This window comes from Amblyomma americanum, chromosome 10 (genome assembly GCF_052857255.1).
Source record: "Amblyomma americanum isolate KBUSLIRL-KWMA chromosome 10, ASM5285725v1, whole genome shotgun sequence".
NCBI classification, from domain to species: Eukaryota; Metazoa; Arthropoda; class Arachnida; order Ixodida; family Ixodidae; genus Amblyomma; species Amblyomma americanum.
Window position 1 is genome coordinate 115,052,443 of NC_135506.1, and position 119,550 is coordinate 115,171,992.

Sequence of the window (119,550 nt, forward strand, 5' to 3'; positions counted from 1 at the left end):
GGGTCTTGCTGCAGAAATGAAACTTCTCCATGTCATTAAGCTACACATGAGTCACACCTCTCAAACATGGGCGACTGTACTCAGCAGTATTTAAGTGAGCTGTCATCTTGCATGACACCTAAAAAATATTGTGCGGTAGCACATGACTTCGGTGTCATCGAAAAGCCGGCAGTTCGAGTGTGATAACACCACGAATTTTGTCCTCCCAAGAGTGATTATTGCCATTAACGTGCAGCATGGATGGTGCTGCAGACTTTGACGGCATCTGCTGAACATTGATGAAATGAAGGCATTCACGTCTCGCATCTTCTTTAGTGCATTCCTCAAAATGAGGCATTCCCGTGCAAGGCATAGTGATTAGTTTATCCCTGCACCGGTGCAGCTCCGATATGTGATGCACTGTTCTGGTCACCCTAATTGCATGTGGATGGCTCAGAGCATCCTTTGGCCGACATGTACAACATTCAAACTTGTTTCCTATTCCAGTTGTAGCTTAAGGGGTAGATCAGTGCAACATACTGACCAATATGCAAGAAAATGCAGCATTTTTTTATGCTGCCAAAATATGCCGACAAGGATGAGTTATAATCCACTGATACAGCTCCTTAGCGTGCTATTTTGGCAAAAGAATTCTGAACTGATTGTGTGAAAGTTTCAGTTTTACAACAGCTAATGTGTACAGATGCAGTCGTGAATCCAACCATACTGCTTGGTTCACGCATGCCTTGAACAACTTCATAGCACACGAGTTGAATCTCGATGATACGAATTCGTAAATTTGCCCAGCTGAAGTGCATTGTTTACTGCGTACAGAAATCCAGGCATTAGAAACACTTTCTTACGCCACTACAGATGACATGAATGAAGGAGTCACGACCGCAACTACAAGCACTAAGGGTTAACCACAAGCACTAAGGGTTGCTTGTGGTTTTCGTGAATGCATTCTCCATGCTTCTACATACAGATTTCGTTTCAGATTACATAAATTTTTCTGCGACCCCAAGATTTGTGCCACTGAGATTCTACTGTATGTTCACTTCTTTCATAATTTATAGGTAGAACTATCACTGTGAAAGGACTCAAGTAGCCTATTATGGTCCCTTTTTCAAAACAGACATCCATTCCAGGAAACTGTGCAGAGCACAGTTTTTTTTCTCACAGTTAGGAAGACCAGAACAGTAAAAGTGATGAGCTCAGCTAGTTGGTTTCCACTAAAAAAAGAAAGTTCAGATTGAAACATGTTCTCTGCAATTTCTAGAACCAAGCAAAATGTATTGCATTGGGTTTTATGACGCATAAGCAATTCATGCCATCATGCGCCAAACAGAACCAAGCAAAATGATCACCACTAAAGTTGTTCATTCATGTTTGACCTAGGCAACTGCAGTGGCATTAAGCACCAGAAAAGTACCATGAGTATGAAATGCATGCCACGCTTTGTGCTACAGGTACGCAACATCTAGATTGTAGAAGTAGCAAAGACACCAGTGGCAGGTCTCTCTCCCGTCATTCGGTTCAGCCTTACGGCCAAAGCAACACTTTACACTATAGCTGAAGAGTGCGGCAACACATACCCTCCTCCTCTAGAAGTGGCTTTGTGTTTGTGCCAACGCTCCGTGTCCGAGAGGAGGTCTGCGTGCTCTGGGACATCCTCACCAAGCTGGACTGGATGCCAATCTCGCTCCGCATGCTCTGACCAGGAGCCTTGGTCCGCTACTATGGAATGGCTTGACCACTACTGAGATGTATTTGCTCCGATGTTCCTGAAGCACGAGTAATAAAATTGAACAGAAAAATGTCAACTGCAATGACTGCTTCCTTTCAATAACAAAGATTTTTTTTTTAATGAATACATAACTACTTGCCCATTAAGTGTGTAATCAGAGTACTACTCAAAGATGAACATGGTGGGATGCTCGAAATGTGCTCAGCTTGACAGATGCTTGAAATGTGCTCAGCTTGACAAACTGCCCAAAACACGAGCTTGACTAAGAGTGTAGAGATAAATGAGGAATTTGCGGGGAAATCTGGGCAGTCTGGGAAACCGTCACAGCGATTGCAATAAATCACTCATTAAAAAAAAAATCGCAACTTTTCCCAGCAAACCACAAACATAGACAGTAGGGTGCAGAGCTAAGCTAGTAGGTTCATTCATGGAAATACTCCAACAGTGAGGGCAACCAAAGAACTAGGGCGATGCACAAAAACATGCACATCAAAGGACCAAATCTCCGAGATGGAAAGTAGGATAAGTTAAACAGCTGGTTCTTTACTCTTCCTTACTCCTGCCAACGAATCCAGATCACTAGAAAATTACAGATCACGCAATATGTAATTTATTTTATTGACACGTACGTACAATACGGTGACAAATTCTCCATCATCAGGGCGAGGTCTCTTGTCTCAGCATCTGGATGCCCCCCTTGTGTCTCCTTTGAAGCTTTGCCGACTCCTCTACTACATGTTTTCCTTTCCCAGCAGGCCTTTGGCTGCTGCCACTCCTACAGCCTTCCTTCACCGAGGAAGAATGTGGTAAGGCCCCGTTAAGTTCTTGGGAAGACATAGCCACTGCAAACTTCCTTCACATCAGAACCCTATAGGCTCCTCTGGAATAGCAGGAGGATCAGACGTCCTTTTCGAGGGCGGCGCACTTTCCCGCAGCCAGCGCATCTCCTCTGCTGCTAGCCGTCCATCCAACCCCAGCTTGCAGTCACTCTTGCCAGTTCGAACTATTCTGCGGCAAGCAGTGAGCGAATAACCCACACTTAAACACACACGTAGTGCTCGTTCTGCATGCGCTTGAGGGTGACAGACACGCGCATGACAGCATCTATTCAGTACTAGGCCAGGTGCTTTTTATAAGCTGGACATGGACATTGTGAGCTTTCACTATTGTGACATTCCGTGTATGCTACGAGGATCCACGTTCGACGGCGCGGCGTAGACGGAGACCCGTGACAGCGGCATCATCAATTACCCAGCCATGCTCTTTGAGTGACGACCAGAAAAACCGGACCCGCCGCCGCCCCGGGGAAACAGGCTTTATCCTCCCCAATTTCCGGGCCACTGGGACAACATTCTTTCCCTCCCCCCCCCCCCCCCCCCCCCCCTTTGTCGTGGGCTATCGCCGGGAAGGCACCCACAGCTTCCCAGAAGGGCCGTGACGGACACCTGTCATGGCGGACAGGCAAGACTCGCCAAGAATGTGGAAAGACAGGCGCTAGTGAATTAGCTCCGAAGAGAGAGCCTGTGTATACTCTCACTTGAGAGAGAGTGGTGGCGTTTTTGTTGTTTATTTAGTTTGTATTGTTAACAGACTCTGGGTTCGAGGCTAAGCCCCACCCAAGGGGTGGTCCCCATCTCGCATGTTATTTTGGATTGGAGAATTGATGCTTTGGGCGGGCCACTGAAAATGACCGCCCTTAGTCCTTTGTTAATCAAGTGCTTAAAAGCGCATGTAAACGGATGCAGTCCAGTCTGAGCTGGGGCTCCATGCTTAGCATGTAATGTGATGCTACTTAGGCACTAACCTGCCCGGTCGATGAGTAAAGTAGTGCAAAGTTTGTTCTGTTGTAAAATTATGCTCTGCTGTCATCATCTACAAGCTCGCCTCCTGTTCATCTTCCAAGCCGAACAACACTAGAGGAAGGGTTTGTGAACCATCCACGAAGAAACGGACGACTATTGAAATTCCACTGCAAGCACGCTCAGGACGACATCGTTTGCCAAGAGGGCCTTCAGCGCCGAAGCCCGTCGGCGTGCAGCTTCTGCCAGCAACCGCTCGAGCCCAACTCCGGAGCCACTCCATCGCCCCCATGAAGTCATCGGCACGTAAGCTCGGACGCCCCAGCCTCTGATGTATAACCTTAATCATGTGTAATTATTGAATATACCTGTTTGTTTAAACTGAGCCATACGGTGTCTCTTTGCCTCTCCGTCCCGTGTGGACCTGCGCATTATGGGGGTCATCACACTATGCTTTACCACTGAAAGCTGGAGATCTCTAACAATGTATGTTAGAATGTTTTCTTTTTTGTTTCGGTGACTGTTGGTGTCCTTCAAATGAGCCCATCATGTTCCTACCCTCATCTGTTCAGCAACCAACAAGAAATGGCGCGGCACGGACAATCTATCTCCACGCCTTTGAGGTGCCCTTCTTGGCAGTCTGTCACCCCCACCTTAGTGCTTTGAAAACATTATATTTAAAATAAAAATATTGTCACGGACTACAAGACGACAATGTGGAAAGTGGCGCGGCACGGAGCGCTTATGTCGTTTGGTATGCTCATGGACCTCGGCCGTCACCTCATGGTGGCCCGTGTGTCAGAAGCTTTGTTGACCAGTGTTCATCCGATCTACTCATCTCTTTCATCATTGCGGCAAGCCTTACATCTTCTCCTCTTCTGTGTTCATCCTTCCTGTCACGCCCATCGTCCTGTCTCACATTTCACTGTCAGTGCTGTTCTTCTAGTTCATGCAATCGTCCCAATCACTCGGTGGCCCCAGGTAGTGTCACGGACTAGAAAACGACAATGTGGGCAGTGGTGCGGCACGGAGCACTTGCATTCGGCCTGCTGCCATTAAATCATTCCATCGCCATCTATCATGTAGTCCTGTCTTCATCGGCTTGCCGTCACGTAATAATATCAACAACTATCTAAATACCGAATAGCCCAGCTTTCTGCCGTAGATGATTGACGACTTTCCCCATGAGGGAAACGAATTAGGGGGACACATAAGCTGTGCCTAAAGGGTACGACATGATAGCGCTATTGGGTCCCTTCAGCAGATTCTTCACAGAGAGACATGTGCACTAATCAACCTAATTAGTACACCAAATCAGGTGATACATGTCACTTGGTATATATGTCATCAAAAATTACCTGGTGTAATCTACAATTCGAATGTTTTGCTCCATAGGCCATTACTGATTACGTAACATCATGTGCATGTAGATCACTATGACATGAATGCCAAGTGAACGTGCCCACATGCCTTGGGGGTAGCATGTCTGACTCGCAACCCAAGGTTTGCAGGTTCGAATCCCGACTAAAATTCTCAAAATTTTCCTTTAAGCGGAAATAACTTACTTTATAAAGTTACACCATTTCAGACATGTGGCAACCTTTAATTCACATTACATTGCATGTTTGGCCACTTCTGTTCCACAGAACCATGTGTAATGTCACTGCGGAGTTTCACTGCACAACGACGCCAACAAAACGATGCTTTTCTTGCTGAATGGGATCGTTAATGGTGTTGCATTAAAAGCAATGTGCTGGCCGCCTATATTTGTTTATATAACAGATATCTGCAATTATATACATGGTCAGAAAATGATGTGACCTGAAGGTTCTATAAATCTGACTTTTGAGATTCTTAGCCTTTAGCATTGCCACGGCTGGCCCACAAAAGTGTAAATAAGGTTTGGATAAAGTTTCTATGAAGCTGGGTCCATTTATATGTTGCTAAACTGGTAGAGAAGCCTTTTCTAGAAATGCGAAACTGATCACAATATCAACAGCCCATTCAGTAATGCTGAACTCTAGTATACCCAACGAGCACGCACAGCATTTTTTAAGTGACAGCACTGATGGAAACTGTGGCTACACCTCATGGGCACCAATCCATATGGGCACAGACATGTGGAGCAATGGTTGAGAAGATGTTTGCACGCACAACCACGAGAAGTTGGGTTAGGGCTTGTTGGTGCACTATGAAAAGACTGCGAAATGGCAAAAAAGCTGAAGATGCATGCCGAGCAACACCGATTGATCCCTTATGTGTTCCTTGCTTGCCTGCACATATGGAATCCTTTCACATTCTTTACACACACAACTCTCTGGCTGTGTCTGCAGAAAAACCTTCCATGCTAGGTCAGGGTAGCCATGATCCCAATGCATGGCATCGCACTGGCCAATGCTGAAGGAGAAGTCAGACAGACACAAAACATAGGACCGAGAAAGGCCATAAAAGGCAGCTGCTAACTCATAAGCAAGACCTGGGAAGCAACTCAAGTAAGGGAACTACAACCACGCCATCAGGAGAGAAACTGACTATGTCATATAGTTCTTCCAAGAATTTGCAGGAGGGCGGCAAAACTACCACTTATTATGATGGTTGGCCACTTCAAGAGACACAGCACAACAGCAATCAAAAATTGTTCAAGATTGGAAAGTTAATAATGCCAGATGATCTATATATATATATATATGAGTGAGTGAGTGTGAGTGAGTGAGTGAGAGTGAGTGAGTGAGTGAGTGAGTGTGAGTGAGTGAGTGAGTGAGTGAGTGGGCCTAGGTCTCTCTCATGTGGGGACATCACTTGTCTTGTTGCCGCCTCGAGGCCTGCTAGATGGACCAGAGCTCGTTGTTGAGGCTGGAGCTGCGCAGAGCGGAAGATCACCTTGACGAGAGGGTTTCGGGATTAACACCGGTTAGGTGTGCCTTACACTCCTTCCCAGAGTATGTGTTTAAGTATGGCTACGTCTGTCTTGCAGACCTTGCACGTGTTGGTGTTATATATTCTGGGGTAAATCCTGTGTTGTACTGCAGTGGGTTCAAGTACGTGTTTGTAATTGCTTCCAGGCGAACTGCCTGAGCTCTGGATAGTTTGTTGCTAGGTGGAGGGAAGGTCCGGCGGGCTGGGTAGAAGGCTTTGGTTAATTCACCGAAGCTCATCAGCCTATTCCCCCCCCCCCTCCCCCCCTCCGTCTTCATCATGACTCTCTCCGGCACGGTTTACGAGACCTCATGCGACGGAGTGGGCGACCTCGGTGAGGTTGGTGAGGTGCGAAGAGACATCCCCTATGTGTTCGGGGAACCAAACTAGCTCGACCTTGTTGTCCGGTGAGCGTTTCAGGTTCTTGATTATTCGGCAGGCTTCCACGGATATTCTCCCCTTGGCATAATTCTTTATGGCTGTGCGCAAGTCACTGACAACGACCCCACAATCGTGATCAGATATGGCAAATGCTATGGCTCATTCCTCAGCCACTTCAGCATGTCGGGAATTTATGCTGGCGGAGTGGATAAGTGTTCCGGCAGTGTCGACAACCGCAGCGGCGTATCGTCAATGGTCTTGTTATCTGGCAGTACCCACGAAGCGCACTTCCCTCGCTTTTCCGTAGAATCACAGCAGGGCTGCAGCTCTGACCTGTCTTCTGCCTTGATTATACGTAGGGTGTACGTTTTGCGGGACCTCTTTGATGCAAAGTCAACGTAAGGTTTCCAAAGCACTAAAAATGGCTGAGTCAAGTGGCAAAATCTTGAAGCCCTGAGAGAAGCCACAAAAAATGGAAGGGATTCGTGGCTGCATGTTGGCAAATAAAGAAATTCAACTGCCCGTCTAAGACTACCGTCTCAAGAAAAAACCATCTCGAAAAGCCAAATTAGCACTGTCCTGTCATGCCTCAAGGGCGGTGCGGGCTGGGTACTGTTATATTTGTCTTTTTATGGCCCACTCTACTATATGTCCTGTCATGCCACTCAAGAATAAATACCGAACTGAACTGTGATCGCTCACCCTAAAATTAAATTTGTGCAAGAGTTCATGGACTGCAATCACCATTGACATTTGGGAGTTGTTCACTCCATTATGCCTCAAAGGATGTTGGTACCACACATGACTGCACTAACAAAGCTATGAAGGAAAAAAGCTAGGGTTTGGGGACACAACTAGCCCCAGTGGTTCGAATCCCCAATAGAATTCTCATTTTTTTCCTTAGGCAGAAATAATTTACTCTTCCCACCATGCCTATACCACACACTGAGAGATGGTTACACTGTCTTTCCCTTTTTCAGAAGACCCTTCTCTCTGTCCTATGGTGACTTCCAACCGCAGAGTTGGAGCACTTCTGGAGCAACGTTTCCTGCTCTTTTCGGAGCAACTGTATTCCAAACGCAGATCTGAGGCACGGATCGCGTCTTCCAAACGTAGACAGGGAGCGGTTGCCGAGCCGAGATTGCTCCGTGGAGCAGTCGGGACTGCTCCGCCGAAATCGGCGGATCCGACCGGAAGTTTGCGTAACGTTCTATTTCAGCGGCGATAGCGGCGCCCTACATGCTCTGGCCTGCATGCTCTGGCCAGAGCAAGTGTACTCCAATCGCAATTTCAGGCCGCGCGCTCTGAGCCGGATTCATGCGCTCTGTCGCAGAGCGTGCAGACCGCTCCGGGCGTGCGATTGGAATTCACCACTAGAGCGACATTTCGCGATCCAGATCAGAATACCTTCAGATGTCAGCACAAGGAGCTGAACGATGGGAGTACCTGCAGATGCCAACAGGAAAAGACAACTAGGCTCCGTTTATCCGGTCACATTAGAGCTGCATGATGAGACAGAAACACAGACGGCTTCAAAGTAGTCATCTCATTGAAGTTAACCACCAGTTATACTACAAGCATGAGATTCGCCGCTGAGACCAGCAACTACCAACAGACCAACACGAGAAGTGACAGCGAGAACCCTCCCCGAGCCCGACACACACCTAACACCATGACCAGAATGCAACCGTTCCTTTGCGCCTGTCCTCGCGCAGACTTACCTTGCGTTTGTCGCAGGGGTCGCAGTCGTCCGGAAAGTAGCGAGGCGTGATCGAGGCGGTGGCGAACACGGCGCGAGTCCTCAAATACTGCTGCCGCCGGCGGTGTTTGCGACAGTTCCCGCTGTGAGCCCTTGCCTGCGTTCACAAATGCACCGCCACCACGGGAGGCAACAGACCACGATCGCGCAACAAACGGTCGTCACCAAGGCCAAGAAAAGTACACTACCAAGCGACCATGTTGAACGCCTCAGAAGTTGACATCTGCGCGCGCGCGCGTACTGAGGCTGCGTTCCAATACTCTAGACGTCTAACTAGTGTGACGTCTAGGAAGCAGTCTACATGTCCATGTATTGGAACTTGTCTACTGCTCGCGCCGCCTCGCGGCATAATAATGTAACTAAAGCTTATGAACAATTGTACTACTATTTTTCACAAACTGAGCAATAACGATAATTAAAAACGTGTTTTCAACAAGTTTACACTTTTCTTCTGCAATGACTTTGCGCGTAAACCGGACTGGTGGATGTGCCAATCGGTCAGTCTACTTGTAGCAGACGGGGCCGCTCTCCAAAGACGACGCTAAAGAGATATGCGATTATTCTTTTATTATTGATGCTAAACTGTACATGCTCCTCGAACGTGCTCGTCCAGACGGTCCTGTAAAGATAAGAAAGAATACGAAAGACTAATCAATGTGCGCGAAATGCGATACGGCTAATATACACTGCAACAGGAAAACACATACGTGACATTAAACCGCGCCGTAAGGGAAGGGATAAAGGAGGGAGTGAAAGAAGAGAGGAACAAATAGGTCCGTAGTGGAGGGCTCCGGAATAATTTCGACCACCTGGGGATCTTTAACGTGCACTGACATCGCACAGCACACGGGCGCCTTAGCGTTTTTCCTCCATAAAAACGCAGCCGCCGCGGTCGGGTTCGAACCCGGGAACTCCGGATCAATAGTCGATTACTGACACGTTTCCGGCTAATAAACAACACTAAAACAACAAAACACGCGCACGTGAGCTGCTGAACGCTGCCTTGCGCATGCTTGCTCGAGAGCCCCTTTCCAACCAAAGGTACCGGCGGAGCTTCTCTGTTTGCTCGACAGACGGCGCTCGCTTTTCCGAAAATGATATATAAAAGATATATATAGAGGTAACAGAGTGCTCATAAAATGGGAAAAAAATGTATCAGGGCCTGTAGAGATACAGCGGGGGCTTAGACAAGGATGTCCTCTGTCCCCTTTGTTGTTCATGTTGTACCTGCAAGGTTTGGAAGCCAAGCTAGAGGGGAGTGGACTAGGCTTCAACCTATCTTTTTTCAAGCAAGGGGAATTGATTAAACAGACATTACCGGGACTAATATACGCGGACGATATAGTGATAATGGCTGACAACAAGGAAGACCTGCAGAAGTTGTTAGACATATGCAGTACAGAGGGAGATAGATTAGGCTTCAAGTATAGTAAGGAAAAATCTGCAGTCATGATATTTAATGAAGAGGGCGGCGAGCATAGAATACAGGAGTTCGTGCTAAAAGTAGTGAATGAGTACAAGTATCTTGGGGTGTGGATAAATAACAGTGTTGAGTATCTGACAGAGCATGAAAAATATGTAATGAATAAAGCTAGTAGGAATGCAGCTGTCATGAAAAATAGGGCACTGTGGAATTACAATAGGTATGAGGTGTTAAGAGGGATCTGGAAAGGGGTGATGGTCCCTAGCCTGACCTTCGGGAATGCGGTCCTGTGTATGAGGCCAGATGTTCAAGCAAGGCTGGAAATTAGGCAACGGGGAGTAGGGAGGTTAGCTTTGGGAGCACATGGCAATACACCAAATCAGGGGGTACAGGGGGATATGGGATGGGCGTCTTTCGAGAGCAGAGAGGCTAGCAGTAAGATAGCATTTGAGGAACGATTGAGAAGGATGGAGGAAAAGCGGTGGGCTAGGAAAGTTTTCAGATACCTGTATATAAAGAATGTTGACACGAAATGGAGAAAGCGAACTAGAAAATTGACAAGCAAATATCTGGACAGCAGTAAGGGGGCAAATCAGCATTTATCGGTTAAGAAAAAGGTTAAAGGAACAGAGAGAGCGTTGTGGGAAACAGGGATGCTGACGAAATCGGCACTGGAAACATACCGGACCTTTAAACAGGAAATTGTCAAAGAAAATATCTATGATAATTGTAGGGGAAGTTCTTTGCTGTTTGAGGCCAGGACTGGAGTTTTGCGGACTAAGACGTATAGAGTCAGGTACCAGGAGATAGACACTTTGTGCATTGCGTGCGGAGAGGAGGAGGAAACGGCTGAACACGATACTTTTCTGTAAAGGGCTTCACCCTACAGTGGAAGGCAGCGGGGCTGACTTACCCAAGGCATTGGGGTTTAGGGATAGTGAGGGGAAAGTGGATTTTAAGAGGTTAGAAGTAACCAAGCGAAGGTTATCTGATTGGTGGCTAAAAGCAAGACAGGAGTAAAATTTCACAAGACAAGGCTAGGTGGCTTGAGCCACCGCCCGATGTAAAGGGTTCAGCCGTATCCATCCATCCATCCATCCATGGTCAATTCTCACTGCTAAAGTCCTCATCATTGGCCTATTTTGAACTTCATGAAATCAGTCACTGCATATTGTGCACTAAGGCAGTAAGCAACGCTTGAAAAAAAAATACATCAAGTGTCAACACGTGGCCTAACCGAGATAGACTGCAAGAAAACTTCAATCATCGCGGTACGCGCGCGCGCATTTGTGAACTTGTGTGACGCTCGGCTTTTTGTTGTGTGATCGCAGTGTGTTGTCTCCCGTTGTATGCATTTGGAAACGCTTGCGAAGAGTTACGGCGCGAATTATCGCACGCACCGCTGGCGGCAGCAGCAAATCGGTGTGCTATCACCAGTTGGGCGCCGTGCCCACAACCGCCTCGATTGGTGCCTCTCACTGCTTCCCGGACTGCGAGACTGGCGATAAACACGAGGTAGGTGTGCAAGAAGGCGGGCACACTGAATGCTGCTGTTAGGTCTTCTGGCACTTTCTAAAATATATGCCCATCCATTCTGAGGCCCCGACTTGTTGGGGTAGTTGCTAGATGCTGGAACAGATATCGAGAGAAGCAAACCGGGATGACATGAGCATTGCTGGCTTGCCTGCTTTAGATGTCTTCATTCGCACTGTGCATCGTGTGCATGGTTTGTGTCCTGCTCAGCAGCTTTGTCGCAGTGACTTAAGTCTGTCAGTAGTTGTCGGCTTAACGTACACTCTGCCCAGCTGTCTCAGCGGCGAATCTTATGCTTGGCAGCGTTTCCAACGTTCACGGGCTCTAGGATTTTTCATTCAGGGCTGCCTGGTCGTCGGCATATTCTTTGCTGAACTGTTGTGCCCATTTGGCGCTAGCGCGGTTGAAGCAGCAGCAGAACCGGTCTACAACAGTCCAGATCTCAGAGGTACCTGCGCAAAAAGAACGGACAACAAACAAGGAGGCCGACACGGACGGCCTCCTTGTTTCTTGTCCGTTGTTCTTTTTGCGCAGGTTCCACTGAGATCATGGCCTACCAACTAGCCCAACAACAAGTTTTGCTATTGTGAAGATGTGGTCACCAAGTACTTTGATTTTGAATTTAAAAGGCTTTTTTTGCCTGTCATGCAAAACCTTTGGCAGACTTGTCATCTGGTACAGGATGTCGCCATTCTTCCAGGATGTAGCAGGTGGGTGTTCGAGTATTAGTGCCGCAATGACGTGCTTGATTGTTTTGTACTACTTGAGTGGACAGTGTAGCAGATATGCACTGGCCAACCGCTTCTCTATGCCGTTTCATCTGTGCACACTTGCATTGAGCGAATGCTGGATTTCCTCAACAGCGTGAGTACGGGAGTGATTGCCCGGCCAGATAGGCAGAAGCAAGAGCACAACAAGACCGGCTTCCTGGAAGAAAGCGCCACTAAGGGGCCTTAATAGTGTTGATGGCTGCCATGCTGAAGTCAACAAGCCGACGGAGTCTACAACCATAAGGTGTCCCTGCAGTGTCACTTAGGGTTCATATCTTCCCAGGACTCTTCTGACGGCCCTGTCTCTTGAACAGAACTGACCTCTGTGTCAGAAAGTGTACTAACGTAAATATTACTTCATATTGAAAATGCTGTTTTTTGAGACCTTTGCACAATGGAGCTTGGGTAGTCATACCTTGAATTTTCACTCTGCATGATTTTCTTGGGACTAGGAGAAACATTGGTGTAATGTGGTGATCACGCTCCAGCATGTCACACAGTTCACTAAAAAAAGAAAGAATCAGCAGGTTTTATGAATAGCAGCTCAAGTAAATGTTGCAGCAGACACATGAGTGGCCAGAGGAACCGTTCTTTGGTTTTCCCCACAGGGTGCATTTGTTAAAACAGATGTTTGCGTGTACTGTGCGATACCACAGACCACGAGCACCCATGCCTAGCAGTGCGTGGCAGTGCCGTGTCCAGGGGAAAGAGGGCCCTTGTGGCTGAGCCGGTGTCGAGTGTTTGGACCTTTAGGGCCCCTGGCGGAGGCAACACACCACTTTGGCCCCAGCCTCCTGTAGACAGCACCTCCTGCCCAGTGGTGTAGCCGGAAAATTTGGTCGGGGTGGGGGGGCTCATGTTGCAGCGCGGCCTCCTCATAGAATTTGTGGAAGGATCTAACGCAACAATAATAACTGCATTGCCATTGACAATACCATTGTGTATTAGATAACGCTACGCACTGTCTAGACAAGTAAAATATGTACCTTTTAAATAAAAGAATGCGTTCGTATGTCTTAAAGATCATGGCAGACATGATTACAAAACACAAAACTGAGCAGGGGACAAGGCACAGGAGAGAAGGAAACAGGACGAGCTCGTCCTGTTTGCTTCTCTTATGATAATGTCTTGGCCCCTGCTCAGTTTTGTCTTGTAATAATGTCATACCAACTATCCCCTTATCGTTCACTCATGGTAGACATAACTGATACCAACGCTTCCATGTTTTTGCATATTAATTAAGTAAAGAAAATATCACACGAAGTCTAGGACTATATCGGTCCAGAACCAGCAAAGCAGTGCTTGCCGCTGATATGAAAAACGTAAAGGCCATGAAGTTAGCAAGTAGAGGACAAATATTTTAATGAATGTTTGTCGTTCAAGAACCTTTACGTTTTTGTACATATGCAACGGCCAGAAAGAAACCTAATTGATGCTGTCCTTCGTTTCAGTGTACTGCGTAGCAAGCTGTCACTGCTTATGTATTGCGAGTAATTGCACCGAAATATTAGTCGCAACAGCGAGCCATCGATAAAGTTTGTGCTAGGATGGGGCCCCTTGCGTTGCATGACTGCAGGTGCATTGGAGTTGCCACGAAATCCAACCCGAGTGAGCAATGTTCGCGCCAAAATGTTTTTTCTAGTCAGAAAAATCAGAAAAAGACTCTGTAGGTGGCAAAATCCAGAATGACTTCCGGAGCCTGTGGTTGTTCGAAAAATTTTTTTGGTTTTGGGTGGGGGGGAGGGCTGATGCCCCATAAGCCCCCCCCCCCCCCCCCCTGGCTACGCCCCTGCTCCTGCCTGACCAGACCAGGGAAATCAGCAGTCACTTTTTTCTATCCTCCCTTCTAGCTTTCACTTTCTTACAATGCTCCTGTCTCCTGCTCCCTTCTTGGTTTTTCCTTTTTTTTTTTCCTGGCAGCTGAGCCTTGTGTGGAGTAACTACCCTGAGTTGCCCCATATGTGGTTATAGTAAGGGTGTACAGGTGGCGTGGCAGGACTTGCAAGTTCCTCTCCCGTCCCCTAGTTTGGCTCTGTGATGTCTGGCTGGCACTGTAACCAAAGAACTTATTTTTTATCGCTCCCCCCCCCCCCCTTCCAAAATTGAGCGCTGTTTCTAGATAGGGCAGAACGAAGCAGCAAGCAGACTTTTTTCAGAAAGAAAGGTAACCTTTTCCAGCTTCCATATCATCCATAGTGAAGTACAAGAAAAACAAGCAAGAATTCTATCTCCATCCCTTGTACCAAAGCACTTAACAGATGCCTTGGGCCTTGGCCACAAGGTATCCAAAATGTCCAGTGGCAACTTACTGCTCGAATTGCGTGATACTATGCAATACTGAAAACTTGCAAACATTGCGTCCATACGGGACATCCCTGTCTCGGTCACTTCCCACTTTGCTCAGAACATTGTCTGAGGCTTAATCTCAGAAATTGATTTTGTCCACCTCACAGAAAAAAAGATACTTCAAGGGCTCACCAAGAAGTCATAGATGTTGACTGGATAAAGGTTCGGAAGAAGAACATGGAAATAGACACGAAACACCTGGTCCTCTCATTCGGCACTAGCACGTTGCCTGACACTATCGAATATTTGAAGTAAATGTAAGACCATACATTTCCGGCTGCCGGAGATGTTTAAATTGTCAGAGGTCTCGCCGTGGCTGACAGAGCTGTCGCGACTGCAAAACTTGTGCCCACGCTGCACAAACTGTGAAGGAGACCACGCTGCATAGTCTAAGGCGTGTCCATCTGGGAAGAAGGAAAAAGAAAATCACCCTAAAGACAGGGGAAACCATTTCATTAAAGAAACAAGAAGGTAATTTGCTGTAACAAACACATTCTCCTTCACAGCAAAATCAAACTTTGGCGATGTGGTGTGTGAGCGCAGCACACCGCACCAGGTTTCAGCACCTGTCCAGGCCACATGCAGTGAGCCTGTGTTAGGGCCATCCGTGCCCCCGGTTGGAGAAGTTAGCACTACTCTGCCACTCTCAAAGCAAGCTATGCAGACCCCCAGGTTGGTGGACCTCAGTGCTTCTACCCACAGGCCAAAGTCAGACTAATGTCCACATGCCTTCTGCATGGTCATCCAGTGCCTCTGCAGAGGCGATGGATATGACCCGAGGGCTCTGTGCATTCACGTCGGACGGACGACTGGACTCATTGGATCGTCCAAAAATGAGGTCCCGAGTCAGGGGTCCAAAACGCACTTAATCTATTGTAATTTTCAGTTCATAGATATACAATAATAGGATGGCTTTCATAGTATAATGGAACCGCAGAGGACTTAAATAACTGTAATCTTGTCTGTTTTGGCCCAGATTTTTTTCTACCCCTTGAATAATTTTTCTTTCGTGGTATTTTGCTTCATTGCCAACCAAGAAACAAAAATACATCAGGACCTTACTTGTATAAAATAAAAGATGGCGTCGTGTCCTATATACAGGACACCAGGCCTTACTGGTTGTAGAAAGAAATAAAACAAAGTTTGATGTTATTGTTTATTTCCAAGCTTCCGTCATGTTGAAAAAATAACATGATGCTTCCTTCAGCTTAAAACAATTAGTAGACTATGATGAAAGCATGTGAAAGGCCTTGAAGCAATTCTATGCATTTGTTATGCTGAGGTAGACATTGCACTTCTGAGATTTCGTTTTTGGTTTCCCTTTGCGTTCTTCCGCCTTACATTTCTGTCGCTCTTTAGCCTTCGATTGTCTATGCCCAACTCGGTCGTATTTGACGTCGTGTACTGGTCGCTGGGCTGTGCAATTTTGCTTCTGAGTGGCTGTAGGGGAGAAGATGGCCTTCCACGTTTGCGTGGCAGGTGATTAGTATCAGATTTTCCGAGACTTCGCACTACACTCTGAGTAAAGCGAATCCATACTGTTGGGCTGTTTTCTTCTCCCCACTCGATCAGGAACCGATTTTAATCCGGTCTATACCTTCAAAGATATTACAACATACTATCAAGATAGCCATCGCCTTTACCCCTGCCCATGTAAAGGCCTCAAGAAGGCGGATGAACGGCTCCTCCGCCTTCTCACCAATACGTTGCTGTTCCCGGCAGCCCTGAAACATTTTGACTCCTCCTTTAGCGGCAGCTACCCGCACTGTGGAGCGTGTCTTTTGACACCTATCACGCGGTGTGGGCCTGCCCCTCCAACCCAACTATTCCCCCCCTCCTCAACCCAACTCGGGAAGACTGGGAGGCGACCCTGCTCGGCTGCCACGACTTACAGGCCCAGCAAGCCTTAGTTGAGTGCTCCTGGGTGGCGGCCACCACCACTGGGGTCGCAATCTAGTGACCTCCACCTAGTGTTTGTAAGGACCAGTCCCTTATGGGCTGATCCAAGCATACCTCCTGTCCCTTGTATAGCCAATAAATGTTATCACCACCACCACCATCACCCTCTTGCTTTAGTGGCGCAGGCTGAGGCCTTTTTATTTGTACTCTTTTTGAAGCCTCACCATAACTTTAGGTCCCTCTTGCTTAACCCTTGTAATTCAGCTTCACGCATGTACTTAAGTCAAGAGTTCATCAAGGGGATACTCATGAAACGTGTAATGACTCAGTGTCCATTTTCTGCAGCTGTTGGATGTTCGAAAGAGGTTTGTTGTTCACGCCTCCCATATGACGGCAGCAGTAGGCGAAGGCTATCGCCTTTGTACTTTGCGTCGCCCACAAAGTTGCTTCATGCAGTTACCACTGAGTGATTCTGTATGTTGTGCATGAACCTTGAGATGTTGAGGAGTGCTTAATAAAACTGGATTTTTTTTTATGTACACCTGCAATTCTCTTTCAAAGGTATTTTTTTCAAGAAACGTTTTGATGTAAATATGTGTGCCAGAGTTTAGCATTTATTTTTATGAGTACTGAGCATCTGAAAAAACAAGCAATAGATTTAAGCACAGAACAGGGCTTTGTAACTATGCTTTCGTAAGAAACTTGTGTACTTTCTTCTAAATTTTTGAATGCCTAGGGGATGACATTACAAGGGTAATGATTGTAATTAACAACTATAGCAAGTAGTTCAAAATAAAATTCAGTTCTGAAATGAGCATAAAAGTAGGTAAACTTGGTTATATTGCACACATAAATAACAAATATAGTTTAGATTGCTGTGTTCCTCCTTAAGGTGCGGTGGCAGTCATTTTTTTGTGTTATAAATTTCAGTTCCTTTCAGCTACTCAAGTTTGGCCAGTCCAAAGAATGGCAGAGAAGTGCTCACCGTTAATGGATGGTATACTGTCTGAAGCTGAATCCAGCAGTGGGCAGTCAGCTGCAGAGGTAACTATACACACACACACACTTTAAACTGGCATTGTAATCTGTTGCTTTAGGGCTTATTCATGATGCAAATAAATGTTGACTGAGAAGTGCATGATGGTGAAAAGAAATCTTTATGGCTTACTCTACTGATGACTGTTGTAATGGGATACGGTTGGGACATGAAAACTTAGATGGACGACTAAGGTATTTGATGCGACAGAATGTGATAGCATGTAGTTTTTGGCTTGAGCATTCCTTGATGTTTGATGCAATCTTACTGCGGTGGTTCAAATCACCCACTGTTTCATTCCATGCACATCATATGACACTTCATTGTGCCTTTCTTTTGCACATTGCGTCTGGAAGCGGATGAAAGTTTGTGAAGATGATGACATCCCACGGTCAGCATGAGAGACTGGCAGTTTAACATGCGAGTTGATAGGCTGCAGTGATCCTATCATAGTGGTCTAATGCAGCAGCCAGCAAAGCTGATCTGTTCACACCGCGATGGGTTTGAATCCCACTCGTGGCCATTTTTATTCATTTATTTCACACTCCAACAGGGTGTGACTGCGCCGGTGGAAGAAGAGTTTTCGCTCCAACGAGGCTTCCATGCTATAGCCTAAAAATCAGTGCAAATTACCTGAAGTTCGAATACAGAGATAAATTAGAAATGTGTAGTGAAATCAGCCTTTATCAACCACTGCAGTGGCTCGGTGGCTTTGGCGGTTAGGTGCTGAGCTTAAAGACGATGTTAAATCTAGGCCTATGTGGCCACATTTCAATGGCAGCAAATGCAAAAATAACCGTTTTCATGTGATGTCGGCACATGTTAAGGAACACTAAGCGGTTGAAATTAATGGGGGACCCTCCACTGTGGCTGCACCCATCATAACCACATGCTGCTTTGGTACGTTAAACCTCAGATACCGTAGACACATTTATTTTTTTATATTTTGTGATCGCAGCCCATTCCTTTGCATTGAAGTGTGCGTAAATTAAAATGAGTATACTCAGATGAGTCGCGAGTCAAAATGAGCGAGTCCAGGTGAATCGTGAGTCGAATTGAGTGAGCCCAGATGAGTCGAAATGTGTGAGTGCAGCTAGGTGAGCTATGAGTGAGGCGTGAATCGCTAGTGGTAGTTGACCCCGGATGACTGGTGAGTCTCAGGGGGCTCAAGCGAGTTGGGAGCCTAAGTGAGTTTGAGGTCATGAGTTCGAGTGAGCCCGAACTTCTGTGCATGCGAGTTTGAGTAAGCCCATAGGTTGACCAAATTTTTCTGAGTGAGCACTCGTGATTTTGCCGAGGTATGGTCACAAACAGTAAATATAATGTTTCATAAAACAATGAACATGATAACACGTCCGGCATAATTTTCATGCAAACAGACTTTGTCACCATCAATAATTTTTCCTGAAATTCTAGCCTCGCCTTTCGTTTATTAATATGTCAAGGCCATTTGGCTTGACAAAACAAAAGCAAGAATTGCAGCAAAATAAAAAATACAAGTTTTTGACGCCTAATTATACAATACTAGCTAGTGCATTTTTAAAACATTGATGGTCTTCAATGCCGGCGATTAGTCCAGGACGGCGGTTCCAATCCTGTGATGTGCATAGAATAAAATTATGTTAACAGGAATCAGTGTGACAGGAAATAATTCTAACTCTGTGAGAGTGTTCATGCAAGCAGAATGATAGGACGAAATATATGTTAGTTCATTGCGCAGGTGGGTGTTATGGAAATATATTTTGTGAAAAGGGCAGTGGCGAGAACTACAGCGACGAGAGGCAAGTGATGGTAGATTTAGGGTTTGTTTCATGGTAGAGGTACTGGCATTCCAATTGTAGTTATGAAGAATGAACCGAGTAGAATTATTCTGAACAAGTTCGAGTGAGTTAGCTTGGCAGAGCTCGGGTCCCATACAGAGGAGGCACACTCAAGTTTAGAGTGGACTAATGTTTTGTAAAGGAGCAATTTTATTGATACGGGGGCAGAAGAAAAATTCTGTTACACATATCCGAGCATTTGATTAGCTTTGGATATGATATGGTTTATATGAAGGGACCATGTTAGTCCTGACATGATATGTACACCAAGGTAGCGGCAAGATGTTACTGTCTCAAGGATAGTGTTACTAAGATGGTAGAGAGCTGGACGTGACTCACTAGGAAATACGCTCGAGACTTTGTGTTTATTGCTATTAAGTGACATAAGCCAGTGGCTGCACCAATAAAAAATAACATTAAGATATCAGTTTCTAACGTGTTGACATCCTGGTCACTAGTAATCTCTCGGAGCACAACGCATTCATCGGCAAATTGATACATGTTAGAAATAACTTGCTGGCGAAAATCGTTAATATAGAGTAAGAAAAGAAAAATACGTAAAACCGACACTTGAGGCACTTCAGAGTTGACCACGCATTAAGATGAAGTATGATTGTTACAGGATACAAATTGAGAGCGATGACAAAGGAAGTGTTCTAGCCACATAATAATTTTGGGGTCAATTTTCAGTTCCACTAACTTTAAGAGTAGTAGTTTGTGGAAAACTTTATTGAATGCCTTGGCAAAATCTAAGAAATGCAATAGGCGAGGGAGCGGCGATCCAGGGTTAGGTGGAGCTTATGCACAAAAGTAATTAGCCTTGTTTCACAAGAGAGTGTTTTTCGGAAGCCGTGTTGTATATGTGACAAAATTTTTTTGAATGAAGAAAGGAAAGGAAAATTTCAGACAATTTCAAAAGAGAATATAATTTTGCAATCAGTCAAGTGTTTATTAATCCTGCCATTTTGATTTTACAATTCTCAACCAATGTTGCACTTTGCATGAAACTTTGTACCTGCCTTGTAAAAAATTTTTGGCTTTCTTGATGCCTGGGGCACTACTTAGATGAAAAAATGTTTGTTTTGAATAGAAAACACAAGCACTGCCTCAAGGGGTCAAGTGTTTCAGCACTTGATGACACTTTTTGTCTGCATGTGACATGGGTGATGTACTGATTGATGAATTTGCATCTGCCTTTGTCAGCGTTAACTGTTCAGATTAACCTATCTTAACAAGATATGCGCAAGTTTACCACTCTTGAAAGACTATATTTTCAGGGAGTGGCTGTGCCATCATATTGCAGGATTTGTTGGTAAAGGAAGGGAGGGCAGCTGCTTCGCTGAAAAAGAGACTTCGTGACCTTCTCAACGAAGAAGGTTCAAGCTCAGATGAAGAGCTTGTCATGAGGAAGGGCAGGGGCCAGGAGCGGGAAACCACCAGGGCACAGCGAAGGAAGATCAGACGTCTCGAAACGAGGGTGGATGCACTGGAGAGGAAGAACAGTCGCCTGGAAGACCTCCTTGTGAACAAACTTGGTGAGTTTTATTCTTTTGACTCCTTTGTGCAAACTAATGAGCTGATGAGCTTTCTTATGCTGGTGTCAACAGTAATGACTTATTGTATGCATATTTCGTGAAATTCCTTGTGTGCAAAAATTAACGTGTTTGTTCCTTCACTATCCCTTGCCTTTTTTTAGTGTGCTAGCAGTACAGTAAAAGTTCATTAATTCAAACTGACACCCGGGTCCCAGCAAAGCGCTGTGTATTTCAGTGAGGGAAAGCTCCCGATATTTCGAGCAAGTCGGCATCCGCTGCGGTTAATTCGAACTAGGAGCAACTGGCTGTCACTGCTCCTCATAGATAGAAGTTGACTCATAGCGAGTAAAACACGCTCCAAATTTACCAGAGATTTAAAACAATGGAAAAGAAAAAAGCCAAGTGCATGAGGCTCATGGAGCCACGTTCCAGTGTATGCCATAGCAGGTTTTCGCTGCAGGAACACTCGCCAGCGGCGCTGATGCTTCGGGCGAGCCGTTCCAGGTTTTCGTTGTGCCAAGGTCAGTTGGTCGCGATCACGTAGTGTAAACAACGTAGTATGGGCGGTTCGGGTGATGACGGCTTAAGTTCGTGCCACGAGCGTGAGCTATGTGGAGAGCAGCATGTCGGAGCCCTTGAATGACGCCGATATAATTTAGGCTGCATGCTCCCAGCAGACATCGCAGGGCTCACGTGCGGTGAACACAGTGATGAGTTCAATGGCGACGACGAGACTATGCCACCGCCAAGTGCATGTGAAGTAGCATCGGCGCTCGATGTTGCAGCATACCACTTCTCTGTAATTGAGAACTCTGGCGTTGCGCAGGAGCTTTGGGCAAGCTGCAGATGATACTCATGGAGTCTCGGCAAAAGAAACGCAAACAAATGCACTTCGCCGACTACTTTTCATTTTGACAACCCTTCCCCGTAAATAAACATGTTTTAGAGCATAAATAGCGTTATATATTCCAGCACTAAAGCTCGCTGCTCACGCGAATGCATTCCAGTACTTGTTTCTGGCACATAACTGGCTGATCAATTTATTTCATTTGCTATTAAGACCGGATTAATTAAATTCTCAGAATATGTCTGCCACAAATGTGTAGTAGCAGGTAGCTCGCAATAACGAGTCTAGATGTGACTGCTTCGGGTCCTGCCCGCGCGGCGGGTCGCTATAACCGCTCATTCTAGCGCCCATTCGATAATTCGAACTTCGCTTAATTCGAACAACTTTCCGGTCCCCGTTGAGTTCGAATTAACGAGTTTTTACTGTACTAGGACCCCCCACTTTCTGATTTCACCGCTGTTTGTCTGGCGACGTGAGCTGTTGGGAAGAGCAACCTGTGTCTCACAAGCCTAACCAATGATAGCACCTGCCGTCGCAGGGCAGTGGCGCATCGCTTAAGCGCTGCACCACTGCGCTAGGAGTGGTATGAGGACTCCTAGCTATCTATGAATGTAAAGTAGAGAATGACTATTTCCACATGTATGGGCATTAGCACTATCGCATCACACCCTTAAGGTGCAGCCTAAGTGTCCCTTCCAGTTTTAATGCGCTACCTCTAAGGCTCCCCACTCACCGATTTCGCCGATCTTTGTTTGAAGCCTGCTTGACCTTGAAAACCGTGCCTCGAAGCGAAAGCTAAACCATAGTGCTAGCACACCTAATTCGCATTTGGCTTAACCACGCAAAAGCGTCTGACATTTTTTTTTTCAGTATTTTCATATAAATTCAGCATCACAACAACCGACATTGTCAGACACTGTTAGGTGCGTTAACCACTGTAGTCTAATGTTACCACCCTTCTTTTCTGCCAGCGGCACTGATCAGCAGGCTGTCACAGCGTGGTGAACGAGACCCTCTAGGGAACGAAACCAGTGGAAGACCAGCGGCTTGCAACTGCAGATGTGCATGTCACCCTGAGACAAGCGCTGACAAAGCCACCACAAGCACGGTAATTATCACTAGCCTTCAGTGACTTTTTGCCTGTTGTGGTGGTGTTCAGCTACTGGGCCCAAGGACACAGGATCGAATTCCGGCCACAGCAGCCGCATTTCGATGGAAGTGAAGTTCATAAATTACAGTGTTCAGTACAATTCAGTACAAGAACCCTAAGTGGTCGAAATTGATTTCGAGGCCCCCTACTATGGCGCAGCCCAAGTTTGAGACATTAAGATCCAAAACCATAGCATAACTTCCTCCAAATTTTTAATGCATTGTTTATAAAAGTGGTAGATTTTTTAGCTTACCGACAGTCCTGTAGTACCCCGTTACTGGTCATGAAGAGTTGGTGTAACACCCTGGAATAGCTTTGTGTGCTACCAGTGGTTACTTTACCATGGCACTAGCTTTCACAACGGTCGTTAAGAGGGCACCATGTAAGGCAGAAGAATCTCACATGCTGGTGTTGGGAAGGATTGACGCATAATTTCTGCTATTCTGCTATTCATTCCTTGTGATGCATGCAAAATTATGCGTGTTACCGTGGTGACGGAATCCAAAGGTTTGTTCAGTGTTTCACTGCCACATCAGCTGCAGGGTGGATGAAAATATGTAATTTGCTGGCATTTCTGAATGACTGAATGGCAGGGGGTGCTGAAATGGGCCATGGCACAACAGAAAACAGGGGGCTGTCTGCAAAAAAAAAAAAAAACACTTTGGAATAAGCGACTTTACAGTAGGATCCCACTGGAACGAAATTCATGGGACCTGACTTGCGAAAAATTTCACTACAGCGGATGCTTCATTGTCATGAAATTGAGCCAGAACATTGACAGCTTGTACTGGATGGCTCATGAGCAATGTTTATTTTCCAAAAATCTTTCAGCTTTGGTCTTTCACCATTTCGAAATCAGTGCTGTGGCGTGATTTCCGTGATACTCTGAAAAAAATTTACACATTCGTGTAATAAGTGCACCCACTACGTTTGCTGTTAAAACTAATAATTTATTCCGCATGCAGATAAAAGTGTCTCTGATTTCATCCTGTGAGAATCTGTACTGAGACCGGACTGCCAGAAGGAATTTCGGTGTGGACTAGGTGCAAGTGCACTCACGTCACTGCATGTCAAATAGGGATCACGTACACCTGAAATTGATGCTTTAGATGTGTCATAAATGCAGTTGCTCTGATTTTTCGATGCCATTTGCGACGTGCAATATGAACGTAACAGCAGAGTCATTCTTCCACCCAGAACCACCATCACACCACCATTTGCGCAGCAGTGCTTGTACTTGGTCAATGCCCAGATTCACCACAAAGGAAAAAATAAATAACTAAAATATTATCATGGTATTGGCGCACAAACGAGACTAAAGTGCACCCTAGCTGGCGTCAGGCTTCTTGTATCGAAGTGCAGCCTACCGGCATGCCGGGCGACAGTATGTTGTGCGCCGCTTGCTCGGTGCCTCTAGGCCTAACATTCTCCGCAATGAAGCCTAAAAAAAAAAAAAACACTTTATATTACTGTGGTGTAAAACGTGGAATATGACACTGAATTTTACCAAATGCAAAGTTGTCCAGTTTACTAACAAATGTCATGTTCTGCATAGGACATACTCTCTCGAAGGTGAAAATCTGTCGATAGTATCAAGTTACAAGTACTTAGGTGTTTTGTTTAAAAATGACTTCTCCTGGAATGAACATATTGACTGCATTGCAGCTAAGGCTGGCCGTGTCCTTAACTTAGATGTCATTTCACACAATATTGGAATACGGATGCTCTGCATGGGACCCTGCTACAAAGATATGTATTGCCGAATTAAACTGCATACAAAAGCGTGCAGCGCGGTTTGTGTGCTCAAATTATAATTTTACCCAAAGCTCATCTGACATCAGAATCAATATGGGCTGGCCCCTGCTCCAAGAAAGAAGGAAATACATCCACCTAAAGCTATTCCATAAAATTTATTCAGGTGCAGCGGGTATAAAGAAAGAAACATATATACTTGATCCTGCCTACAGATTCACCAGAATTGTCACTCATTAGAGATTTGTGAATACAAGTGTCGACTCAACATATACAAATATGCGTTTTTCCCAAAAACAGTTCATCACTAGAATGGGTTGCTGGAGCACATTGTGTCAGCGTCTTCCTCTAGCTTTATAGTGCTCTTGTTGAATTTTTGTTTACTTAGGTATCGTGTAACATTTTCTTCGTGTGCTTTGACTACACAACTCTAGTTTTTGTATCCCGTTCTTGTATATACTGTATTTACACGATTGTAAGCTGACCTATTTTTCAAAATTTGAAAATCTTAAGTGGGGGGGTCAACTGAAAATTGAAACCAAAGCATCGCACCATAAATAAAGGTGAGAGAAACGAAATATCAGGCATGCTACAACATGGTTGCCTTTTTGCTGCGTGGCTCCGTCGCATCGCTCTTGGTGCTTGCTTTGAGCAGCTGCTGTGTCAACGCACAGAACTGGCATCCCCACACGGCACGAGGCGATTGATGGTGGCTGTCGATAAGTAGCAAATCGGCACCAGCCCACTCCTCACACGTGGCCGCAGATTCCGTCTGCTAAGCGGCGGCGGTCTGATATTGTATTCGCTTTCTGGTCTTAATAGGCGCCGTCCAAGTTTTTCTTTTGTTTACTTTCAACCGCGCACTCGGCACCCAAGGGAGCATCGATAGTTGATGGAAGGGCTGCTGTTCCAGTCGCGGCGGCACCCCCATTCAACTGCAGTGCGCCGGGGAGTGTCGGTAGCCAACGGAAGAGCCGATGCCGCTCACACGTAGTTTCTCTTTGGCTCTGACGCAATTGACTCCTGCCGGCCGCATTTCACAAGTTTTTAATGTGGTGCTTCATTATTCTTCATTTGTGCTTCGGGTCCGGTAAGCGACAGGCGCTCATTCATGGCTACATTCAAGATGGCTGTCATTCTTTACGCCGAAGAAACGAACTGCACGTCAGGCGACAAGTTTGACGTTTGCAACGGGTGATACAGGTGTGGCAGCTACAGTGAGGCAAAACTTTCAGCTGTTCCACTCGTGGCCGCAGATTCCGTCTGCTGATAAGCAATGGCAGCCCGATAACGCACTCACGTTCTACTCTTCATAGGCGTCGTCCAAGTTTGTATTTTTGTTTACTTTCAACTGCACACTCGGCGCTCAAGGGAGCGGGGATAGCTGATCGAAGGGCTGCTGTTCCAGTCGCGGCAGCACCCCCACTCAGAACCGCAGTGGCGCCGTGGAGTGTCGGTAGCGAACGGAAGAGCCGGCGCAGCTCACGCGTAGTTCCTCTTTAACTCTGACGCATTTGACTACTGCCGGCTGCATTTCACAAGTTTTTAATGTAGTACTTCGTCATTCGTGATTTGTGCTCCAAGTCCGGTAAGCGACCGGCGCTCGTTCATGGCTGCATTCAAGATGGCTGTCATTCTTTACGCCATAGAAACGAACTGTGCACCGGGCTGCGAGTGTGATGTTCGCAACAGGTGATGCAGGTTTGGCAGCTGCAGTGAGGCAAAATTTTCAGCTGTTGCACGCGATGTCGTGATGTGGCTGTTTGCGAAGTGCAAGATTTTGCTGCACGACGATGTTACGACAAGCTGTGGACTACAGCAGTGATCATGACTGCAGCGCTAGAGGACGATAGCGCAAGTATGGACGAGTATTCCAGTGACTAATACATTTTCGTTATGGAAAGTGCCCATGGTCGCTCCCGCGCGCAGCAGCTGATAGGGGCTGGCGGTAAGGAGGCCGGAGGATAGCACTATCGCGTTCTATAATTAAAGGCCAAGCGCGAACAACTTCCAAGTTTTTTTTCTTTAGAAATGTGATGTTGGGGGGTCGACTTACATTCGAGTCAACTTGCAAACGTGTAAATACGGTACGTTGTTTTGAACATTTTCTTTTTTTAGTATTTGCATCCACTTTCTTGATTGAATACGTTGTGTATCTTGCATTATCTTTTGAACACAGCGTTACATTTTTTTGTTGCTGAATTATTCTACCTGTCCCATTTTTCAATGTTTTCCCTCCTACATTAATGCCCATTTCCAGACGCTGTAGGTGTCTGAATAAATAAATAAGTAAAACAGCTACCACTTATAAAACGTTAAACATCTTCACCAATTTTTGTTAACACAACTCCACGCTGAAGTAAACAGAACTGATTTCTGTTATGCTGCCTTCAGCAATGTGAGTGAAAAAGCTGCTTCGCAACAACGGCCGCGGATCGCAAGTGCAGAGTCCGAGCCATCAGCAAAACCGTTGCAGGAAGTCATGCTCCGCATCGCATCTTTAAGCGCACATGCCAACACACTAATACTGGCTCCGCAGGGAGTGTCAGCTGCGGTACCGAAAGTGCAAACTGACTTCAGCAGCCATTTTTGGTGAAACCTGACGAGGTACAGGAACTTGTGGATGCGCATAAAAAAAAATGATGGCTGCTTACTTGGAAAAAATTCTTTGAAGCAGAACTGCTCTCCCAAAATATTCATTGTGGAAGAAAATACTAATTGCATTGCCTTGTATGGTTTGCTGACGGGGAATCGGGAATACTTCGTTTTGGCAGAAATTTTGGTGTAGCAGCATTCGTTGTAGCATGGTTTGACTGTATTCATGACATTTAAGAGGGCTCTTTTGCTACAAGGCAACTCAGATTTGAGCTTCTTGTGTCGATAAATGGCAGCACCTAAGTAACACAAAAAGGTAGTAACTTTTACTTCCCCTCCAGGTGTGTAAATTCCACCATGACACAAAAGTATTAGTTTTTTCCACGCACAAAAGTAGAGCCGTGAACTTTGTGGATATGTAGCCAAAGTTGGGGGACTGAGGCACAAAAGAATTAACCCTTCTTGTACTATTAAAGGGACACTGAGGAGAAATTGAAGTTGGCTTATATCTATAGAATATTAACTCCTAAACAGGAAAACACCACTCTTTCTGAAAACAAAGCTCTTTAAGGTAGAAAAGAGCAAAAACTAAAATACAGGTATCGCTGCCACAGGCCAATGTCCCAAGTACAAGCATGAGGTTGAAATAAGAGAAAAAACACTACAGATCTCTGAGGCTGAAAAAAGTCAACTAAGGTTACCTGTTTGATCGTTATTGAAGTATGTAACTTTTATTTTGAAACTACTAGTGCACTTTTATCACGCAACGAAGACGGAACAAAAGACAACCTCAATGTTAGAAGTCAGAAAACCTGCAATTGGCAGCACAACAGGCGACGAGCTGACTTTTGGCATGTTTTGGAGTGCTTCGTGGTTATGCGTTCTGCGTGCCCGCATGGTTTCGTTAAGCGCCTTGGTTTACAGAGGCAGAGCAGCAGAGAGCCTCCAAATGCCTCTCGTGCTCCTCCAAGTGCTCCTCAGACAAAGTTCGTGCAACAGCACGCAACCTCGACAAGGAAAAAAAGCTGTGTATAGCATGTTCAGCGCGCCTCCACGTTAGCAAACGCGCCGCTCGGCGTGTTCGCTTCGTCAACGTAACAAGACGCTGGGCTGCATAACGAGCCTTCCGAGGACTATTATTACATATTTAAATATGCCCGCATTTACCAGTTGCTACATATCAGTCGTGACAGTGGCTCGGCGGTGACAGCGACACTGCCGGCTCATCGGCGCCAGGATTTCCTTGCCAGACCTAACGCCTCAGCCCTCAAAACCATCGCATGCTGTGTGAGGTTGAGGTCGCTGAATGCAGACCGCATTTCTTTGCGAGAACTTCGTTGTCCGAATTGGGAACGGGATTCATTGTAATGTAGGTGCAAACGTAAACGAAGCGACGATGGCTGATAGAGGCCTTCAGCATCCGGCCGGCAGTAGTTTCATTTCGGCTGCTGCAAGGTGGGAGAGCAGCGTTCTCTGCCAGCAATCATAGAGTTCTTGTTTTCATTTCCGCCACTTTATGTCACTCTTCTATTGTGTCATCAGAGAGCCCCGAGTTTGAATCACAGCAACGAGAAAGGTTTTTCAACTTTGAATCCAAATCTCTTAGCAATAAATGCACCTTTTGCTGCCGGACAAGCGGCAACAAAGCCACAAAATGCCAAACTATCGAATTTTGCTAACAAAAAGAAATTGATAATGTCGTCCTTAGTGTCTGTTTAAGGAAAGAAGGGGTAGGGGTCAGAGAATGTACCTTTTTACAGTAGCTGCCATTCTTGCTGTCGTCAGCCGAAGTATGTTTTCCTGCTGGGGTCCCAGGCTCCACCGCACCTTTTCTGCGAAAATTCATCTACAATGGTAGGGTGGGGTATATACAGGCTGTAGAGCAGTGCTGGTTTCACCTAGCTGACGAGAAAAGTGTGAGCCATCTTTTGACACACCTTGTGCGCACCTCCCCTTTGGCACTTCATATGTTTAATCAGTGACAAATCTTACCGCTTTTTCTCGCTTGCGGCTATTCCGTATTCAGCGTATTCCAATGTCACCTCACGGAGTGCAAACCCGGTGATCGTGTATGAGTGTGGACGCCGGTTCGACGTCGCGGACTCAGTGAAAAGCTTTCTGTGCTCTCAGTTTTTATTATACCTTATCAGTGCTTTTGTTGACCTTACTTGTCGTTAATGCATCTGGCCGATGCATCTTTGAGAGAGAAGTAATGCCGCGAAACTGTTGTACTGTTTGTTTGTTCATGCTCACAACCGTCGGCGCGCGTGTGTACCACTTAGTTTGTTACGCGAGATGCGAGCAGTGTCATCTCATGATGCTTTTGGTGCTTCCTTAAACAGAACTGGAGCTAGTTGGGGAGAAAACTTACTTGAAAAATGGTTCAGTGAACTCAATGTCTAATCATGCAAACCACCTCTTATTTTAGGAGCCAAATGGGAATGCTACACCTGCTCTTCCCGAGGTTGATGAGCAGGTAGGTGTACCTTCGCACCATTTTGCATGTTGAGCCTTGTAAAAGTGAGACTGAGAGGTACTTTGGGAAAATTTTGCATTTTTCAATGTAACAGAAAGACTGGAGCCTGCTTTTCTTTCTGCTGTGATGTTATTTGCACAAATTTACATTTATCTGATGAGCTTGTTTATCTGACGTGGCCTCTTATTTCTGCTTCCTTCATTACTACTTTCATTGAAAAAACTCCCTTCTAGCTTCTCACTGGCTATGTAATACAGACTATGTGGTAGCGTGCGCTCAATTTCCGAGCTGTACTATGTGCAGGGGCAGCACTTAAGTAGTGCAAAAATTGGCGTTGTCACCATTATCAGAAAAGACGTCCCAACATCCTTGAGCTGTGCTACTTAACTGTGGCTTAGAAAGGTCTTTTTTAGTGCTATTGGACAACACAGAGCAAGTGAACAGGACCCTCAAAAAAAGCCAGGCCTATGTCACAGTCATAACTGGAAACGGATCAGTGGGCTCAATGTCATGCCATGTGAATAATCATTTTTCATTTTAGGAGCCACATACGAGTGCTGCACCTGCTCCTCCCAGGGTTGATAAGCAGGTAGGCATGCTTTCACTCCATTTGCTTTTCCTTTAGGAGATACTTGCATGTCCAGCCCTGTAAAAGTGCAACTGATTTATACTTTCGAAATTTGGTATTTTTCAACGCAACACTGCAACTGTACGCTATATTTCTCAATCTGCTGTGATGTTATTTACACAAATTTACGTTTCTCCTGCATGTTTGTCTGTCTGGCATGGTTCATTATTTCTACGTCCTTTAATTACAATTTTGATAGGAAAGGATTTCTTCTATCTCCACGCTGGTTAAGCAGTACAGCCTATGCGATAACGTGCACTCAATTTCTGAGCTGTTGTCTGTGCATGGGCAGCACTTGAAATGAGCAGGATTCAGTGCTGCCACCATTACAGCCATGAGCTGTGTGACTAGTTCTGGCTTACAAGGGTCTTTTTAGTGCGAAAGCGCTACTTCATGAGGTGAAACCGGCTCCTTGGCCTGTGTGATGCTTGACCTTGAGGGTGACCTTGGGCCACGGTGCAAGAGTATATTTAGATATTGACACTGACCGGCTTCCGCTGTGGAGAACACGCACAGATTTTATTCATGCACTAGTACATGCACCGACCGCAGTGGCGAAGGGTGCTGCGGAGAAGTGGCCAATCGCTTGCGGAGCAGTGGGGTGGCTAAGTAGCATGCCTGGCATTCAGTGCCGTTTTAGGCTGCATTGTCGGTGTTTTGTGCTGCCAGAGGGCATTGCAGTGCGTGAACTTTAGGCAGCAGGCACCATGCACTAACCAGTTCGGCTAAAACTAGGCTTTTGTGTTGCGGTTTGGTAGCCTCTGTGGTAACCTTTGCACAAGCTGCAGTGGTTGCGTGTTCCGAGCCCATGGGCGGCCGCTGCAAACTATGCGCCCGGTGGCTGTGATGTGTTGGTTGTTGCAGCATAAAACTACGAAGACCACCAGACCAAAAGTCAACTTGCCATGATGATGGGCAATCCATATTTTGTACCCAACTGCAGTTCTGGCTAGTCGACTTGCGTTGTTCAAACGGTGCTCTTTAAAGCTCCTTTGGTGCATGCTGGCCTGGACCAGTTTGGTTTGGTCTCAAGGTGTTTAACATCCCAAAGTGACTCCACTCTATGAGGGCACCATAGTGGAAGGCTGCGGATAATTTTGACCAGCTGGGGTTCTTTAAGGTGCACTGACATCGCACATTACAAGGGCCTCTCGCACTTTGCCTACATCTGTGAGCGCTCGTCTGTCGTCTTGTGTGTTTCTTCTCTGTCTTCGTCTAAGTTTTGCGCTAACTTCTTATATATCATGCAAAGCCAACTTGCCCGACAACACGCTTTTCGTGACCGCCACATCCGGCATTGAACCCGTTTCTTTTGGATCAGCAGCCGAGCACCATAACCACTGAGCCACCATGGCGGCTTTGCCTGGACTTGTGCCGCAGGCTAAACCCCAGAGCAGAGGAGGTATTGCAACCAAGAGACCATGCCTGTTATGTAGTTATCACTTCGGCATTGAGTGGATACATGTTTCTGAGAAGTCTACGCAATCATTGTCCAAGGAGGCAGATGCAGCGTTTGTCATAACTGCTGTCCCAGTCTGGCCTCCTGGCTTCCCGAAAACTGCCCATCAAGCTGCGACTAAATATGCTTGTGCCTAAGCTTGTGAATACACGAACTCACATCTCCCAGCACCGCTGTTTGTTGTACTAAGCTTGTTTGTTGCACAGTCACTAGTCAGGTTGCTGTAGATTATTAAATGAGAATTGTGCAGTTTATCGTTATGAAGCTATATGAGGGAAGTCACGCTTAGTGCTCTGGATTAATTCAGACCACATGGGATTCTTTAACGTTCACTGACATCGCACAGTACACGGGCGCCTTTTGCATTTCGATGGCGATCACCGCAGCCGGAATTGAACTCGTGTCCTATGGCACATCAGCTGAGCACTCTTGACGACCAAGCTATTCCGGATTCAAAAGTATGGAAATCAGGATGTTAGCGAACAAAACAATTGGTGCTACTAACGGTGGTCTGCCCTCTCCGTAATCTATGGATATCACTCTTGACTTTCTCAAGAGCCTCTTACGTAGGCACACTAGATGCGAGAAGGCACGGTAGCACAGCAAATTTCGGTCGGCGATCTCAAGGCCTCCAGCAGTTTGCATCCGCTGTGCATGTTGTTGCCACAACACATAGTGGTATAAAAGACAGAAAATGCGCCAGCAGCGTTTATAAAAAATATGCAGGTGCGTAATTTGCACGCAATTTTTGAAAGATTGGTGGAGCATTTTGTGGCAGAACATTATTAAGGGCAACACAGCCACTTAAGCAGGCGCACTGCGGTCCTTCGGTACTGACATCCACCAAGTCCAGTTTAAGCCTCAATTATTTTATCTTTTCACGTGCATGCTGGTCTAGCTTTTCTTGAGATCGCTAGCCACTCAGCTCGGCAGGAGGAACGCCAGGGGCATTTTTGCAAATCATTTTCACGTCGCTTAGCTAGAAGCACACTGCACTAGCCACCAAAATCGTCACAGGCGTTGCCACTGAAGCGTTGCTTCGCTCCCGGCACTCGCGCCTATAGCATCGTAGTTCTGCTATCGTGCACAAGAATGCGGGGCCAATTCCCGGCTTCGGAGTTAGTTGTGATGCAGCAGAAATGTGCAGACATCCTTGAGATTTCTGTGCATATCAGAAAACCAACTGCTGCACTTAAACAAGCACACGTGCATACCGCCGTACCGAACTACTCCACAATACCAGCATTATGGCTTCCGCAGCTCGGCAACTATACAAACCCCCATCCCGTGGCACCATTTGTCTGCGTTCAAGAGAATACGCCAGGAGCGGGGAACAAGATTTGGTCGTGCTGCCGGGTGCTGTTTCAGCACCTAAATATATTCTTACATCATGCCTTGGGCAAACAATAAATAAGTAAATAAAATTAAATATTGCCGAGGCTGGGATTAAAACCCGTGGCAGTGCGAACAGTTCAGCTTCGCTAGGCACTGCATGAAAGCACTAGGCTATCTCGCTGTGGCTGATCATGCCTCGTGTTAAACTTCAACACACTGTCCCGCTGTGCATTGCACACTGCCTTCTTCATCCACTAATACTACTATCGAACTAATATTCGCGCTTTAGGCTATGTGGAGGTAGTGACAGAGAGATGGGCACTGCATGCGTTGCCGTGGACAACGTTATGGCAGAAACACGTCACTAGAGCAAGAGTTAGTGGCATTAACAACTGCTGCAAAAACGTTGCACTGAAGCATAGGCCGCCAGCATACATTGGGTAAATTGGTATTGACGATGAAAAAGTTGAAGACACTCATAACTGGCTCCCTGGGTCATTGGACACCTCAATCGCGCTTTCAGATATGTGGCGGTGGGGTGCACCTGCAAAAGCTTTGCTTTCGCACAATATTTCATGCTTAGCAATGCTAAACCGCCAGCCAATTTTTTGGTGTGACAAGGTAACACAAAGTAAGACAACAGGTCCTTAAAAATCACCTTCCATTTCACACTGATAACTGTGCAAGCAGCACTGCTTGCTTATGGGTTTTCAGTTGTAATCCATAGTACAGCAAGCTGTCGCGCTGTAAACAAAATGGAAAATACTAGCCAGCTATTGGACTACCGTAAAAACCGGACTATAGGTCGGACCGGAATATAGGTCGACCCCCTAACTAACCAATTCTAAAAATGAAAAAAAATCTTTTTTCAATGGGAAAAGTACCGAAAGACATCCTTACTTTGAAACAAATGCGACTCGAGAGATTGGACAATGGTGACAGTATTTAATTTCATTTAAATGCTGCTTGTATGTACACCCGGCAAATTTTTTAACAATATCGCGCACCAATCGGCCCGCGTGTTTGTTTCTGGCACAGGCAAGTACGGCGCCGTAGAGCAAAGCCCTCCTCTTCATGAATCGCCGCAACCAGGATGGCGAACCTTTGAATTGCGCTCTCGTGAGTCTAGAGGCACGCGCGATCTCTGCCGCTTTCACGCGGATGCATTCGGCAGTCACAGGCAGCGATCTTGCTCGCAGCGCAACGTTTCCTTCCTATTCTCGATACACTACGGTCTGCCCACGAAATGTTTTCTTCTGGTTGCTGCAAGTTGTAATACGCAGCTTCTGCCTCCGCCAGTACTGAATGCTCTTTTCAGATACTCCAAATTCGCGCTGTACCGCCAGGTTCCCGTGAGCTTCCTCGTACTCAATCGTGTTTTTCTTGAAGGCGACGGTAAATTGCCGTTAGCTTCCGCTTTGCATCTACTAAAACGCAAAATGGCAGCACCGCTGCTGATGGCGATGGTGAGGAGACTGTTGACTTCAGCCACCCATTGTTGCAAGACTTCCGTATTTTTTCCGCCAATGACTGGTATATAAGACGGGGGTCGACTTTTCACCATGGTTTTTTGAAAAAAAGTTCGACCTATATTCCGGTTTTTACGGTACCTATTGCTGGATTGGAATCTTGGTGCACTTTACCTATATGCCATGGTAGTGCTTGTGCAAACTGGGCTAAAGTATTGCATGAAATGTCGCCGCTTTCATTTGTGTCTTTCCTGTTGGAGGTTTGATTGTTTCAGCACAGATAATTTCAGTGAAATCAGTGTCTGATCATGTCAGTTATTTCTCATTTTAGGACCTAAATGGGAACACTGCTCCTGATCTTCCAGAGGTTGATGGCCAGGTAGGCATGCGTTCGCATTGTTTGCCTTTCCGTTATGTAACACTTCGCAAAAGTGCTGCCGAGAGATGCTTTGGAAATTTGGGACTCTTCAGTGAAACTTTTAGGCTGGAGCTTGCTGTTCTCTATATGCTACACAGTGCAATCCACTTATTACAGTATTGAGAAAACCAGAAAATCCGATCATTATAACCATTTTCGTTATATATAGACGTGCAAAAAAGAAATAAAGCAAAAAGAACACACCCATGTATTCTGGTATGCATGTAGGTATTAACTCATGTATGCAGGCACTGCCACCAGCGCTTCTGTCAGGGGTGCCAGCTTCTTGGCCCGCTGCCAATGTCTGCCCTGTGAACAGCGCAAAAGGGGGAGAGAGCTAAGAAAAGCTACTACTTAAAAAAAGAATTAGATTCTCAACAACAGAAGTGGGGGGTGGATTCAGAGATATCGCCTTGCATTTAGTCGCCGCCATTTTTACCATGAACGCACAAATGAGTGGAAACGGCCTAGCAAGCTCAACCCTCCTCCTTTCAGCGATTGTGATAATGATATCACTTGGTTCCCAAGGTTGTACACAACGGTCTCTCGCAGATTTCCGTCTGCAAAGTTTTCACGTCATTTTTTTCAGAACGTTTCATTTTTATCAAACTTTCAGATGAATTTTAGTAATAAATACCTTCTGGGCAGCCAAAATCATATCGTTCTGTCCGTTACTTTGCCAGTCGTTAATTATTTTTATTTTTACATAGGGACAATGCGAGAATTGGTAAATCCAAAGAATTTGATCGTTATATCTGCTATCGTTATAAGTGGATTACATTGTGATGGTATTTGCATAGGTGTACATTTATTCTATGTATATTTGTCTACCTGATGTGCTATTTCTGTGTTCTTTTATTGCTACGTCGTTGAAAAGAATGTCTTCTATGTCCCCAACATGCTGGCTACTTGTGGAAGCATACACTCCATTCGTAAGCCTGCAGTGCAGTAAAAAGCTCGTTAATTGGACCTTGAACAGGCCAGAAAAATGTTTGAATTATCGAATGAGCACGAAGGAACTAACAAGAACCGCTTGTATCGTGGTAAATTTATTTGATGAAAGACTCGGCAGTGGATGCTTCCTTTTGAAGTGAGAATAGCGTAACAATGACTATTTAAGTGGTGCAGCTTCACCGCTACTGCATTGCACACCTCACAAGCAGCAGCATCACATATGAGAACACTTCAGCGCATAAACTGCATATGGGTTGTGACGACCACACAGTTTCAGCATGAAGGAAGGCCGGAAGACTCACACGGGCGGGAATGTTGTGCAGTGCTGAAGCAGCGCGCAGCTGGGCTCAGTTGGTTGACTGGTGCGGGCTGGCGCAGAGCTCAGAAAAGTGAAACCACAACTATGCGGTGTTTCTGGTCTTGGAGACGGGGTCATTTGTACATCAGCACACTTGTCATTGTGTGCACATCGGAGGTGTGCAAGCAACTCTGCAGCATGTAATTCAGCTTTAAGCAGGCCTGTTGAAGGGATACCTTGCTGTGCTGGTCATATCTAGACATGGCCTCCGTTCAGGAGCCCATTTAATTAACCGGTGCGATAACCATAACGTCTGAATTAGCGAGTGTACAACACCATACACTGACATAGTCAAAATCATAGTCAAAAAGTACATCTAAAATAGTGTAACTTAATCGTTGGTGGATTCTAGCTGCCCCCAAGCAGCGATATTAGGTTTTTCGATTAACTTAACGAATTTCCATGCTCCACCAAAAGGCATTCTTGTACAGTAAAAGCTCGTTAATTCGAACTTACGGTTAATTCGAACTGATGCCCGGGTCCCGGCCCAGCCCTGTGTATTTCAAGGGGGGAAAACTCCCGATAATTCGAACAAGTCGGCGTCTGCTATGGTTAATTCGAACTAGTACCCACTGGCTGACACCGCTCCTCGTAGATAGCATAGCAAGTAAAACACGCTCGGAATTTGCCAGAGATGTAAAACAATGGAAAAGAAAAAAGGCCAAGCGCACGAAGCTCACGGAGCCCGCGTTCCGGTGCATGCCATAGCAGGTTTTCGCTTCTGGAGCACTCGCCCGTGCCGCTGATGCTTCGGCACGAGCCGTTAGAGGTTTTCGTTAGGCCGCGGTCGCTGGGTTGCAATCGCGTGGTTCGGGTTTCGGGTGATGATAGCTTTTGTTGGTGCTGCGAGTGCGAGCTACGTGGACACCAGCGGGGAGACGGAGCCCTTGAGTGACGCCAATATAATTGAGGCTGCATGCGTTCACGTGCGGTGAGAACAGCCGACAGTGATGAGTCCAATGGCGGCGACAAGACTATGCCACTGCCAAGCGCACATGAAGTAGCATCAGTGTTCAATATTGCAGCACGCCACTTCTCTGTCAATGAGAACTTTGACGTTCCACATGAGCTTTGGGCAAGCTACAGATAATGCTGATAGAGTCTCAGCAGAAATGCAAGCAAATGCACTTCGCCGATTACTTTTAATTTTGACAACCCTTCGTAAATAAACATGTTTTGGAGCGTAAGTAGTGTCATATGTTCCAGCACTTAAGCTCGCTGCTCACGTGAATGCATTCCAGTACTTGTTTCTGGCGTGTAACTGACCGATCAATTTATTTCATTTGCCAACAGAACTGGATGAATTTAATTCTCAGAATATGCCTGCCACAAACGTGTAGTAGCGCCTATTCATTCTAAAAATGAATTCTAAAAAGCACCTAGCTCGCGATAATGAGTCTAGATGTGACTGCTTCGGGTACTGCTTGCGCAGCGGGCCGATATAACCGCTAATTCTAGCGCCCATTTAATAATTCGAACTTCACTTAATTCGAACAATTTTCCGGTCCCCTTCGGGTTCGAATTAATGAGTTTTTACTGTAACATATTACTAGGTGGGGGTTTCAATGTTCCTTCTATCGACTGGAACAGCAATTTCCCTGATCCCCTCTCTAAGGCAGCTGAACCAGTTGTCGACATTATTATTTAGATTTTAGCATGTCTTAACACAATTGGTAAAGGAACCTATGTGCATCCAGAACGGCACTGCGTCCATACTAGATCTTTTCCTTGTCAGCACAGCAGTGGTCTACTTGGCCGCAACCCAAAAATGCATGTTGCTGATGTGGTATCTGACCACAAAATGATATGGTTATCTTTAGAACTAAACCACATGAACCGCAGCAGTTGCCTAGTGGTTTGAGCATCCGCCTCGTATGCGGGAGGTGCGGGGCTCGATCCCCAGTGCCACCGGGTAGCCACCAATGATACAATGGGTACAAGCTTTCGCCTGTTCTGGTGCTCGGCTTCTTCGGGTGAAATGCTTGGGAAATGGGTCTTTGACCCCACTTTGTGAAATGAAAACTACCTTGTGCCATGGCGCTCTTTGGCCAAAGCTGCCCTTGGACCATAAAAATTCATCTTCATCAACTAAACCACATGGCAAAAGACAGAAAGGAAGAATATTCAGTCCCAATCTTTTCATGTGCTAGTGACGTCGACAGATTAGATGCCTTCGATAGTTTGTTTTCTGATTTTGTCTTTCTTGCTGAGTCAAATGCAGGCTCCATGGACAACTTGTGGTGCTTTTTCAAGGAACTTGTTTTAAGGTGCATCAAGCACTTCTTTCCTGTACGGTTCAAAAGACAGCATCAAGCGAACCCGTGCAAAAGGAAGGAAATTGTACGCCTGGGAAGAAAGGCAAAAAAATGAGAAAACAGCACTGCAGGTGCCCTTTGGAAATTAATGCACGCAAGCTTTCCACATTGCCTGTACAGTTAAAAAACTATCAGTAAAGCCGAAAGGTACTTCCGTACTGTTTCTATGAAAAATTTTCTCGTTTCTTCCCTGGCAAGTTTTGGTGCTACTTTTCTTCAAAAAAAGAGCCCTTGTCCAGTTTAATAATAACAATAATAATTGGTTTTTGGCGAAAAAAAAATGGTGCAGTATCTGTCTCATATCTAGTCGCCCCGCCGTAAGGGAAGGGATAAAGGAGGGAGTCAAAGAAGAAAGAAAGAGGTGCCGTAGTGGAGGGCTCCGGAATGATTTCTACCGCCTGGGGATCTTTAACGTGCACTGACATCGCACAGCACACAGGCGCCTTAGCATTTTTCCTTCCTAAAAACGCAGCCACCGTGGTCTGGTTCGAACCCGGGAACTCCAGATCAGTAGCCAAACGCCCTAACCACTGAGCCACCGCTGCAGGTCCAGTTTGCATAAATGATTTAGCCGTGACCGATAAAGCTTCAATAACAATGTCTTTCATTGAATTCCTTTGTTCTGTGTTCACAAACGACAATGGTATGAGACCAAGTTTCAACCTGTGCAGCAATTATCCGCCCATTAATAACATCTCCATATCAGAAGAAGGCATTGTGGCCTTATTGCTCAATTAGATGTTAAGTCTCCAGGAATTGAAGCCATACCAAACGCATTCCTCGTAAGGTACGCTGAGTGGTGCTCAAAGTACTTGTGTATATGATATAGCAACTCAATGTTGGGAGCCAATATACCAAATGATTGGAAATATGCAATAATTACACCAATACCAAAAACTGGAGACCTTTCACTAATTACAGTCGAATGCCGTTTCAACGAAATTCACGGGACCAGCGAAAAATTTCGTTGTAGGGGAAGCTTCGTTGTCATGAAATCGAGCCACAAATTGATAGATTGGACCGGATAGTTCATGAAGAACAATTATTTTACAAAAATTTGATAGTTTCGGTCTTTTGCCGTTTCGAAATCTGCGTCGTGGCAATATTCTTGGCACTCCAAAAGTTTTGAAATCGCGTAATAAGCACCCGCTATATTTTCTACCAAAAGTAATATTTTTTTCCAATCGCATTTTAAAAGCGCCCTTGCTTTCGTTGTGCGAGATTCCGTACTTAGACCGCGCTGCCTGCAGGCATTTCAGCATGGACTACGTGCACGTGCGCCCCCATCACTGTCCGTTGAGTAGTAGTCACATGCACGATGAAATCGATCCTTTAGACGACGTGCCAGAAATGCAGTTGCTCTGATTTTTCAGACATTTTACGACCCGCAGTACGAAAATACTGGTGGAGTGATGTTCTGTTGAGACATCCGCGAAGAACCACTAGACTAGTGTGGCCTAGCTGGCATCAGGCGTCTTGCAACGACGTGCCACCTACCGGCGCGCCGGGCGACAGCAGATCATTGCGCACTGCTTGCTTGGTGTTGCTAAGCCTAACGCCTAATGTGCTCCGCAAAAGAAGCCTTGGAAAAAATGCTCTGGAACTAGCCACCTGTTATCATATAACGTTTAACATTTTCATTGATTTTTGTTGACACGATTGCTTCGTACTGAAATGAATGCTGTAGAACTCATTTCCGTTAAGTCTTCGTCAGTGAAGTGACTGAAAAAGTCAAAAGCCGCCTTGCACCAACGACTGCGGTTCGCAAGCACGGAGTCCTGGCCATCAGCAAAACCATCGCAGGCAGTCGTGGGCCGCATCGCATCTTTATGTGCACATGGCTGTACATTAATTACGATTTTCCACAGAATATCAGCTGTGCTATTGAAATTGCAAACTGTCTTTGGCAGCAGTGTTTGGTGAAACCGAACGAGATACGAGCACATGTGGATGCTCAAAAAAAATCGGCCTCTTACTCGGAAAAACTTTGTTGAAACGGAACCTTGCTTCAAAAAATTGTTTGTTGTGCGGGAAAATAATTGGGCTGCCTTTGTATGGTATGCTGACAGGGAATCGGAACTACTTCGTTGTAACAAAAATTTCGCTGTTGTGGTGTTCGTTGTAGCGGGGTTTGACTGCACTTCATACAGGCCCATCTCATTACTGTGCACATGCACGAAGACACTAGAGCGCATTATCTTTTATCAAATTTCGACATTTGTTAATAAACGACATCATAGATTACCAGCAGCACGGTTTCCGTAGAGGGTTATCTACTGCAGCACAGCTAGTGGAAACTGTTCAGGACCTTACGGCAGTTCTAGATAGACAGGGTCAAGTAGACATTATTTTAGATTTTGAAAAGGCGTTTGATCCCGTGAGTCACCAAAAATTGCTTCTAAAGCTAAAACCAATATTGAAAAATGCCACTCTGCTCACACGGATACAGGCATAACTTTCTTTAAGGATTTAGGAAGCAAAGCGTTTCCATCGATGGGGTGTGTTCAAGCCCTGCACTTGTTCGTTCTGGCATCCCACAGGGATCTGTCCTTGGGCCATTATTTTTCTTATCTTCATTAACGATATAGTCACAAATAAACCGGTAAAAATAAGACTGTTTGCAGATGACTGTATACTCTATTAAGAAATTAATAGTCCAAATGATTAGGCCCTGTTAAATTCTTCGCTCACCGCTATAGAAACATGGTGTTCTACATGGCAAATGAATATAAACACAAAGAAAACAGTAGCAATGACAATCACTAGAAAACAGCAAACATTGAATTTTCACTAGTGTATCAACGGACAGGTGCTCTCCACTGTAAGAAGCTACAAATACTTGGGAGTAATACTAACTTCCGACCTCAGATGGAATGAACACATAACTTACATCACAAGAAAGGGCATGCAGAAGCTAGGTTATTTGAGGAGATCTCTGCGCCAGTCAAGTCAAGATAATAAACTTTTAGCATATAAGACATTAATTAGGCCTATCCTTGAATACTGCTCTATTATATGGGATCCACACACCCAGTGCAACATTAACAAGTTAAAAAGCATTCAGAAAAAATCGGTAAGATTCATATTCCTACAGCTTGCACACATTACCAAGCATGCTTGTCAAACAGATGAACTTAGAACCATTACAGGTCAGATGATATAGAGAGAGGTTGAAGTTCATGTATTTACTCTACCATAATAAATTAGGAATGTATAAGAATATGTACATTGAATCAGTCATCAGACATCCAACGCGATCACAGCATTAACAAAATTAAAGGAATATTGCCACCTGGTGTTCTCAGGTGGCGCTGAAGTGTCTTCGAAGACGTTGAAGTGTCTCGCGCTGGCTGGCTGGCTGCTTGCTGTATTCTGCTGGTTAGCGACCTGTCTCCCTGTTTTCCGTTACATATTTTTGGTGGAGGTGCTGGGTAAAGATCCCTGTATATGTCTCATACTCCTCCGGATACCCTGGGCTCCAGTCCTTCGCTAGTGGACACCCCCGTGCACCGTGCTAGCCGGAGAAATCAAGGCCTACCTCCCGAACACGGGCTTTTGGAGTCTGCCAGAGCACCCACCCATCGACCTGTCATGCCAGCTGCTGCCTACTACACCTTGCAGAATCCGCGACTGCCCAAACCATTCCACGGCAGTCAGCTCGAAGACGTAGAGGACTGGCTTCTCGAGTTTGAACGCGTGGCCTCATTCAACCAGTGGGACGACGCCGCTAAACTTCGAAACGTCTTCTTTAGTCTCGAGGATGGTGCACGTACCTGGTACGAAAACCGAGAAGACGCCCTAACATCATGGCACGAGTTCCGCCGACGCCTGCTGGAGACCTACACCAGCACGGATCGTCGAGAACGGGCTGAACGGGCTTTGCAGTCTCGCATTCAGATGCCGAATGAGACTGTAAGCATGTACGTGGAGGATATGACTCGGCTCTTCCGGCGAGCTGACCCGGCCATGCCCGAAGATAAAAAGGTGCGCCATCTCATGCGCGGCGTTAAAGAGCAACTTTTCGCTGGCCTCGTGCGCAGTCCACCTGGGACTGTTGCTGAGTTTCTCTCGGAGGCGGTCACGATGGAGAAGATGCTCTTGCGGCGGTCTACCACCTACGACCGGCCGGTACTCGCCGCTTCACTTACAGAGCCGCTTCCTGCCTTCGGGGCTAACCCTGGTCTTCTCCGCGACCTGATCCGCTCCGTTGTGCGCGAAGAGCTCCAGGCGCTTTTCGGTGCTCCCCTGCCGACGGCCGGCTCTCTCGCTAGCCTGGTCCGCGAAGAGGTTCAAGCCTTGAGACCTTCGTTCCCGTCCGTTGACCCGCCGCCTTTACCAACGGAGTGCCGTCGTCCAACGTACGCTGAAGCCTTGCAACGTCCTGCGCCCTCTTCGGGGCAGTTTCCTCCGTCCAATCAAGGCTCGCTGTTTTCCGCACACCCCGACACGTACTACATCGACAATCGACGATCACCCCAGCGGAAGACGGACCTGTGGCGTGCTCCGGATCGGCGGCGTCTCTGCTTTCACTGCGGGGAACCCGGTCATCTGAGATCGCCCAGTTTTTTATGCAACAAATCGTGCTGCGTCATGGCGCACCGTCCCACGTAATCACTGATCGAGGTACGGCGTTTACGGCACAGCTCATGCGCGACGTGTTCGAGCTCAGTCACACGAACCATCGCAAAACTACTGCCTATCACCCACAGACGAACGGGCTCACAGAGAGGCTCAACAGAACGATCGCCGACATGATCGCAATGTACATAGACTCGCAGCACAAAACCTGGGACGAGATTCTCCCGTACGTCACATACGCTTACAACACGGCCACCCAGGAGACGACCCGATTTACACCATTTCGTCTGGTCTACGGACGTGACGTTCAGACGATGCTGGATGCAATGCTTCCATGCAGCACTGATGACCACCCACTCACGCCAGACGCCGAGCAGTTCGCTCAGCGCGCCGAGGAAGCACGTCAACTTGCCCGTCTTCACATTCAGCGGCAGCAGGGCACGGATGCACGCCGCTACAACCTCCGTCATCGGCACGTCGAATACCATCCGGGAGACCAAGTTTGGGTGTGGACCCCGGTACGCCGCCCAGGCTTGTCTGAAAAACTGATGTGCCGTTACTTTGGACCGTACCGAGTTTTGCGCCGCGTCACCGAAGTGACCTACGAAGTTCTTCCTGACAGGACTGTGCAGCCTCAGCGTCGTCCACCCCGCTCTGAGGTTGTGCACGTTGTCCGCATGAAACCCTACTTCACGCGGTAATGGATAGTACGCTCAGTGTTCTGCTAGTTTTCGCGTGGGACACCTTTGCCCACCTCCCTTGTACACTTTTGTGTGCTTGTGCTGTTTTTTTTTTTTCTCTTTCCACTGCCCATACTGCAACTCCGCTTTTGTTTTTCTTTTTTTTTGGAGGGGGAGTAATGCCACCTGGTGTTCTCAGGTGGCGCTGAAGTGTCTTCGAAGACGTTGAAGTGTCTCGCGCTGGCTGGCTGGCTGCTTGCTGTATTCTGCTGGTTAGCGACCTGTCTCCCTGTTTTCCGTTACAATATAGTTGTAGAACTGATACATTCAAAAATTCGTATTTTTTGCAAACGGTCCGAGATTGGAACTCGCTAAATCCAAACGCTATGGAAAGCTCCTCGGTCGAAACATTTTGCGGCGTGCTCAAGCAAAACTAAAACAACTAAAATATCTTTGCACGCCGGTTGAACAGTACCCTGCTCATTATTTTTCTACTGTTACCATGCTGTACTCTTTTCTTTTACAGCCACGGTGTACAAGTAGCATTTATGTCTATACATTTTTGTATGCGCAACTTGTGTTAACGTCTTACATGTTTACACTATATATTCTGTCTTAATCTTTTTGTATTGCCCACTCCTGTCTAAGGCCTTAAATTAAAGGGAAGGTGAAACGGTTTTTTGAGAATTGGAGGTTCTTCAAGAAATCGAATCTATGAAGCTTCGAGGCAAAGCTTGCCAAGTATTTTTTTCGCCAGCGTTTAAAATAGTGTCATAATCGCTGATTAAAACCGCAGCGATACTCGGGTTTCTCCTCACTACGTTAGAGAAGTGCAGAGAAACTCATGATGATGTCATTGTTGTCGAAATTTCACATGTCCGCCACCTTCCCCCACGAGCTGCAGTGAGCCTTCCAACACTCCAAACAATGCTCAGTGGTTCGTGGGCTTCATCGTCGGCGGCGTTGGTATAATTCATTGAAACAACCGTTTATTAGCTGGAAATGCAGCGCCGCCCTGTGTGACGTCGTTGCGACCTCTGCCCATCGCTGTGCACTGCAGAGAAGCCTGACCACTAATGCAGATTTATTCTGCGATTACGTCGCCATTTCAAATCCTAGCTTAAAAATACTTCGCATGTGTTGTCTCCAAATTTCACACTTTCTTCTCCTTTAAACTCGTCGAATTCTTAAACCGCTTCACCTGCCCTTTAAGCCTGGCAATACCTTTGAAATAAATAAGTAAACAGGTGTTGGCCGGGACTACACCAGCAGTTCCAATTATCCGGATTTTCTAGTTAACAAGCTTTTACTGCATGTACAGGGCAGCACTTGAAAAATGCTAGTATGAGGACTGCCACCATTATGAGAAAGACACCCCAACATCCTGTTCATGAGCTTTGCAACTGAGCCGTGGTGTAGGGTCTCGTTTGGTGTTACAGTACAACACAGAGTACGACAACCGAACCCTAAAAAAGGCCCTTCTACGTTAGTATTAATCAACAGGCCCAGCTTTAAGTTTAGCTGTGGTTCCTTGCCGACACATGCTATTGACAAACTTTTTGAGTGTGACAGAAGCTATGCAATGCTTTCTGTTTTATTGGTTTCCATTTCACATTAATAACTGCATGAGCAACATAGTATTCCTCAGTTTTCAGGCGGCATCCATAGCACAGCTATCTTCGGTGCTGTATACAAAATGCAAAACACCAGCCTGGTGCTGGACTACCTATTGCTGGGTCATGCACTTCTCTGGATGCCATGTGGGTGCTTGCAAAATGGGCTAAAGTGTCTGTGGTGTGTCATTGCTTTCATTTATACTGTTCCTGTTTTGAGGTTTGATTGCTTCAGTGCAGTGCATGACAAATGCTTTTCTGATGCACACATAAACAGGTAGTGAGTGAGTGGTTGGAAGTGGTAAAGGAGTATTAAATATCTTAGTGATCAGCAATGACTGCTAATACAAACCACCAGAAAAAAGTTAGCAGGAGAATATGGATGTGGTGGAGTGTGTTTGGCAGACACACCTAGGTTATGAGCAATGGCATGCCAGCAGGCCTCGAGAGGAGGGCATGTAGCATTTGTATCCTGCCAGCACCCACATATGGGGCCATACTATGGAGGAGGGGTTTTTCAAACTTTCTTGCCTCAAGTATCCCCAACAGTCATCAACATGTGCCAAAGACCCCCCTTGGTCACCTTCGGTCGTCACAAACGTCACAATCAATCGGTGTTGCTTGTGAGCGGACCATATGTGCTTGCTGCTTCGTTCACTTTTGTAGCGATAGCTACACTACGCCACCTCTTCGACCCTTCAGCGTGGCACCACCTGAGCTCCGTGGCACCACTTAAGCTCCGTGGCGGCGTCTTTGGTCACGTGGTGCGGCCGTTGGTCACGTGGTGTGGAGCAGCTGCTGCTGCCGGTGGCACAGCACGCAACAGCTGCAACAGCTGTGCGAATGTGCTGTGTCAAGTGGGACGAAGATGAAGTAGGAACGCCCAGCGAAACGGAGCGGCGAAAGACTGACTTTGCAATTCGACTGCGCTAGTTCTACTCGGCCAGATGTAGCTATTGCGTCACTCCAGGTTTAACCAGAGCTAAACCACAGCAATTTTTTGTAAGTATCTGTTTTTTTCCTTGCTTTGAGCAATCATTTTTGTATTAAATGCCCATCACTAACTCATGCTCAGACCTCCAACCACAAGACAAGGATGCAGAGAACTGCAGTTGCAACACAAACACTGCCGCTGCATTCATGTACTTGACTGGCTGGGCTGCGCACAGGATCACATGACGCCTCGTCCGGCTTTTATTGACTATCTGCCACTCCACTCTGGCATCATCGTGGCATTGCCATTTTTTTTTCTGATTTTCATGGACTGGCTTTCCAGCACAAATAGACCTGCCGGTGACAAAACTTCACCCTGAGAAATGCCCTATTAGATGCACATTCTTCTTTTTTTGCCTTGGTGGGGCTCGGCTAGCTCGGGGGGTGCGGCCCACGCTTTCAGTCGCCATGCGCACAAGTTCCCGTAACACGCGTCGCCTTGTGCACCATGCCCATTCCACACCATCTTGCCAGCATTTTAAATGTATGTGCTCTGGCGCAGCTGGACGCAGCAGTGTCATGGCAAGCTGCCAAGTTTGCCGGGCATGCCACTGCCGCCAATGCTCTCGTCAAAACATAACCAGTGGCACTATTACTGGCGCGCACCATCTTGGCATGCTGCCAAAGTCAGTGCTGCAGACTGCACTGACGCTGACGGGCATGAAACTGAGGAATGAGCTAAGAAGAGCCAACATTCTAACATGAGTTTTAACAAACTAGGTGCTCTGTCTGCTTTGCAAACACCTGCCAGAAGTGTACCAAAAAGGATGGACAGGTCAGTGTGGGTGCTTGTGGAACTCACAAAAGCAGCCCACAGGACCTCTGGTTTCTGTGGAGCCCAGTTTGGGAACCCCTGCTATAGAGGCTAATCTACAAGGTTGAATATAAATCGAGGACAGCACAGTAGGCTGCGGAAAGCAAAATGCTGGAGATAAGGTTGAGAGAAAGAGTGACCTGACAAGCAGAAATTTCTTGTGGTGAAATCTGCCCCAAAACACTGTCAGATTTGACTATACACTTCCCAAACATCATTTATTTCCGAAAGAAGTCACTCATCTTTGTTTTTCTCCGTCCTTTGGACATCAGTGGCATCGTGCAATGCGCGCACTCGTCAGCAGCTGCATTGTGACGTCATCATAGGCGCCAATGAAATTACGAACAATATCAAATGCATCCACCACATCCAGTGCAGGAGGTGGGGCTGACGCATCTTTGCAACACTGCATCACTCTCATCATCCGATGACACGTCGTTATGGCGAACCTCTTCAATTATGGACTCAGAACTTAACTCTCCATGAGCAATTACGTCCACATCAGCAGTGATGTAATCCGTAAAACGAGCTCTTGGGCGAGTTGGTTACTTATCTTAGGCATAGTAGCAGCGCAAAAAGACACACACAAAAGAAGAACTAGACACTGAGAGACTACACTAGCCTCCCAGCGAGTTCTCTTCTTGTGCAAGTAGTGCAAGGTGCTTGGCGCGCTCCCTAGCAGACGGCTCCGTGGTCGTGCTTGTTTTAGTGAGCGGTTGGCAGGCGTACTGTGTATGAGTTCTTTCCTTTCTGTTCAGCCTCGCACTTTGCTTTGCACCATTGCTCTTCTGTGAGCAAATATTACATGCAGCACGATGGAGCATTTACATAAGGGGGACATGGTGAGATGTTTTTAATAAGTAGGTGATCGCAATGCTTGTGATGACTCGCAGCGGTCGGCATCATCCGCTACGTGTAGCGACTGGCCTTGAGGTCGCCGTCAGCCCATGCCTTTGCCTGCCAGTCAGTCCCTGATAGTCGCTCTGCCGACAGTGAGCGCAAACTGTTGAGTTCAAATAAGTCCAATATGACTCTTTCGTTCTGTAATTAGTAGACAACCACAGTCACTTTTCGGATAGAACGGCGACAGCCTGAATTACGCGTATAAACTCAAAGATCGTCTTGAGTCTGAATAACCTCGTGAATTCAAATTTTGTTGCCTCTTCAAAGTACCTGTTGGCTCTGTGACGGTTGGCCTGCGCCACTTTACACAATGCAAAGGAAAGGGCGGTATCAAATTTATGACTTTTGGAAGTAACAAATTTCATGGCTGCTCCATGAGATGCACCACTACGAATAAATGCACACCGTTCAATACAGCTAGTACAATCCCGCGCATATGTCAAACCGCACGACAAACACTTACACTTGGCCGCAGCAGACGAACTTTTCTGCACAAGCCCAGAGAATGGTTCATTGTGGTGAAAACTTTGTTGCATTAATAATAATGCTAGCTGATGGGGAAGTAGAAATATTTCGTTGAAGTGGCATTCGTTGTAGCGGGGTTCAACTGTAACTGATGGTGGTCTATTTGGATAATGGAGTGTATTCCAAAGGAAGGGGAGAGAGCATAGCAGGAGGTGGTAGAAAGTGAGGTGAATAGGTGACAGTTGAAAGTTTTGCAGGGATAGGGTGGCCTGGCTGGAGCGTGGTGGGAAAATTTGAAGAGCACTTCTCCAGTAGATCTAATCTGGCAGATGAGGATGATACAAACAATTGCCACTGTTTGAGTGTACAGAACAGCTGCTTGACTTGCATCCAGACTTAGGCTTGCGACACGCCAGCAATGCAGGCTTTGCATGCTTCCTTGTTCTCCGAAAACTTACTTAACTTGTTCACTTGCTAAAGGCTTAAAAGCTCTGGGCTTCCCAGGCTTGTTACACAGCAGCTGTGCTTTGTTCAGAACAATGCTATCATCTATCTCGCTAGCAATACTCATAGGGGCTAGTCGAGGCACAATACAGTCATCACTTATGGTACAACATCACCCTGGGACAAGGCAAAAATTAAGGTTTTGTTTTGCATTTCTGTGTTTATGTTGATGGAACCAATATGTCCAGAAAGGTATTTTTTGCCATTGTCTTGCCAACTCTACATGGGAGCTAAGGGTTATGCTTTAGCTAGGATAAAATTTTTATCCTGAAAGCATATGTTCTCTTTTTCCTTCTTTCTTTTTTATAGCAGGATTGCATTCAAAGCTCGTTTATGGACTTTCTGGCTAATTTAATGTGCAGGTTTGTCTTGGCGGAGGAGTGTACATCCCCGGCGACCGCTGGCGGCGGCTGCTTGGGCAGCCGAAAGATTCCCTGTTTTGCAGGGAGGCATTGAGGCTTCTATGGAGTGAATCGGACCTGAAAGATCGGAGTGTAACAGGGCAACCTTGCCGACGCTTCCGCAAATCTGGTGGATTGCAAGGGAAAAAGGCCCTTAGTCCCGTCAAGCTGCGGGCTGTCGCAAGTAAGTTTAATCATCAGGTGTAGTTTTCTGTTTCAAAACTATTCATATCAACATGTCACAGTAATGACAAGTGGGCAGGGAGATAGATAAATACTAGGCAAGGTCGAATAGTGGTTTTTTGGATTGAAGCGAATTCAAAGCGAACAGCAATTTTCTTCGAATAATTTCAAAGCGAATATTTAGAGTACTTCTGGCACACAAAAAAAGGTTGAACGGTAAACTTGACATTTTAAAAATCAGATATTTTTCAAACACACACAGCCGTTGTATGTAAAAAATTTAGAGTGCATTAAAGCTTTGCCATAATCATTGGAGCAATGTCTACTTTCTGCAAAAATGGCCATAGAAAATTGGGGGTGCTGGCCTGCATGTGGTGCCGGTGTATCTGCGGGGTGTGAGACCATATGTGGTGTCTCCAACTGCTCCTTTTAATTGCGACTACATCGTTGCGCAGCTGTTGCTTTTAAGCGGCGACTCCATGATACCTGCTAGGCATACATGCCGCGCTGCGTGGCTGCGCACCCAGCACCATCCCGCGTCAGTCATCAGAAAGGGGCACCCATCTCTTGTGTGCCTTGTGATAACTTCTCTTTCTATCACCGTTGCACTTGAAGAACGAATTTCATGCTGACAAGTGCGCCTGCGTCAACTAGTCAGTCCAGACTCGATCCACGGAAGTGAGTAGAGCCGCACGGCCTCGAATTAGAGAGATTTAACATAGCGCGATCTGCTTCTGTGGGGAGCCACCGCACATGCGCAGGTCTCCCCGAGGTCGCCCCAAGGCACCAGGTGCCAGCAAGCTCTTTGCTTGCCTGCCTCGTCAGTACCAGTCAGTTCGTGCACACTAGCGCTGCGTGGAGGCGGGTCACGCTATGCTAAGTATCTGTCGATGCATGCGGCTGTGCCGCTTAAAGTGCGTGCACACCCTGAGTATATTGGCCACAGATGCTTGGAAGATATGGATCTTGGCGCTGTGCTTCTGTCTGCTGGTGTCTGTTGCAGTGAGAATGCGCAGACCAGCTCTGGCATACGCGCGGGAGTACAGGCACACGGTGCAGAATCAGGGCTTTGGTTGCACGTGCGCTGCGGTACTGTACTGGAGGAGGTACGCTGAACTGAAACAACCTGCAGCAGGAGTTCCAGAAGTGTTACTCGCTCGAGGTGAATACTTCGAGATTTCGAATAGTAAACATTTGATCGAATTGAATATCGAATACATTACTGTTCGACCGAATATTCAGAATTATCAAATATTTGCATGTGCTGAATTAAAACTTCAGCAGCAAACTGTTAATTACGCATCAATCCAGTTAACAGTATAAATATAACACCCATACAAGATCACCTAGCGCGTGTTCTATGTGGCAGCGACATTGATTGTAGCGTCGGGCATTGGTGCGCTGCTGGTCCACAGTCCTTAGCTAGGCAAGCTGTAGCAGTTCCTGTGCACACTGAAGGTAAGTAGCAACGTCGAAGTTGTCTTCATCAGTGACATTTGGTAGCTTAGCATCGAATGTGGTTGTAGCTTTCCTCCTGTGCATGAATCGAAAAGGCACCTTCAGGGGGGGTCTCTTGTACTGCAGTGTTGTAGGTGAAGATGATGTAGGGGAGGAGGGCATCCCAGGTCATGTGTTCCATGTCGACATGCATCACAAGCCTGTCTGCGATGGTCTTGTTCAAGTGGTCCGTGAGGCCGTTTGTCTGCAGTTAGTACGCTGTTGTCCTCTGGTGGCCTGTCTGACTGTGGTGCAGGATGGCTTGCGTCGGCTCTGCCACAAACATTGTTGCCGTGTCTATGATGAGTACTTCGAGGAGGCCGTGTAGCTGCAGGATGCATTCCTCGAAAAATTTCGCGACTTCTATTCTTGTGCTTTTTGGTAGTGCTTTTGCTTCAGCTTATCGGATCAGGTTATCAGCCGTCACAGTTGTCCATTTGTTTCCAGACACCGGGAAGGGGCTGAGGAGGTCCAAGCCAATCTGCTGGAGTGGCCTTGTTTAGTGGTGTGATTGGCTTCAGAAGTCCTGCTGCTTGGTCGATGGTGTCTTTCATTGCTGACAATCTCAACAGGTTTTTACGTACCGTGCGACTTTGGCGGACATTAGGGGGCCAGTAGCATTCGTCTTAAGAGCAGCATAGGGTGTGAGTAAACTCTAAGCACCCAACTGTTGGTTCACTGTGGGAAGCCTGCAGAATTTCTTCTCTAAGGCTGTTAATAATGACAAGAAGGTTGGGTCGGGGGCAAACTTTTTTACAAGAACGTCATCCTGTAAGAAGGATGGCAATTGGTGTTTAAACACGCTAGGCAATGAGGCAAATTTTTCTTCCAGGTACTGCCTAAGGTATTGTAGCTCAGGATGTGAGCACTGCTGTTGTGTGAAATTGCTGGCACTCAGCGGTCCCTGGAAGGTGTCGGCATCGTTGTCTTTTAGTGGCATCTCAGCGGGCGTTTGTGACAAGCAGTCTGCATCAGAGTGCTTCTGCTCACACTTGCGGACCACGATGATGTTGAACTCTTGTAGATGCAGGCTACATCAAGTGAGGCAGCCAGAGGTGTCTTTAAGATTGGCAAGCTAGCGCAGTGCACAGTGATCACTGAATGGCCGTCCGTACAGGCACGATTTCGATGTCGCCAAAATGACGATGAAGCACTCCTTTTTGGTCGTAGAATAGTCAGCTTTTGCCTTTGACAGGGAACAGCTAGCATGCACGATTACTTTTTCCAGGTTGTCGTTTCCTGAATGAGGATGGTGCCCACGCTGCTTGCATCAGTATAAATTTCAGTCTCGGCACCTTCATCGAAGTGCCTGAGGACTAGAGGGGACTGTAAACGGTGCTGAAGTTCCTTGAAAGCTTCAGCTTACGGTGCTTCCCACTTGAGTGGCATGTCTGCTTTTTTTAAGCTGAGTCAGAGGTTCAACAATGTGAAAAGTTCTTGACAAACCATCTGCACACTCCTAGAAATCTGCTGACAGCTTTCTTATCGTCAAGCTGCAGGATCATGGCAATAGCAGCTGTCTTCTGTGGGTCAGGGTGCATGCCATCCTTGCTGCTGATATGGCTGAGAAACAGCAGCTCCTGGTAGGTGAAGCAGCACTTATCAGGCTTCAGGATAAGTCGGGAAATCTAGTACTGCCTTCAGCCTCCGCAGGATTCTTCAAAGCTTGTCTCAAAGGCTACAACATTGACCAGATGCACAAGACAGGTTTCCCACTTAAGGCCGGCCAGCACCGTGTCCATTGCTCGTTGAAACATGGCTGGTGAGGAACAAAGCCCAACTGGCATGACCTTGAACTCATACAGGCCATCTGACGTGATGAAAGCTGTCTTTTCTCGGACTCTTTCATTGCCTTCAATCTGCCAGTACCTGCTGTTCTGAACCATCGATTAGAAGTACTTGGCGTGGCAGAGTCAATCTAGCGTATTATAGATTCCAGGTAATGGGGCAGACGTCTTTCTTTGCTCAGGTGCTAGCAATTAATGCAGAATCGGAGAGTGCTCTTTCTCTCCAGAGCAACTGGTGCCTCCCAGGGGCTCTTTGATCGCTGGATGATGTTGTTGCAAAGCATTGCTACGTCTTGGTCCCGGGTGGCTTAACGTTCTTGCGGCGACACATGGTAGGGGCTTTGACAGAGAGGTCGGGCGTTCTCATCAGTTGCATTGCGATGTTTAGCAATCAGCATATGATGAACCTTTGACAAGAGCAAGAAGCATTTGCTATAGGTTCGAAGAAGGCTGTGGATCTGGTCTTGTCTGTTCCAGTGCAGGACTGGGTTTATGTCGAAGGCGGGCGTGTGGCCTTCTTTAGATGCCTCCCTCCGGGAATTGAGTGAAGAAGGCGAAGGCGTCTTGAAAGTCAGATAAAACGTGTAAGAAAGCAATCGTCATGCCTCTGTTGATGTGTAGGTATACTTCGCTGAAGTTCGTCAGCAGCACTTGAACGTGTCCATTGTGGAAATTGCATGATTCCTTGTCCGGTCTAATAGCAACTGCCTGTTTCTCTCGATGTTGCCTTCAGTGTTCTCTAGATGCATGTCACTAGTGGGAATAATGACACTTTACCAGGGTGGGATGCTCACTTCTTCAGCGATGTTCAGTAGTCGTCTTCGATAGCAAGGCTTCGTCAGTTGAAAGAGTGATAAGCTTGGGAGCGAAGGCTCATGAAAGCTGGATACTCAGTCAGGAAGCCCACCCCCAACATTACATCACGGGAACACTGCTGTCAGTTCTACAAAGGCCACGAGATAGGGTCTGTTGACCGTCGCGCATGGTACATCGTCCTGATGGCATAGTAAAGTAGCCTCCAGCTTGAAGGATTTGTTTGCCGTCCCAAGCCGTCCTGACTCAATGCGTGCGGCGAAGGCTTTGCTGATCCAGAGTTGTCTCCTTCCATGTCAAGATCGGTGGTTCTTATCCTCGAATTGCACGTTGGCCTCAGAGATGGGTCACGGCTTCTGTGAGTGCAGGAACTGGGGCTCGGGCAAGTCGTCGAGGCTTTTCTGGCTGGCGTCGTCGTCTTATTCTTGTGTTGTGTCACTGTTGGGCTTATCTTCGTGTGTGGTGTCGTCATAGCTGATGCGGCATCTTCATGTGTAGGTAGTGCATGTTTGGCATTTTGCTGTAAAGCAACCCCACCTCTGGAGGTTGCTGCCTTTTGTTTCTCCTACGCAGGCTGGGGGCCTTCCTCGCACAGCGGCTGATATGGCAATGTAAATCGTGTAGGTGACAGCGACGGGGACCATGAGTGGCATCCTTGTGTGTTGTCGGTATGACTAAAGTACTCTTCTTCCTCGCGTGACTGCTGGCCAGGTTGTGGTCATAGCTCCTGGAAGAAACCCCGGAGGTCCATTCTGTGTGGCCAGTGCCGGAGGATGTGGCTCCACAGTAGAAGCAGAACAGGCACCGCTGTTGGGGCCTCCTCTTGAGGCCTGTTTTTCTTTGCTGAGCTTGCAACATACGTGGGCGGGCAGGTGACTGGGGTCTTTGGCGCGATGCACAGGGCTCCTGGCGCAGACTAGCAGGAAACCTTTGCCTGCGAACCACGACTGTGTAAGTCACAGCGGAGGTTCTGCAGCCATCAGAGTCAAGGTGCCAGGTGCCTGTTGCGCTTCTTCCCACACCACATCCACTAGAGTCGCTGCTTTAGGCTGTGGGGAAGATAGTAGCAGTCATCGCAGTTTTTCACGGTGAACTTCGCACTAGTTATGTGGTGGTGGTCATAGTGTCTGGGTGAATTGCATAAACTTGAGCCGGGTGGTTGTATTGCCAAGTTCGCATGTCGAGGGTCATCTCGACCGTGGAGGCTGTGGGATAGAAGAGATAAATAAGTTATTCCCACTTAATCGTGGCTGACAGTTCAAAGCCGCCAGACCCCACCCTTTGATCGCATATGCTACCAAACGCACGCCGACCATGGCGGGCGTTGCTCTGAGGGAACAAAGGAACGACACTGGCTGACACAAACAGGCATTTATTACTACAATAACAATAGCGCCAGCTAGCAACAAAGCACGCTAAGGAATCGAGGTCATCCGACTTGCCAGCAAGGTTACAAGCGAATGTTCGTCCATACTAGGGCAAAGGGAAACTCCGAAGCCGGATGGGACGAGATGCGGGAGAAGCTTGCTCTCCATGAGGCCTCGCCCCGCTGGCGAAGAGTGGAGCGCTGTGCCTGAACATCCATACGCGCAGCATTTCCCAGCCCAAGAGAGTGATCTCCCCCGCGCGTGCAGCAACCAAGCCATATGTGGTGCTGCAACGCCCGCCCCCGTGGTAGTTAAGGTTACTCACCAGGGAGAATTGCGTGGCGCGCCACTCTTCGAAGCGAAGCCGCGGGAGGGTGCACCGCGGGGAAGCTAACCAAAGGGGAAGTCGTGAGGGAAAGTCCCCACAAGGCTTCTTGTGTGAATTCCACGGCGTTTTTGGGCGGCTGGTGTACAAGGCTGGCAAAAAGTTGGTCCTTTACACCGCATATTAAAAACCCACGTCTGTCAGGATCAAACCCAAAAGACGCGGGATCGAACCAGCAGCGGCGGTCACATTTCGATGTTGGTGTGCGTTAAAGAATATTATACCCCTGTCACACTGGCACTCTAAAGGCACTTTGAACTAATGCTCCTTTATGCTCCCAAAGGAGCACTACTTCAAGGGAGTTCGTCCGTGCTATACACGGTCGCGGAACGACCTTCGCAAGAAGTTTTTAGCGCCCTCATCGGCGAAAAGCGTTATTAAAATTGCAAACCTCACTGCACATGTAAATACAGAAATGTCACATTTTTTTTAGTAAATTAGTTTTATAACCGTATTATGTTAAAGCAGCAAACAACATGGCCGACATGGCGGCATATTTACCGTGGCTACCGTGACGCTCGTATATCTCGAACGAGAGTATGGCGTGGTGAGACTGCCACAAAACAAATGACCATCTTATATTTTAAAACACCACTAATCTTATGAAGTGAATTTATAAAATGAAGATTGAATGTTTCTTTTCTCAATTTATTTATGCTGTTAACTCGCTGGGAGAGAGAGTACTCCCTTGAAGCCTCAAAGGACGAACTCGAGCTGCCTTGTTTAGAAGCTCCTTTGAGCTAGGTGTCCTTTGGCGCGTCCATGTGGCAGCGCGCATTCGTCCTTAGAGTAATGGAGCATTAGTTCAAAGTACCTTTACAGTGTCCGTGTGACAGGGGTATTAGAAGGTGAAAATTATTCAGACCTCCACTACGACGCCCCTCGCAGCTTGAGTCGCTTTGCAACATTAAACCGCGTAAAATCGTAAACCATCATTTCAAGTTGATTTTTTTCCACCACATTTGTGAAGCTCAACATCACAAGACCTGAACCCTTGTAAACAAAAAATTTTCTTCTTTTCCAGAGGCATATGCGGTGTTTGTGAAAAAGGTACCCAGCGAAGAGCCCACATCACAGCGATTAAACAAAATGAACCGACATATTGCAAATATGATAAGGGATTTGAACAAAATGAGGCCAAAACCTGCCACATGTTCTTGTCTTCAAGGAAGCTCATGAAGCCTCTGTATGCACTATAAAATTGACTATGCTTTCACTTGAATTCTTGTGTTTTCTTAAAGGTGAACAATAGTAGCTTGCATCACTGTGCAATCATTGTGCACATGTCTGTCTCTGAGTCATACGAAGTTGGTACAGGCCCCGTATCATATACGGACTGCACAAAAGGTTCAGTACCATAGAGGACAAGTGTATGTAAGACTCCATATCTGACATTCACAATAAGTTCTAAGTCTGGCATAGAAGCAAAAACTGGAACCAAAAACACGTTTTCATTTCTCAAAACTATGCCCCTTGAACATCAGCACACTTCAGTTTTTGAGCTGTTTTGTTACACCCCCTGTAAACATTCCAAAATGACCTCTGTGAGCTTGTCACGAAAGCTGCCATGGTGGCTCAGTGGTTATGGTGATCAGCTGCTGACCTGAAAGATGCGGGTTCAATCCCGGCCTCGGTGGTAGCATTGCAATGGAAGCAAAATGCTAGAGACCCGTGTACAGTGTGATGTCAGTGCACATTAAAGAACCTCAGGTGGTCATAATTGGGCAGTCCTTCACTACGGCATCCCTTGTAGCTTGAATATCTTTAGGATGTTAAAATTGCGGAGAGCCTGCAGACTCAAGTGGAATGGTTAGCCAAGGCCGGTTTTCCTTGTGAAACAGTGATGGCAGTAGCGTAATGGTTGATGAAAGAAATCGGGGCAGGTGGGCACTCTGTCATGAAAGCCAAAAGGACTGCAAAGGACTGAGACAAACAGCCGTACCTTACGTGCACCAGCTATTGCACCGGCTGAAAAAGAAGTGCGGTGTAGACGTTTTGTTCACTGCCCCCGAAAAGGTTGTGCGCATGTGCAAAGCCATGAACGATGAAAAGAAGCCAGCCTGCACAACAAGCCACGAATACCAGTTTGTACTTTGCAAAACTGGTATTGTATACCACATACGACTTTCCTGCGGGAAGTGCTGTCGGGCAGCCAGGATGCTACTTAAACGACCGGCTACAAGAGCACCATGCAGCGGTTGATTTATGAGCGGGGGGCAGTTTTTCGGCCACCAAACATTTCGGGTGCATACCAGCATTTGATGCCACGTGTATGCTTGGTAGGGATGAAGAGATATGAGAGGCTTATCACATTAGCAGGACGGGAAGGCAATAACTGTGTTAGTACGGCTCTCTTGCCTTATCGCAAAAATAAAGCTATACCTGAGAAACAGTTTGGCACGGGTGGAATGATTTTTGGTTTGTTTTACCCTGCACACATGTGCCATTGAACTGTATTTATGTATCTGCTGTCAAAGTAAATATTCATTTGATGTTTAGCACTCGTCCTGTCCCTACCCATTTGTCCCAGTTTACTGCGCTTTTTAATCATGAGCCACCAACTAGCCCAGCTTTCTGTCTTGACCCATGAACCAACCTCGTCATCACAAGAAATCATGGGTTTAGCTATGCACCGAGACAAACTAGCAGAAAAAAAGAGGGCGAAGAACAAAGTGCTGTGCCCTTGTCCCCTTTTTTTCTGCCAGTCCATGTCTTGGTGCGATGCAAGAACTACAGCAATGCAAAACCAATACAGTCGCCGGCTGAAACTTTGGACCCCTGATTTTTCGGACATGCTTTATTATTCGGACTTTTTCACGGCAGCTCAACAATTGGCTCATAGAGCCAGTGTATAAAAAGGCCTGAGCTTTTGGATGCATCGCAACTGATTGCTCTATTTTTCGGATCTCATTTATGCTCTGCACAGCACCACTCTGATATCTGTAAGCCACCGTATGTGTGCAGTGGAAACTCATTGATGCAAACCTTGGCGAATCACAACTTTAATCTCATAAAGTGAAATTTAAAAAAAATTAAGAGGGAACATCTTAAAGGAATATGCACACCTAATTTTAGTTGTCTTTTCTTTCAAAACTTGTCTTGGACATTTCAATACATGGTTCACCATGTGGCATCAGCCTACGACCACTAAATGATTTATAACTGAATTACTTGGTGTTGTTTTAGTGGCATCAACTGAATGATGGCTGTGGTGCTTTGGGAGTGAGGCAATAAAAAAAATTAATGTGGATTAGCTCGGCTAATCCAGGATATACAAAGCAAAAGCTGTTGGCGTTCATTGTGTTCATTGGTGTTAGAGGCAGATATTTTGAGGAAAGGAAGGGCGCATAACTGGCTCCCTGGGTCATTGGACGCCTCAATCGCAGTTTGAGGTAAGTGGTGGCAGTGAGAGAGAGATGTGGGCAGCATGCATTAGTGCTGACAAGACTGTGGCAGACAGGCTGCACTGCACCATTAACTGCCACCTGCCAGGGTGGGTGTGTGGGAAACAGAACCAAACAGCACTCAAAGCAGGTTTTTGTAGTTGGACACCAACCCCAGTCATATACATGAAAGGGAGATTGAGGTGTCCACTGATCCAGGGAGCCAGTTATGAGCCTTTTCTTTTGTGAAAATGAACAGCCTCTGCAACATTGTCAATGCCAATGAATGCCAGTTTGGTTTTTGAGGAAAGAAAACAGTGCAGGAACTGTTGCATCTTGGTAGACACCTGAACCAAACATCTTGGTAGACAGCTGGGCCAAACAGCCCATAAGGGAAGGGATAGAGGAGAGAGGAAAAGAAGAAAGGAAATTGAAAATTGGTTTTTGAGGAAAGGCGTGGTAAGGGTGGAGCTGGTTGCCATGGTTACGGTGCATGATGCTGTGGTATAGACAGGCAGGGTGAAACCCCTTTCTACTAGCCTAGAGTAGCTTTCGCCACAAAGAAGTTTAGGTGTGATAATTCCTCTCTGTTCTTTTCTCCTCTCTGCCTTATGTCATCTCCACTTTCTTGGAACCTTCTCTAAAATGCCCACACCCAGCTTTTGTGAAATGACGCTACTACTCTAGCAAGCTGCAGTATAGCCATGGATATTTCATTTATTGTCATCCCATTCCTTGAAGGCTGGTCTAATCATAGTAGTGAATTAAAACTGCACGTCAGCGATTATATTGCAAGCTGTAACGCATTGAAGACAAGGGATGAAGCACGAATTTAACAGGCACAGCGCTGTATTTTCCCATCTCATTCTTTGTCCTTTGTCATCGATGCACTTCAGCATGGAAAAATGAGCCAACAAACCCAAGTCTCCACGTTATTAGATTATCCCTACTAAAAAAATCCATATACAGCTATATGAAAAGCATATCGTTTCCATGCGTTTTCTACATAGCTCATATGGAAAAGAAATGATTACTGTACAGACTATTGATATCCATATGGTTTGTAAGAATTGTACAGAGGTTATGAATAGTTATGTGGGAGAACATAGGGACTTCATAAATTCTACATTTGCTCTTAAAGAATGTGTAGAGTTTGTACGGCAGATACGGATGGCTGTGTTATCTCCGGAGAACATGGTACTTCACAAGTAGTTACATGCTGAATGTGTGGGATATGTACGGACACAGATGTGGCTATGGTCAGAACACACGGATTCCTGATTGACATTGTATATGGCATATGCAGTCTGTGTGCATTCAGACACCGTCCAGCACTTGCGGGAACTTAACCGTATGGACGGAAACTTATGTGGAAGTGGAATAGAGCTTATATGCACGGACATCTCATGGGAATCTGCACAGCTAGACGATACATAAGAGACGGGAACAACCACTGTATGCCCCCCGTTATCTCACAGTTCTGTTGCGGCAGACAAAGTGTACCATGCACAGAAAACCTGTGAGAATGTGGCTGGTTGGTTTGTTGTGTTTTATGTTCCTAAATGACTCAATCAGGCTATGAGGCTATGTCATAGTGGAGGGCTCCGGAAAATTTTGACCACGTGGTGTTTTTTAACGTGCAATGACATAGGTATAAATGACAGTATATGTGCGGTTGGACCTTTGCTTGCAGATAAAAATGCGCACTATTATTGTGTGCGGTTATGTATGCTGCCGCAGTAATGATGGACGAAACCGGCTAGAATGGTACTCACTGGTCCGCCGTGGGCTGGCGCTGGGAAGACGGCAAAAAGCCATGAAGTTCAGCAGCAGCTGTTGAAGAATGCGCTGCTGCAGGAAGAAGTGACACCTGATATAGCCGTAAGTGTTCAGTGCTAGCATGTTTGAAGAGCAGCTGATGCCCGCGTAACAGCTGTTGGGTTCGAAGAACCGATCGAGACCTGTCGCCTACATCGCACGAGAAGAAAGTAAGGAGCCGCTGGGAAAAGAAGGCTTTAAATACTATCCACGAGAGACGTGAAAGATGGTGATCTGAGGGCCAAGAGGAGAGACGAAACAGGTGCCAATCACAAGAGGCCGCACTACAAAGGCACTCGCAAATATGTTCTGTTGTTCGATCAATACAGAAAACAAGCCGAATGCATTTTATCAGAAATACTCTGCATGTGAGAAACTAAGACCATGTCGCCAATAAAGCACTCAAAAGAAAGCACTTCATTCTTACAAAAGTGTCCAAGAAACAGTCCCATTGTGTTTTATATGTGGAATCAGCAGAAGTAATTTCAGTGGTTGAGGCCATATTTGCAGGCCTGCATCATTCTTTGCGTGGTAAATATTCAGTAAGATTACAATTGAGTGTATCTGCTTGTTTCTTACTTGTTGCAAATTAAACTTAGTCCATGTCATCAAAAGCACCAGGGTTCAAAGTTGACGGAGAACAGTGCAAGGACAGGAGGATGAGAGTACTGAACCGCTGTTTCCATCATGTTGAACCAATTAGCCTGCAGTAGTGCACTTGTGCCTAACAGCAGCCATTATGAATGGCTGCGTATATATGCCCTGTAATTCAACCATCATACTGTAATTATATAGAAAATTTAAGATGCTTAAGCTTCACTTTAACAGTAGATGTGATACCACCTTCTTTTTTCTTTTTATTTGTTTCTCATTTTTTATTGGTTATCCACAATCACATTACTGATCACAATCATTGATTACAATCACAATTACCGATTACCAATCACCAGTCATTATTTAGGTTACACTGCATGGCATACTGTGCCACTACACACACGTACGCAGTCCTGCCGTGGTGGCTCAGTGGTTATGGTGCTCAGCTGCTGACCCAAAAGACGCGGGTTCAATCCCAGCTGAAGTGGTTGCATTTTGATGGAGGCAAATTCTTAGAGGCCCGTGTACTGTGCGATGTAAGTGCACGGTAAAGAACGCCAGGTGGTCGAAATTTTCGGAGTCCTTCACTACAGCGTCCCTCATGGCCTAAGTTGCTTTGAGACGTTCAACCCCCATAAACATACACATACATGTACATGCCATTTTTTTCAGTACAATGAAGCACCATAACACCACCATATACACTGCCTTATTAGCATACTTATTTTTGTTTTTAATTACTATAACATCAGTGCATATCCCAAATACATGTTACTAAGTCATGCACATCACTGCGCGTTCATTAGGTGCCCCTCTAATATGCTAGAACCAGCACCCTTTATGGCCTATGTGTTTGGTGCCCGCCTGGCACGCAGAAGGCCTGGGTTCGAATCCTAATGGAGACTATTTACTTTCAGTGATTTACTTCTGTGTTCTGATTTTTCTATAGTCTGGGATTTTTTTCTGACTGACTCAGGATGACGGCCAATGCCGGGTTTACACTAGAATGAACTCCTTATGCTATCACGTAATACATTTCTCTTATACCATTACAGAGCTACATAGGACTGTTGCTCATGATTAACTATGTACTTCATTATCTGCCATGCTATGAGTTGTAGCCACTCTTATTTCCTTTTTCAAGTACTGGCTTGCTAGAAGGTTTTCTTTGAGCAGCTCTCTGCAGAAATTGGCAACATATACAGTAGTGAACAAAAAGACATTTTCAATTTTTTTGCAAAAATTCTAAATATCATGGTTATAAAAGTCCTGTTTGCTATTTCTGATTATATTATGATGCAATAATGCCCTCTTGTTCTGTCTGAAGTTTTTGTGGGCATAACACCTTGCTTTCAAGTCGTTTTTCATTTTTGGCCTTTCAGGAACACTTCTCAATGCATTCTTTAGGAGGGTAGATGTGTAGGCCAGTTGGTGAGACATCAGGAGGCTATACACCGCAGCAGACACAGGACAGAGGGAGGTGACGACACAGGGTGGTGTCGTTCATTTTCCATCTGTTCTAAATTATTATTAACTTGCTGTCACTTTCAGGTGACATATTCTGTGGCTGCATGTACTACTGCCTATATTTATAAGCAATGAGCAGTGCGAGGTTAAGAACGCTGTCAGGAATCCTCAAATATCAGTTATCTGTGGCAGCAACAATGTGATGAACCACTGGCAGCTTTCACTGGATTTCAGAGTAGTGCTTTCATAAGGTTTGGAAAGATATAGGTTCGGAGGAGGTTTGGTTTCTCAATCTTAGGAGCCACGCCAGAACAACCAACGAAGTTGTTGAGAAAGGCATTGTTCGTGCGAGCGTAAAAAAAGCTAGACTGACTGTTACCGTTATTTCACGGGATTTGACCCTGTTATCAGGCTATACAGTAACTTTATGGACTGCAGGGCGTCATGTGCAGTGTGCTGAACTAAACAGGAGCCTAGCTGTGCAAAGAATTGGGTTTTCAGAATGACATAGGTAAAAGAACACCTGGTGAGGACAGGTCACGAATAGAAAAGAGTGATTAATTAGATGAACTTACGTTCTTGTCGTGCGGGAATGATGAGATTCCGTTGTGTACGTCGCCTCAGACACAATTTATATGGACTTCGTTGTCAGATAGCCACGATAAACCACAGATGTGTAACGTAATGGCATTCTCTGCTCGAGGGGATTGTCACCTTGAGTGTATTCAAGGTACCATGGGTGAAGAGGTTGAGCAAGGCATTGTTGAAAAGGTTATGCTTCCATATACATGCAAGAATCTGAGATTTCAATATGTTTCAAAAGAACTACAATCTGAAGCACTTTTTTCTGCTTGTGAAAGATTGGTTGAAGGAGATGGTGGGCCTTATGGAGTGGTCAAGCCATCCTACTGAGATTATGAATGTCAGCAATATATGGTTATGTCCCATCAGCAAAAAGTGCCTGCAAATTTTGTCCGCATGGTTATGTCGTTCTGTGGAGATAAAGTTTGTTTTAGGTAGTGTGTGGGTAGATCTCAAATTGGGAAAAGTTTGGCTGATGAACTGGGATTAGTTAATTAAATTTAATTAATGAAAATAAATGCTCTTTCAAGCAAGTTTTGTGTGACTGAGCTGATGAAAGGTGGGAAGGCTTAGTTAGTAATATAAAAATAAAATAGGAAACAAAAATTAATAACAAACAAGTAAAAACAACAAATTTTCTAATATTAAAAAATAAAAAAATTAAAATTAAAAATTGAGGGATAAAGAGAGGAAATGGAAAGGCTTTTGCATTTCCACTCTTAAGCAGACTTAAGTGCCATCCTGTAATGTTTTCAATTGAATATATTTGGATAAGTGTCGCACATCATCTGAGCGAGAAAAAAGCCAGCAGCACCTAGCGTGAAGGCGAGAAGCTGCTGCAAGTGGGGACCCTGGGCTAGACCTTCACTGACAGCTTCCTGGACTCCATACTTTGGTGGTATCAAACAGTGATCGCGGGTAAAGGCTTGCATGTGAAGTACTTATGCATTAGGTTATTGTGAAAAGGCATTCTTGAAATTGTTGGCTCATTTTGTAAAAAAAACTTAATCGCTGATATCTTCACGCCGCGCAAAAAGCAGTTGTTCAATAAATGTGCTGCGGGAACAAATTTTTGCCTAATATGGTGGTAAATATTGGTTGCTATTGTTTCAAAAGTTTGATATTGTCATCCCAGCAGCCTCATGCACAAATTTTAGTGCATCGAAAAAAGTTAAATTCGAGAAACTGAAATATCACATTTTTTTGTTCACTACTGTAGTGAATAATTTCTCAGTGACTGCAAAAATTTAGGGTTATAACCATTGCACTTAGCGTACATAAAGAAATACTTCTGTTAATTACACTAATCAGGGAGTTTATAGCATAAAATAAATTAACTTGTGTTTTAAGAGGAAAAAGTGACTGGAAAAAGGAATATCACTTTGATATATAACTGAAGACAAAATCCCAGTTCTGCCACATGGTCTGATGTAGTCGCTTCAGTAAAAATTTACAGGTCCTCTTACGACAGTGCTGTCCAGCTGTGACACAAACTATATCGTTGTGCTTGTAGCATTTGGTCTCGCGAAGAGTTTCAGTTTTATTCTTTAAAGGCCCCCATTAATTCATTGAGTAGGGTGTGTTGCTGGGCGAGTTGGTTTGACTTTGTGAACACAGCAGCGCTGCCAGACGATGGACAAAGAGGGGACGAGACACAGAGTGCGCCGAATAACAACTTTAATATCAAGGGAAGGCGATCCGCACGTTTTTATACAGTTACCCAAGATTAGCCAGTTACAGGGTGCATGCGCAATTTAAAGCAAAAAAAGAGCGATAAAGCAGGGGCAGCGCGAAGGCGCATTTTGAACCCACACCATGTAGAAACAAAAGACACAAGGGTGTCCGACCTACTCCAGTTGGCCAAACAGGCACACCCCCATTCACACCGAAATCAAGGCATGGCAGAGAAGGCGGGGGAAGGGCTGCAATAACAACTCTTGGCAAAAAAAGAGAAATATCTACACGTACCGGCAGTCCTGTGCGGCTGGCGAAGGCAGGGATAAAAAGATAAAAACAATAAAATACAAAAGGCAGACTCAAAATAGAAATTAAAATCTCGGAAAGCGTCATGAAGACATGCATAATGAGAATGAAGTTAAAGGGTGGTTGGAATGGGAAAGCAATTAACAACCTAAAAGCAAGCGATGAAAGCCAATGAAGGACACGGCCTAAAATGATACAATGCTAGCCAACAATAAACTTGGCCTAAAAGGGGAAGAGGGCTAACCAAAAAATTGACCTAAAAGAGCAATGATGGCTAAAGCTGAGAGGGGGATGAAAACTAGAAGAAAAAATAGAAGTGTTGTCCCTAAAGATATGTAAAGAGCAGTGGCGAAAACAATGGGTTGTGAAAAGGAGCCACGTAAGGAACTGCGGTGCCAAGAATTTAAAGTGAATCGGAGAGAAACTGAAACTTTTTCCAACAGGGCTATTAAGGGTGTACTGATGCTGATGTCTTGTTGCTTGTTAATGAAACCTGCCTCAATTATCTCCCGAGTGAGTTGGTTGCTGCTCTTTGCCAGAATTTTTGTTGCCTTATACATCGGAGGACACCTGCAACAAGGACTACAGTCACGAATGTGGACGGCTAAGTTGCTGGAGTTAGAGTTGCGTTCGAGCAGTCTTTTATTAATACATCGACCTGTCTGGCCGAGGTATTCCCTGCCACAAGACAAAGGGGTGGAGTACACAACTCCTGTGCTGCAACTTACATTAAGGGATCACGATGCCGGACTTTGCATCCTGGTGGTATAAATTTCTGGAGCCGGTCACTACAGTGTCCCTCATAGCCTGAGTCGCTTTGAGACGTTAAACCCCCATAAACCATAAAACCATAAACCAGCATCTTGGTGCACTGCATACACTAACTCAGTTAGTACTAATGATAGCAAGACAAAACGTACAAGCGTAAAACTCCTTACTTTCGCATATCCTACAACCAGTGGCTGCATGCCATTACCATAGGGTGAGAAAGCTTGTATCATTTCTACAGTGAAGCTGAATTCCAACCCTAACGATTGCAAAGGAAGCAGGCCTGCACTGAACTTAGGCTGCACAATCTTTTTACACGTCTCTGTGTCTCGGCACGCTTACATTGATGATGCTCCGTGCTGCAGCAGGCAGAGTACAGAATTTAACTGGATCTGTATCAAATAAGAAACGAATGCACCTATAAAGTTTTCCGTCTGCAGGTTTTGTGATGTTTTTGTATTGTCAGAAAGACATCTGGACTTATTTAAATGGAGACAAGCTGAAATTGTCACGAATGCTGCCATGCTTTACCACACATTATTAGGATTAATTTTGGGACAATCATGATTGCTTTGAGCTTCCCTTCAGTTGTTTACAATGTAATGGGACCGACAGGCGCAGCGCAGCGAAGAGGCGGACGAGTTCAAGCGGGACAACGAAGAAGCAGACGAAGTGCAGCTGGGGTTTTTCGAACGACGCCTGTGAGTGTGCCCGTCGTGTCGCCGGACAACCAAGACCAACCGACCTGTGCTTTAAATAAACGCCTTGACACTTGGTGGAGGTGCCTCGGTTTCCGTCCCGACGTTTTCGGCCGCCCCGCCGTCCGGAAGCTTCGCGCCGAGCAACGTCTTCGTGCTCGATCTCAGCTCCCTTCCGAGACGTTCACCAGCTACATCGAGGACATCGTGGACCTGTGCAAGCGTGTCAACCCCTCCATGTCCGAAGGGGATAAAGTCAACCACATACTTAAAGGCATAGCCGATGACGCTTTCCAGATGCTGCTGGCGAAGAACCCCACCTCCGTCGCCACCGTCATCCAGCTGTGCCAAAGCTTCGACGAACTCCGCAAGCAACGCGCATCTACGCGGCAGTCCGGCGCGCCTGCGGGGGGTCTTGCTGGCTTGGCCCTTGGTGGCCCGTCTGCTGAGCAGTCCCTGTTCATGCAGCAGGTTAAAGACTTCATCCGCGAAGAGGTCGCTCGCCAGCTTTCTCTGCTGCATCACCTTCCCGACCCCGTTTGCCCTCCGCACGACCTGGCGCCATCTCTCACGCCCACAATCCGTCGTGTTATTCAGGAGCAGGTCGCTGCAGTTCTGCCATCCAGTCCCCCACCTCCTCCTGTGGCAGCGCCGCTCACCTATGCTGAAGCAGTCACCGGTACACGGCGCTCGCCCACCTCTGCCGCCTACCCTAGCAGCCCGGCCTTTTATGCTCCACCGCCGTCTATACCCCCGCCGCAGGTCCCGGTTCGTCGACCCCGCCGAAACCCTACGAACCCTTGGCGTACCGAGGACAATCGACCGATATGCTATTCCTGCGGTCTTCCGGGCCATGTCGCACGCTTTTGCCGTCAGCGATCTCCTCGTTCTGGCGATTTCATGCGCAATTTCCGGTACGATTCCGGGCCGCCTTTGCCTAATGTCTCTTCTGCCTCCTCTACACATCGCTCCCAGTACCCTACTCGTCGCTCGCCTTCCCCTCGTCGACGTTCCGTTTCTCCGATGCTCCGCCGCCCGGACCCTCTCCCAGAGGAAAACTGACTGCCGCAGTTCAGGAGGCAAGAACTGCGTGTTTTGCCAACTTTTTAAGTCCTCCGTGTTCTCCTGCTAACGTGATTGAGGTGTCTGTTGAAGGCGTCCCCGTTCTCGCGCTCGTCGACACGGGTGCTGCAGTGTCAGTAATTAGTGATGCTCTTCGCCGCAAACTTCGTAAGGTGACAACGCCGCTGTCTGACTTTTCACTACGTACGGCCACCTCTCAGCGCATCCACCCCATCGCAGCCTGCACGGTCCGCGTTACTATCAACGACGTCGCCTATACCATCGAGTTTGTTGTGCTGACCGCCTGCTCTCACGATGTCATCCTCGGCTGCGATTTCCTCTCGACCCACCGTGCAGTGATTGATTGTGCCCGTGCGGAACTTGAGCTTTCTCCCCTGTGTGAGGTTTCGTTGTGTGACCTACCTGTGCGCTCCGCTAAGCTTCTTGTAGCTGCCGACACCGACATACCTCCCTCCTCTTCAGCCCTCGTTCCGCTCCGCCCCGACTCTTTCCTCAGCGGCCCTGTTCTTTTCACACCTACCGCAGCACCCACTCGCCATCAGCGCCTCCTCATTCCATTCGCCGTTGTCTCGATTTCCGATGGCCACTGCGCCATCTATGTCACCAACCCATTTTCTTACCCGTCGTTTGTTCTTCGCGGCGAATGCCTCGGCTCTATTGAAGAACTGGACCCTGCTCTTGCTTCCGAGTTCTCCGATACCCGTGCCTGCTCCCCAGTTACTGCCTTAGCCTGTTGTGCGACAGCGCCCGATCCGATTTCCATCGACGTCTTTCGTCGTAACATCGCTCCCGACCTTCCGTCCGCTTACCGTGACCAACTCTTGGAACTTCTCTGCCGCTTCCGCAACTCTTTCGACCTTTCCCAGCCCTCCTTGGGGCGCGCATTGGCCGTCTCTCACACAATTGACACTGGTACCCACGCTCCCTTGCGTCAGCGACCGTACCGAGTCTCGCCGAGCGAGCGCCGCGTCATCCGTGACAATGTTGACGACATGCTTCGGCGCGGCATAATACAGCCTTCTCACAGCCCTTGGGCCTCTCCTGTTGTCTTGGTGACGAAAAAAGATGGCTCCATCAGGTTCTGTGTGGACTACCGCCGTCTCAACAAGATCACACGCAAGGATGTTTATCCTCTACCCCGAATCGACGACGCACTGGATTGTTTGCAGGGAGCGGAGTATTTTTCATCCCTCGACTTACGCTCCGGCTACTGGCAGGTCCCGATGGCGGCGAACGACAGGCCGAAAACCGCTTTCGTCACCCCAGACGGCTTGTATGAGTTCAATGTGATGCCATTCGGCCTCTGCAATGCTCCAGCCACATTCGAAAGGATGATGGACACTATTCTCAGTGGCCTCAAATGGGAAACTTGTCTGTGTTACTTAGATGACATTGTCGTTTTTTCCAAAGATTTTCCTTCCCATCTGCACCGCCTTCAGCGCGTACTCACTAGCCTTACTGACGCCGGCCTCCAACTAAACTTGAAAAAATGTTACTTCGGTGCAACGCAGCTCACAATATTAGGCCATGTCATCTCCAAAGACGGCGTTCTTCCTGACCCTGCCAAACTTCGCGCCGTCGCTGACTTCCCCAAACCAACCACCTTAAAAGAACTTCGCAGTTTTATAGGCTTATGCTCATATTTTCGCCGCTTCATCCGAAATTTCGCCAGTATCATCGCCCCTTTAACGCAGCTTCTTGCCGGCAGCCCGAACCTTTCGTCTTGGTCCCCCGCCTGCGATACCGCGTTCAGCACTTTACGTCGCCTGCTGGTCTCTCCCCCCATCCTTCGCCATTTTGATCCCGCCTGTCCGACAGAAGTTCACACTGACGCGAGCGGTGTGGGCTTGGGCGCAGTTCTTGCCCAGCGAAAGCCTGGGTATCCGGAATACGTCGTCGCTTACGCCAGCCGCGCCCTCACCAAGGCGGAATCAAACTATTCTGTTACAGAAAAAGAATGTCTCGCCATCATTTGGGCAATTGCCAAGTTCCGCCCTTACATTTACGGCCGGCCCTTCTATGTCGTCACAGACCACCACGCCCTATGTTGGCTATCCTCCCTCAAAGATCCTTCTGGCCGACTCGCCCGCTGGGCTTTACGTCTCCAGGAGTTTGATATACACGTCATTTATCGCTCCGGCCGCAAGCACTCGGACGCCGACGCCCTTTCTCGTTCACCACTCCCATGCGAGTCAACCTCTGCCCTCGTCTGTGCCTACGAATTCTCTTCGTTCAACATCCCTGATATGCTCTCCGAACAACTGAAGGATCCTTGGATCACCTCGCTGCTAAACTTCCTGAACACTCCCTCGCCGCATCCTTCGACCCGGACCCTTCGCCGCCAAGCCCACCACTTCGCCGTTCGTGATGGCCTCTTATACCGCCGTAATTACCTCCCCGACGGCCGGAAGTGGCTGTTGGTCATCCCTCGACACCTCCGTGCTACAATCTGTGCCTCTTTTCACTCCGCTCCACAATGCGGCCACGCCGGTGTACTGAAAACATATGCTCGCCTTCGTCAGCGATTCTACTGGCGAGGTATGTACCGCTACATACGTCAGTACATTCGGTCATGCATCGCCTGCCAACGTCGCAAGAAACCTCCCCACCCCGCCGCCGCTCCTTTGCAGCCGATACCTTGCCCTGGCCGTCCCTTTGACCGCGTCGGCATTGATCTTTATGGCCCGCTTCCAACTACTTCGGCTAATAATCGGTGGATCATCGTTGCCGTTGACCATCTCACCCGTTACGTCGAAACGTCGGCTCTCAAATCTGCTACCGCAAACGATGTCGCCCACTTCATTCTACACAGTCTTGTTCTTCGTCACGGCGCCCCGAAAGAACTTCTGAGTGACCGCGGCCGTGTTTTTCTCTCGGACGCCGTCGAGGCCCTGCTCAAGCAATGCCAAATCGTTCATCGCTACACCAGCGCCTATCACCCCCAGACCAACGGCATGACTGAGCGGTTCAACCGCACTCTGAGTGACATGCTCGCCATGTACGTTGACACCGCCCACTCCAACTGGGATCAAGTGCTCCCGTTCGTCACGTACGCGTATAACACAGCTACTCAGACAACAACGGGGTTTTCTCCTTTCTTCCTCTTATATGGCCGGGAGCCTACATCCACCATGGACACCATCCTTCCTTATCACCCTGACCCTTCCGAGACCACCTTACTCTCCGAAGCTCACCTGTATGCCGAAGAATGCCGGCAACTTGCCCGCTCTTTTACCACACAGCAACAATGGGATCAGAAGCACCGTTGGGATTCCCCGGACCCTCCAGCGTCATACCCATCTGGCGCCCTCGTTTGGCTCTGGGTGCCTTCCTCCACTCCCGGCCTCGCCACGAAACTACTGTCTCGCTTTCACGGACCTTACCGGGTTGTCCACCAAACTTCTCCGGTGACTTATATCGTTGAGCCGCTCGTTCCCTCTTCGGACCACCGTCGCCGGGGGCGCGAAACTGTGCACGTTGAGCGCCTCAAGCCTTACTATGACCCGCCCATCCTCTCCTCTCCGTAAGTCGCCAGGATGGCTCCTTTTTCGGAGGGAGAGTAATTGTAATGGGACCGACAGGCGCAGCGCAGCGAAGAGGCGGACGAGTTCAAGCGGGACAACGAAGAAGCAGACGAAGTGCAGCTGGGGTTTTTCGAACGACGCCTGTGAGTGTGCCCGTCGTGTCGCCGGACAACCAAGACCAACCGACCTGTGCTTTAAATAAACGCCTTGACAACAATAACTATACTCCCAGTTGCTTGCTTAACACGGGCTGAGATCTTACCTCTACCGGTGTCTAGTTTCTTTTATCCAGTAGTGAAATTGTTGGTTGTATAGGGTTTAACGTCCCAAAGCGATTCAGGCTATAAGGAACGCCGTAGTGGAGGGCTCCGGATAATTTGCACCACCTGGGGTTCTTTAGCATAAACTGACATCGCACAGTACACTAGTAGTACTCTAGTATTTTGCCTCCCTCAAAATGCGAGCGCCACAGCCGGGATCAAACCCACGTCTTTTGGGCAAGCAGCCGAGCGCCACAACCGCTTAGCCACCATGGTGGCGTAGGTGCACAGCAGAGAAAGTTTCTTAGGGTTGCTACTTGAAGCTAAGGATGGAACTAAAAGGTTCACGAAAGGACTAGCAACAAACACATAAAAGGAGCCTGAAAAAAATTGAGCACAGCGCATGGCTTGTTACCAGGCTATGCGGGCTTGAGGCCTCTTATTCATTTTTTTCACCGGCGAAGCACGCGTGGAGTCGGTTTGGCCACTGCAGTTTCTTAACACATAGTCCGTCCTAGCGTGAAGTTACCACGGCTTATCTTCGAGCGTCCCCAACAGCTTTGCTGCTCGCACTGCGGGCCCCTGCTTCGGAGCAGCTTCCAAAGGTGACTGCGTTTTGCCACAATGCACGCGCCCTCGCACAGGCTACGGGAAAGAAGTAATAACATGAATGTCGCACTTACTACAGTGCAGCCAGTACGACTCTGTCTCCCTCGCCTGTCTAAGAGCAAGGAAGCCTTTCTCCCTCACCCTCTATGCCCTTGCACCAAGCGCACTTGGGAAACAGGGACGCCACCACTAGGCCCTGCAGCTGCTTCACGGCCGTCCGTAGTGGGCTGTATGTTTTTGACGGGAGCTGTACATTAGCACATATGCTAATTTTGCAAGAGTAGCTTGTTAATTTCATGAAGAGAAATGAAATGAATAAGCCAGTGTTTTTAATGGTATTTGTTAAGCAGCTATTGCACTGAAGTAATAGAATTACAAAGATAGCAGATTTCAGAACTACTTTTTACAAAGCCCACAAAGCATAAAAGCTGGAAAAGAGAAGCTAAAACACATTAAACATTTAAAATGTCCATAGCTTGCAGCACCAAGAACAGCTGGTCTTCTGGTTCAGCCAGCAGTAGGGAGGTCATGACAGCGGTAATAAAATTTTTGTGTCATACATATTAATTCGTTACTTCTACCGTGCCCTCCTTTTATTCGTGATAAAATATAAAAACTTCTGAGTGTCACATGTTCTGTAAAACGACATACGGCATTCACCATTAGTTTAGAGAATGTCTTTCCTGTTTGCTTCGTTTCGAAGTTTTTGTGTTTGGCAGTTAAGATCTCTATTGGTCCAGCCCACAACAAAAAATTTCTTAACTCTAGTCACCGCATCCTATGATAAAGAATAAGCAGTTTTTGGGGTAGTGATGGTCGCATAACTTCTAAGTTTTTAAAACAATGCGCGTCCCTCATAGCCTGAGTCGCTTTGGGATGTTAAACCCCTATAAACGAAAGCAATGCAAATTTGGGAGAACATTGAAATCCTTAATTTCATAGTAATTGTTGAAACAGAATTTCTTCTGTGTGGGGTTTTTACTTGAGTGGCACATATAACCGAAAGGTAACAAAGGTTCTGGCACATGTTCATTGTGAGCAGGATGTTTTAAATGTACTTCTACTATTTACTAAAGATTTATTTCAAAATCAACCATGCACTGAAAGCCTAGGCATAGGGCAATAGCTGTGAAAAAATTAATCTGGATGCTGAACATGCACATATATTAGAATGCGAGCACTGAAGGTAACAATAGGAGGGGGTAACACCCCGAAAATTTTCCACGCACTTTTTTTGAATCTGTGAGAAGTTGCTTTTATTCACTAAAAAGTCCTGCAAAGGTCTTATACTCATGCCTAATGTTCAGAAAAAATGGCAGTAAATGGTTAAGGCCTTCAGTGTGTTGATGCCGTTATTTTCGGAGTTGGCGCTACACATCCACATTTAATGTCATTATACGAAAGTCACGATGATGATAATGCTTGCAAGACAGTGCAAATTTTCACCTAAATATAAACAGTGCTAATGAGCACAGTTTCTTAGGAATGTCACTCAAATGCAATATAAAATTATTTTGCAGAAAATTTAAATGTTTTGCAATCGATGATTTGGCACCCAAAAACAAACAGCATATGATGCTTGAAAATCACGACTCAAAATTCAGTCATTAGGCTTAGCTAAATGTCCAACTATTTTCAGCATGCTAAAAAAAGTGCTTTCCTCTTACTACTTGTTTCAAATCTTCAGAGCAAGTGCATGTAATCAAGAGTTTGTTCCTCTCTATGCGGAAAGAGGCATCACTGGGCTTTTTGTTTTGTGCCACTCGAATATAGCCAAAATCTTGCAACATGCCTGAAAAAAGAATAAGGTTGCAAGGTCTTCACTCGCTACCTCAAGTGGTGACATGGCTGAATCCATTTTTAAATAAAACATTAAAACCTTAAGAGTAGGAGGCAGCATAGCATGAGTGGGGCTCCTGCTCCTCACTGCATCTTAGAAGCCCTTTATAATAGGGAGCAAAGAGGGATGTATGTGTACCATTGTCTCACGAAGGGTAAAGCGCAGGTGACATACAAGGCTTAAACAGGAATCATAGGATACATTTGAGGCATATAAACCATATATGTATTGTGCAATCAATATATATTCCTCACACGTGCCGCACTCCCTCGCACGTGGGCATCAGTGAGCGCTGATTTACTCTCCGAGGCAGAGAAGGATGCTGCATTCGTCGGCACCATCATTGCTGAAGGAACATGGTGTTGTCAATACGATCTTCAAACAAAGGGGCAGAGCGCCGAATGGCGGTCCACATGCTCTCCGGCGTCAAGAAAGGTGCAGCAACAGTGGACCAAAACAGACGATGCTGATAGTTTTTTTCGATGCCAGAGGTGTCATACACCACGAGTTAGTCACACAAGGGCAGGCGGTGAATCAGAAGTTTTATATCCGTGTGCTCCAACACATGCGTGATGCACTGCGATGCCGTCGCCCTGACTTACGAGCATCTGGACGATGGAGCCTTCTCCACGATAATGCAAGGCCGCACACTGCTTTCAGCATGACAAAATTTCTCGCCAAGCACAGCATTACTGTACTTCCCCATCCGCCATACTCAATGACCTCTCCCCATGCTATTTTTTCCTGTTTCCTCGTGTGAAGAGAGTCGTAAAAGGTCGCTGAATGGGGAGTGTGGAGGCCATTCAAGACACCACGACAAAGGAGCTGACAGCCATCCAAAAGAAGCGTTTTCGGACTGTTTCCAAGACCTCAAGAAGCGTTGGAAGCTGTGTATAGACTGCAAGGGATACTATATCGAAAAGGTTCTGCACAAACGATTTCGATGTTAAACGCATTTTTTTTTAATGAACTCAGTCTCAGAGATTTACGGACAAAGGTTTTATGACGAAATGGACTTTGTACAGGTGGGACCGCAGCCTTCTATTGATGTGCAATAGTGACGAACCATGCTGGGGTCACAGAGCACGCCGAAGCATGTGGGCACAAGTTCTCGTCACAATTCGCATCAGTGGTGTCCTGGTTACTCGCGATGTCAGCAATGATGTCTTCGTCCACAAGCGCTCCCGCAGTCTCAATTTCATTGTTTGAGGAGACAGTTGCCTATGGCTGCCCCATTACTAATAGCACCAGGAAATTCGTACAACTTGTCACGTATATTAAGGAGCCTAAATTAAATTTTAAAGGAAAAAGGTGTGAAGAAGACGCGAATTACCTGAAGAATAAAAAAGAGGAAGAAGAAGCATTCGTTGAGGTGGAGAGATGATTGGTGGAGAAGCATTCGGTGAGGTGGAGAGAGATGATTGGTGGAGAAGAGAAGAAGATGACAACAAGGCTTACGTGGACTAACACCGAGGCTATAAAAGGGCGAGTGAGAGCGAGGCATAGGGGGAACAGCAGAGAAGCGGAGGCTTTGGTGGGTCAGGGACACTTTGGCTGGAAGAGAGCGACGCCGGCTACTGCTCCAGTGAGCTCGCGTTCTACGGCAACGCATCGTGGACTTCCTGCCGTGCCTGAGCCCGTTCCGGGGAGTCAACGGAGGACGCTACCACCTGCTACGGCCAGGGGTGTCTCTAGCACTGTTGCCACCCATCCGGGTGGAGCCCCCAACGCCAACAACACTGGCATCACCTCCACGGGCGCTTGGACCGGGAGCTTGTACGACACAGCCAGCGACGCCGCCAGCGACGCCAGCCGAAGCACGCCGAACGCCGCCTCGATGCCGGCTATGGGATCCATACAACATCGCAGCCACACCGAACCAACCGTGAGCCCGAACGCCAACCGCTAATAGTAGAACACTAGTAGTAGACACTAGTAGCAGTGTGCCCGGGTCGTGTGTATTTATAGTCTTTGTGCTTTGTGTTAGTTTTGTTAGTTTTGTGTTCTAGTGTGTGTGCCACGTAGGGTGTATTAAATGTGCGTTTGTGTGGGTACACCCGTCGCCTAGTCCATTTTTTCAGTCCGAGTGTTCCCCGGAGAGATCCGTGACACAACTAGTTGCACAAATCATAAAGATGCGCTATGGCTTCATCGAGCTCACCTGACAAAGCAGTTGCTTTATCTTCTCCGGGAAAGCAGAGACCAGAATGTCGAATGCAGTTCTTTATAGTTTAGCTTCTGACATCAGTCCACCATCAACCCAGCATATATGAGGCTCCTAAGAGGTCGATTTTTAAGTCTCATCCAGTCGTCAGTTTATGCAGGAGCTGTTCAATTAGACGTATCCTACAACTAACCTTCAATACGCGCGGATTATCCCTTGGTCCAATGGTTGAGGCACCGATTTGGTGGCAAGAGCATTCGGTGGCAAGAAACGAAGTGCAATGTTGCTGATACTAGCACTGCCACGGTGAGCACAGCCATTGTCTATGATGAGGCAAATGTTGCAATGTTGGCCCACCAGGTATTCATTCCAAGATTTCAGCCACTTGGCAAAAAGTGTTCACAGCTCATTCACACTCTTCGACTAGACCTGTCTACTGGTCCTGTTCTCCGCTTTAGCTTCAACATCAGTCTTGTTCTTCAAATGGTGTTGAGCATGCATCTTGGAAACTTTACACTGTGGCGACTTCAGATTTCTTCTCACTTCATTCAACTCTCTTGATAATTTTCAAATTCTTGGAAAAGGGGAAGTTCTGCAGTGCGCCTGTCATCGTGCGCACACAGACAACAAAAACCATGTGAAATTGCCGATGGCAGCATGACTCACCATACATGCAAACTGCACAACAATGCGGAATCGAATGGTGCTGTGCACTAAAAGCCAATGTTCTAGTTGGCAGGGTACACTCCCGCCATTTACGTCAGGAAAATTCTGCGTCATCATTGGTCTGAGCGTGGTACTTAGCACCATAGCACCAAATACACCTCCAAGTCTATGCAGAAAAGCTAACCTCTGGGAGATGTGCTGAAGGAAAGCCAGCTTCTTGAGTCAACTGCAGTTTTCCAAAGTCAATATGACCTGCGGAGAAGCTAACCCCCTGAGATGTGTTGATTGAAAGCCAGCTTCTTGAGTCGCTCGATGTTGCCTAAATTTCAGTCTATTGGAGTGATGGCTAATTTTTGTACGATGTAGCCATACATTTTCTTATACATTCATGTTGTAGCTTTAGAGTGCTCAAAAATTATTGAATACAAATGATAATTTCATCTAACTGAGTTCAGTATAATTGGGTCCGACTCTAGTTGCACCTTTATGGCCTCATGGGCCTCTCTAGTCTGTGCTTAGTAACCCGATGCAAAAAGCAAGTCCTGGTTAAGTAGTTTTGGTGCAAAACCACTAATCCACAGGTTCAGATCTGAGCAAAATCGTATCTTGTATGTACACCAAGGCAGCACAGAAAATGAAGCATAAAACAAAAAAGAAAAGAAAAATAGACCCCATAATTGAATGTGCTCAACATGATAGTGGCCAGCAAATTTGGTTCAGCCACCCCTACAAATTTGACCTCGGCAGATTTGGACGAAAATTTGTATGCAACATAATTCGATTGTGCCCAACATGATGGTGGTCCCCAAATTTGGCCCGCCCACCCCAGATTGTGGCCCACCCCCAGATTTTACCTCGGCCAATTTGGACCAAAATTGGTGTGCAACCTAATTCCTGTGAGCCCAACTCGATGGTGGCGTCCCAAGTTTGGCCAACCCATCCCAAAAATTTAGCCCACCCCCAAAATTTGACATGCCAATTTAGACCAAACTTGGCATGTAACCTAATTTGAGTGTGCCCAACACAATGATGGGCCCCAAACTTTTGGCCCACATTCACCCCCAAATTTTGCCTCTGCCAATTTTGACTAAAATTGGTGTGCAACCTAATTCAAATGTGCCCAACATCATGGTGGCTCCCAAATTTGGCCCCCACCCTAATATTTGGCCTATCGCTACACCCAAAATTTCACCTCGGCCAGTTTGGCTCAATTTTGGTGTCAAAACTAATTTCAGTGTGCCCAACACGATGGTAGCCACAAAATTTGGTCCACCCACCTCCAAAAATTACCGATCAGGTAAATCTTGCACAAACTAATTAAGGCAAGATAAAATATAGCTAACAAACAAGACCAAAAGCTCGTGCTTTTGCACTGAATCGAATGTTGTAAACATTCGGCGTGTTTTTGTTACAAAGATTTTTCAGTGCACTTAAAAAGATGTTTGCTGTCCCAGTATCTTGGAAAACGAATGTATTAGCCATTCTGCATTTTTTAGTTAGATAACAGTAACATGCAGTAGAATGCAGCCATGTTTCGTGCCTTTCATTTCCTGCAGAGAATAAAAAATGGTTTGTTTTTGCACCTGTGTTAGGCACTTTTAATGTTATACACTTTGTGTAAAAAATATATTTGTCACCTTTCGAATCTTTGTTTATTAGTTTCTCGTATTGCATAGTACACATTTACTTAAGCCTTGAACATTTTATAGCTGTTGAATTTCACTCTGAAAATGCGTAGTCTTTTTTTCTAAGCTGCATTCTTTTTGCAGCATTTTGCAGCTATATTAATGGCAACTTTAGTGGTACTGAACCATTAATACTTAAAGCACTATTTTGTGAGCATATAGGCTCTGAGTATCCCTCATGTCTGAAGTCTTGAGCTCGTGAAATGTAAATGCTATTTGGGACCTCAATGCTGCTGAGGAAATGCACTCTAAGGGGTACAAACAGTATTTACTTTTAAGGCAAAAGCCTTCATAGGCTCATGACTTACCAGCGAGTATGTTTGCAGAAAAGTGTCACACTATGGCTCTCAATCAAACTGATGATGTCATCAGTGGTGTTGAAAGATCACTGGCTTATCAATGAAATGTGGTAAGCAAAGCCCTAGCCCAGAATGCTTCGCAAACTTGCTCGCAGATATAAATGACATCGTTCGAGAGAAGCGCTGCCTAGGTGCTCTCCTGTGTCTCCAGCAACCAAGCGTGCGCGCGCTAACGAACGACAGCGACACAAACGGGAACACTGCTCTAAAGGCTTTCGCCTCACCGCACTTTAAGTCAACAAAATGCTGCCCTGAAATTTTTATGCTTGCTTTCACTGCGTGTGTTCCAATATCCAGTTGGCATTGGAACAGACGCAGGATGTGCTGAACTGCTGGTGTTTTAAAGTGAGAAACTGCTACTTCACAATGGAGAAGTAAAATGTCTGATATGATATTGGCATGTCTGTTATCTAATCCCTTGATTGAGGTGAAACGTGTTGGCATTGGGGATGTTAATGCACATAGCACCTTGGATCATGCAGGTACATCTTGGGTCTGACATCCACATCCCTGCTGACAAGTGGCAGCGTCTCATAGATGAACCAAAGGATACCCTTTTCGTGCGGAAAGCAGCGAAGGCAATTTGGGGCCTCCAGAACCTCTACAATAGGAGTATTACTGGAACCGCTTGCCGCCGCTACCTGTACAAAGGGGGTGGTCCCGGGACGTCAGTAAAAAAGGCACTGACACCTACGAAGCTTCAAGCTCTCAAAAGTATGTGTTTTCTTTCATAATTAAGCTAAGTTTTTTGGAATTAGACATGCAGGTGGATGTGCAATATGTGGCTGTGGCAAAAGGGTTGAATTGTATTCTCCATGGTGCATTATCCGAAATTGAGTAGTGCATTGTGGTGTTTGTGCTCTCTGCTCAAGCTGCAGCATATGCCTATACTGCAGGAAAATTTTTTTTTTTTTGGGTTCAGTGGATGAGACTTGTTTGCTGGTGCACTTTCTTCTTATTAGTGCAGTTTTTTTTCCACAGTTCTGAGTTAATTGGTATTCATCCTCTAGCATGATAGGTGCGAGCTGGACTTCAGGCTCAAGTAGCTGACACACTTTCACTGGAAATGCCCACTATGTGAGCCCATTGTCTGCAACAATGCAATATATATGCACTAGTTCATGTTGCGCTTTGAATGTTTGCATCGTAGCTTTGCAAGCAAGGTGAGCCTGGTTGGTAGATAACCGTTCTTGCTGACTCGGCAAATATGAAATCTGAGTTTTTGTAGCGAAAGCTGCATTGGCCACAAACTCGCAGTTTCGCCGCGCTCACATTCCCACCACGGTCGCCCCGCACCACATGACCAACCACGTGACTGGTCACGTGAGCAACCACGTGACAACAACTAGCCAGACAACCATATTAACCTGAACTTGCAATCAAGATTAACCAAGGCTAACCAAGCTATGCCTTAGCTTTCACTATGTATATCCTGGTATAGCCAAGCTATGCCACTGCCAATTTTTCACCAGGCCACATGAGTTACTGGTGCCTCTAATACTCTCCACGGGTTAAAAACAAAGCATGATTTTGTGTTAGTCAAAAGCAGCGGCAGCATATTCAACCAGTTGAACTGCTCAGTGAACAGCATATAGTTCGTTTGCATTATGCTCCAAGTGATATTGACTTTCAACAAAAGAAAGCACAGCGCCTATGGTATGCACAGAAGCACCTGCACATTTCCAATCTGGGGTAATGTGCAAGAATAGTTGGCTTTCAGGTTCATTGACAAGAGTGGTTACCTTGTCAAGATGTGTGCCGGCAACAGCTCTGACACCAGGCCAACCACTTGAAAATATGGCTGCAGGTCCCTACAGCAGATGAGTTTTCACATGTTGCCCAGTGAACTTTGCATCTTGCACTACATTCTGAGGTTGATTTTGCTATGAAAATAATGATAGTAAAAGGTTGCTGGTGGTGTTGGTCCGGTGATTTCCAGAAACTGGATGCACTGCTTGAAGGCTTCTCGATGACATGACTTGCAGGCGAAGCGATTTAGTGAGAAACGAACTTTTATACAAGCTATTTACAGATGGGTACAAACAAAAGTTAGTATACGGCCACAACTAACCGCGGCCGGCCTAGCCGACCGCCTGCACAGAGGCGAGGGACACCGCGTCCCGACAGTCAAACTGGCGCGCCCTGCACCAGCTCTCAACGGTCACTCCCTCCGCACTCGGCCAGACCGAGCGCCTGCCAGCTAGGAGTCGCTAGAGACCAAAGCACACGGGCCGGCTCCCTTCGCGGGTACACCCCGAAGATGCCCGCGCCCCTTTCCACACGTAAAAATAAACTGCTAACTGCGGCTCATCAGTTTTGACGAATAGGAAAGCTCAGAACTGATGTCAGCGTTTTCCTTTACCCCCGAGGCCTCCCTAGGTGGTCTCGCAATCCTTCGCCAAGGGGACAGGGGTCCAAGGTCGAGGCCGGCAGATAGCCCCGCCGTCCGGAGCGGCGAAGGAAACTGCAAGGAAGAATGGGGAGACTAACCAAAAAGGCATGAGTCCCCTTCTAACGGCGTGCACCAAAGCAAAACAAAATAAAACAAAACCGGACGCGCAGCCTAGGTGACTGCCCTCTTGCGGAATATTCGCAACACATGTACAAAAAGATGCGACAGCGCACGAACCCTACACCTTCCCCCCAAGACTCGGCTAATCTATTCAGAGGTAAGCCGAGACAACAAACAACAAAAAGGGTTCGGCAAGTGGCGGTTGAGTACCTCTGCACGAGCAAGCAACCGGAGCCTGCGAGCCCGCATGCTGCGACCCTTCGTCACACACTCACACCCATCCCGAGGACAATGCTAATGACAGTGCCAATGACAAATACTCTCAATCTTGTAACTAAGACAGCACATCATTCTCGGGGCACTCAAACATCTGTAATATGCAAACAAAGACAGTTCAGAGCAGTTTATATCACACTTCTCGTAATCACTGAAGCATACAAGGTAAAATCAGCATAACTGCCGCACAAGAACATTTGGTCATGTCCATGTCTGTAGTCCCTGAACACTAAGTCCTGCCAACTCTGGATCCCCCACACCCACTTACTGCATCCGCGCTTACTCGAGCCTTTTGTTTCATCTCGAGACTTGCTACCAAGGCTAGCCGTGTTGCATACCTGCGCACGGGTCCTTGTTGGGACATGGCAAGGCCTGTTAAAGGTGGAGTGGGCATGGCCAACCCAGCCTACGATTCAGCGGCATCCTCCCGGGTCGAACATCGCACCCGCCGTTTACGACCGAATATCAGTGCGGCACAGGCGGTCAGCGCAGTGACATTCCGTTTGCGCTGCTGTCTATCCAACTTACGACCCTCGTTGACGGTAAGCGCACTCAGGCCACGTGCCTTCACTATGGACGGAGCCATGTTTTCTGAGGCCTTCATGCTTTGCGTGCTCAACTGCTGTAGCGTCTTTACGCTGGATGCCAGTCCCTCGGGCTGCATAGGCAAAGGAACGCCAAGATCGTGCCGTGATTTGGCGTGCGTCGCAAACTTTTGACATGTTTCAGTGCTGTGTTCACGGCAAAGGACGCAGACACTGTACACACCAGCTGATCTGCCGTATGGCAATCTCTCCACTGTAGCATTGCTTGTACCCGTGTCCGCTGTCTCAGAATCAGCTCTAGACAGCTGCGACATTTGCGCCTCAAGAGACCCCGCTACCGCTGAGCTCGATGTTTCATCCGCGTCATTGGTCAAACACCCCCGACGCACCGCTTCCATGTCGATGCGCAAAGACAGTTCACACTGGACGCCTGCGCCTGGCAAGCCGCCCTTTTCCTCATGCTCATGAGGTTCAGCGCAAAAGTCCGTCATGCCCTCACGTGCGTCGCCCACCGGATGGGTTTTATCGGCCTTCCCCTCCACGGGGCTCATCCCCAAGACAGCAGGTAGGGACCGCTGTTCTCTTTCAACCTGGATTGCTGACTGAGCAGCATCCGGCAACTCAGCGCCAGCAATCTCTTCATTGTTTGTCGGGACTTGCGCTTCGCTCGAAGCGCTTTCGATACCTACCGGCTTCAAGTTGCAGCAACTAACCACCTCTTCTGTTACACTGCTCAGCGATTCCTTGCCATCTCCTCTACCCGGAGGGGGTGATCGGCTCTGAGCTCGCTCTAGCGGTACCACCTCCTGCTGCGCACTTCGCTCTTTCTGGAGATATTCTTTTATCTCCTTGTACTCTTGTTTGGCTATCGCTAGTCTGCGCTCGAGAGATTCCAGGCTGACATCATCCAGCTTATCTTCGAGGCAACTACCTCGGCCGGACCATAAGGCGAACCTGGCATAATGTCCACTCGAACACCTGGATGCGGCAGCAATCTCTACATTGTTTGCCGGGGCTTGCGCTTTGCTCGAAGCGCTCTCGATCCCTACTGACTTCAAGCTGCAGCAACTAACCACCTTTTCTGTTACACTGCTCAGCGATTCGTTGCCATCTCCTCTACCCGGAGGGGGTGATCGCCTCTGAGCTCGCTCTAGCGGTACCACCTCCTGCTGCGCACTTCGCTCTTTATGGAGAGATGCTTTCAGCTCCTTGTATTCTTATTTGGCTATCGCTAGTTCGCGCTCGAGGGATTCCAGGCTGACATCGTCCAGCCTGGACCATAAGGCGCGCCTGGCGTATTGCCCACTCTAACACCTGAATGCGGCCATCACACCCGTTGCTCCCTAAATCTGCGGATCGAGCGCTACGGAGGCAAGCAAATGGGAAGGGGGACTCACTCTGCCGTCGCGCTGCCCATGGCTCCTGCGACCTCTCCGAACCTCTCAGACAGATGCCGCCTCGTCCTTTCCCACGGCTGCAGCACTCTCTTCCTTGGAGGCTTCTTAATGCCTCCTCGTTGCTCCGCAGAAAGCCGTGTCCGCTTGAATCTTCCAACTGCCGCCGTTACTCAAGGATACCACTCTGTGTCTGTTGAAGGCCTTGTCTTCGGCATTTCACACCCGATGCGGTTTGCACCTTCGTACCCCCGTAGCCTGTCGTCCTTTCGGTATCTCGCCTTGGATGCCGAACTTTGTCGTTCTCTCCGTGGATGTCTTCGTCCGTTCCTCGGGGCCGCTGCAGAGCACCAATCCTGTCGACTGCACCAGTAAAGGTTTAGCTGGTAGTGTTGGTCCGGTGATTTCCAGAAACTGGATGCACTGCTTGAAGGCTTCTCAATGATATGACTTGCAGGCGAAGCGATTTAGTGAGAAACGAACTTTTATACAGGCTATTTACAGATGGGTACAAACAAAAGACAGTATACGGCCACAACTATCCGCGGCCGGCCTAGCCGACCGCCTGCACAGAGGCGAGGGACACCGCGTCCCGACAGTCAAACTGGCGTGCCCTGCACCAGCTCTCAACGGTCACTCCCTCTGCACTCGGCCAGACCGAGCGCCTGCCAGCTAGGAGTCGCTAGAGACCAAAGCACACGGGCCGGCTCCCTTCGCGGGTACACCCCGAAGATGCCCGTGCCCCTTTCCACACGTAAAAATAAACTGCTAACTGCGGCTCATCAGTTTTGACGAATAGGAAAGCTCAGAACTGATGTCAGCGTTTTCCCTTACCCCCGAGGCCTCCCTAGGTGGTCTCGCAATCTTTTGCCAAGGGGACAGGGGTCCAAGGTCGAGGCCGGCAGATAGCCCTGCCGTCCGGAGCGGCGAAGGAAACCGCAAGGACGAATGGGGAGACTAACCAAAAAGGCATGAGTCCCCTTCTAACGGCGTGCACCAAAGCAAAACAAAATAAAACAAAACCGGACGCGCAGCCGAGGTGACTGCTCTCTTGCGGAATATTCGCAACACATGTACAAAAAGATGCGACAGCGCGCCGAACCCTACAATGATTGACTGACAAAGGTGTGCAAATTAGACTGAAAGGATTTCAGGTGTAAAGTGGTCTTAAGCTAACTGTCATAACTGTTACCAAGCATTGAACATGCTTTTAGAGTATGACTCTCATATTACCCCAAAACTGCTTCTTTTTTGTTGCTTTTATCTTTTTAGGTGCCTTTGAACAACACCTGGAAAAGTACCCAAGTAAAGTTCAAAACACGAAGAGACGTAGCAATGTCAACAGGTACCTGGCTGACATGCTGAAAGTGCTGAAGCGCTAAACGTTGAAATAAAGCTTTTTTTTTTTCTTCTTTTCGTGCTGGCTCCTGTGTTTTCTGCACTTTTGTTATGAGGTCTCGGATCATGAAACTGAAAGTGTAAGCCCCAGTCCAACAAGATTATGCTCTTGAAAGACCTACATAAAATGCAAGGGTTTGTAGCACATTCCAAAAATTATACAGATGTTTGCATTTTGTAAGCATACAACGTTACCAGGGGCATGTATTTTTATACAATATAGTTTAATGCACTTAGCAACAGTGCAATATGTTTCAGTAATTATGCACTAGCTCCTTTATATGATTGGATGCATTTCTGTGTTATTTTTGTATGGAAAAGACGAATTTCGTATCATTTCCGCATCAAGCCGTTCAGCACAGAATTCCGTACTGTAGATACGCACTCTATATAATACAAAATTGTAACGTTTCTATATCATATAAGGCTCTCTGTATAGTGTAGAAGATCATTATATCTCTGTACAATACGAGATTATGCATTCCGATAAGTTCGTATGTATGGAAACATGCATTGTGTGAAGTCCATGCATGCTGTTTTTTCCAGTAAGGATATTGCAGTTTAATCTTGAGTCACATGACCTAAACACTCCCAATGGGTTGCACCCATTATTTACCTGATGAAACTGAAGCGACATCAAGAAATTCAGCTATAAATTGTTAAGCGGTCGTTCGCAAATACCATGTGGTGGACAATGCATTCTAATGGCTAATGCATCATTTGGTAAAAGAATATGTGCAATTTAAAATTGGGTGTCTATGGTCCTTTAAACGATGGGATTGATATTCTCACAGAATTGGCACTTTCTGAACACACTGTTGCAAGCTCGAACCGCTTTCGCACGTAATGTGCTGCATGAACTTGAATTGTGGTACAAATTCGTAGAACCCTTCTCTGCCGTGTCCTTTCATCCCGGCGACAACGAAGTGTGCGGGAGGCGTAAGGCTTCACCGAGACAATGAGCGGAAGAAAATTGCAGGTAGCACCGGAACTTCACAATCATGTTACATTTCCTGTTTTCGCCAAATGTTATTTCAGTGTTCTTAATGTACTTTTTCTAATGTTTGTTATAATTTTGCAGGTAAATGTGAGAATACCCTTCCCCTAAAATTATTGAAACATTTAAACAACATAAATTTAACATTCTCGAAAATGGTAAAGCAGCAGAAGCTTGCAGGCCCGCCGGTTGTGACATACAATGCTTTGCAAGAACCAGCAATGATGGCGACACTTGAGCTCCACTATACAGCACAAAATGCAGCTCGTACTCACTCAACTCTGATTGCATACTGTGGAGCCAAGCTTATGTTTATACCCATTACTGAGGTGTGTCCCATGAGTGATAGGGGCAAATGGGTAATCAAAGTTTTCTAACGAAATAATGGGGCTGTGTCTGCTGTCTATGATAAATACTATTTAAGAGATATGGTTGCAAAGTACTACAGTTGAAAAACATCTTTACTGTGAGAACAGTGGGCAAAGTTTTGGGAGCCAATGCTTGACAAAAATCTGAGTGCACTTAAGTCTGGTCACGTGCAGGAATGCGAAAGCATGGAGCTTTCTAGAATGTGGGTCTTTTTCCACAGCGCCTGTAGGGATTGAATTTTTGTTTATTTTTATTTTGTTTTTAGTTGTTATTGCCTTTTCATTCATTCTTTTCTAAATTTTTGTTTATTTTTATTTTGTGTTTAATTGTTAATGCTTTTTCATTCATTTTTTTTAAATTTTTGTTTAGCCTGTTTCTTTACCTATTTTTTGTTTCTTACTTTACTTTTACTTATTACTAATTGCTGACTAGTTAAATTACAAATTAATGACTAATAGCCCATTAGTAATTGCTATGAGTATGTGAGTTATAGCAATTATAAGCCATTGATGACATCATAGTGACAATTGCAGACGGACAACAATGAGCCATTAAAGGCTTTTGCCTTGGTGCTTTACGTGTGCTGAGCTTAGTAAGCAACAATACGGCACTGTCATTCACTAACCTACTCCATTTAGAAGATATGCTAGGACACATTGGATCAGGTCAGGATTCAATGCTTTATTGAAGGCGGATAGGTGCTCATCGAGCGCATGTCAGATCATTTGTTGCGGCGTGAAAGCTTTCACAGTGCTAAATTGGTTATGTGCATGCATCGAAGCTACACATACTTGATCTGTGAAGGCATTTGCGCCTGCCTTATATTGCTCTACCGCACGTAGCCCAATTTGGTTCATGTACGGTGAGCGGTTGCGGAATTGAGCACATGTGCCAATTAAGTTTGTAGCACGCGGAGCATTTCCGAAGAACTCCCTCAGGGTCCGTTGGTGCAGAGTGTGGCGCGTAACAGTAGCGTTAAGTACAGATAAGAAAATGCACTTCATTCACATGTGCGCGCAGATGTTTTCCGAACATGGAAACAGCGAGAAAGTGAATGGTACTTTCTGCTGTTCCCAGCTCAACCAGTGCCTTTCTCGGTGCAGTCCATGCCTCTAAGCAGTAGAAAAATTGAGCTTCTCCACTTCCATGTTTGGAAAACTTCTGCGAGAACATGCACATTTCATGCAAGTTGCATTTGGTATATTCTCTCACCCAACGCAACAGCGCCAGTCGATGAATCAACCGAAAGGACGAGTTTGATCGCGTGAGGGTCGGCTGAGTTAGAAAGCGGATTTTCACCAATGTGATGCTGGCAGCATTTAGTGGCTAAATGCGGTTACTTGTGCACTTCCTCATCTACAGCACATGCAGCATTGCTGAGGGTGTGGTAAATATTGCACTGCACAAGCTCGCATTAATTATAAAACTGTTATTAAACAGCCGCCATTGTACTAATCACCTTTAAAACCTCCAGGCTTCAAAGTAACACTCTTGCAAAAAAGCGTCAGTCCTATGATTCATCTGGTTTTTGTAATTCTAGTGACATTGCTTTTGAAAGGCGGAGTTTCCAGCAGGGCAAACATATCTCGTAGCAAAACGACTCGCATTATTTCTGAGCTGGCCAAGAAGATGCGTTTTTGTTAGCCGTGGTACCAGAGGATAAATCCCTAGGGGTGAAATGTGGCACTTGAGACTTTGACAGGTGGCGACATACATGTACATCAAACCGCAGCTTCGCCGCCCACTCTAATAATAATGGGACTCTAATAGTAGAATTTTTTGGTTCTAGACGGCTCGGTCAGCATGCATACTGAGGCACCAACGCATTCATCTTCATGTCTTTAAGAAGAAAGAAGGATCAGCGTGTGGCGCTGACCAATTAGCAAGAAACACGCTATGCTGCCGTCCGGTTGCCCGCAGTACCCTCTTCCTGGCACGTCTCGCTCTCACAGCTAGGTGGCGATATGGTCTACAGACATTGCGAATAGCCTTTGCGGGGATAAGGTGTCCGCGACTGGCACAGGACAGGCTCAAATGGAGAGGAACGGGAGGGGCATTTGTCCTGCAGTGGATGCAGGCTGACTATATGATGATGACCAATTGCGAAGGCCAATATTGACGGAGAACTTGCTTCGGCCGCTTTTTATCACCGTCTTCGCCTTTTTGTTTCGCGCCCTGAGCACAGCAGGCACTGCGCGTTTCTTGTAGCGGCGATATCACTTTCACGTCTTCACTTTGCCCTAACCTGTGCGTTCTTCCGCGATGTGCCGATGGCAGTACACCTATCGAGCTTCGAGTCCATAAAAGTGGCCAACGCTGTCATCTGTGCACACGATACGCGGAGAGATCCTGAGTCATGTGAAGCGATCGGGATGTGCACACAGCTGCTGAACCCTCCCTCCACCGTATTGTCTATTAGAAGTTGAGGTAGAGTGGCTTTTTTGTTGAAGTTTGATATTTTTTTTACAGTTTTGCACTCCTTCGAGAGTTCGAAAATCTGTGCTAGGCTTGTATGAATTTCCGAATGTTTAGCTTCCAGAAATCGCGGCAGTATTCGTCTAAAACGAATAACGTCTCTGCATGCAGTGCTCGCTTCGTGGGGTGTCAGTTGCGCAAGGGCAACACGGAACGAGGGCGCGGATAAAGGCAGAGGCGGCACATGGATGCAATCGCAGCTAAGACCAGCAGTCGGAGGCAATTGTGACGATCAAAGACAAACGGCGGAACTTCCATGCTTTCGTCTAGCGCGGTTCCCGGCCGACTAAAAGGCAAAGCGAGCCGCCAGTGGCCCTATGGTTGCGGATTCTGGCTGGACGTACGCTGTGCACACTCGAAGTTACCAGAAATTGGATGCTTCGATGCCTTCGATTGCAGGGCAGAGACAGCCTTTGACACACCCCGTGCCGCCCTTTGCCGCTCGTGGCGCCATGTTTGTTTCTGCCGTCGCCGGTCGCGTACAACGCGCTATTTCTGGGGTGCGGTCTCTGTGCGACGGCGTGGCCACTGCAATAATATGACTTAACTAGATAAAGGCAGTACGTGTTTTTGTCGTGGCATTAACGTTCTAGGATGCAGTCTTTTGCGGTCCCCAGTGCACTGGATGCAGTGGAAGGGACAGCGGCTGTTCGTTTGAGTGCGCTGGGAATTATAATGGCCACTCCCCGGACTTGGTTCTTGTGTGTTTGTCAGTCTGAAGCGTGCTTTGTGGCAGCTAGGCTGCTCATCGGGTTGTGGGTAGACTGTCCAGGTGTTTGTGTGTATAAATATATATGCCTGGCAGGTTACCCACTTGCCACATGCCCACCTGGTTGTGGGCAAACTGCCCATCGCGGCAGGTGGCAGTTCAAATTATGACTGGTCGCGAGGCTGCTCGGGAAATATAACCTGGCTCTCACGAGCCCCATCGATGGCAGACCTTATTGTCATTGGAGGGGAGGGCGTACCGCTTAACCTCTGCGCCATTGCGCCAGGAGTAATTTGAGGACTGGTTTTGGATGCCTGCCATCTTCCTTTCTGCGGAAAATGAAAATTGGTTTTCGAGGAAAGGAAATGGCGCAGTAACTGTCTCACATATCTCGGTGGACATCCAAACCACGCCCTAAGGGAAGGGATAAAGGAGGGACTGAGAGAAGAAAGGAGGAAAGAGGTGCCCTTATGTACACTGCTGCCAATATATATATATATATATATATATATATATATATATATATATATATATATATATATATATATATATATATATATATAGACACAGTGCATTCCGCATTTTCGCTTAGCGCTGACCTGAAGCACGCGCCGTCTCGAAGAAGAGGAAGCGGAGGTGTCAGCGATCTTGAGTTGTGGTGCAGACGTTCGTCGGATCCTGCGTTCCTGTTTTCAGTGATCACCGCATTCACGCGTGACATTTTGGTGGAGCTTTGCTGGGTAGTGCACCCCATGCTCAGGACCCCTCTAAGAAGCCGGGACTCCAGCCCGCTTGACACCTTGAGAGTCGAAGTTAAGCCCACCCATCAAAGTAGCCGGCGGCTGCAAGGACTGCAACCAGAGTTCGGGCCTCTGCAGTCTCGTCCGACCGCCAGGAAGCCGACCTCAGCGCGACCATCAGTGCCCACAAACACTCCCGTCAGCATGCTGGATGCCATCCCTTTGCCGTCTGTCGTGTTGCAGCAGCCACGCGAACCACCCACCTTTCAAGGTTTCCCAGGTGAGGACCCGGAGGACTGGCTCGAGAAGTTCGAGCGCATAGCCCAACAGGTGGGCTGACGACTCGAAGCTGCAGCACGTGTTTTTTTCACTGGAGGGTGCAGCTCGTATTTGGTTTGAGAACCGAGAAGCCACAATAACAACATGGGGCTCCTTCAAGACTCAGTTTTTGCAGGCTTTTACCACCGTCCTCAGGAAAGAACGTTCCGAGCTGCTCCTCCAGACACGCGTCCAACTACCAAACGAGACCTTCCTCGTTTATTCCGAGGACATGGCGAAGCTCTTCCGCCGGGCTGATCCCAACATGTCCGAAGAGAAGAAGCTGCGTTTTCTTATGAGGGGCATCAAGGAGCAGATCTTCGCTGGGTTAGCTCGAAGCCCGCCCAAAACAGTCGCCGAATTTGTTTCCGAAGCCACTACGATGGAAAAGATGCTCGACATGAGATCCAGACAGTACGAGCGTCCGCCGTCGCTGATGTCTACCAGCGGTGTCGATGCTTCTAGCCATGATATCCTTCGGGAAACCATCCGGACCGTCGTCCGCGAAGAGCTTCAAAAGCTCTTTCCAGCCCCGGAGTCGCCGCAAGTTTCTTCCATTTCGGACATTATTCGTGAAGAGGTCCAACAGGCGCTCAGCCGCCAGCCCCTCTTCACCCGAACACAACACCCCAGATGATGACATACGCCGCAGCTGTTCGCCGTCCCCCGCCGCCTCCAAGTCGCCCGGATACACCTGGCCACATTCACCGCCAACCACACCCACCTCACCCTTCTCAGGTTCTCCCTCGGAAGAGCGACGTCTGGCGTACCGCCGATTATCGCCCTTTGTGCTATCACTGCGGTGGGCCCGGTCACGTCTACCGCAACTGTCGTTACCGACATATGGGTCTGCAGGGATATCGTGTCGATGCGCCCCGACCGCAGCGTGGTCAATGGCCTCCAGAAATAAGCGATTACCTGGCCGCGACACACGAAGCACCACACTGCTATGCCCGGTCGCCGTCTCCACGTTGTTTCTCGTCTCCGCGACGTTTTTCCGCCGGCATTTCGCGTGGAAGGTGTCCTAGTCCCCGTCGGGAAAACTAGAAGCGGCAACCTTTGGGGGCAAGGTTGCTCACCTGCGACATGTCCAAGATCCTCCACTGCTGCACAAACATGACCGACCGCTTATACGACGCCCCGACGATCACCAGACCGATAACACGCCTCGCCGCATCAATTCTTCGCCGCAACGAAACCGCCTGGTGCCGCACCGCAGCCGTGAGTGGTCTCCGCGACGTTCCCGTACACCTACGACTACAACTGCTGATCTGAACATTTCAATCGACGGTACCGACGTCACCGCACTTGTGGACACCGGCGCCGACTACTCGGTAATCAGTGGACCTTTTGCTGCGACTCTGAAAAAGGTGACCACATCTTGGACGGGCCCACAGCTTCGTACTGCCGGGGGTCATTTGATCACCCCAGCTGGCACGTGCACATCACGATTAACCATCGAAGATGACACGTACCTGACCACCTTCGTCGTACTGGACCAGTGTTTCCGGGACGTAATCCTCGGAATGGATTTTCTGACAGAAAATAGCGCGGTCATTGACCTCAAATCGAAGTCAGTGACGTTCTCCACCGAGAACGCAATCCACAGTGCTTTCGAACGTCCCACGGCTCTTTCCATCCTTGATGGCGTCACCATTCCACCCCGTTCGAGCGTTGTGGTCTCTGTCGGCGCGAAGACGCTGCGAAAGTTTGAAGGTGTCGTCGAAAGCAAACCAATTATGCTTTTCGACCGCTGCCTTGCTGTCGCCAGAGGGGTCGTTTACCTCGAAAACGGAGAAACCGAAGTCCTGCTTACGAATATTGGCAGTGAGCACCAACATCTTAGCCTTGCGACTACTGTGGCCCACGTTCATGGTATCGCCGACATTCGACAAGCGCCCAGTCTTGCCATGGTGTCGTCAACAGAAGTTCACACCGGTGTTCCCGACTTCCAGTACGACATTAACCCCGCACTTTGGCCGCAGCAGAGAGGCCAAGTATAAAATCTCCAGCGCTAGGGCGATACCTTCTCTTGCCCCGCCGCGGTGGCTCAGTGGTTAGGGCGCTCGACTACTGATCCGGAGTTCCCGGGTTCGAACCCGACCGCGGCGGCTGCGTTTTTATGGAGGAAAAACGCTAAGGCGCCCGTTTGCTGTGCGATGTCAGTGCACGTTAAAGATCCCCAGGTGGTCGAAATTATTCCGGAGCCCTCCACTACGGCACCTCTCTTTTCCTTTCTTCTTTCACTCCCTCCTTTACCCTTCCCTTACGGCGCGGTTCAGGTGTCCAACGATATATGAGACAGATACTGCGCCATTTCCTTTCCCCCAAAAAAACCAATTATTATACCTTCTCGACTTCTTTTCGCGTCGGCAGAACACACTTGGCCAAGCATCGGATAATTACAGATGCCGCCTCGTCCTTTCCCACGGCTGCAGCACTCTCTTCCTCGGAGGCTTCTTGATGCCTCCTCGTTGCTCCGCAGAAAGCCGTGTCCGCTTGAATCTTCCAACTGCCGCCGTTGCTCAGGGATGCCACTCTGTGTCTGTTGAAGGCCTTGTCTTCGGCGTTTCACGCCCGATGCGGTTCGCACCTTCGTACCCCCGTAGCCTGTCGTCCTTTCGGTATCTCGCCTTGGATGCCGACCTTCGTCGTTCTCTCCGTGGATGTCTTCGTCCGTTCCTCGGGGTCGCTGCAGAGCACCAATCCTGTCGACTGCACCAGTAAAGGTTTTGCTGGTAGTGTTGGTCCGGTGATTTCCAGAAACTGGATGCACTGCTTGAAGGCTTCTCAATGATATGACTTGCAGGCGAAGCGATTTAGTGAGAAACGAACTTTTATACAGGCTATTTACAGATGGGTACAAACAAAAGACAGTATACGGCCACAACTATCCGCGGACGGCCTAGCCGACCGCCTGCACAGAGGCGAGGGACACCGCGTCCCGACAGTCAAACTGGCGTGCCCTGCACCAGCTCTCAACGGTCACTCCCTCTGCACTCGGCCAGACCGAGCGCCTGCCAGCTAGGAGTCGCTAGAGACCAAAGCACACGGGCCGGCTCCCTTCGCGGGTACACCCCGAAGATGCCCGCGCCCCTTTCCACACGTAAAAATAAACTGCTAACTGCGGCTCATCAGTTTTGACGAATAGGAAAGCTCAGAACTGATGTCAGCGTTTTCCCTTACCCGCAAGGCCTCCCTAGGTGGTCTCGCAATCTTTTGCCAAGGGGACAGGGGTCCAAGGTCGAGGCCGGCAGATAGCCCTGCCGTCCGGAGCGGCGAAGGAAACCGCAAGGACGAATGGGGAGACTAACCAAAAAGGCATGAGTCCCCTTCTAACGGCGAGCACCAAAGCAAAATAAAATAAAACAAAACCGGACGCGCAGCCTAGGTGACTGCCCTCTTGCGGAATATTCGCAACACATGTACAAAAAGATGCGACAGCGCGCCGAACCCTACAATGATTGACTGACAAAGGTGTGCAAATTAGACTGAAAGGATTTCAGGTGTAAAGTGGTCTTAAGCTAACTGTCATAACTGTTACCAAGCATTGAACATGCTTTTAGAGTATGACTCTCATATTACCCCAAAACTGCTTCTTTTTTGTTGCTTTTATCTTTTTAGGTGCCTTTGAACAACACCTGGAAAAGTACCCAAGTAAAGTTCAAAACACGAAGAGACGTAGCAATGTCAACAGGTACCTGGCTGACATGCTGAAAGTGCTGAAGCGCTAAACGTTGAAATAAAGCTTTTTTTTTCTTCTTTTCGTGCTGACTCCTGTGTTTTCTGCACTTTTGTTATGAGGTCTCGGATCATGAAACTGAAAGTGTAAGCCCCAGTCCAACAAGATTATGCTCTTGAAAGACCTACATAAAATGCAAGGGTTTGTAGCACATTCCAAAAATTATACAGATGTTTGCATTTTGTAAGCATACAACGTTACCAGGGGCATGTATTTTTATACAATATAGTTTAATGCACTTAGCAACAGTGCAATATGTTTCAGTAATTATGCACTAGCTCCTTTATATGATTGGATGCATTTCTGTGTTATTTTTGTATGGAAAAGACGAATTTCGTATCATTTCCGCATCAAGCCGTTCAGCACAGAATTCCGTACTGTAGATACGCACTCTATATAATACAAAATTGTAACGTTTCTATATCATATAAGGCTCTCTGTATAGTGTAGAAGATCATTATATCTCTGTACAATACGAGATTATGCATTCCGATAAGTTCGTATGTATGGAAACATGCATTGTGTGAAGTCCATGCATGCTGTTTTTTCCAGTAAGGATATTGCAGTTTAATCTTGAGTCACATGACCTAAACACTCCCAATCGGTTGCACCCATTATTTACCTGATGAAACTGAAGCGACATCAAGAAATTCAGCTATAAATTGTTAAGCGGTCGTTCGCAAATACCATGTGGTGGACAATGCATTCTAATGGCTAATGCATCATTTGGTAAAAGAATATGTGCAATTTAAAATTGGGTGTCTATGGTCCTTTAAACGATGGGATTGATATTCTCACAGAATTGGCACTTTCTGAACACACTGTTGCAAGCTCGAACCGCTTTCGCACGTAATGTGCTGCATGAACTTGAATTGTGGTACAAATTCGTAGAACCCTTCTCTGCCGTGTCCTTTCATCCCGGCGACAACGAAGTGTGCGGGAGGCGTAAGGCTTCACCGAGACAATGAGCGGAAGAAAATTGCAGGTAGCACCGGAACTTCACAATCATGTTACATTTCCTGTTTTCGCCAAATGTTATTTCAGTGTTCTTAATGTACTTTTTCTAATGTTTGTTATAATGTTGCAGGTAAATGTGAGAATACCCTTCCCCTAAAATTATTGAAACATTTAAACAACATAAATTTAACATTCTCGAAAATGGTAAAGCAGCAGAAGCTTGCAGGCCCGCCGGTTGTGACATACAATGCTTTGCAAGAACCAGCAATGATGGCGACACTTGAGCTCCACTATACAGCACAAAATGCAGCTCGTACTCACTCAACTCTGATTGCATACTGTGGAGCCAAGCTTATGTTTATACCCATTACTGAGGTGTGTCCCATGAGTGATAGGGGCAAATGGGTAATCAAAGTTTTCTAACAAAATAATGGGGCTGTGTCTGCTGTCTATGATAAATACTATTTAAGAGATATGGTTGCAAAGTACTACAGTTGAAAAACATCTTTACTGTGAGAACAGTGGGCAAAGTTTTGGGAGCCAATGCTTGACAAAAATCTGAGTGCACTTAAGTCTGGTCACGTGCAGGAATGCGAAAGCATGGAGCTTTCTAGAATGTGGGTCTTTTTCCACAGGGCCTGTAGGGATTGAATTTTTGCTTATTTTTATTTTGTTTTTAGTTGTTATTGCCTTTTCATTCATTCTTTTCTAAATTTTTGTTTATTTTTATTTTGTGTTTAATTGTTAATGCTTTTTCATTCATTCTTTTTAAAATTTTTGTTTAGCCTGTTTCTTTACCTATTTTTTGTTTCTTACTTTACTTTTACTTATTACTAATTGCTGACTAGTTAAATTACAAATTAATGACTAATTAATAGCCCATTAGTAATTGCTATGAGTATGTGAGTTATAGCAATTATAAGCCATTGATGACATCATAGTGACAATTGCAGACGGACAACAATGAGCCATTAAAGGCTTTTGCCTTGGTGCTTTACGTGTGCTGAGCTTAGTAAGCAACAATACGGCACTGTCATTCACTAACCTACTCCATTTAGAAGATATGCTAGGACACATTGGATCAGGTCAGGATTCAATGCTTTATTGAAGGCGGATAGGTGCTCATCGAGCGCATGTCAGATCATTTGTTGCGGCGTGAAAGCTTTCACAGTGCTAAATTGGTTATGTGCATGCATCGAAGCTACACATACTTGATCTGTGAAGGCATTTGCGCCTGCCTTATATTGCTCTACCGCACGTAGCCCAATTTGGTTCATGTACGGTGAGCGGTTGCGGAATTGAGCACATGTGCCAATTAAGTTTGTAGCACGCGGAGCATTTCCGAAGAACTCCCTCAGGGTCCGTTGGTGCAGAGTGTGGCGCGTAACAGTAGCGTTAAGTACAGATAAGAAAATGCACTTCATTCACATGTGCGCGCAGATGTTTTCCGAACATGGAAACAGCGAGAAAGTGAATGGTACTTTCTGCTGTTTCCAGCTCAACCAGTGCCTTTCTCGGTGCAGTCCATGCCTCTAAGCAGTAGAAAAATTGAGCTTCTCCACTTCCATGTTTGGAAAACTTCTGCGAGAACATGCACATTTCATGCAAGTTGCATTTGGTATATTCTCTCACCCAACGCAACAGCGCCAGTCGATGAATCAACCGAAAGGACGAGTTTGATCGCGTGAGGGTCGGCTGAGTTAGAAAGCGGATTTTCACCAATGTGATGCTGGCAGCATTTAGTGGCTAAATGCGGTTACTTGTGCACTTCCTCATCTACAGCACATGCAGCATTGCTGAGGGTGTGGTAAATATTGCACTGCACAAGCTCGCATTAATTATAAAACTGTTATTAAACAGCCGCCATTGTACTAATCACCTTTAAAACCTCCAGGCTTCAAAGTAACACTCTTGCAAAAAAGCGTCAGTCCTATGATTCATCTGGTTTTTGTAATTCTAGTGACATTGCTTTTGAAAGGCGGAGTTTCCAGCAGGGCAAACATATCTCGTAGCAAAACGACTCGCATTATTTCTGAGCTGGCCAAAAAGATGCGTTTTTGTTAGCCGTGGTACCAGAGGATAAATCCCTAGGGGTGAAATGTGGCACTTGAGACTTTGACAGGTGGCGACATACATGTACATCAAACCGCAGCTTCGCCGCCCACTCTAATAATAATGGGACTCTAATAGTAGAATTTTTTGGTTCTAGACGGCTCGGTCAGCATGCATACTGAGGCACCAACGCATTCATCTTCATGTCTTTAAGAAGAAAGAAGGATCAGCGTGTGGCGCTGACCAATTAGCAAGAAACACGCTATGCTGCCGTCCGGTTGCCCGCAGTACCCTCTTCCTGGCACGTCTCGCTCTCACAGCTAGGTGGCGATATGGTCTACAGACATTGCGAATAGCCTTTGCGGGGATAAGGTGTCCGCGACTGGCACAGGACAGGCTCAAATGGAGAGGAACGGGAGGGGCATTTGTCCTGCAGTGGATGCAGGCTGACTATATGATGATGACAAATTGCGAAGGCCAATATTGACGGAGCACTTGCTTCGGCCGCTTTTTATCACCGTCTTCGCCTTTTTGTTTCGCGCCCTGAGCACAGCAGGCACTGCGCGTTTCTTGTAGCGGCGATATCACTTTCACGTCTTCACTTTGCCCTAACCTGTGCGTTCTTCCGCGATGTGCCGATGGCAGTACACCTATCGAGCTTCGAGTCCATAAAAGTGGCCAACGCTGTCATCTGTGCACACGATACGCGGAGAGATCCTGAGTCATGTGAAGCGATCGGGATGTGCACACAGCTGCTGAACCCTCCCTCCACCGTATTGTCTATTAGAAGTTGAGGTAGAGTGGCTTTTTTGTTGAAGTTTGATATTTTTTTTACAGTTTTGCACTCCTTCGAGAGTTCGAAAATCTGTGCTAGGCTTGTATGAATTTCCGAATGTTTAGCTTCCAAAAATCGCGGCAGTATTCGTCTAAAAAGAATAACGTCTCTGCATGCAGTGCTCGCTTCGTGGGGTGTCAGTTGCGCAAGGGCAACACGGAACGAGGGCGCGGATAAAGGCAGAGGCGGCACATGGATGCAATCGCAGCTAAGACCAGCAGTCGGAGGCAATTGTGACGATCAAAGACAAACGGCGGAACTTCCATGCTTTCGTCTAGCGGGGTTCCCGGCCGACTAAAAGGCAAAGCGAGCCACCAGTGGCCCTATGGTTGCGGATTCTGGCTGGACGTACGCTGTGCACACTCGAAGTTACCAGAAATTGGATGCTTCGATGCCTTCGCTTGCAGGGCAGAGACAGCCTTTGACACACCCCGTGCCGCCCTTTGCCGCTCGTGGCGCCATGTTTGTTTCTGCCGTCGCCGGTCGCGTACAACGCGCTATTTCTGGGGTGCGGTCTCTGTGCGACGGCGTGGCCACTGCAATAATATGACTTAACTAGATAAAGGCAGTACGTGTTTTTGTCGTGGCATTAACGTTCTAGGATGCAGTCTTTTGCGGTCCCCAGTGCACTGGATGCAGTGGAAGGGACAGCGGCTGTTCGTTTGAGTGCGCTGGGAATTATAATGGCCACTCCCCGGACTTGGTTCTTGTGTGTTTGTCAGTCTGAAGCGTGCTTTGTGGCAGCTAGGCTGCTCATCGGGTTGTGGGTAGACTGTCCAGGTGTTTGTGTGTATAAATATATATGCCTGGCAGGTTACCCACTTGCCACATGCCCACCTGGTTGTGGGCAAACTGCCCATCGCGGCAGGTGGCAGTTCAAATTATGACTGGTCGCGAGGCTGCTCGGGAAATATAACCTGGCTCTCACGAGCCCCATCGATGGCAGACCTTATTGTCATTGGAGGGGAGGGCGTACCGCTTAACCTCTGCGCCATTGCGCCAGGAGTAATTTGAGGACTGGTTTTGGATGCCTGCCATCTTCCTTTCTGCGGAAAATGAAAATTGGTTTTCGAGGAAAGGAAATGGCGCAGTAACTGTCTCACATATCTCGGTGGACATCCAAACCACGCCCTAAGGGAAGGGATAAAGGAGGGACTGAGAGAAGAAAGGAGGAAAGAGGTGCCCTTATGTACACTGCTGCCATTATATATATATATATATATATATATATATATATATATATATATATATATATATATATATATATATATATATATATATATATATATATATATATATTTATGAAGGGAACTAACAGTCACCGAAACCAAGGTGCATAGGGGAACGTTAATTTTTTTTTTATGTGTTATGCTTATCAGTGGGATAATAATACTTGGATTAATAAATAGCTTAAAGAAAATTACTTATAAAGCAGCAGAAAAAACAACCATGCCACAGGTGGGATCCGAACCCACGACCTCCGAATATCGCGTCCGGTGCTCTTACCAACTGAGCTACGGCGACGGCTGTCCAATCTGCTGCTCTCGTGGGTATTTAAGTTTACTGGGTGTAAGCGAGCCTTGAGAGTGTTCACCAGCGCCACCCTCGACCATAGCGGCGGACGTAGCACGTCCTGTAATACCGCGAGCGTGACGTAGAACGTCATCTAACGGCGAGGGCGGAAACTGTGCGAGAGCCCTCTTATGCTACCTATGGCATCAAGACTGCCAGAACCGAGACCCTCGTTAAGCTATTAGTAGACAAGTTAAATGAAATGAGGGGCCCGTTTGACAAATTTATGAAGGGAGCTAACAGTCACCGAAACCAAGGTGCATAGGGGAACGTTAATTTTTTTTTTATGTGTTATGCTTATCAGTGGGATAATAATACTTGGATTAATAAATAGCTTAAAGAAAATTACTTATAAAGCAGCAGAAAAAACAACCATGCCGCCGGTGGGATCCGAACCCACGACCTCCGAATATCGCGTCCGGTGCTCTTACCAACTGAGCTACGGCGACGGCTGTCCAATCTGCTGCTCTCGTGGGTATTTAAGTTTACTGGGTGTAAGCGAGCCTTGAGAGTGTTCACCAGCGCCACCCTCGACCATAGCGGCGGACGTAGGACGTCCTGTAATACCGCGAGCGTGACGTAGAACGTCATCTAACGGCGAGGGCGGAAACTGTGCGAGAGCCCTCTTATGCTACCTATGGCATCAAGACTGCCAGAACCGAGACCCTCGTTAAGCTATTAGCAGACAAGTTAAATGAAATGAGGGGCCCGTTTGACAAATTTATGAAGGGAGCTAACAGTCACCGAAACCAAGGTGCATAGGGGAACGTTAATTTTTTTTTTTTATGTGTTATGCTTATCAGTGGGATAATAATACTTGGATTAATAAATAGCTTAAAGAAAATTACTTATAAAGCAGCAGAAAAAACAACCATGCCGCCGGTGGGATCCGAACCCACGACCTCCGAATATCGCGTCCGGTGCTCTTACCAACTGAGCTACGGCGACGGCTGTCCAATCTGCTGCTCTCGTGGGTATTTAAGTTTACTGGGTGTAAGCGAGCCTTGAGAGTGTTCACCAGCGCCACCCTCGACCATAGCGGCGGACGTAGCACGTCCTGTAATACCGCGAGCGTGACGTAGAACGTCATCTAACGGCGAGGGCGGAAACTGTGCGAGAGCCCTCTTATGCTACCTATGGCATCAAGACTGCCAGAACCGAGACCCTCGTTAAGCTATTAGCAGACAAGTTAAATGAAATGAGGGGCCAGTTTGACAAATTTATGAAGGGAGCTAACAGTCACCGAAACCAAGGTGCATAGGGGAACGTTAATTTTTTTTTTTTATGTGTTATGCTTATCAGTGGGATAATAATACTTGGATTAATAAATAGCTTAAAGAAAATTACTTATAAAGCAGCAGAAAAAACAACCACGCCGCCGGTGGGATCCGAACCCACGACCTCCGAATATCGCGTCCGGTGCTCTTACCAACTGAGCTACGGCGACGGCTGTCCAATCTGCTGCTCTCGTGGGTATTTAAGTTTACTGGGTGTAAGCGAGCCTTGAGAGTGTTCACCAGCGCCACCCTCGACCATAGCGGCGGACGTAGCACGTCCTGTAATACCGCGAGCGTGACGTAGAACGTCATCTTTATAAGTAATTTTCTTTAAGCTATTTATTAATCCAAGTATTATTATCCCACTGATAAGCATAACACATAAAAAAAAAATTAACGTTCCCCTATGCACCTTGGTTTCGGTGACTGTTAGCTCCCTTCATAAATTTGTCAAACGGGCCCCTCATTTCATTTAACTTGTCTGCTAATAGCTTAACGAGGGTCTCGGTTCTGGCAGTCTTGATGCCATAGGTAGCATAAGAGGGCTCTCGCACAGTTTCCGCCCTCGCCGTTAGATGACGTTCTACGTCACGCTCGCGGTATTACAGGACGTGCTACGTCCGCCGCTATGGTCGAGGGTGGCGCTGGTGAACACTCTCAAGGCTCGCTTACACCCAGTAAACTTAAATACCCACGAGAGCAGCAGATTGGACAGCCGTCGCCGTAGCTCAGTTGGTAAGAGCACCGGACGCGATATTCGGAGGTCGTGGGTTCGGATCCCACCGGCGGCATGGTTGTTTTTTCTGCTGATTTATAAGTAATTTTCTTTAAGCTATTTATTAATCCAAGTAATATTATCCCACTGATAAGCATAACACATAAAAAAAAAGAAATTAACGTTCCCCTATGCACCTTGGTTTCGGTGACTGTTAGCTCCCTTCATAAATTTGTCAAACGGGCCCCTCATTTCATTTAACTTGTCTGCTAATAGCTTAACGAGGGTCTCGGTTCTGGCAGTCTTGATGCCATAGGTAGCATAAGAGGGCTCTCGCACAGTTTCCGCCCTCGCCGTTAGATGACGTTCTACGTCACGCTCGCGGTATTACAGGACGTGCTACGTCCGCCGCCATGGTCGAGGGTGGCGCTGGTGAACACTCTCAAGGCTCGCTTACACCCAGTAAACTTAAATACCCACGAGAGCAGCAGATTGGACAGCCGTCGCCGTAGCTCAGTTGGTAAGAGCACCGGACGCGATATTCTGAGGTCGTGGGTTCGGATCACACCGGCGGCATGGTTGTTTTTTCTGCTGCTTTATAAGTAATTTTCTTTAAGCTATTTATTAATCCAAGTATTATTATCCCACTGATAAGCATAACACATAAAAAAAAATTAACGTTCCCCTATGCACCTTGGTTTCGGTGACTGTTAGCTCCCTTCATAAATTTGTCAAACGGGCCCCTCATTTCATTTAACTTGTCTGCTAATAGCTTAACGAGGGTCTCGGTTCTGGCAGTCTTGATGCCATAGGTAGCATAAGAGGGCTCTCGCACAGTTTCCGCCCTCGCCGTTAGATGACGTTCTACGTCACGCTCGCGGTATTACAGGACGTATTACGTCCGCCGCTATGGTCGAGGGTGGCGCTGGTGAACACTCTCAAGGCTCGCTTACACCCAGTAAACTTAAATACCCACGAGAGCAGCAGATTGGACAGCCGTCGCCGTAGCTCAGTTGGTAAGAGCACCGGACGCGATATTCGGAGGTCGTGGGTTCGGATCCCACCGGCGGCATGGTTGTTTTTTCTGCTGCTTTATAAGTAATTTTCTTTAAGCTATTTATTAATCCAAGTATTATTATCCCACTGATAAGCATAACACATAAAAAAAAAATTAACGTTCCCCTATGCACCTTGGTTTCGGTGACTGTTAGCTCCCTTCATAAATTTGTCAAACGGGCCCCTCATTTCATTTAACTTGTCTGCTATATATATATATATATATATATATATATATATATATATATATATATATATATATATATATATATATATATATATATATATATATAGACAGTGCATTCCGCATTTTCGCTTAGCGCTGACCTGAAGCACGCGCCGTCTCGAAGAAGAGGAAGCGGAGGTGTCAGCGATCTTGAGTTGTGGTGCAGACGTTCGTCGGATCCTGCGTTCCTGTTTTCAGTGATCACCGCATTCACGCGTGACATTTTGGTGGAGCTTTGCTGGGTAGTGCACCCCATGCTCAGGACCCCTCTAAGAAGCCGGGACTCCAGCCCGCTTGACACCTTGAGAGTCGAAGTTAAGCCCACCCATCAAAGTAGCCGGCGGCTGCAAGGACTGCAACCAGAGTTCGGGCCTCTGCAGTCTCGTCCGACCGCCAGGAAGCTGACCTCAGCGCGACCATCAGTGCCCACAAACACTCCCGTCAGCATGCTGGATGCCATCCCTTTGCCGTCTGTCGTGCTGCAGCAGCCACGCGAACCACCCACCTTTCAAGGTTTCCCAGGTGAGGACCCGGAGGACTGGCTCGAGAAGTTCGAGCGCATAGCCCAACAGGTGGGCTGACGACTCGAAGCTGCAGCACGTGTTTTTTTCACTGGAGGGTGCAGCTCGTATTTGGTTTGAGAACCGAGAAGCCACAATAACAACATGGGGCTCCTTCAAGACTCAGTTTTTGCAGGCTTTTACCACCGTCCTCAGGAAAGAACGTTCCGAGCTGCTCCTCTAGACACGCGTCCAACTACCAAACGAGACCTTCCTCGTTTACTCCGAGGACATGGCGAAGCTCTTCCGCCGGGCTGATCCCAACATGTCCGAAGAGAAGAAGCTGCGTTTTCTTATGAGGGGCATCAAGGAGCAGATCTTCGCTGGGTTAGCTCGAAGCCCGCCCAAAACGGTCGCCGAATAGTTTCCGAAGCCACTACGATGGAAAAGATGCTCGACATGAGATCCGGACAGTACGAGCGTCCGCCGTCGCTGATGTCTACCAGCGGTGTCGATGCTTCTAGCCATGATATCCTTCGGGAAACCATCCGGACCGTCGTACGCGAAGAGCTTCAAAAGCTCTTTCCAGCCCCGGAGTCGCCGCAAGTTTCTTCCATTTCGGACATTATTCGTGAAGAGGTCCAACAGGCGCTCACGCCGCCAGCCCCTCTTCACCCGAACACAACACCCCAGATGATGACATACGCCGCAGCTGTTCGCCGTCCACCGCCGCCTCCAAGTCGCCCGGATACACCTGGCCAGATTCACCGCCAACCACACCCACCTCACCCTTCTCAGGTTCTCCCTCGGAAGAGCGACGTCTGGCGTACCGCCGATTATCGCCCTCTGTGCTATCACTGCGGTGGGCCCGGTCACGTCTACCGCAACTGTCGTTACCGACATATGGGTCTGCAGGGATATCGTGTCGATACGCCCCGACCGCAGCGTGGTCAATGGCCTCCAGAAATAAGCGATTACCTGGCCGCGACACCCGAAGCACCACACTGCTATGCCCGGTCGCCGTCTCCACGTTGTTTCTCGTCTCCGCGACGTTTTTCCGCCGGCATTTCGCGTGGAAGGTGTCCTAGTCCCCGTCGGGAAAACTAGAAGCGGCAACCTTTGGGGGCAAAGTTGTTCACCTGCGACATGTCCAAGATCCTCCACTGCTGCACAAACATGACCGACCGCTTATACGACGCACCGACGATCACCAGACCGATAACACGCCTCGCCGCATCAATTCTTCGCCGCAACGAAACCGCCTGGTGCCGCACCGCAGCCGTGAGTGGTCTCCGCGACGTTCCCGTACACCTACGACTACAACTGCTGATCTGAACATTTCAATCGACGGTACCGACGTCACCGCACTTGTGGGCACCGGCGCCGACTACTCGGTAATCAGTGGACCTTTTGCTGCGACTCTGAAAAAGGTGACCACATCTTGGACGGGCCCACAGCTGCGTACTGCCGGGGGTCATTTGATCACCCCAGCTGGCACGTGCACATCACGATTAACCATCGAAGAGGACACGTACCTGACCACCTTCGTCGTACTGGACCAGTGTTTCCGGGACGTAATCCTCGGAATGGATTTTCTGACAGAAAATAGCGCGGTCATTGACCTCAAATCGAAGTCAGTGACGTTCTCCAAAGAGAACGCAATCCACAGTGCTTTCGAACGTCCCACGGCTCTTTCCATCCTTGATGGCGTCACCATTCCACCCCGTTCGAGCGTTGTGGTCTCTGTCGGCGCGAAGACGCTGCGAAAGTTTGAAGGTGTCGTCGAAAGCAGACCAATTATGCTTTTCGACCGCTGCCTTGCTGTCGCCAGAGGGGTCGTTTACCTCGAAAACGGAGAAACCGAAGTCCTGCTTACGAATTTTGGCAGTGAGCACCAACATCTTAGCCTTGCGACTACTGTGGCCCACGTTCATGGTATCGCCGACATTCGACGAGCGCCCAGTCTTGCCATGGTGTCGTCAACAGAAGTTCACACCGGTGTTCCCGACTTCCAGTACGACATTAACCCCGCACTTTGGCCGCAGCAGAGAGGCCAAGTATAAAATCTCCTCCAGCGCTACGGCGATACCTTCTCTTGCCCCGCCGCGGTGGCTCAGTGGTTAGGGCGCTCGACTACTGATCCGGAGTTCCCGGGTTCGAACCCGACCGCGGCGGCTGCGTTTTTATGGAGGAAAAACGCTAAGGCGCCCGTGTGCTGTGCGATGTCAGTGCACGTTAAAGATCCCCATGTGGTCGAAATTATTCCGGAGCCCTCCACTACGACACCTCTCTCTTCCTTTCTTCTTTCACTCCCTCCTTTACCCTTCCCTTACGGCGCGGTTCAGGTGTCCAACGATATATGAGACAGATACTGCGCCATTTCCTTTCCCCCCAAAAAACCAATTATTATACCTTCTCGACTTCTTTTCGCGTCGGCAGAACACACTTGGCCAAGCATCGGATAATTACAGATGCCGCCTCGTCCTTTCCCCACGGCTGCAGCACTCTCTTCCTCGGAGGCCTCTTGTCGCCTCCTCGTTGCTCCGCAGAAGGCCGTGTCCGCTTGAATCTTCCAACTGCCGCCGTTGCTCAGGGATGCCACTCTGTGTCTGTTGAAGGCCTTGTCTTCGGCGTTTCACGCCCGATGCGGTTCGCGCCTTCGTACCCCCGTAGCCTGTCGTCCTTTCGGTATCTCGCCTTGGATGCCGACCTTCGTCGTTCTCTCCGTGGATGTCTTCGTCCGTTCCTCGGGGCCGCTGCAGAGCACCAATCCTGTCGACTGCACCAGTAAAGGTTTTGCTGGTAGTGTTGGTCCGGTGATTTCCAGAAACTTGATGCACTGCTTGAAGGCTTCTCGGTGATATGACTTGCAGGCGAAGCGATTTAGTGAGAAACGAACTTTTATACAGGCTATTTACAGATGGGTACAAACAAAAGACAGTATACGGCCACAACTATCCGCGGCCGGCCTAGCCGACCGCCTGCACAGAGGCGAGGGACACCGCGTCCCGACAGTCAAACTGGCGTGCCCTGCACCAGCTCTCAACGGTCACTCCCTCTGCACTCGGCCAGACCGAGCGCCTGCCAGCTAGGAGTCGCTAGAGACCAAAGCACACGGGCCGGCTCCCTTCGCGGGTACACCCCGAAGATGCCCGCGCCCCTTTCCACACGTAAAAATAAACTGCTAACTGCGGCTCATCAGTTTTGACGAATAGGAAAGCTCAGAACTGATGTCAGCGTTTTCCCTTACCCCCGAGGCCTCCCTAGGTGGTCTCGCAATCTTTTGCCAAGGGGACAGGGGTCCAAGGTCGAGGCAGGCAGATAGCCCTGCCGTCCGGAGCGGCGAAGGAAACCGCAAGGACGAATGGGGAGACTAACCAAAAAGGCATGAGTCCCCTTCTAACGGCGAGCACCAAAGCAAAATAAAATAAAACAAAACCGGACGCGCAGCCTAGGTGACTGCCCTCTTGCGGAATATTCGCAACACATGTACAAAAAGATGCGACAGCGCGCCGAACCCTACAACGATTGACTGACAAAGGTGTGCAAATTAGACTGAAAGGATTTCAGGTGTAAAGTGGTCTTAAGCTAACTGTCATAACTGTTACCAAGCATTGAAAATGCTTTTAGAGTATGACTCTCATATTACCCCAAAACTGCTTCTTTTTTGTCGCTTTTATCTTTTTAGGTGCCTTTGAACAACACCTGGAAAAGTACCCAAGTAAAGTTCAAAACACAAAGAGACGCAGCAATGTCAAAAGGTACCTGGCTGACATGCTGAAAGTGCTGAAGCGCTAAACGTTGAAATAAAGCTTTTTTTTTCTTCTTTTCGTGCTGGCTCCTGTGTTTTCTGCACTTTTGTTATGAGGTCTCGGATCATGAAACTGAAAGTGTAAGCCCCAGTCCAACAAGATTATGCTCTTGAAAGACCTACATAAAATGCAAGGGTTTGTAGCACATTCCAAAAATTATACAGATGTTTGCATTTTGAAAGCATACAACGTTACGAGGAGCATGTATTTTTATACAATATAGTTTGATGCACTTAGCAACAGTGCAATATGTTTCAGTAATTATGCACTAGCTCCTTTATATGATTGGATGCATTTATGTGTTATTTTTGTACGGAAAAGACGAATTTCGTATCATTTCCGCATCAAGCCGTTCAGCACAGAATTCCGTACTGTAGATACGCACTCTATATAATACAAAATTGTAAGGTTTCTATATCATATAAAGCTCTCTGTATAGTGTAGAAGATTGTTATATCTCTGTACAATACGAGATTATGCATTCCGATAAGTTCGTATGTATGGAAACATGCATTGTGTGAAGTCCATGCATGCTGTTTTTTCCAGTAAGGATATTGCACTTTAATCTTGAGTCACATGACCTAAACACTCCCAATGGGTTGCACCCATCATTTACCTGATGAAACTGAAGCGACATCAAGAAATTCAGCTATAAATTGTTAAGCGGTCGTTCGCAAATACCATGTGGTGGACAATGCATTCTAATGACTAATGCATCATTTGGTAAAAGAATATGTGCAATTTAAAATTGGGTGTCTATGGTCCTTTAAACGATGGGATTGATATTCTCACAGAATTGGCACTTTCTGAACACACTGTTGCAAGCTCGAACCGCTTTCGCACGTAATGTGCTGCATGAACTTGAATTGTGGTACAAATTCGTAGAACCCTTCTCTGTCGTGTCCTTTCATCCCGGCGACAACGAAGTGTGCGGGAGGCGTAAGGCTTCACCGAGACGATGAGCGGAAGAAAATTGCAGGTAGCACCGGAACATCACAATCATGTTACATTTTCTGTTTTCGCCAAATGTTATTTCAGTGTTCTTAATGTACTTTTTCTAATGTTTGTTATAATGTTGCAGGTAAATGTGAGAATAACCTTCCCCTAAAATTATTGAAACATATAAACAACATAAATTTAACATTCTCGAAAATGGTAAAGCAGCAGAAGCTTGCAGGCCCGCCGGTTGTGACATACAATGCTTTGCAAGAACCAGCAATGATGGCGACACTTGAGCTCCACTATACAGCACAAAATGCAGCTCGTACTCACTCAACTCTGATTGCATACTGTGGAGCCAAGCTTATGTTTATACCCATTACTGAGGTGTGTCCCATGAGTGATAGGGGCAAATGGGTAATCAAAGTTTTCTAACAAAATAATGGGGCTGTGTCTGCTGTCTATGGTAAATACTATTTAAGAGATATGGTTGCAAAGTACTACAGTTGAAAAACATCTTTACTGTGAGAACAGTGGGCAAAGTTTTGGGAGCCAATGCTTGACAAAAATCTGAGTGCACTTAAGTCTGGTCACGTGCAGGAATGCGAAAGCATGGAGCTTTCTAGAATGTGGGTCTTTTTCCACAGTGCCTGTAGGGATTGAATTTTTGTTTATTTTTATTTTGTTTTTAGTTGTTAATGCTTTTTCATTCATTCTTTTCTAAATTTTTGTTTATTTTTATTTTGTGTTTAATCGTTAATGCTTTTTCATTCATTCTTTTTAAAATTTTTGTTTAGTCTATTTATTTACCTATTTTTTGTTTCTTACTTTACTTTTACTTATTACTAATTACTGACTAGTTAAATTACAAATTAATGACTAATTAATTGTCCATTAGTAATTGCTAAGAGTATGTGAGTTATAGCAATTATATGCCATTAATGACATCATAGTGACATATTGCAGACGGACAACAATGAGACATTAAAGGCTTTTGCCTTGGTGCTTTACGTGCGCTGAGCTTAGTAAGCAACAATACGGCACTGTCATTCACTAACCTACTCCATTTAGAAGATATGCTAGGACATATTGGATCAGGTCAGGATTCAATGCTTTATTGAAGGCGGATAGGTGCTCATCGAGCGCATGTCAGATCATTTGTTGCGGCGTGAAAGCTTTCACAGTGCTAAATTGGTTATGTGCATGCATCGAAGCTACACATACTTGATCTGTGAAGGCATTTGCGCCTGCCTTATATTGCTCTACCGCACGTAGCCCAATTTGGTTCATGTACGGTGAGCGGTTGCGGAATTGAGCACATGTGCCAATTAAGTTTGTAGCACGCGGAGCATTTCCGAAGAACTCCCTCAGCGTCCGTTGGTGCAGAGTGTGGCGCGTAACAGTAGCGTTAAGTACAGATAAGAAAATGCACTTCATTCACATGTGCGCGCAGATGTTTTCCGAACATGGAAACAGCGAGAAAGTGAATGGTACTTTCTGCTGTTCCCAGCTCAACCAGTGCCTTTCTCGGTGCAGTCCATGCCTCTAAGCAGTAGAAAAATTGAGCTTCTCCACTTCCATGTTTGGAAAACTTCTGCGAGAACATGCACATTTCATGCAAGTTGCATTTGGTATATTCTCTCACCCAACGCAACAGCGCCAGTCAATGAATCAACTGAAAGGACGAGTTTGATCGCGTGAGGGTCGGCTGAGTTAGAAAGCGGATTTTCACCAATGTGATGCTGGCAGCATTTAGTGGCTAAATGCGGTTACTTGAGCACTTCCTCATCTACAGCACATGCAGCATTGCTGAGGGTGTGGTAAATATTGCACTGCACAAGCTCGCATTAATTATAAAACTGTTATTAAACAGCCGCCATTGTACTAATCACCTTTAAAACCTCCAGGCTTCAAAGTAACACTCTTGCAAAAAAGCGTCAGTCCTATGATTCATCTGGTTTTTGTAATTCTAGTGACATTGCTTTTGAAAGGCGGAGTTTCCAGCAGGGCAAACATATCTCGTAGCAAAACGACTCGCATTATTTCTGAGCTGGCCAAGAAGATGCGTTTTTGTTAGCCGTGGTACCAGAGGATAAATCCCTAGGGGTGAAATGTGGCACTGCAGACTTTGACAGGTGGCGACATACATGTACATCAAACCGCAGCTTCGCCGCCCACTCTAATAATAATGGGACTCTAATAGTAGAATTTTTTGGTTCTAGACGGCTCGGTCAGCATGCATACTGAGGCACCAACGCATTCATCTTCATGTCTTTCAGAAGAAAGAAGGATCAGCGTGTGGCGCTGACCAATTAGCAAGAAACACGCTATGCTGCCGTCCGGTTGCCCGCAGTACCCTCTTCCTGGCACGTCTCGCTCTCACCGCTAGGTGGCGATATGGTCTACAGACATTGCGAATAGCCTTTGCAGGGATAAGGTGTCCGCGAGTGGCACAGGACAGGCTCAAATGGAGAGGAACGGGAGGGGCATTTGTCCTGCAGTGGATGCAGGCTGACTATATGATGATGACAAATTGCGAAGGCCAATATTGACGGAGCACTTGCTTCGGCCGCTTTTTATCACCGTCTTCGCCTTTTTGTTTCGCGCCCTGAGCACAGCAGGCACTGCGCGTTTCTTGTAGCGGCGATATCACTTTCACGTCTTCACTTTGCCCTAACCTGTGCGTTCTTCCGCGATGTGCCGATGGCAGTACACCTATCGAGCTTCGAGTCCATAGAAGTGGCCAACGCTGTCATCTGTGCACACGATACGCGGAGAGATCTTGATTCATGTGAAGCGATCGGGATGTGCACACAGCTGCTGAACCCTCCCTCCACCATATTGTCTATTAGAAGTTGAGGTAGAGTGGCTTTTTTGTTGAAGTTTGATATTTTTTTACAGTTTTGCACTCCTTCGAGAGTCCGAAAATCTGTGCTAGGCTTGTATGAATTTCCGAATGTTTATCTTCCAAAAATCGCGGCAGTATTCGTCTAAAACGAATAACGTCTCTGCATGCAGTGCTCGCTTCGTGGGGTGTCAGTTGCGCAAGGGCAACACGGAACGAGGGCGCGGATAAAGGCAGAGGCGGCACATGGATGCAATCGCAGCTAAGACCAGCAGTCGGAGGCAATTGTGACGATCAAAGACAAACGGCGGAACTTCCATGCTTGCGTCTAGCGCGGTTCCCGGCCGACTAAAAGGCAAAGCGAGCCGCCAGTGGCCCTATGGTTGCGGATTCTGGCTGGACGTACGCTGAGCACACTCGAAGTTACCAGAAATTGGGTGCTTCGATGCCTTCGCTTGCAGGGCAGAGACAGCCTTTGACACACCCCGTGCCGCCCTTTGCCGCTCGTGGCGCCATGTTTGTTTCTGCCGTCGCCGGTCGCGTACAACGCGCTATTTCTGGGGTGCGGTCTCTGTACGACGGCGTGGCCACTGCAATAATATGACTTAACTGGATAAAGGCAGTACGTGTTTTTGTCGTGGCATTAACGTTCTAGGATGCAGTCTTTTGCGGTCCCCAGTGCACTGGATGCAGTGGAAGGGAGAGCGGCTGTTCGTTTGAGTGCGCTGGGAATTATAATGGCCACTCCCCGGACTTGGTTCTTGTGTGTTTGTCAGTCTGAAGCGTGCTTTGTGCCAGCTAGGCTGCTCATCGGGTTGTGGGTAGACTGTCCAGGTGTTTGTGTGTATAAATATATATGCCTGGCAGGTTACCCACTTGCCACATGCCCACCTGGTTGTGGGCAAACTGCCCATCGCGGCAGGTGGCAGTTCAAATTATGACTGGTCGCGAGGCTGCTCGGGAAATATAACCTGGCTCTCACGAGCCCCATCGATGGCAGACCTTATTGTCATTGGAGGGGAGGGCGTACCGCTTAACCTCTGCGCCATTGCGCCAGGAGTAATTTGAGGACTGGTTTTGGATGCCTGCCATCTTCCTTTCTGCGGAAAATGAAAATTGGTTTTCGAGGAAAGGAAATGGCGCAGTAACTGTCTCACATATCTCGGTGGACATCCAAACCACGCCCTAAGGGAAGGGATAAAGGAGGGACTGAGAGAAGAAAGGAGGAAAGAGGTGCCCTTATGTACACTGCTGCCAATATATATATATATATATATATATATATATATATATATATATATATATATATATATATATATATATATATAGACAGTGCATTCCGCATTTTCGCTTAGCGCTGACCTGAAGCACGCGCCGTCTCGAAGAAGAGGAAGCGGAGGTGTCAGCGATCTTGAGTTGTGGTGCAGACGTTCGTCGGATCCTGCGTTCCTGTTTTCAGTGATCACCGCATTCACGCGTGACATTTTGGTGGAGCTTTGCTGGGTAGTGCACCCCATGCTCAGGACCCCTCTAAGAAGCCGGGACTCCAGCCCGCTTGACACCTTGAGAGTCGAAGTTAAGCCCACCCATCAAAGTAGCCGGCGGCTGCAAGGACTGCAACCAGAGTTCGGGCCTCTGCAGTCTCGTCCGACCGCCAGGAAGCTGACCTCAGCGCGACCATCAGTGCCCACAAACACTCCCGTCAGCATGCTGGATGCCATCCCTTTGCCGTCTGTCGTGCTGCAGCAGCCACGCGAACCACCCACCTTTCAAGGTTTCCCAGGTGAGGACCCGGAGGACTGGCTCGAGAAGTTCGAGCGGGCTGACGACTCGAAGCTGCAGCACGTGTTTTTTTCACTGGAGGGTGCAGCTCGTATTTGGTTTGAGAACCGAGAAGCCACAATAACAACATGGGGCTCCTTCAAGACTCAGTTTTTGCAGGCTTTTACCACCGTCCTCAGGAAAGAACGTTCCGAGCTGCTCCTCCAGACACGCGTCCAACTACCAAACGAGACCTTCCTCGTTTACTCCGAGGACATGGCGAAGCTCTTCCGCCGGGCTGATCCCAACATGTCCGAAGAGAAGAAGCTGCGTTTTCTTATGAGGGGCATCAAGGAGCAGATCTTCGCTGGGTTAGCTCGAAGCCCGCCCAAAACGGTCGCCGAATTTGTTTCCGAAGCCACTACGATGGAAAAGATGCTCGACATGAGATCCAGACAGTACGAGCGTCCGCCGTCGCTGATGTCTACCAGCGGTGTCGATGCTTCTAGCCATGATATCCTTCGGGAAACCATCCGGACCGTCGTACGCGAAGAGCTTCAAAAGCTCTTTGCAGCCCCGGAGTCGCCGCAAGTTTCTTCCATTTCGGACATTATTCGTGAAGAGGTCCAACAGGCGCTCACGCCGCCAGCCCCTCTTCACCCGAACACAACACCCCAGATGATGACATACGCCGCAGCTGTTCGCCGTCCACCGCCGCCTCCAAGTCGCCCGGATACACCTGGCCAGATTCACCGCCAACCACACCCACCTCACCCTTCTCAGGTTCTCCCTCGGAAGAGCGACGTCTGGCGTACCGCCGATTATCGCCCTCTGTGCTATCACTGCGGTGGGCCCGGTCACGTCTACCGCAACTGTCGTTACCGACATATGGGTCTGCAGGGATATCGTGTCGATGCGCCCCGACCACAGCGTGGTCAATGGCCTCCAGAAATAAGCGATTACCTGGCCGCGACACCCGAAGCACCACACTGCTATGCCCGGTCGCCGTCTCCACGTTGTTTCTCGTCTCCGCGACGTTTTTCCGCCGGCATTTCGCGTGGAAGGTGTCCTAGTCCCCGTCGGGAAAACTAGAAGCGGCAACCTTTAGGGGCAAGGTTGCTCACCTGCGACATGTCCAAGATCCTCCACTGCTGCACAAACATGACCGACCGCTTATACGACGCACCGACGATCACCAGACCGATAACACGCCTCGCCGCATCAATTCTTCGCCGCAACGAAACCGCCTGGTGCCGCACCGCAGCCGTGAGCGGTCTCCGCGACGTTCCCGTACACCTACGACTACAACTGCTGATCTGAACATTTCAATCGACGGTACCGACGTCACCGCACTTGTGGACACCGGCGCCGACTACTCGGTAATCAGTGGACCTTTTGCTGCGACTCTGAAAAAGGTGACCACATCTTGGACGGGCCCACAGCTTCGTACTGCCGGGGGTCATTTGATCACCCCAGCTGGAACGTGCACATCACGATTAACCATCGAAGAGGACACGTACCTGGCCACCTTCGTCGTACTCGACCAGTGTTTCCGGGACGTAATCCTCGGAATGGATTTTCTGACAGAAAATAGCGCGGTCATTGACCTCAAATCGAAGTCAGTGACGTTCTCCACCGAGAACGCAATCCACAGTGCTTTCGAACGTCCCACGGCTCTTTCCATCCTTGATGGCGTCACCATTCCACCCCGTTCGAGCGTTGTGGTCTCTGTCGGCGCGAAGACGCTGCGAAGGTTTGAAGGTGTCGTCGAAAGCAAACCAATTATGCTTTTCGACCGCTGCCTTGCTGTCGCCAGAGGGGTCGTTTACCTCGAAAACGGAGAAACCGAAGTCCTGCTTACGAATTTTGGCAGTGAGCACCAACATCTTAGCCTTGCGACTACTGTGGCCCACGTTCATGGTATCGCCGACATTCGACGAGCGCCCAGTCTTGCCATGGTGTCGTCAACAGAAGTTCACACCGGTGTTCCCGACTTCCAGTACGACATTAACCCCGCACTTTCGCCGCAGCAGAGAGGCCAAGTATAAAATCTCCTCCAGCGCTACGGCGATACCTTCTCGACTTCTTCCCGCGTCGGCAGAACACACTTGGCCAAGCATCGGATAATTACAGATGACGCCGTGCACCCTCTCAGACAGTCACCTTACCGCGTGTCTTCCACGAAACGCGCCGCAATCACCCGTCAAGTTAAGGAGATGCTTCGAGACGACGTCATTCAGCCCTCTCGTAGTCCCTGGACGGCACCTGTCGTCCTCGTGAAGAAAAAAGATGGTACACTGCGGTTTTGTGTGGACTACTGTCGCCTAAACAAAGTAACTAAAAAAGATGTTTATCCCCTTCTTCGAATCGACGATGCTCTCGATCGCCTCTGCTATGCAAAATATTTCTCATCCATGGACCTCAAATCAGGATATTGGCAAATCGAGGTAGATAAACGGGACCGAGAAAAAACCGCATTTATTACTCCGGACGGGCTCTATGAGTTTAATGCAATGCCATTTGGTTTGTGTTCTGCACCCGCGACGTTCTAACGGCTGATGGACACAGTTCTGGCAGACCTGAAGTGGCAGACATGCCTCGTGTATCTTGATGACGTTGTTGTGTTCGCCCCAACGTTCGAGAAGCACCTTGGGCGCCTTGAAGTTGTGCTGCAAGCCATAAAGTATTCTGGGCTAACGTTAAAAAATGAGAAATGCCGCTTTGCTTACACTGAGCTAAAGTTCTTGGGTCACGTCGTCAGTTGCGAGGGAGTTCGGCCGGACCCGGACAAAACCAAAGCTATTGCCAATTTCCCTCCACCGCAGGACCAAAAGGAAGTCCGCCGCTTTCTAGGATTATGTGCCTATTACCGTCGCTTTGTGAAAGATTTCGCTCAAATCGCCGAGCCCCTGACGCGTTTGACAAGGACAGACACGCCTTTCACGTGGGATGCCCTTCAAGCACAAGCATTTGAAACTCTTCAACGCCGCCTGCAAGGACCTCCAGTTCTGGCTCACTTCGACGAAAACGCAGATACGGAGCTTCATACTGACGCAAGCAACGTAGGCCTGGGTGCCGTTCTGGTTCAAATCCACAGCAGTCGAGAGCGAGTCATCGCTTACGCCAGCCGCTCTTTGTCTCGCGCTGAAGCTAACTACTCAGCAACTGAGAAAGAGTGTCTAGCGATCGTGTGGGCGACGTCGAAATTTCGACCCTACCTTTATGGAAAACGTTTTACTGTAGTTGCGGACCATCCTGCCTTGTGTTGGCTTGCGACCCTCAAAGATCCATCAGCCCGCCTTGTCAGATGGAGTCTGCGCCTCCAAGAATACGACATGACAGTGGCGTACAAGTCCGGCCGGAAACACTCGGATGCCGATTTCCTCTCGCGTGCCCCCGTCGAATCCCCAACGGAGGACGGAAACTACGACGACGACATCACCTTGAATGTGATCAGTGCAACGAGCCTTGCTGACAAACAATACGCCGACCCAGAACTTCGGGACCTCATTGAGTTTCTTAACGGGACCCGCCCGACTGTCCCGAAGGCTTTCAAGCGCTCGGTAGCGTCTCTCTGCGTTTGCCATGGTGTCCTCGTAAAGAAAAATTTCGCCGCAAACAATCAGCAATACCTTATTGTTATACCGACGAGCCTAAGGGACGAAATCCTTCAAGCTTCACACGATGAACCGACTTCTGGACATTTGGGTGTAGCCCGCACGCTTGCAAGAATCAAAGAGAAGTATACTGGCCCCGCCTTCAGTCGGACGTTGCACACTACGTCAGAACGTGCCGAGGCTGTTAGCGTCGCGAAGTGCCCTCAACAAAACCTGCTGGATTCTTGAAGCCTATAGCACCACCATCGCGGCCTTTCCAGCAGATAGGGATGGACATGCTGGGCCCATTCCCTCTTTCTCATTCGGGAAACAAGTGGGGCATCGTGGCAACTGACTATCTGACCCGATACGCAGAAACATCAGCTCTGCCAAGTGCCACAGCCCTTGACGTAGCAAAATTTTTCATCCATCAGATCGTTTTGCGTCATGGTGCCCCGGAGACCCTAATCACCGACAGGGGTACAGCTTTCATGGCCGACCTGCTACAGCAGATTTTACTCCACAGTCATACAGACCACCGAAGGACGACATCCTACCACCCTCAGACGAACGGTTTAACGGAACGCTTAAACAAAACGCTAGGTGACATGCTCTCCATGTATGTCGACGTTCAGCACAAAACTTGGGACGAAGTGCTCCCATACGTCACCTTTGCATACAATACGGCCGTTCAGGAAACGACAAACATGCCACCGTTCCGTCTCGTTTACGGCCGCGACGTGACCACGATGCTAGACGCCATGTTACCGCATGTGGACGACATCGACCCGAATGCGGATCTTCACACCTTCCTGCACCTCGCTGAAGAGGCTCGTCAGCTGGCCAGGGTGAGGATTCTCAACCAACAATGCCGAGATGCCCAACACTATAACCTCCGACGCCGTGATGCTCGGTACTCATCAGGAGACCGTGTGTGGGTCGGGTTTCCCATTTGCCGACGCGGACTTAGCGAAAAGCTCCTCTGCCGGTATTTTGGACCTTACAAAGTCATCAGGCCACTTGGAGACCTGAACTATGAGGTCGTTCCTGACGGCTTTCAGAAGACTCGGCACTCCCAGCACCCTGAGGTGGTACACGTTGTCCGCCTCAAGCCTTACTACGAGCGGTAGCGCTAGAGCTGGACTTACGGCCGCACAACACGTGCACTTCCCTTGGTGAACTTTTTTTTTTCCAACACACCGGCTACGCATCAGGACGATGCTTTTTTTTTTTCCGGGGGCCAGTGACACAGTGCATTCCGCATTTTCGCTTAGCGGTGACCTGAAGCACGCGCCGTCTCGAAGAAGAGGAAGCGGAGGTGTCAGCGATCTTGAGTTGTGGTGCAGACGTTCGTCGGATCCTGCGTTCCTGTGTTCAGTGATCACCGCATTCACGCGTGACAAATATATATATATATATATATATATATATATATATATATATATATATATATATATATATATCGAAGTATACGCTTCGTTTAAGGAAACATTTTTATTTTACTCGACGTTTCGATCGGAGGACCGATATTTTTCAAGGAAAAAGATCGGTCCTCCGATCGAAACGTCGAGTAAAATAAAAATGTTTCCTTAACCGACGCGTATACTTTGATGTATATTATTTTAAGCAGTCAAGTACCTCATGTTTTCGCAACTGTATATGAGAGCTTGCCTGCATGAAACAACTACGAGACTTCTAGCTAGACTGTTTAAGGAAGAACATGGCGGACGGAAGCAGCTCCTATACCTGAAGTGCGCGCTGTCCAATAGTATGCGCCGGCGGCCCTACAAACGTTTTCGGTACTTAGCAAAGCTTATATCTAGGGGCTTTATGTTTAACTTGCTCTCCTGAGAAATCCGAGTAACTCCTGACCGACCGTGGCAATAAACAGAATAAAGCACTTTCGCCGTCCACTCCCCCCGTCGATATTACGGTCCAGGGTATGAGCATTCCGACCAAGAAATTAAGATGCTGGAAGCCATCATACCCAGCGGCAATGCTAACACCACAACCACCAGACAGCTCGTAGCCTATTCGGAGCAAGTCTCTAGAAACGTTGGGTAATCAAGAAAAGAAATGGGCTAAGAGAGAAGGAGGCCCTAAGATTAGTTCAGGCTTTCATTCTAAGATAACATACGCCACCCCGTACTTACGGCTTAGCAAAAAGGAGAAAGACCAATTGGATGTTATTATTCGAAAGGCATTTAAGACGGCGCTGGGACTCCCTTTATGCGCATCCACGGAGCGCCTACTGCAGCTGGGGATCCACATCACCATCGAGGAACTAATAGAGGCCCATCGTGTCAACGAAATTGTCAGGCTCGCAACATCTAAGCCTCGTAGGAAAATATCACAGAAGCTGAGAATCCGTCCACCCCGGGAAGTCGCCGACAAGATCGACATGCCCATGCAGACGAGATCGTACATCGCGACTCACCCCGTGCCAAAGTCCATGGATGAGGAACATAACAGAGGATGCTGACTAGCCAGAGCTGGACACCTCTCTAAGCGTTGAGATGGAAGCAAGGACACGAGCTACGTCGATGCGGCCAGACCACCTAACGGGGTCATGGCAATGGCAGCAGTCTCACCCCGGGGGATATAATCGCAAGCAGCCTTATCCAAGCGGTGGATACCACATCGGCTGAAGAAGCAGCTATCGCACTAGCGATATCCAAGAATAGCGAGTCAACGGTTATGTCCGACTCACAAGCAGCGGTACGCAATTACCTCAGGGTTCGCGTTGGCGCTTCGTGTTGGGAAATTT

The 119,550-nt window shown here is 47.4% G+C and overlaps 1 protein-coding gene across 8 annotated transcripts; it reads left to right on the forward strand.

The window, feature by feature from the left end:
* The first annotated feature begins 11,080 nt into the window (after positions 1–11,080).
* LOC144107801 (uncharacterized) lies at positions 11,081–85,288 on the forward strand. 8 transcript variants are annotated; one of them, XM_077640991.1, is made up of 10 exons: positions 11,081–11,519; positions 12,201–12,247; positions 17,483–17,596; positions 20,712–20,943; positions 22,762–22,898; positions 29,716–29,763; positions 30,305–30,352; positions 34,986–35,033; positions 49,612–49,834; positions 56,707–56,904. In XM_077640991.1, the coding sequence occupies exons 3-10, from the start codon at positions 17,519–17,521 to the stop codon at positions 56,859–56,861; spliced, it is 969 nt and encodes a 322-aa protein (XP_077497117.1). In that variant the 5' UTR covers positions 11,081–11,519; positions 12,201–12,247; positions 17,483–17,518; the 3' UTR covers positions 56,862–56,904. The 8 variants fall into 8 exon arrangements, with proteins under 8 accessions (XP_077497117.1, XP_077497119.1, XP_077497118.1 ...); XM_077640993.1 differs by lacking the exon at positions 12,201–12,247 and having other exon boundaries at positions 17,493–17,596; XM_077640992.1 differs by lacking the exon at positions 12,201–12,247 and having other exon boundaries at positions 11,081–11,275.
* The last annotated feature ends 34,262 nt before the right edge of the window (positions 85,289–119,550 follow it).

Coding starts and splice junctions, on each gene's coding strand:
- LOC144107801 (XM_077640988.1), top strand. CDS start 13,874: ATGACTGCAGGTGCATTGGAGTTGCCACGAAATCCAACCCGA. Junction 17,597..20,711: donor GTGGGCAGTCAGCTGCAGAG/GTAACTATACAC, acceptor ATCATATTGCAG/GATTTGTTGGTAAAGGAAGG. Junction 30,353..34,985: donor CTCCCAGGGTTGATAAGCAG/GTAGGCATGCTT, acceptor TTCTCATTTTAG/GACCTAAATGGGAACACTGC.